At 34.2% G+C, this 144,179-nt stretch overlaps 7 protein-coding genes and 1 pseudogene across 17 annotated transcripts; 1 reads left to right on the top strand and 7 right to left on the bottom strand.

The window, feature by feature from the left end:
- Nucleotides 1-1,429: 1,429 nt before the first annotated feature.
- Nucleotides 1,430-22,925, bottom strand: LOC142638689 (uncharacterized). Of its 2 annotated transcripts, XM_075812746.1 has the most exons (6): nt 22,761-22,925; nt 20,154-20,698; nt 18,805-18,997; nt 10,528-10,592; nt 10,173-10,386; nt 1,435-2,572 (listed from the first exon to the last, which is right to left on the bottom strand). In XM_075812746.1, the coding sequence occupies exons 1-6, from the start codon at nt 22,908-22,910 to the stop codon at nt 2,303-2,305; spliced, it is 1,437 nt and encodes a 478-aa protein (XP_075668861.1). In that variant the 5' UTR covers nt 22,911-22,925; the 3' UTR covers nt 1,435-2,302. The 2 variants fall into 2 exon arrangements, with proteins under 2 accessions (XP_075668862.1, XP_075668861.1); XM_075812747.1 differs by lacking the exons at nt 10,173-10,386; nt 10,528-10,592 and having other exon boundaries at nt 1,430-2,572.
- Nucleotides 22,926-28,873: 5,948 nt separating this feature from the next.
- On the bottom strand, nt 28,874-35,214 carry LOC142638267 (uncharacterized). 4 transcript variants are annotated; one of them, XM_075812287.1, is made up of 6 exons: nt 34,752-35,214; nt 31,566-32,146; nt 30,899-31,091; nt 30,736-30,800; nt 30,428-30,638; nt 28,874-29,315 (listed from the first exon to the last, which is right to left on the bottom strand). In XM_075812287.1, the coding sequence occupies exons 1-6, from the start codon at nt 34,902-34,904 to the stop codon at nt 28,953-28,955; spliced, it is 1,566 nt and encodes a 521-aa protein (XP_075668402.1). In that variant the 5' UTR covers nt 34,905-35,214; the 3' UTR covers nt 28,874-28,952. The 4 variants fall into 4 exon arrangements, with proteins under 4 accessions (XP_075668402.1, XP_075668401.1, XP_075668403.1 ...); XM_075812286.1 differs by having other exon boundaries at nt 28,874-29,318; nt 34,752-35,000; XM_075812288.1 differs by having other exon boundaries at nt 28,874-29,318; nt 30,428-30,527; nt 34,752-35,000.
- A 17,529-nt stretch (nt 35,215-52,743) lies between these two features.
- On the bottom strand, nt 52,744-69,916 carry LOC142640999 (uncharacterized; annotated as a pseudogene).
- A 17,736-nt stretch (nt 69,917-87,652) lies between these two features.
- LOC142640945 (uncharacterized) lies at nt 87,653-93,154 on the bottom strand. Its single transcript, XM_075815276.1, has 6 exons — nt 92,543-93,154; nt 89,972-90,540; nt 89,580-89,772; nt 89,418-89,482; nt 89,111-89,321; nt 87,653-88,036 (listed from the first exon to the last, which is right to left on the bottom strand). The coding sequence occupies exons 1-6, from the start codon at nt 92,711-92,713 to the stop codon at nt 87,674-87,676; spliced, it is 1,572 nt and encodes a 523-aa protein (XP_075671391.1). The 5' UTR covers nt 92,714-93,154; the 3' UTR covers nt 87,653-87,673.
- Nucleotides 93,155-96,351: 3,197 nt separating this feature from the next.
- On the bottom strand, nt 96,352-108,356 carry LOC142637999 (tRNA-specific adenosine deaminase TAD1). 5 transcript variants are annotated; one of them, XR_012844951.1, is made up of 12 exons: nt 108,155-108,356; nt 107,929-108,052; nt 107,005-107,195; nt 106,719-106,853; nt 105,931-106,044; nt 104,992-105,161; nt 104,837-104,913; nt 104,627-104,746; nt 104,463-104,550; nt 97,073-97,184; nt 96,813-96,901; nt 96,352-96,613 (listed from the first exon to the last, which is right to left on the bottom strand). XR_012844951.1 is itself a non-coding variant. In XM_075811986.1 (11 exons), the coding sequence occupies exons 1-10, from the start codon at nt 108,300-108,302 to the stop codon at nt 97,077-97,079; spliced, it is 1,275 nt and encodes a 424-aa protein (XP_075668101.1). In that variant the 5' UTR covers nt 108,303-108,356; the 3' UTR covers nt 96,352-96,901; nt 97,073-97,076. The 5 variants fall into 5 exon arrangements, 4 of the variants coding, with proteins under 4 accessions (XP_075668101.1, XP_075668102.1, XP_075668103.1 ...); XM_075811986.1 differs by having other exon boundaries at nt 96,352-96,901; XM_075811987.1 differs by having other exon boundaries at nt 96,352-96,901; nt 104,463-104,547; nt 108,155-108,339.
- Nucleotides 108,357-116,416: 8,060 nt separating this feature from the next.
- LOC142639188 (remorin-like) lies at nt 116,417-120,264 on the top strand. Its single transcript, XM_075813313.1, has 5 exons — nt 116,417-116,746; nt 118,443-118,493; nt 119,039-119,126; nt 119,425-119,506; nt 119,856-120,264. The coding sequence occupies exons 1-5, from the start codon at nt 116,581-116,583 to the stop codon at nt 120,048-120,050; spliced, it is 582 nt and encodes a 193-aa protein (XP_075669428.1). The 5' UTR covers nt 116,417-116,580; the 3' UTR covers nt 120,051-120,264.
- An 892-nt stretch (nt 120,265-121,156) lies between these two features.
- LOC142638377 (transcription factor MYB17) lies at nt 121,157-124,989 on the bottom strand. 3 transcript variants are annotated; one of them, XM_075812409.1, is made up of 4 exons: nt 124,616-124,989; nt 123,848-123,996; nt 122,709-122,838; nt 121,157-122,194 (listed from the first exon to the last, which is right to left on the bottom strand). In XM_075812409.1, exons 2-4 carry the CDS (start codon nt 123,981-123,983, stop codon nt 121,510-121,512), a joined length of 951 nt encoding a protein of 316 aa, XP_075668524.1. In that variant the 5' UTR covers nt 123,984-123,996; nt 124,616-124,989; the 3' UTR covers nt 121,157-121,509. The 3 variants fall into 3 exon arrangements, with proteins under 3 accessions (XP_075668524.1, XP_075668525.1, XP_075668522.1); XM_075812410.1 differs by lacking the exon at nt 124,616-124,989 and adding an exon at nt 124,149-124,489; XM_075812407.1 differs by lacking the exon at nt 124,616-124,989 and having other exon boundaries at nt 123,848-124,488.
- A 5,836-nt stretch (nt 124,990-130,825) lies between these two features.
- On the bottom strand, nt 130,826-139,413 carry LOC142638376 (DEAD-box ATP-dependent RNA helicase 8-like). Its single transcript, XM_075812406.1, has 10 exons — nt 138,266-139,413; nt 136,186-136,246; nt 134,690-134,924; nt 134,218-134,456; nt 132,837-133,088; nt 132,566-132,746; nt 131,876-131,964; nt 131,730-131,803; nt 131,484-131,598; nt 130,826-131,134 (listed from the first exon to the last, which is right to left on the bottom strand). The coding sequence occupies exons 1-9, from the start codon at nt 138,634-138,636 to the stop codon at nt 131,520-131,522; spliced, it is 1,581 nt and encodes a 526-aa protein (XP_075668521.1). The 5' UTR covers nt 138,637-139,413; the 3' UTR covers nt 130,826-131,134; nt 131,484-131,519.
- Nucleotides 139,414-144,179: the final 4,766 nt, after the last annotated feature.

The raw sequence follows: 144,179 nt of genomic DNA, 5'->3' as shown, positions 1-144,179 counted from the left end.
TAATGAGCAAATAAATCTATTTTTTGGAAAAATAAAGCTAAGGAAACCCTCGCTATGCACATGCAAGAATTAGCTTGCGCACGCAGGCTCAATCTTGCGCATGCATAACAAATTCCAAAAACATAAATAAGACAAGTTTTCTACATGTATGTTGAGGTTTAGAATAAATCCCACATTGCCTAGGAGTCATTCCAAACCCCTATTTTCACACTATAAGTAGCCTTACATGGTATATTTTCAAAACACATAGAAATCCCGTGAAAAAACACTAAGATTCAATAGAAATAGTGAATCAAAGAGGGAGTTTTTCACAAAACATCCTCGAGTAAATTTTCTTTTGATTAGGACCTTTTCTGGCCTTGATCTTTGAGTTTAAGATTACTAATCACTCTTTTATTGAATTGTGAATAGCTTTGACTGAGGGGAATGGTCAAAAATCAAGTTTGAAGAGCTTTTATCGAGGTATTAGTTTCCAACTTTTCTTTTTCTTTTATTTTCCTTTTTGCACTTTAATCTTTCTGTCTACTTTAGTTTCTTGTTGTGATATGTTTTAATATGTTTATATAGCTTAGGTTTATGTAGTTTATGTTTTAAAAGCAAGTTAGGTTGCTAGAATTTATGTTTAGGAGTTCTTCCATGTTTGTTGTGTTTCTAGCATTCTAGGTAGAAACCCATGTGCATGCAGGCTTGATTATGAGCACACAAGGTTGTTCATGCATGCGCATGAACTAGCCCAGAAATCCTAATTTCATTTTATCTGTTTTTGCTTCTTCTTTCGCATGTATACTTCTATTTAGACCTTTTTCCATATTTTTATGCTTTTAAAGCTTCTATTTCACATGATTAATTAGATGTTTGCCTTTCACATGTTATAATTAGGGTTTGTTTTGTGTTGTCTTTATTTCAATGCCATGATCATGCATTCACATGCTCATGTATAATGTCATAGGTGCTAATTTGCTGTAAGGTAAGTGAGGTGAGTCATATATTCATATGTGCATACATATGTTCGTTTATAAGCGTTACCCTTCTTTGATGGATATGTGTATGCAATGCTTTTAATGATGACATGATTCTTTTTCAACATACCTTTTAAATTTTTAGAATCCTTTTTCAACATAGGTAACAGATAAGAACTTTATTAATGAACTAATAATTTTATGGGAAGAACTCCAATCCAACTGAATCTACTCATTCCTACTAATTTTTATTTAGAGCTAAGATATGATTTATTTAAAAATCAATAAATGTCACGTGTTGCATATCCGGCTAAAAATGAGAGGGAACTAGAGGATACACTCTTACCTAAATTATTATTATGATTGGTATCAATCATGCACTATAGCTATTATAAATGATCTAAACTCTTTGTTTAGACAGGTGTATGTACAAAATTCGTTAATAATTAAAGAGAAATACTTGTACTAGAAATCATGACCTACTACATCAACTACTATCATGATCATACAATAACAAAACAAACAAAAACAAAACAACCTATACTAGAGGAGAATTTCACCCTCTCTTCTATCCTTCTTTTTTTGTCCTAGCTATATATAGAAGGCTTTGACTCTAATGCTGCTCCTTGCTTAGGTTTAGTCAAGGTTTTTTTTTTTTCCCTACAATTTGAAAGAAGACATTTTTTAGAGAGATTGTGAATTTGTTTATTTTCTTTTGTGTTTTTTTTTTTTTGGAATATTTGGCCTATTTAATGATTATGATGTGCATGGTTTGGGAGAGTTAACTTCATTGTATTTGGTTCTTGAGAAAATGGAGGAATTAACTGAACTAATTGCACCTTGTGTAGATTGGTCCCTACTCCTCCACTAGTGAGGTATGATCAAGCACAAGGGGAAATCCCACCCTATAGGTGTTGTGCAAAAAACACTCCCATAATCGACTGCACCGCGCTATGTACAAGCCTACTTAGCACCATGATGCCCTTAAGAAGTTCCGGCCTATACTAAAATATATCGATAAAGTTCCAAAGCCTAGAAACCAAGCCCAACTCAATGTAGATTTCTATTCCACAGTCCTTACCCCAACCTTCAAAGACCTTTTTTTTCTTTTAATTAACAAATTCTGTTAGAATAACCTTCAAAGCCCAAATGGAAGTTCAAGGTATTAAATATTGCATTATACTCCATATTTTAAGCTTCAAACAAACACACACAAACAACAAAGCCCCTTATTGTATTTCAACTAACTAGTTTCTCCCAATATTCGATCTCCCGCATATCCACTTCTTTCATTATATTTTATTTTCTTCGAGAAATGGCATCAATAGCTAGAACTTGGAAGATCACAAAGGAGGAGGCATTGTGCATGGAAGTGTATCCCTAGGGGATTTCACCATGGACTCCACCATGAAATTCTTAATCCTCCAAAATTTATTACCCTCTAGACATACCATTGTTTCTGAACAAACCTCAAGCGCTCCTAGAGGAATTGTTGGTTCAAATTTCAAGAGCTTTGAGTATTCACTTAACAAGTGAAACATGTAGTCATAAATAAAGTCCATTTTAAGATTCTCTTGAATGAATTTGCTTGCTGCCTCTCCAATAGCTTGTGCCTGAAATAATAGTGTTGGAGGAGACAGAATTGTGAAGAAAAACAATTAGATAAAGAAACAAAGAAATTTGAAGCATGTCTAGCACTAAAATGAGAAACATAGTGCACGTTGGGTTCCATTATTAATGATCAAAGTGCTTATAAACTAGCGTGACAATGAATGTAATCAAAACAACTTTAAAAATATAATAAATAAATGTGATTTTAGGGATATTATAAATTTTACTACATAAGTTTTATAATTTAATAAGTCATAATAACAAAAAAAAAATAGTTAATGTAGGAAATATAGCATAGGTTAAAAAGGTTGTTGTTTGAAGTGTGAAAATTCTAAAGTTAAATCAATTTCAACTATTAATTCCATTAAAATTTAAATGGGGAAGACATAAGGATGATATTATTACTTGTTTTTGAAAGTTGAATAACTACATTGATACAATTAATAAATGAGGACTTGAGGGATCGAAATAAATTTTATTGGGTAAAATACAAATAACACCTATGAGGTTTGAGCTAATATTAACCAAGTTCAAAACTTTTCAAAACTAATTAATTTGGTCTCTAATCACTGTGAGAGAAATGAGAAAAATAAGTAACAATTTAGGGTCCAACTTGGGTTTAGGACCAATTTGGTCAATTTTGAAAAGTTTTCGACTTGGCTAACATTAGCCCAAACCTTAGAGTCAAAGGTGTTAATTGTACTTTAGCCAACTTTACTCAATAGTTGGAGGATCAAATTAATAATTTAACCAATTTATTTATTATGATGTTAAAGTGGCAACAACAATCTTTGTAGTAAAATTGGTAGTAGTTTTAATGTTTTCAAGTTAGTTTTTTGTGATTAGTGAAATGTCAGTAATATGGGCAAGGTTTATGTAATAAAATTTGTAGTATTCTTATCATCACTCTTTCCAAAATATGCAATACTAGACTACTATGTATATGACAAGCTAGACATGGAAAAATGGATCAGAATTTTTTGACCCAACCCAAAAAATACCTGACCCAAACTCAATTTTTTTACTCAACAAAAACGGGTTGACCCGTGACCCAACCCGACCCGACCCAAGCCATTAAAAAAATTCGCTAAAAAAATATTTAGACTACGTCTTGATACTAGGTGCATAAAGCACAAATCACCAGAACCAATAGCCAATAAATTATAGATATAGACAACAAACAAGACAAGACAATAGATTCACATTCAATTTGAATATTTGAGCTTCACAACCAATAAAGCTTCACAGACATGAGAGAATGGGGCAAGACAACCATTAAAAAAAATCTCATTCAATTTGACTAGTTGACTAGTTGTACTCCAAAGCCAAAGGCACAATCACAAATGTGAAACATGGTTCCTCTACTCTTGTCTCTTGTGCCTCTGCCCTTCGTTTCACACTTTCACACATTTAACATTTCACATTATTAACATTGAAGAGTTTTTCCATCATGAATTTATGACTATAAATAATTTTCGTTATGCTAAAAACTGTCATAATTGAAAGGATATTAACAAGTGGAATTAAGTGCAATTCATTTCCTTAATTGATTTTATTCATTTTCTCTAAACAAGTTGTCAATACCATTTTTTCTTTTTTTAAACAGAAGCATTCCATTCAATTAATCAGAAAAATTAGCATCTTGGTACAAAGCTTCCCTAGTTATTGGAGGAACATCTCCCATCCAATACATATCATAACTAATATTCCTTGCAAATTGAGCAAACGCATGAGCAACCCTATTCCCCCCTCTCCTAGTACATTCAATCCTTACCTATTGCAAATTTCTAATCAAATGATGGATATCCCTAATTACATTCCCAAGCATAGAGTGATCATCCTGCAAAGCTAAAATAGCTTTCATAGCAGAGCTATTATCCCCTTCAACGACTAATTCAGAGAAGCCAGCATCTACGACAAACTCAATAGTTTTTCTACATGCAAGTAACTCAACCTTCTCACTACAAAATACCTCTGGTCCCTTAGCTGCCATGGTTGCCATAACCTCACCTTTTTCATTCCGGATGATTGCTCCAAATCCAGAGCTGTTGAGGGTCGAAAACAAAGCTGCATCAAAATTAATTTTAAAGACCAAAGGTGGAGGAGGCTGCCAAGTATCCCAAATAGGCTGTCTTCCATGTGCAGGTTCCATTAGGTCTGATGCAGTCTGAAATTCCTCAAGGAACTCCCTTGCCCAATTGTTCAGCCATCCCGGATCATGAAACTTGCCTCCATGCACAACCTTATCTCTTTGATTCCAAATCAACCATGCTTGGACGAGCACTACCTCCATATCTTAAGACTCAACCCAATCCAACAAATATTTCTTTAATTGGACCATATCAGCCATGCCCGAGCCTTCTTTCTACAGAATCTTTAAGCTTCCCGCCCACACATCTCTAGCTACATCACATTCCCAAAGAGCATGGACAGCTGATTCCAGAAATCTCAAACAAATTGGGCACATCACATCATCAATTATTCTTCTCTTTGACAGATTTAGCTTTGTTGGCAAGATGTCATTACAAGCTCTCCGCCTAAACACTTTAACTTTATTTGGAATTTGAAGCTTCCAAAGTGCAAGCCAAATTCCCTTCCCAAAACAACCCCTAGAACTCTTGGCTACCCTTCCTCCTCTCAAAACTTCCCTAGCCACCTTGTATGTGGATTTAACACTAAACATCCCTTTCTTTTGGTGCATCTAGATCATAATGTCCTCCACAAGTCTTCGACTAAGCTATATTCTACATATAGCTTTGACATCCTCTTTCTCAAACATGTCCATGATAAATTTAGACCTCCATGCATGCAAGTCTTGATCAATTAATTTAGCAACAGTCACCTCTCGAACTTCATCCTTAACTAGATGCAAAGGCGCATTTGTTGGATAATTCGGTATCCATTTATCCCCTAGAATCTGAACTGAATGGCCATCCCAACTCTCCAACAACACCCAGACTTCAAGATAGGAAAAGCAGCCACAATGCTCTTCCAAACAAATGAACAATTTGGGGACTCCTTGACATCAAAGAGATGAGTTCTTGGGAAATATCTAGCTTTGAGGCATTGATATACTAAAGAATTATTATCATGCAACAACCTCCACCTTTGTTTAGCTAACATAGCTAAATTAAAAGCCCTTAAATCCCTAAAACCCATTCCTCCCTCCTTTGATAGCGTCAACTTTTCCCACCTTTGCCAATGAATCTTCCTTTCATTCCCCACTTGTCCCCACCAAAATTTAGCACACATCGCATCCAGTTTATCACATAGTTTCAAAGGGATTTGGAAAACACTCATGGTATAAGTAGGAATAGACTGAGCAACTGCTTTAATAAGTACTTCCTTACCGGCCTTAGACAACATCTTCCCTTTCCACCTCTGTAGTTTTTTCCATATCCTATCCTTCAATTATGAGAACGTGTGATACTTTGTTCTCCCTACTAAGGTAGGCAGCCCTAAATATGACTCAAAACGATTCACCTCCTACACTCCCAAGATCTTCAGAATGTCTTGCTTCTGATTAGCTGAAGTGTTACTACTGAAAAAGACCGAAGACTTCTCCAAATTTATGCACTATCCTGAGGCATTGGCATAGGTCTGAAGCACCTCAGAAAATACCTCCACCTCATTTTTTGTTGCCCTACAGAACAACAAGAAATCATCTACAAACAATAAGTTAGAAACTTTTGGTGCCCCTCTACAAATGGAAGCGCCATGACGGAAATAAAGATGTAAATCCTTCTGCACACAACAAAAATAAATATGGTGAGAGAAGGTCTCCTTGATGGATTCCCCTGGATGGAGTCACATTCCCATAAGGTTTTCCATTGAGTAGAATAGAGAATGATGTGGTGGTGACACATGTCATCAATCTCTCAATCCTCCTATAAAAACAGTCATTCCACTCGATCATATGCTTTGCTGACATCTAACTTCAAAACCAAAGAACTTGTTTTGCCCTTCTTCCTAGCATGCATAGAATGCAAAGCCTCATATGCCACAATAACATTATCTGTAATAAGTCTACCTGGCACAAAAGCACTCTAGGTGAGAGAAATAATATCAGGAAGCACTTATTTCAACCTATTTGCAAGGACCTTAGAAATAACCTTATAAATGACATTACAAAGGCTAATTGGTTGGAATTCAGACATTTTCTCTGGATTCTTCACTTTAGGGATGAGCACAATATTGGTATGATTTAAATCAGGTAACATAACTCCATCAATCAAAAAATCTAACACAGCATGCACTACATCACCACCCACAATATGCAAGAATTTTTTATAAAACAAGGCATTCATACCATCAAGTCCAAGTGCCTTTGTTGGTCCCATCTAAAATACAACTTCCTTGATTTCATCAGTTGTAAAATCCCTAGAAAGCATATCCTGCATGTCTGTAGTTACTTTGACCGAAACTGTGCTTAAGCATTCCTCCATTTGATTGCATGAACCTACACAAAAGAGATTATCAAAATAATCAACTACAACTCTAGCTATATCCTCCACCTCCTCCAACCAATGCTCTTGTGGATTCATGATGCCCTTAATATAATTTCGTCTTCGCCGTTGTGATTCTTTTGAATGGAAAATTTTAGTATTTTCCATCCCCATGTTTCAACCATGCAACCCTAGATTGTTGTGCCCAGTAAATCTCTTGTTTTAACAAAAGATTATCCAATTGTTTACTGATCTCCAAATACTCCATCTTACTCTCATCAGTAATGTCAGCTCTATTAATTCTATCAAGCTGGTTTTGAAAGGATTTAATCTGTTCCTTCTTCAGTCTAGTCCTTATGTCTCCGCACACCTTCAAATCATCACCACAAGCCCTTATTTTTGCATGCACAGCTGCCAAACCCAATTCCCCACTACCTACCGAGCTCCATGCTTGCTAAACATGTGCCTCACATTCATCCCATAACAGCCAACTTTCTTTAAACTTGAAACCTCGATCAACTCTACGATGTTTCTGTCTAAATTTTTGAACCTGGATAGCAATAGGAATATGATCCAAAGCATGAGGAAGAAGATGCACTACATTGATAGCCTAAAAGTTTTCAATCCACCCCTTTGTTGCAACAGCTTTATCAAGTCTCGACTTAGTATTTGCATCACCGAGTCTCTTGTTAGTCCAAGTAAAAGGGTATCCTTTGTAACCTAGATCTTCTAATTGACAACTCTCCAAAGCCTCCCTAAACACATTAATCTAAGTAATATGTGGCTGCCTTGTGCTTTGCTTTTCCGAGGAATGGAGTATAGCATTAAAGTCTCCAAAACATAACCATGGACCTTCCACATAAGTCTTCAAATGTTCCAATAACTTCCATGACTTAAATTTTTGTTGTGTCTCTGGCCAACCATAAAAACCTATCATGAACCAAGCAAAACCATCTTCCTCTGTTACTTTAGCTAAAACATGATTTACAATATAGTTACCTCTAACTTAATATCATCCTTCCATAAAAAAGCTAACTCTCCACCGGAGTTCGGATGTTTAACAATTATTTTATTCTGAAAAGGTAAATTACCATAAAGATTATTAAAACCCTCCGTATCCAACCGTGTTTCCATAAGAAAACACACCAAGGGAGTTTGTTCCCTCACTAATTTGCGAAGGCTACATCCTGTCCAAGGGTTCCCAAGCCCTTGACAATTCCAACTTAGGATCCTCATTGCTCCCAGCAAGGGTGGCTCTCCACCCCCGCCGATATAATATTTTCAACATCATCTCCACCCCTACTTTTCCACACTTAGCCTCCCTAATATCAATATTTTCATGCTACTCTTCCTCCTTGTTAGGCTCACTAATTCTTTTCCCACAGGTTGGCAATAGCAAAGCCTTGGACAGTCCCCCAAGCCCAAAGTCCATTCGATTAATCCTGGTCCAAGTGGATTTGGGCATTAAATTACTAGGCAAAGCCTTATCCACTCCATGATCTAGTCCACTAGATTCAAACCCGAGCACCCCTTCATCAGTCTTACCCGTCGCCACATCAATTAATTCCAATTTAGATGGCTGAACCATCAACTCTCTCGTTAGCTCCACATCAGCACCCTTAAAATCCGGACCTAATACCATCCTCAAAGAATTTCCATCCTGGACGTAAGCTTTTCCTCCCTTGGCCACGTTATCACCTTCCTAGAATATAAGCAAATCCCCTAGAATCTCAAAATCAGCTTTAACCGACTTACTAGGGTTTGTACTCTCCAATCTCATTGCCGGAGAAGTCCCTTGCATCGGACTGTAATTGGTAGACTCCCCTGACGTTTGCTCTCTTGCAGCCCCAGCACTGTCATATGTGTTTCTTGGTGAGAAAGAGCATGGACGCCCTCCTATAGCTCTTAAAGAATTCTCATATTGATAATCAACCTCACCTCAATTCTGAATAACAGCAAAATGTGATGCACGATGCTTTACATCGTGCCCTAGCAGACCATAATAATGGCAAAACAAAGGTAAATGTTCATACTTAAAAGATACCCAAGTATGAACACCATCTAAACCAGCAATAAAACCTCCTCTCTACAAGGGCTTCACAATCAGCAAAGCAACTTTAACTCGCATAAAATAATTAAGATCATCTTGCCTTTGCTTCCCTCCAACTTCCTCAACTCTACCAAGTCTATTACCAACTTCCCTTGTTACTTGAGGGGAAACCATATCAAACAATGCACCCCATATTTGAATCCAGAGAGAAGCATGCTCCAATTTTATGTTCCCTACTGTCATCCCTTTCTACCACCTCTAAAGCAACAAAAACTGATTATCAAAAGACCACGGACCATCTTGTAGAATCCAGACCATATCAAACTTTGATTGAAACTTGAATTGGAAAAGATTTGGACCCACCTCACTAATCTGTAAACTATTTTCCAATCCCCATGCCCTTCTCAAAGTGTTCTTTTCCGCATGTTTGTTAAAAGGTGTACATGTTAAGAATTTCCCAATAAGACTCAAACTACAACTCTCTAAGGCCTCCGATCTGCCTTCATCAGAGATAGGAATAATCTACTCTTCATCAGATGTCAACTTCATATTACCCAAATCATCAGCAACATCATCAACCATAGTGTCGAGAGCAAAAAATAATGAAAGGAAAAACCAATACCCTTAGACCTAGGTCAAGGGAGGGAGAACTCGTGAAGCACGAGAGAGAGAGCTCCACGGCAGGGAGAAAAAATAGGTTGTCAATGTCTTGAAACCACTACAAGTCAATCCAACCTGACCTGCGACCTGATTGACCCACAACCCGATTGACCCATTTAAAAGTGACCCATTTTGACCCACGACCCAATTGACCCACAAAGCAGATTGACCCAACCCGCCCGTTTTGCCACGTCTATTACAAGCATCCTACGAGAAAATCAAAAAAATCATGTTGTTTCTTAAGGAAAAATAGAAAATTAACTAAAACAATTAAAACCATTTTGAGAAGGCTTTTAAATAGTGCATTTCTATATATGTGTTTTGCATTTGTTTATGTTTTTCATAGTTCAAGAAAAGATAACTATTTAAGGAAAACTTAGCCACACATGCATGTCCACAGGCTAAATTTGGTTGTGTCAATAGGGGAATCGAGAAAGAGAGGTTTACTTTGTCTGTGTGATTATTGCCCCATTCGACAGCAAGCTTAAGATCTCTGCATACATTATCAGTTACTTTGATGGGCCAGTAGTGTTGCATGGGCACCAAGCTTCTTGTGAAAAATTCATGGTACTGAGGCATTAGTAGCAAGGTCATGGAATTGCAAGCTAGAATGTACTTTTCACTCACTGACCATGTCGATCCTTCTATGTAAATTTTATATCTTCAAATGAAAAAGGCAATGAAAACATAAAATAATGTCATTAATAACACTATGAATGTATTAAGAGATATTTCAAAGGAAACTATAAGAAAAATGAAGAAAAAGAAATTGTTGAGAAAATTAAAGAAGCGTAATATTTACCTATGGGTGCATTGATCTTCTAGTTTTGAGTTTTTGAATCCTTGTTTAGATTCTTTATACCAATCCTGAATACAAATAAAATAGTTGAAATAAATATTTATTAAAGAAATTTTTGCTGGTGAATCATAAGCCTCCTCTTAACAAAACCTATTAATCATGGTTGCAAAATTCATGAGTTTAGTAAATAGACGAAACTAAGTAAGTACAATGAATGGACTCAGATCAAGAGAATTACTGGAGACATAAGTATATATATTTTAAGAATACTTGTTAGGACATATGTGAATCATGTTAGGAACATATGTTAATATTTTATGTAATTGGCTAATCCTTTGACAAAACGCACTTTACTTGTATTTGGGTAGATTTAGGGTGTGTTTATGCTTCAAAAAATAAGGTTTCAAGTTCAAGTGTTAAAGCCATGCAAGTCTGTCCAAAAAACAAGTGAAGAAGTGTTGTTCATTAAAGCTTGATAACTAGTATCTATCGAGGCTTAAAAAGCTATTTCAGCTCGAAGCTCGATAGCTACTCAATAGATAGGGTATTTGTCGAGATTTATGAAAATTAAATTTTCAGTTCTGATTTCATGCCAATCCGTGAATGTATGTATGGGCTTTCTTTTCTCATAACCCTAAACATATATAAGGATTATTTTAAGGGTCGTCATAGAGAGTGCAATTGCACAAGTGTGAAGCGAAGTGTCGTTCATGCAAATTGTGACTAGAAACCTAGTTTCCCTAGTTCATCTTGATGAAGCTGTTGTGTTTGTATACCGTAGGGTTTTGTGACCAAGCAACTTTATGATCTTCATCATGTGATGAACTAAAGAACTTTACAGCCAACATCCTTCTCAAGTTGGTGATCAAGTCACGTATTGGAATCTGTGCATCTATTGATTAGTCACGTACTGGGAGCCATTAGTCACGTACTGGGAGTCGTGCATTAAAAGGAGAGATTGTCACTACAGAACAAGTCCAATTGTGTATTGGGGTAAGGGTTCAACTATAGATTGGTATAAATACTAAGATTCCTATACTTGTAACTGCTTGTTATGATAATAATGAATTCTCGGGAGTGGTGACCTTAAAATAACTCGGTGGGGTTTTTGTCTCGAAGGTTTTCTCCATTCGTAAACAAATCACCATGTCAAATTTATTTTCTGCTGCAATTTTTTTTAGTTGGTGATTTGTTTGTGTTGCCACGTACATTGCATATTAATTTGATTAATTAATAAACTTGGGTAATTAATCAATTAATCTATCACAAGGGGTCAATACAGTTAGGGGAGGTTTAAGTTAAAAGACACATTTCATTATGCATGATAGAATATCAATCAAGTGAGACATAATTATTCCAATCTAGTGGGGGATTGTTGTATATATAGGTATATACATGAATAGGTTGTAATAATAATATTTGAATTTAAAGAATATTGTTTCATAAATTTTATAAAGTGAAAATTCAAATTCTACAATTTTCTAAGTGAAATTCAAAATTCAGTATTTTCACAGTTGATTTCTTTACTCGATCTATCAAAGTGATGAGTAAAATTGTTCTGGAGTCTCGGCGTGATTCGATTAATGCTCGATTCCTATTTGATCGATCGAAAAGAACATTCGATCGATCAAAAGGAACTCTCAATCGATCGAGACTCGCAAAATTGAATTTTTTGCAATATTTTTGGTAATTGTTCTGAACGTTTGAAAAGGCTTCAAGGATTGTGAACAGTTTTATGAAATATTTTAACTATCCTTACATGCCTTTTGGTGAAATATAGCCCTATGAGTATAAATAAAGGTTTATGTTCACAAGAAACACAAGAAATCGTATGGTTATTCTCTAAAATTGCTATCTGTAGAACCCAACAATTTGGTTGTATCCTACGGACAAGTTTGCAATAACCCTTTAGCAACATTAGTGTGGGGGCAAATATTATCTAAGAAAAAAGATATTGTGCCTCCAAGTTATCTATTTTTTGTTTGTCTTTTTTATTGACATTATTCTTCTAACATTACTTTGTGTAATATCCCCAACAATCTTAGACAATATTTCCTACGATGGAAGGAACAAGGGATGTTTCAACATTGAAGATGTTGAATCATGAGTTGGTGAAATTGGATCGCTTTAATGGAACCAATTTCTCTCAATGGAAAGACAAGATGAAATTCATACTTAGTACACTGAAACTTTTCTATGTCTTGGACTTAAATGTGATGCCTTTCCCTACTGCAAGTGATGAACGCACCGATGAGATTAAGACACAAAGAAAGAAACGAGAGGAAGATGAACTGATTTGCAGAGGGCATATTCTCAATACTCTTTTGGATCGTCTCTATAATCTCTACGCATCAATGAAGTCAACGAAGGAGATTTGGAAAGCTTTGGAGGCAAAGTACAAAATTGAGAAAGTAGGTAAAAATAAGTTTATTATTCAAAAGTATTTTAATTATGAAATGCTTGATAATATCTGGGTTTTGGATCAAGTGCATGAGTTACAGATATTGGTCAACAAACTCCGTGATTTGTCAATCAATATTCCTGAATTATTCCAAGTGGGTGAAATCATTGTGAAACTCCCACCAAGTTGGAATAATTTTAGGAAGAGGTTTCTGCATATGTCAGAAGATCTCACTTTAGAACAATTAGAACAACATCTTCGAATTAAAGAAGAAAGTCAAGTTAGAGATGGGACTAACATCGATTCTAAAGTAAATGTGAACAATGTGAGCAATGTTGAAAGTGGAAGTTCGAGTAAGACCAATAAGCACTTGAAAGTGAACAAGAGTGGTAGTGGTTTCAAAAGAACAACTCCAAGAATCCCAACAAGGACAAGAAGAACCAGGTTTTTTTCCACTGTGGAAAGAATTGTCATTACATTCACGAATGTAAACTCTTAAAGAACAAGAAAAATGATGAAGAAGACAATACCAATGAAACAAATGTCATTGAGGACATTGTTGCTATGGTAAGTGGCATACATATTGATATGATCACTGAAGTTCATATGGTTGTGATTGCAAATCTTTTTTAATGGTGATTCAATTCAGGTGCAACGGTGCATGTGTGTAACAACAAAGAACAATTTAAGACTTATGATGAGTCTTCCATAGAACAAGAAGTGCTGATAGGCAACCACAACAAAGTAAAGGTTCTTGGAAATGGCACCATTGAAATAAAGATGAGTTTCGGTAAGATGCTGATCTTGACTAATGTTTTTCATGTACCCGATAACAAATTCTGCCAATTTGTTATGTAAAAGTGGTGTAAAAGCTATACTTGAATCGGACAGGTTAATCTTGTCAAAGAATGGGATAATTGTAGGAAAGGGATATGCCACTGATGGCATGTACAAACTAAGTATTATTAATAAAAAAGTTTCTAGTTGTGCTTAATTTGTTAATTCCTCATATTTGTGGCATGCTAGATTAGGACATTTAAATTTCAAATATTTGAAGTTTATGTCAAAGTATGGTATGATTTCATATAAGCATGATAATGAAAAGAAATGTGAAATTTGTATACAAGCAAAGATGGCAAAGAAACATTTTTCTAAATCAAATAGAAATTCTATTATGCTTGAGCTTGCACATTCGGGTTTATGTGAATTGAATGGTGTATTAACTAGAGGAGGTAAAAGATACTTCATTACATTTATTGATGATTTCTCTAGATTTACATATGTATATTTAATTGAAATAAAGATGAATCCTTTGACATATTCAAACATTATAAAAATGAAGTGGAAAATCAAAAGGTTAAGAAAATAAAGATCCTACGAAGTGATAAAGGTGGTGAATATTTTCCTAACAAATTTTCTACGTTTTGTGGGATACATGACATAATACATAATACACCAAAGTTCAGCACCTTATACACCCCAACAAAATGGTTAGGTTGAAAGAAAAAATAGGACCCTTGTAGACATGGTAAATTCTATGATCTTGAGTGTAGAGCTTCCTTTTAATTTATGAGGAGAAGCATTGCTTACAACATGTCATGTGCACAATAGAGTACCTTCCAAGAATATTAAAGTATCTCCATATGAGTTATGGAATGGAAGGAAACCAAATCTTGATTATATCAAAGTGTGGAGCTTTTTAGTCTTTTATAGAGTGGTTGGTCTAAAAAGAACAAGGTTAGGACCAAGAGCTATGAAAAGTGTGTTTGTAGGTTATGCTGAAAATTCAAAAGCATATAGATTATTAGAATTAAGCTCTAATACAATGGTGGAATCAAGATATGTTGAATTTATTGAGGATAAATTTAGTAAAGATTCCATGGATGCCTTGATACCTACTCAAACATAACAAGATGACTCTAACCCTAATACTACTTTGGGTGGTACTAGAAGGACTGAAAGTGGTTTACCAACTGAACAAAGAAAGAGTCAAAGGAAAAGAAAAGAAAAGGACCTTGTTGAAGGAAATAGACAAGTGGTCCTAAATAAAATACTCATCATGTTTAACACAGAGGACGATCCTAAAACATTTGAGGAAGCTATGGCTTCTAGAAATTTAGTTTTTTGGAAAGAAGCTGTGAATGATGAGATGGACTCATTGTTATCCAATAATACTTGGGTCCTAGTGGGTCTACCTACTAGTTCAAAACCAATTGGTTGTAAATAGGTATTTAGAAGAAAATACAATACTAATAGCAAGGTTAGTGGCAAAAGGTTTTAAACAAGGAATTGACTATTTTGATACCTATGCACCGGTAGCTAGGATCACGTCTATTCGTGTGTTGTTAGCACTTGCATTCATATACAAGTTAACTGTACATCAAATGGATGTTAAGACAGCTTTCCTAAATAGTGATCTTGATAAGAAAGTTTAATTGGAACAACCTAATGGTTTTGTACTTCCTAGAAATGAAAAGAAAGTTTGCAAATTTGTCAAGTCCTTGTATGGCTTGAAACAAGCTCCAAAACAATGGCATGAGAAATTTTTGACTTAGCGATTTTGTTGGATTGCTTTGTGCACAATAGTTCCAACAAATGTATGTATTCCAAATTGACAAAGGAATATGGAGTCATTGTATGTCTTTATGTGGATGATATGCTTATATTTGGTACAAATATGAAAGGTGTATGTGAAACCAAAAAAGTATCTTTCTTCTATGTTTCAAATGAAAGAATTAAACAAAGTATATACTATTTTGGGAATCAAAATTAAAAGACATAGTAAGGGCTTTGCACAGTGTCAATCTCATTATGTTGAGAAAGTGCTTCAAAGATTTAAACATCTTAATATAAAAGAAGCAAATACACCTTTTGATCGGGGCATAAAACTAGGTGAGAACACTAGAAGAGCAATAGCACAGCTCAAGTATGCTAGTCCTATTGGTAGCATGATGTATGTTATGCATTGTACACAACCAGACATATCTTTTTCAGTGGACAAACTTTCTATATTTACAAGTAACTCAAGTGTGGATCATTGGAAAGCAATTGGTAAAGTTCCTGGTTATTTAAAGAGAACCATAAGTTTGGGACTCTTTTGTTCCAAATTTCCAACTGTGTTGGAAGGTTATTCAGATGCTAGTTGGATCACTAGTTTGAATGATAACAATTCACGTTTGGTTGGATTTTCACTCTTGGTAGGGGTGTTATCTCTTAGGCATTAAAGAAACAAAAGTATATTTCTCACTCCACCATAGAATTAGAATTTATAGCCTTGGCCACAGTAGGCAAAGAAGTGGAATGACTAAGAAATATGTTCTTAGACATAAAGTTGGGGTCACAACCAACATTGGTCACAACCAACACTAGTCATTTTGGTGTACTATGATTAGGGGTGGCAAAATTGGACACGACTCGCGAACCCTACATGACACGACACGAAATTAGCAGGTTATGGGTTGAGGCTTAATGGGTTCGTGTCATATTCGGGTTGACACGACAAACCCGTTTGATAAACGAGTTTCAACTTATGAAACCCGTTTGACCCGTCTGACCCATTTAATTAAATTAAATTTTACCAATATACCATTCAAACTATAGGTATATAAACTTATTAGTTGTTGTAGTTTATTTTCTTTGACGTATTGTGATTGATTATTTATGATATTGAGATATGCTTTAGTTTTGAATGATTATTTGTGATATAATTACTCATTAGTTCTGAATTTTATATTTAAAATATTTATTTCCTTGTTTTTCCATAAATGTTTTTCTTCATTTTGATAAAATCAGATAAATAGGTCGACACGACTAACCCATTTAATAAATGAGCCGTGTTTGGGTTGAGAAATCTTGACCCGTTTAATAAACATGTTGGGTTAGTGTTGACCCGTATAGTCGGATACATATGAGTTGACACGACACGAACCCGACACACAAACACGAATTGCCACCCCTAACTGTAATAGTGAAGCCACCTTAGGCAGAGCATACAGTAAAATTTATAATGGTAAGTCTAGACATAAAGGTCTAAGACATGATTATATAAGACAATTAATTAAAGCTAGTACCATTTCAATTGTCTATGTAAGGTCAAATAGTAATTTGGCAAACCCTTTAACCAAAGCAGTGTCTCGAGATATGGTTGGGGTAACATTCATTGGAATGAGACTAAAACCTTTCTTTTAAGAGAATCACCAATAGTGGGAACCCAACTTTGAATTACTTTAATCTAATAAGTTTAAAGGGTAACAATAAGCTATTAATATGTGGTTAGTAAGAGCAAAAATTTTGTGTCTCATTTAGAATGGATTAGTGTAGACTGTTACGATATAATAGAGGATGAGTTTTACATTCTTAATGAAGTTCTTAAAGTACTAATGTCTATGTAACAAGGATATAAGAAGGAACTTCACCTTTGTGAACATAGAAGTAGTGCTGCTTTTAGCAAGAATAAAGGGTTTTTCTCTTGTAACTGTTCACTAAACTGGGAAGAGCACAAGGCCATAATAGTGCTAACAACAGTGGACTTCTAAACGTGTTGTGGATGTTCTCATGTGTGCATTGTTTCCAATTTCAACACATACGCATTTTGGTTTAAGCACCAAGCCACCATTAACTCTATTGATTTCTTGAGCAATTATAATAAGGGGAGGTTTAAGTTAAAAGACACCTTTCATTATGCATGATAGAATATCAATCAAGTGAAACATAATTATTCCAATCTAGTGGGGGATTGTTGTATATATAGGTATATACATGAATAGGTTGTAATAATGAAATTTGAGTTTGGAGAATATTGTTTTATAAAGTTTATACAGTGAAAATTCAAGTTTTGAAATTTTCTGCGTGAAATTTGAAACTCAGTATTTTCAATCAATTGATTTCTTTCCTCGATCGATCGAAGTGATGAGTAAAATTGTTTTGGAGTCTTAGCCTGGTTCAATCGATACTCGATTCCTGTTTAGTTAATCGGAAAGAACATTTGATCGATCAAAAGGAACTCTCAATCGATCAAGCCTCGTAAAACTAAATTTTCTGCAGAATTTTCGGTAACTTTTTTGAACGTTTGAAAATGTTTCAAGCATTGTGAACGGTTTTATGAAACATTTCAACTCTCCATATATGCCTTTTGGTGAAATTAACCCTATGGGTTATAAATAGATATTTATGTTCACTTAAAAATCATGTGGTCATTTTTTAGAATTGCTATCTGTAGAACCCAACAACTTGGTTGTATCCTGGAGACAAGTTTGCGATAACCCTAAAAAACATTAGTATGGGGGCAAATATTGTTTAAGGAAAATGATATTGTACCTCCAAATTATCTATTTTCTATTTGTCTTTTTTATTGATATTGTTCTTCCTTCATTACTTTGTGTAATATCCCAACAGGATTAACCCATTGTAGACAAATTTAAATGGCAAGAATGTGATTGTTGTTACCTAAACAATATAAAAAAAATGAATATTTGAATCAGTTTTTTCAATTGATGATACATCATTATGTAAGGCTTACATAGTAAAATTTTACAATATCCTTAACATTGCTTAAGTGAATTAATCATAATAAAAATAAGAATATTGGGTGGTTAATAATAAAAAAACATAATATATATAAAATATTAACTAAATTGATGATTAATAAACTAAATATTATTTAAGTGATAATTAAATAAGAAAAAACTCATTTGAATTTTTGTCTTAAACCTCGAATTGTATTAAGCCAACCCTGCTTGATAACAAGTATTTAATATCTTTTCTTTTACTACATATTATTATTAAAATGTCCCGATAACTAAACTCATCCACCCATTAATTCTAGAATTGTATGAATATTCCTTAAAATAAAAATCAAAAAATTTGATAAAGAAATTTACTTGGATATATAAATGAACATTCCAGTCGTGTTTGTCAGAGATCCTGCACTTCATAAGTTCCATTCTTGTTCGAGACATGTATGGGTTTCCTTTCCAGAAGGCATAGGGCTTTCTATCCTTCCATTCGATCCTTTTATTGCCTTCTTTTAGGGACTCCAATGTAGTCCTCCATGGCTTTATATCAATCTCAGGCCTAACAAAGGAAAAATTTTGTTAATTATTTTTTTGAACCAAAAAAATATTATTATTATTATTATTATGAATCATATGAGAAAACAAAGGAGTGCAACTCCTGTTATAATAATAATTATTATTATTCTATAATAACCACTGGTACAAACTGAATCATATGAAAAAACAAAGAAGTATAACCTTTTTTTTTACAAGTTTACTTAATTAGATCAGTAATCCTATAATTATAGAGAAATCTTATCCACAACATTTTTATAACACTTTCACAACAAATCTTAAGTAGTAAGTTGTTATTGATTGTTACCGATGGGCAAAAAAATAATTTAAATTGTGAATTCAAATTAAAACTAATAACAATTTACCACTTATAATATGTTGTGAAACTACTGTGGATATAGCGATTCTCATAATTATAACATCATACCATCTTGCAAAACTATTCTCATTTTATTGGACAGTGCAAAGAAAGGCCACCTTCACCTTGATTCATCAAATCCTATCAAGTTTGGGAATAAACAATATATCTCTTAGGCCAGACCATCCAAAGGGAGGAATACACAGTATATATATGCACTGTATATTACTAAATCATACCTAATTAAAAAAATTATAGGATATATCTCTCTGTAGTTGGAGTACATAATTCTTTTTTTAAAATCAGATTGAAAAAAATAATTAACCATATGTATTTGATGTATTATTTAATATATCAACAACAACCACGCTATAACGAAATTTTAGGGGTGTGAGTTTACCGGTCCCTCATCTTATGGGTATTAATTGACTAGAGCAAAACCAATCTATAACTTTAAAAGGCTTTCACCACCCAGCTGCTATCTTACATAAAAAGGATATACAGTATCACATGTTTGTGTCATTTACAAGTGTAAGTTTACACGCGAAACTGCGGGTCTCCCAAAACTTGTAAACCCCAATAGTGTATATGAGGATCACTTGTTGTTGTTGTGAGTCAGAGTCCCACTATATGTATTTGATAATTTGATATATATGTAACCATCCTCACATGGGGTGGATACATGGTATTCTTTTTCCTATATGTGTAGCAAAAACACCCATGCTTCGAGTAACTTATTTTGCAATCAAACTATAATTTTTCTTAGAAGTAAATTGTAATTAGATTTGAAAAGGAAACTTACCAACCCCAGAAGGACCAATCAGGGAAGACAATGTCTAGTGATTCATCATCATTACAATAATGGAACACCGGTGGCACCGACGTGGCTTTAAGCCCTTGGTGGTCACGTTTTTTAATCACGGTTTCGTCTCCACACCAAAACATTAGCTCCAAATCTGGTACCTTCCCAGGGTACAACCTCAGAAGCTGCAAAATTCCCCATATTGTAAAGACATCCCTAGTTTGATATGACCCCTTATATTTCTCAACATAAGCCTTTCCCTTTACAATAACAAGTCTAAAATTTGCATAAACTCTTCCACTTTCCACCATGTCCCTAGTGATTCCGGCACTCTTCCATGGCCGTAGATCTTCGTGAATCCACCGCATGTACGCTGGACATGCCACAGGAAATGATTCCTCTTTCTCAATTGTCACCGGGTGATTGGTTGGACATGCTAAGTTCAAATTGGAGCAATTGATTGGGAACTCAACTTGGACAGAGGACTTTTTAGGACTTACTGTATTTGCAAATGTCCTAAAGAAGTAGTTACCTGTTAAGGCAGACTTAAAAAAAATGAAGAAACTATATAAGAAAAATATAAATATTATTCTAGTAACGTTGTACGTATAATATTGTTTAAACACTGAAAACTATTATGTAAAATACAATACCAAACAGCCCATATACATTCTAATTGAAAATGAACAACCGAGAAAATTAAAGATTGTACTCGTTTTCTTTAAGCGAAAAAGAAAGCGCAAATTATAAGTTAGTTTCAGCTAGTTATGACTGTTAATAGATAGTTCTTTATATTGAAATTGAATAAATTTATTGTATTTCACACTACAGGATTTCGGTTATAATTAATTAGCCACAGGAAGTGGGGTCCAATGTGTTCAAAATTTCAAACTGAGCTTTCTCCATGTTCCACGATATTGAAAGTTTTGTAAATATAAGGAAATATACCTTGAATAATTCCTAGGTTAGCCAATGGCGTGTAGCTTATGAGTCTTGATTAGCAAAACGGAATAAAAAACTTCTTTTAAGTAAAAGGTGTGGTAGTCTAAAAAAATAGCACTACTCTTTCCTTAGTCATAAGTTTAATCCAAGATGCCACTTGATTACGAAGGCCATTACAATAAAATATTATGTAATAGATGATGGGAATTGGGTTCTAAAAGAAATACATACCAGTGTGGGTGATACCGTACCGTACCGGCCGGTACGGCCGGTGTATACCGTTCCGGCCAGTGCACCAGTACAGGTACACCTCTGTTTCGCACCAGAAAAAATACCGGCCGCTTACTGGCTGTACCGGCGAAATCCGGCTGTTTCGGCCGGTAAATGGATACCGGGCCGAAACACAAAAATCTCATTTGTAATGAAAGAAAACAGAGAAGGAGGAAAAGAAGAACACAACTCTCTATATGCTTCTCATCAGAAAACATAGGTGAAGTGCAAAATCGACGGAACTCTCAATCAAAATACAAACCCAAATCACAATTTTAAAATTAATCAAATTAGAACCAAAAAAAAAAAAAGAGCAAAACTGACCCATCTGAGCCTCGGTGGGGAGGAGGACCTGCGCTAATGGGAGGGGAAAAAAGGTTGTTGACGAAGTGCTAATGCTATTGAAGAAAAGAAAAAAGAAAGTTAAAGAGGGCTCCGGATGAACTGATGAAGAAAAGAAAGAAGAAAAGTCAAGAGAGCATGAAGTCATGAATTGATGAAGTGCCAGAGAAGAAAAAAGAGAGGAAAAGAAGAAAAGTCAAGAGAGCATGTACTGATGAAGTGCCAGAGAATACGTGAAGATAGAAATAAGGAAAAGGAGTGGAGGAGGAAAAAAAAAAAAAAAGGAACCGTGTGGACGAAAAAAAAGATAAGGAAAAAAATCTCCGTGAAAGTTAGTGTAATTTTCCTTTATTTTTCTAGTCAAATCACAGGAAGTCAATCATAAAAACAATATTGCATCCCACTATTTTCCACTCAACAAGTTTCTTTTTCGTATAACTACCACACAGCAAGTAAAGTTGATAAAAATGCTACAGCTGTTCTCTATAGTTAGTCTTTGCAATAATGGAACCTAAGAGATAGATACAAATGGTCATTACTCATTAGTCATTATCAAAAAAATAAAAAATAGCATCACTCATTACTCTTGTACCTTTTATCCATTTTTTAAATAATAATTTTAATTTTCTCGCTCTCTTTCTATTCCTAAACCCAAGTTCCTTTCTCTTTCTCTCTTCTCTTGCCAAAGCAATGGTTGACTTCGATCGTCGGTAGTAGTCGTCGTCGTCCGCCAAACGGCCCAAACTTGCCGAAGGGCAGGGTAAGATAGAAAAAAGAGAGTAGGTTTTTGGTTTAAATATAAAGATGAGATATAAGTGATTTAGGACATGACTATCAAGAGTGGGGTTGATCAATATAGACCACAATAATCATACAGGCTTTTGGTTTATGACTTTAGAAAATGAGAAAACTCTTGACACTGTTACGAAGGTTATGAAAATGGTCAACAACCACGTCCCACACCTCTATAAATTTTCAAAAGAAAAGGACATTTGTTAACAAGCAAAGAAAAACAAACTTGGGAGGATAATAGATAGCCTGGGAGGGACATACCTTGTCAATCCAATAGACGAAGCTGATAACAAAGAAGAAGATGAAAATAGTTATGGAGGCCCATCTCTTCCCAGGAGACATCGAAAAATGACCACACAATGGAGCTCCTTGTGACCAAAACCAGAAAACAGAATGAAAACAAGTTCCCATATCCACACACACACACACACATATATAACAGTCACTCAATTTCTATCTCCTTGACTTGAAATGGTGATAATGGTTTAATATAATAATCACTTCTTTGTCCAAATTCATATTTTAACTTTTCTTCTAAAATCTGTGGAACAAGGCCGTCCATTTGGCTTGAAGTTTGATGTATGACATAATTATCACCGCATAATATCTCATCTCATTGAATTTTTCAATTTCTTCTCATTTTACTTTTGATAAGAGTTTCAAACTTACACCTTTACTTCTAATAATTGTCTTTTTTTTTAATTATTAGATCAAGACACTAATCAATTTTTAGTATAGGTAGAAATTCAATTTCAAATTTCTTATTCAACCATAAAAAACTTTATCAGTTGAGTTAACTGAAATTAGTTCTCTCATTTTTATTGAGATGTAAAATACATGACATTTAAAATAAGAGTTTAAATTCTATAAGGAGCTAGTGTCCCTCCAATACCACGATACCACATAGTATTTCACAGCGATACACAAATAAATGAATAGAACCTCCCACACACAGTACTAGTACTTCTTTCCTATTACAAAAATCAGATCCCATTCAATTAAAAACTAAAGCTTCTAGCTTCCTACGATGGAAGGATGGCAAGGGCAAGACCGCAAGAAAATGAGATGTGAAAGCTTACTTGGTATGTAAAACACTAGTGAATGTTTAGATCCTCAATTTCAAAATTAACAACACAAGCTTATATTCAAACAATATATGTGCGGAATGATAAATATAAGCAATACCCAAATTGGAAAAACACTCTAAACCATAATAAATCACAAACACAACATCAATTAAAATGAATAGAGTAGGGAAGAGAGAAGCAAACATAAAGATAACACCGAGACGTGTTATCGAAGAGGAAACCAAAGAACTCGGCAAAAAACCTCCACTACCATCCAAGTGGTAAAATGATCCACTAGAAAATTAGTTGTGTAAAGTTGTGATTCACAACTATATTTTATGTTAGCTTTATTCTATGACAAAAAATGTTGTATTTGCTTTAATTTGTTCCTTGTATTTTGTGAGATTTTATTGTATTGGGTTTAGTATTAAGTTGGTAAAGAATCGAGCATAAAATGAAGAATCAGTGGTTTTCGCGACTGTCTTACTAGAAGCTAACTCACGAAAGAGCCACGTGAGAAGCACATGCTGGAAGCTGAAGAGTCGTGCCAGCCTAGAGGATTTTGCGAGTGTCTCGTGGGTAAGAATTTCCCGCGAGATACTCGCAAAACTCTCTGCTTGGAAGTTTTTTAAATATAACTTTCTTACTCTTCACCCACACTATATACCCTCATTATCCACAAATGTGTAAAGAGGCCATTCAGAGAGAAAAACCCTAGATAGGTTTTCAACAATGCATACACTTATCTTTTAGAGAGAGAGCTACTAATCTTTAGAGAAAAATCATTGTAGCATCTTCTCCTTCCCTCTCCCATTGTCATACCTTGAGAAGAGATTTGTACTCAAAACAAACCACACATTTTCAGAGTGTAGAGAGTGTTTTGGAGATTGTGAAGTTTTGGGGATTTACCAAAAGAAGCTAGTAAGGCTTGGCAGACGCAATCGGGCGTATTGCAAGATCCGAAAAGTTAGAGAAAACACGACTCCGTGAAGTCCGTTGGTAGCAAGAGCTTGGAGGACTCAAGTACATTGGGTAGACTAGGCTTGGAGGGTTTTTTGTTATTCGTGTACTCCAACTTTATTCTCTAGTGGATCGATTTACCACTTGGAGGGCGGCGGAGAGGTTTTTCGCCGACTTCTTCGGTTTCCTCTTTAATAACACATCACCGTGTTATCTTATGTTTACATCTCTCTTCCCTTACTCTTGTCCTTTACTTTTATTGTTTGTTATTCATATTTATGCACTAGAGTAGTATCGGTTAATTGCACTTCGTTTACTCTTATTTTCGCACTTAGTTTAAGTTAGAGTAAAATTAATCTAGCCATAATTTTTTAATTGGGGGTCTAAACAAGTTTGTGTGTTTTTTAACACAAATCCGAGCTTTCAAGTTGGGATACATGAATAGCAATAGACCATCGGAGCCTAATCTACCCAATGCACCTAAGCCCTCCAAGCTTCTTACTCCAACAGGGCTAAGCCTAATCATGTCTTCTCTAGCTTTCCAGATCCCGCAATAAACTCCATATTGCATCCGCCATCCTTGGCATCTTCCAGTACTTCCCAAGCTCCAAAAACATTTTCAACACTTTGACTGGGTATGGGTAGTGTTTGGGTACAAATCTCCTCTCAATGGATATAACAATGGGAGAGGGAAGGAAAAAAGACTACAAAGATTTCTTTCTAAGAATGAGTAGCTCTCTCTCTAATAAGATAGGTGTTTTGTAGAAACCTTTCTTAGGGTTTTTCTCTCAATAGGCTCCCTCCTAATTCTATAAGTAATGAGGGTATATATAGTAGGTGTGAAGAGAATATGAAAAGTCACAATATTTTATAAAACAGGGGAACTTTGTAGGTCACTCGCGGTTGGTGCAAGTCACGAATCCAAGTTGCAAGTTAACCTCCTAGACAGGCTATACTAAGCTGGACACCTAGCCTGACTGTTCACCTTCTTGCATATGCTTCTCATGTGACTTTCAGCTGTCTTGATCAATTCACCACTTGATACTAAACCCATTACAAATAAATCCCACAAAAATATAAGGAAATAAATTTATGCAATTACAATACTTTTTGTCATGAAATAGGTCAATACAAATGTTATGAGAGAAATCATAACTTAACAAGATGTAATGGAAGTAGAGGTTTCAAGCTAAACTCCAAAATATATTCAGTTCAGAGATTACGTGCAAGGTTTATTTATTTGTTCAAGCTCTTAGATAGATGGAGATGTTCTTATGAGCAAGCTCTAAAATCGCTAAAGAAAGGTTTTGGCATAAATAAAAGTAGTAGTAGCATCAAAAGGAGTGACGCAGCTTCACCAGCACCATGGACCACCGTCTGGAAACATAAGTGATATTTTGGGTAGAAACTTTGAGATTTGGTTTGTTTGATAAAGGAATTTTTTTTTTTTTTTTTGAATTAATGGAATTAAAGGGATGTGTTTAATGGTCGCCTCTTTTTTCAAATTCTAGTGGTGTTTTTGTGGGGTTGAAGGTGGTGGTTCTTCCATGATAGGAGGAAGATTTGATTTTCTATAATAGGAAGGAAATATTGTGTGGAAGGCTCTATTCATTTATTTGTAAAATGCTGAAGTGGTGTCGTGGTATTAGAAGGGCAACTAAGGGGTTTACACCAGAACTTTACAAATTCGAACTCTTAAAATAAATATCATATATTGTGTTTCACATCTAAATAAAAATGGAAGGGACTTGGAGTGAATTGCAAGATTCCTATTTTGTCTCTTGTGATTAATAGCTTTGGATTTTTTTTTTTTTTTAAAGGTGAGAGACATCTAGTACTCATGCAAAATAATGGGCTAATATAGCAGATCCAACCAAATGAGATTAAAGTGTAGATGAGTTTGAGTTTCTTTTGTGACAAGATTGTTTAAGTTCCATAAGAAGTATATGGCTAAACATAACATTTGATTACTCTTCAAATGAGGCACATAACTTTGTATGCTGCCAAACTGCTGATACAATGGTCAAGAAAAACTAATTGAAATTTGAGATCATCATTGAATTTCAAGAAGTCATAAGACTGAAAACGTTTCTACCTACCTAAAGTTACTGAACATGCCATGATTGTGTCGTACTAGTAGTGAATTGGCAAGTCACAAGGGAAAGTGGGGTTGTTCATTCATAACGCCATATGCAAGGACAACATTTTCCTGCAAAATGAAGAATAAGCCAAAAATCCATGGGCTACAAGGTACCGCAAGGGCAATGGAGGTGAAAGAGAGAGCAGAGAGAACGTATACCAGTTTTTGGTTTTAGATATAAGTATGGAATGTCATAAATACGAGATAATAAATAAGATCCTAATAAGAATATTAATATTAATGAGTATCTTTTTTTGACCATTAAATGTACTTAAATTCAATAGTTTAGAAAAAAGAGTTACACCAAGTGTAACTTGTACCTCTCTCTCTCTCTCTCTATATATATATATATATATATATATATATTGAGGAAACATAGAGACATATAATTAGGAACATCAAGATGTGAGTTTAATAAGGTTTTAATTCTCAAATATAAATCGTTAATGAGTGAACATTTATAGTAAAAAATTAACCTATATAATTAATGTAGAAATAAATTACAAATACTATTATTTTTTGTTTTTTTTTTATTAAAATAATCCTAACATTTAATGAAAGTTGAAACGCAAAAAAAGGCATTTATTGCTTCTTGTTTAGATTTTTCCAATACTAGGAGACTTAAACATGGACTCAACCATGAATTTCTCCCCTGTACCCTTAGCGAGGCAAGCCATCATCTCTGAACATAGCTCAACCGCTCCTCAAGGTATAGATGGTTAGGATTTCAAGAGTTTTACGTATTTATTTAACAAATGAAACATGTAGGGACCAAAATTAGCCCTCAGCCTAACAGATGTGAGTGATGGTCCAACAAGTCCACAATAATAGATTTGTTAGAGAATGGATTTAATAAGTGAAGACTTAATGAATCAAGTATGTGTCGCTATGGATTGGTTTAGTGCTATAGTGATTGAGAAGTATAATTTGAAGAGAAAAACACTCCCGAGTCAAATTCGAGAAAGGTATGCTTATCTAAATTTCAAACTTTTATAAATACACAGAGTTCATTGTTTACAGAGTTCTTCTTTTTCCCTCTTTTTTATCAAATCCTCCCCCCTCTATCATGGAATCCCTTCCCTTATATACTCATTCCCTTCTCTCCATCTTAGCCCTCCACTTGTTGATCAAGCAAGTGATCTCCTAGATGCTTGTCCCATCGTAACTTTCTTGAAGTCTCTGTGTGTAGCTGTAAGGATGAATATCATTGTTCAGACATCACTTTCACATAAATGTGGCCAGTTGGTTAGATGCAAAACATTCAATATGGTGGTTGCAGCCTTCTTCTCAGATATTTCTTAGTTTACTGTTGACTCCTCTCTTTGAAGCTTACCCTTCCAAGCATGGTTGCCCCTTGCCAAATATTTGCTTGGTGGTTAGGCTCCAGACCACCGCTCCGCTTTCCGAGGAAGTTTGGCTCCTCAAGAAACATTACTTATTCACTATTATTGGCCCTTTTCACTGGCCTCTTAACCCTTTTTCCCTTATTAATGCTTGATTGTCCTCAAGCTCCTTGGCATTCTCGGGCATGGCCCACGACCCAATACCCCTACTCGATTCTCTTATCCCCTCAAAACATATAGTCATATATGTAGTCCATCTTTAGATCCTCCTGTATGAAGTTGCTTGCTACCTCTCCTATGGCTCGAGCCTACTAAGTTTATAAAAATCCAATGGCTTAGAAAAAAGAGTTACACCAGGTGTAACTTGAACCCATATATATATATATATATATATATATCAAGTTACACCTGGTGTGACTTTAAACAATGTTACACCACTCAACATTTTTTAATTAGATGCGAATATTGAGAAATCCACCATTAGATTACATTATCTTCATATATTCTTCATGCTTGGAAAATTTCAAGGTAATCAAAGATTAATAGTCATGTTATCAATTAATTGTTAAAATTCAAATTTTGGTAGTTTAATAAAATGCATAAAATGTGAGTTTATGGATCAAATGGTAAATAGCATCCGATTGATATGAAAATATTAATTCAATAACAAGTTATTGGGTGGTGTAACATTTCTTAAAGTTACACCAGGTATAACTTGAACCTAACCCATATAGGAAACACTGAGACATATAGTTAGGAACATTAAGACATGAGTTTAATAAGGTTTTAATTCTCAAATATAATTCATTAATGAGTGAACATATTTAGTAAAAAATTAACCTATATAATTAATGTAGAAATAAATTACAAATACAATTATTTTTTTTTTCTTTATTAAAATAATCCTAACATTTAATGAAAGTTGAAACACAAAAAAAGGCATTTATTGCTTCTTGTTTAGATTTTTCCAATACTTATTTTCCCACATTTCCACTTGCTTTATGGATTTATCCTTTCTCTCAAGAAAACCTTGTAGTGACGAAGGATCATAAGGAGGAGGCAAGGTGCATGGGGTCAAATTACTAGGAGACTTAACCATGGACTCAACCATGAATTTCTCCCACGTACCCTTTGCGGGGCAAGCCATCATTTCTGAACATAGCTCAACCGCTCCTCGAGGTATAGATGGTTTGAATTTCAAGAGCTTTGCGTATTCTTTTAACAAATGAAACATGTAATCATATACATAGTCCATCTTTAGATCCTCTTGTATGAAGTTGCTTGCTGCCTTTCCTATGGCTTGAGCCTGCTAAGTTTATAAAAATCATAACAGTTGAAAATATAATAAATGATTTTGTTAACATGAATTTTTAAATTAGTGAAAAAGTGAAAGCATTTATAAAAACTTAAAAGGTAAAAATAGGGGTATACAGATCATCTATACCACTTTTCATGTTCCACTAACCAAAACTTGCCACATATATGATTTTTTTTTTTCCATATTAAGCTTTGGCTATTTTATAAGGAAAGTGGCAAGGTGTGAATATTGGTGGAATATATATTGGAATACAAAAAGTAGTATAGAGAATTTATATTCATTATGAAACTTTATATTCTATCATCGGGCATTTATTGCATTTGTATACAGAATTACATATTAATTTAATGTGCTAAGATTAATAAAAGGTTTAAACATGAAATAAAAATAAATTTCTATTTATATATATATATACACACACACATTAGAACAATGTTATGAAAAATTGTTAGGCTTTAAAAGCTAATTTGGCATAATATTATAAAATTAACCAAAAATTAAATGGTTTTGATTTTATATATATCATCATTTTTTCAATCCAACCAACTTGCTGGAGTTGATAAATCTCAACCCAAGGACGATATGTTTAAAACCAACCAAACCAACTTGTAAGAATTCATATTGGGTTGTACGTGGGTGGTTGAGTTTGCACCATTTCGTTGAACCTAAAAATAATAATAAAAATAATAATGTTTCATTCATCTATGCAACTCCATTATTTAATAAATAATTGTAACTTGTATAATTATGAATAATATTCCAATGTCATCAACCTAAGTCCCAAAATAGCAAAATAAATTAAAGTAATAAACTTAATCCAAGTCTCATAATCCAAAATAAATCAACCGAACAATTATAAATTACATATTTATATTTAAAAATAAAATTTAATAGTGTAGGTTGGGTAGGTTACTTAGGTTGGAAATTTTATCAACATGAATCCCGCACAACTCGAGTTTGGAAAAAGAAAAAGAAAACAAATCAAGTTATCAACCCATGAAAAACAATTCAAATCGTTGGGTTAGATTGGTCCATTGGATTGGTGGATGCACACCCCTTAGTGAAAGCATTTTGAGAGAGAGAGAGAGAGAGAGAGAGACCTTTTGCGCGTGATTGTTGCCCCATTCCACAGCAAACTTGAGAGAGGTGCATTTGCTATCGTCCCTAATGGGCCAATAGTGCTCCAATGGCACCATGCCTCTGATGAAGAAATCATAATAATGAGGCCTTATGAGCAATGTCATTGAGTCACATGCTAAAACATACTTCTCACTTACAGACCATGCCCATCCCTCTATATAAATCTTATATCTGACACAAAGCACACTTTTCTCAATTAAAAAGAGGAAAAAAAAAGAGTAGTTGAAATGGAAATAAAATAGTTCTTTGGTCTTGTTTTAATAACTACCTGTGAGTGCATTGGTCTTCTAAGTTTGATTGGTTGTAACCTTGTTTAGATTCTTGCACCCAGTCCTGAAATTACAGCACATCATACAAGAAATTTTTTTGTAACATATATATGTAGGAGAATGATCAGCATCTATGAGTAAATGAGAAGAATGTACACTAACCTGTATATATAGGTGAGTGTTCCAGTCATCTTTGTCTGAGACATTACACTTCAAAAGGTCATCCCTAGTTGGAGCCACACTTGGATTCCCTTTCCAATAAGCATAGGGTACTCTATCCTTCCATTTGGTTCTTGTGTTACCTTGTTTTATGTCCTCCAACACACTTTTCCATGGCTTTATATTGATCTCAGCCCTAACAAAATTAAGTCAAACCTATGTAAAATTTCTCCCAAAAAATTGCCCTCTTAAATCTTTTCACAACAGTAGCAAATACTTCTCTACAAATACAATTTTTCAGCTCCAATTCAACTCTTTATTTTAGTTTCATAAACATCATTTTTAAAATAAGATCCGTTACATAATCAGAATTTAAATAAAAATTAACTAATATTATTATGATATTTTATTTAAATTACTGATAACCTAACAACATGTAAATTGTTTTTTTGATTGTAAAATAAGATCTGTTACATAATAAGCAAATACTTTTTTCATTTTTTTTAAATAAATTAATTTTTAGTTTTTTATCACATATTTAAAATAAAATTACCAAAAATTATCTCTATAGATAAATACTGTACAAATAAGTTACCAAAAAAAAACTGTTGCAACAGACAAAAAATAAATCACACATAAATAGAAATGAAAGCATGATTGATTTACGTACCAGCCCCAAAAAGACCAATCAGGGAACACAATATCCAAACTCGACCAATCTGAACAGTAACGAAACAATGGAGGTGGGCCTGCATTTGGGCCTGGAAAGTCGCTAGATGGGACAACAGGTCGGTCATCACAATCAAACATGAGTTCCAAGTCAGGCAACCTCCCAGGGTACAACCTTAGCAGCTGCAAAATGCCCCACAAGCTGAACATGTCTCTTGTCTGTATCGACTCCTTGTATTTTTCTACGTACGCCTTACCTTTCACGATCACAAGCCTGAAATGCGCAGTCTCGCGGGCCCGCTCCACCATGTCTCTCGTGATTCCTGTGTGCTTCCAGTGCCGTAGATCTTCGTGGATCCAACGGAAGTATGATGGGCATGTTTTGTTTGATGATGATGATATTGGACGGTCAGGATTGTGTGTTGTTGTTGTTGTTGTTGTGGGGTAGTAGTTTTTTGGGCAGGTCTGTTTTTTGTTTCCTTTTGTGCATTTCAGTGGGAATTCTTGCTCTTTTGGTGATTTTCTTGTTGTTTTTTGGATTGGTTTGTCACTGCTAAAACTAGAAGTACCTGAAAATATAGGCTGCAAAAGCACATATAAATATGATAAAATGCTAAATTTATTGGTAATTTTATAATTAAATCTTATAAACTGAGTTAACAATGAATATGACTAATACAGCATCAACAATATAAAAAATATTAGTGAATTAACAATTTATGAATTATTATTGTGATTACTATTAGTCATGCTATTATTAATTATCTAAACTCTTTCTTTAGGCAGGTGTACCGTGTAAGTACACAATTCATTAGCGATTAAAGTGAAATATTAGTATTAAAAATCATGCTGAGGTCTAAGAATTCTGTAATTTAATTGATTAGTATTTTTGATATTTTCCTTCTCAAAAAAAAGTATTTTTGATATTTTTAATAGAAACGTCGGTCGTTTAAACATTTCGTCCTCTAAACAATCGAATTATAAAAAAAGCAATAGAAATCATGACCCTTACCGACTGCTATTTTTTTTTTTTTTTTTTTTTTTTTTTTGTTGAATGACCCTTACCGACTACTTTGATCATTATCTTTAAAAAAAAGATTATTCAGTGCTGAGATGACAACTGACAAGGATGAGAACGTATAGCACACGAATGGCTATTGGGCCGTGGTCTTAGGGATGGAATTTTCTCTCTTTTTTTGACTAAAGTGGGGTAAAGCTTAAATTAAGAAGCCAACGTGAGTAGAGCATTGGCTAAAAGTTTTTTTTTTATATGCTCTATTTTTTTTAAATTAAAAATTTATTATTAAAAGTACGATAAATAAAGATAAAAGTTAACTCAATAGGGTTTATAAATAGCATTAAAAAATATAATAAAACCTATAAATAATAACAAAAATAAACTAAACAGTAAAATAATTTTTATTTTTTATTGGTATTCAAGCGGAGGCGTTCGGTGTACATCACTTTCAAGGGGAGTAATCACTCTCAAAATTTGACAATGCAAACCCATTGAATAGATACTTATCAAAAAATAAATAAAAATAAAGACCCATTGAATAGGCTTGAACCCTCCCCCTCCCCCTCCCCTCCAAGAAGATGACGTAATTAGGGAGTAAGTTTCCCAACCGCGCATGATAGGTTATATATCTCATATTCTATCATATAATAAAAAGAGTTTAAATTTTATAAGGATGTTATATAAAATACCATTCAATCCCAACAATCTAACATGCCACATTATCTTATCATATATTAAGAGATAAACACAACTACATCTAATTAATTCTAATATCAATCTAAAAATATAACCGAATTGAGAATTTATTAAGATATTATTAAATATGGTAGAATATATTAAATTTTTAAGTAAAAAGATAATGTGACAATCTCTGGTTGGATGATATAAAATATGAGTTTTACACCCCATTCTTACCAAATTCAGACTCTAATAAAACTTGAGTTTTAGAAGTCATGGTTCTTTTTACCCATGAAATACCCTCATATACCTCATGAATTGATAATGTGATAGTTTATTCAAGTTCCAATAAATTGAAATGGAAAATGTTAAAAGTACAACAAGTTTTACTATATAAAACTTACAAACTAAAGTAAAAATGAATGTAATTAGTGGACTTTAGAATATGTTTGGAGATCGTTTATTTGCTGAAAACTGAAAACTTATTGTTGAAAACACTATAACAAAATAATTTTTTAAGTGTAAATAGTATTATAGAACCCAAATTTACCTAAATTTTTTTGAAAATGTGAGTTTAGTGGCACACAAACAGTACCACCAGGACCCAATAAAAAAAGTGAACGCATGGATTGGGCTTTTGCCCAATCCAAACGCCCGCTTAATCACCTTAGAAATAAATATTTGAAATGCCCTTTTTGTTATTGATAATGCATTAATTTGTAAGCTCAAGTAAAACTGGTAGTACTCCAAGTAATACAAATTCTATTTCAACCATTTCAAGAAATTAAAAATTACTAAAACCCTACGACCAAAAATTTCAAGAAATTAAAAATTAAAATTATTTATTTTTTAATTGATCTTATCATATTAAAACTTAGGCACTAAATTCAATAATATTAGCAAAAAAATTTCTTTCTTTTACATATATATTTTTAATTAATCCATGCATTAAACGAAAATACTATTAGTTAATCTAAAATTTTAGTAGACAAATTCACAGCAAAAAAAAAAAAAAAAGCTAATTTGAGAAAAAAATTCTAACTACAACATTAATTTCTTTGAAAATTTTTGTATTTGCCTAAATTCGGAGATTGGATTCGAGGTTTTTGTGGGAATAAAGTCTCAAACATAAAATTTTAGGATCTTGGGGTTTGGAAACTTTAATGGAATTTGTTTTTAGATGAAGAAAATAATCACCATGATTGTAGTTTAGGCAATACAAGATAAAAATACCAAAAAAAAAAAAAAAAAAATAGCAAGAAGAAAAATAAATTTATAATTTATAAAGAAGGATTTGCAAAAGCAATTTTGTAGGCTTCTTAAGGAAAAAGTGATTGACTTAACAAACTTTTTTGTAATTCCATTACAAGTTTTTGTTACCCAAATATAGAATGGTAGGTCGACTGTGTAGTCTGTGTGTAAGTTCCGTTGCTATAAGGCTGATGACAAAATACTGTAAGGTTTAAAGAATATATAAGAATAAAGACTTACAATATCAATCCAGCCTAGAAATACCAAAGCACTGACAAGGAGGAAGAAGAAGAAGACCAAGCTAGCTGTTGAAACTTTCTTCTTCAATGGCCGCCAACAAGTTCCACTGTGATATGGAACATATCGAGTTTGTTTCTCAATATTTCTTCTCATGGTGCTTTCGTTGGCCTTGTTTAAAAACCTGCAAAACAAGAGCCTTGCCTTCCAAACTGTCGACTATGTTATCTGTTGGTATAGTTGGTCTGCTGGACTTTCTGTTTTGAAAAAGGCTTTCGGAAATTTTCAAGCCTACTACCTTCACCATATAGAGTCTAATCTAATCCAAAATTATTGTTGACAAAACAGGGGATGAAAATTATTGAAGCATCCAGAGAATTACTCTCATCCAGAACTAACCTCACTGTTGGGTCCCAATTTATATTATCAACTATCTTAGCAATTCAAAATAGCAATCACACAAAAAAAAAAAAAAAAAAAATTTGTAAATGTCTCACGACTAAAAAAAAAAAAAACTATCTTATTTTTCTTTGGTCTCATCCACCATTTTTTTTTCTCAAATTCTTTTTCCACTATGCGGCACCCACCTTTTTTCACGTGCGGCACCTGCCTTTTTCTTCTTGTTTGTATTCTACACTTTAGCACACCACACGCATGCCTTTTATATATTCAATTCTGCCACCTCACACTCCTAGGAACATATGGATTCATAAATCAGCTTATATAAAACACTTCTCATAGAAATAGAATTCTACTCTATCCAACAAGCTCATTACATGGGCTACTTTGTGGGCTGGATTTAATTTGTGCCGTGCACCTAATGTTATGTGTGATTTGAGTATACGAGCGAAACTCCTCTCTATCTATGTCTCTTACATGATAATATCACTAGTTGGGACCTATGAAACTTGTATTATCCCTTCAGGGCAATCCCAACAAACTAACAGACTTGATCTGTTAGATACTAAAGTAGTTTTAAACTTTGGCTAATTAATAAAATAATTTGGCTTTTATAGTTATTTACAAAAAATAAATACAATATATTGCATTAATCTTCAAAGTCTGTTAGACTTGATTTTACTCTTTGAAATTGTACTTAGAACTTGAGTGTCTTTATTAATTTGGCTTTTATAGTTATTTACAAAAAATAAATACAATATATTGCATTAATCTTCAAAGTCTGTTAGACTTGATTTTACTCTTTGAAATTGTACTTAGAACTTGAGTGTGAGACACTCAAGTATGAAACTCGAGAGTGAAACACTCGATTTTCAAGTGCAATTTCAAAGAGCAAAATTGAGTCTAACAAACTCAATTTGTTAGATACTAAAATAGTTTCAAACCTTGGCTAACTAATGAAATTGTTTGAGAGATTTGATTATTTTTTTAAAGAAATCCTGATATATATATATATATATATATATGTTTATATTTATATTTATATACAAGATAGAATTTCTACTCTAACCTAATTTAAATGTATATATGTGTGAAGCTCCCTCTTGAAGATTTGAACTTCGACCCTTACCCCCACACCCCACAAATACTTATACTTGTAGAGTGACCACCGCACCAAAGTAGGCAGTGGTCCGATATATTGAAATGTGGCCTTTTTGTTATTAATTAAATAATATTTAACTAATTTTCAATATCATAATTTTTATATAACAAAAATGCATTCTTTTTATCTTGTAATTTTTTTTTTTTTTCAAGAAATGCTAAAACTATAACTAATTTTACTTACAAAAACTTACAAATGTTGTAGCAATGAATGTGATTAATGACATTTCAAGAAGATAATAAACAAGTATTTGAATGAATGATCTTAGAAATATTATAAATTTTATAACATGATACTTATAAAGATGTATCACTAAGTAATTTAAAAATGCATTTAATAGGTTGCTAATATCTACAAATTATATTAATTGTCACATCAATTTGTATAAAAGTTTTAAAGTAAAATTTATAGTATTTATAGTATTTTCTTATCTAAATTATTTAATGACACATATTTGTAAGCCCTATGTATTTAAAATTGTAATATCTCTGGCATTATTCAATTCTTTGGTACTTCTTAAAAGTAAAAAAAAAAAAAATGTAAAACTAATTTTTTTCCTATATCTCAAAAAAAATTATTTAAAATATATATATATCTCAATTTTTGCCCTAAAATTTGTGGCCTTTCTCTAGTAGGGGCTAGCCAATTGCCTAAGAGGCCTAAGCGCAGGCCGGCCCTGTATCCCTTGCAAGTTTCCACCAATAAATAACTCTTTTGAGCCTCAGCCTAAGTGAGGACAAGTTGAACATTCTCAAGGCAGTTAAGTCTTTTTCGGTGTTAAGTTGCCCCAAATTGAAGGGCCCAAAGCAAAGTTATTTTACTTTTCAACTAACAAGCTAGCCAATAGGCAGAATTTACATTGCATATTCGTTGGATCTAAACTCTAAAGACCATATGAAGTTATGAACTCTCTAGGAACCAGGTTAAGTGTATATGAACTTTATGATACCATTGGATCTCTAGGGATCGACATTATTACACACAATAAACAAAACAACCCCAAAATTCTTTTAACAATAATAATACAGTAACATATATATCCTTCTTTGTGTTTTCATAAGCGTGGCTTCACCCATATTGTGGACTTCAATTCACAGTTTGTTTTGTGGACCATGACCAGAAAAACTGTGTGCACCACATAATTAAGACCCACCATAACCGTCGATAGTGGAAAACTATGACATCATTTCATGTAAACTTAATGATCCATTTAGATTGAGAGAGAGGAAATGTGAGTAGAGTAAAGTAGAGTAGAATTAACCCAAAATTAGTCTATTTTCAACCAGTTCTACTCTACTTCCCTCCATTTCTCCTCCTTTCCTCTTCAATCCAAACGGGATGTAACAGTCACTATAATATATAACACTGCTAACAGCACTATCATATATGCTCCTATCCTAGTGTATATCAAATTTGTTCATTTATATAACCATTAATTGTTCTAATACTTGATATATACCACTGTAAGTTTTTTTAAGACTATCTCCCCTCTCCCCATATGTGTGTGTGTGTTAAAAATACTTAGTATTATCAACAAAAAAAAAAATTGTTCTAATACTTGATCAATTTTAAATATTTATTAATTGCTAATTTAAGTGATTTAATAGAAATCGGTTTTTTTTTCATCAATCACATTTCAGTTTCTTTTAGAAATTCAAGCAACCATATCTTTAAGTACAAAATTTGGCTACAAATTTGGTTGTGCCCATTGGCTAAAACTAGCATTAAAATAAACATCACTACATATTTTGAAAACCAGTTGTTGGATTGTAAGTTCTTTATGTCATTAACATACATGTCAAATTTTGTGTCAATCAAATATTATTTATTATTCAATCTATAAACTTATATTTTATGCATAATATTAGAGTACAAAAAATTGAAATTTAAATATTTGATTGATAGAATAGCTATTGATCTTTGATATCTTTAGAAATTTTGCAAGCATAGAGAATATAAGAAGAAAAAGTAATCGAATGATGAATTTGTTAAAATTCACATTCACTAAAAAGATTTTGAGTGGAGTTGTAGTCTTACATTACAACTAATTTTATAACTAAACATTATCCTTTCTTTTTATATCATTCATGCTTTCAAAAATTTTAGAATATCAAAGATCAATAGCTATGTCATCAGTCATATGTTTAAATTTCAATTTTTTTAATCTAAAATTATTCATAAAACATAAGTTTATGAATGAATAGTAAATAACATTAAATTGACACAAAATTTGATATGTGTATTAACAATATAAAGAAATACAATCCAATGGTTAGATTTTTAAAATATGTAACTATGTTAATTTTTTAGAGAGATTTGTAGCCTTAGGCTACAACTAAATTTGTAGTCAAAATTTGTCCAAAATAATAATAATAATCTAATGATGAATTTGTCAAAATTCACAACTAATAATAAGATATTGACTTGAGTTGTAGCCATTAGCTACAACCAATAGATGACTTTCCCTTATGAGTTGGCAAACTTTATGAATGTTAGTGGCCAAATTATTTTATTACTAAATTATAATTCATTGGTTTTAAACGTCACCCTAATTAGCTGAAGTTATTGGCATTAAAACAAACTAGCATGTAGCCCATGCTTACGCACAGGAATGAAGAATCGTAATGGTGTTATTGATATTAACTTGGGTTATTAAACATAAAGGACATAGTTTAACTAGTACATTTAAAGGTACTAAAATAGTTTTTTCTTACAATTTTCATGATATTTGTTACGCAAAATTTCTCATTACATTATTGCTATTACATCTATAATTTTAAAAATCACCATTGAATCTACATATACAATATAGGCTGTGTTTGGTTGAGTGTAAAATATTTTCTGAGTGTAAAATAATTTCAGGTAAAAATATTTTTGGGAAAAGAAAATATTTTTAGGTGTTTGGTGGAATTTTAAAAAATACTTTGGAAAATATTTTCAGGTGTTTGGTTGTAATCTTGAAAATATTATAGAAAATGCATTTTCTACTTGTTGCTCACATTTTCACAACTTCCAAACATATAAAACATCATTTCTCAGCAGAGAAACACAAAAGAAACAAAACCCAAAAAAAAAATCATAAAATCTAGGAGAGATCTAGGAGAGAAGAAGGAAAAGCGATCGCGAGGCGGCGCAATCGCAAAGCGGCGCGATCTATCGCTAGATCGCTTCGCCGCACAATCACGCGATCTCAAAGGCAGCGCTATCGCGATTACGAGATCTAGATCGCGCCTTGCGATCGCTTGATCGCAAAGCGGCGCGATCGCGTCATGATCGCTCGATCGCAAAGAAGGCGACGCCGGTGCTGGGGTGCGATCTCGCCAGCGCTGCCTTCTTTCTACTCTCTCTCTCTCTTTGCACGTCTGTGAGCCCTCTACTCTCTCTCTCTCTCTCTCTCTCTCTCTCTCTCTCTCTCTCTCTCTCTCTCTCTCTCTCTCTCTCTCTCTCTCTCTCTTTGCGTGTCTGTGAGCCCAGAAATGATTTGAAGTGAAAACTTTCACTTCAAACCATTTCCAAGTCAAAGACCTTATTTTTCAGTCAACGTAAATGATTTTCCGAAAAACTCTATTTTCCATGCGCAACCAAACACACGGAAAGGTGTAAAAGAATTTCCTGAAATCGTTTGAAACCAAAACAAACGCAGCCATAATTCACAATTATTATCAGTGAAACTCTACTAAATACAACACAAAATAAAATAGTAAATTGGTCAAATAATATCTCTTAAAGTAAATGGAGATATGTGTATGGGATCGTTCAGCTCAATTATAGTTTGTCATGTTTATTATCTCCGTATACAAGTATTCATTAGTTCAGAGCTAGAAAAAATAATAACAAAATTATAAACAATTTAATTTGTATGGAAAGTTAACAAAAGCAAAATCCAATTTTGATTCTAATTAAATTTTCTGTAAACTATGGTTTAGTATTTACATAAATGACTTATAAATTTGAATTGTTTTTAACTATATGATTAGGTGTTTTATGATTTATTTATATTGGACTCCTCATTTTCTATACTAAATTAACTAATTTAGCACAAAAAAAAATTATAAAAAAAAAAAAAAAAACTTAGATTAGATGAGCACGTGGCAAAAAATTAGACTTTAATTAAATTCCAACTTGAATTCCAATTAGATTTTCTCTCAACTTCACCTATTATTATATAGATAGACTAGCATGTAACTCATGCATATGCATGAATACATTTAAAATTAAACGCAATTTATATCATATGATAATTAGTCTAATTATTTTTTTAAAGTAAATGTAATTAGTTACATGTTAAAATTCTTACCTAAATTTAATGCTACTTATGATTTTTGTTTTTTCTAATTTGTAATAAGATAGAACGTGTAGTAATTATTGTTGTGTGGTGATTTTTATTGAGTATATGTGATTTTTTTTTTTTATAGTTCATTAATATTAGACTCTTAGGTTATGTTTGGTAATAGTTTTTGTTTTCTATTTTCAAAAACTTATTTTTGGGAATATAAAGAAAAAAAACTCTTGTATTTTTGAAAAAAAAAACATGTTTGATTAGTTGAAATTAAAAATATATATATATATATAGTTTTTTGAAAAATAAATAGAAAATACTAAAATATACTATGATTTGAATTCTAATGCTAACTCATTAAATGAGACAGATTCATTAAATTAAATGTGTATTTTCATTGACTTTTGAAAATTAAAAACTAAAAATTTTTAATTTCCTTCACAAGTTGAGTTTTAAAAACAGTTTTTGCTTTCTATCCATTTTAGATTGTCAAATAAGTTTTTTAGTCTGAAAAAGAGAAATTTTTTTTGGAAACAAAAAATAAGCGGAAAAAACAGTTACCAAAAATCATTAACTTACTTACACAAAAATCAAAAAACTTAAGTGGACACATAGCACAAAAATTAGCCCACAATTGAATTCTAATTTAAAATCTAATTTCATTTTCTCTTAGTTTTGACTTTAATTATATATATATATATATATATATATATATATATATATAGAGAGAGAGAGAGAGAGAGAGAGAGAGAGAGAGAGAGAGAGAGATGGGTTCAAGTTACGCCTAGTGTAACTCTTGTAAAGTTACATATTTTTTACACCGTAGATTTTTAAAAAATCTAACGGTTAAAAAAGACACCATTAAATGTTATTGCTTTCCACTTTTGTCTCTCTCCTTATTTATTGTTTTTCTTTTGATTAAAGGGCACTTGCCATTTTCAACAACCCACTTTTCAAATGAGTCATTAGACTCTCTCCACCCAACCCACTTGATTTGGCCATGGTATTTTTTTTTTTTTTTTATAAAGATATCAAAGGCACGAGGACAAATCCTTTTAAAAATGATAATACAATAATTCTACACAAATTTAGCTTTAAATTTAAATCCTCACAATGCCGAATCACAAAGATGAGAAAAGACTTCATTAAAATTTAAGAGTAGAAACTAATTTCTAATTCTATATCCTATCACCATAGTGAGACAACTTCCTAAAACATATACTGGTAGAACAATCGCACTCACCCACAGCCACAAGAATCTCTAGTAAAAAAACACTTCCAAATTAATAGCAATAAACCACACAACCACAATTGCAACGACCCAGAAGAATGTGCTCTCTTAGTTTCAGTCAGCTCTGGACTGATCAGCTCGAGAAGAAACGATGATGCCAAAAATGAGACCATAGAGAGCCAATGCTTTGGAAAAAATAAGAATAAGAATTATCCGCACAAAAAGCTTTGGTTGTTGTGCATTGGCTCTAAAGTAGATTAGTATGGTTTCTAGGTTGTTGAAAAGCCTTTAATCAAGTGAAAAATAATAAAATATTAAATAAGGAGAGAGAAAAATTGCTAGTATTAATTAGGAATGACATGAAAAGTAATAGGATTTAATGATACTTTTTTAACCGTTAGATCTTTTAGAAATTTACAGTGTAAAAAAGGTGTAACTTTTCAAAAGTTACACCAGGTGTATCTTGAACCTCTCTAATATATATATATATATATATATATATATTTGACCACTGAGCCATGACTTTCCCTTGTGAGTTGGCAAACCTTATAAATTCTAGTGTATAATTCATGTATAAGCACGGTACAATTAAAAACAACACAATTACACATATATGGATTAAAATTATACCTTGTTTAAGTCATAAATATATACATGATTTTTACTCTTTCTTTCTTCTTTATTATTTTATTTTATTTTATTTTTTGGATATACACATGAGTTTACTCTTCTTTATTGGATTTTTTTATGTTTTATTTATATTAGACTCTTCATCTTTTACACAACATTAACTCACCTAAAAATTAAAAATATATATATAGATAGAACAGGTGGCGCAAAATTAGTCTATAATTAGAATCCAATTAAATTCTAAATTGGAGTCTAGTTTTGCATCACGTGTCTCATCTAATTTTTAAATTTGTGTGTCAAATGAATTATTAAGTACAAAAATAAAAAAGTCTAAATTCAATTATATTCCAAATTGCCTAGGTCTTTACCTTTGTATATGGTTTTTTACTTCTGAATAAAAGTCATTCTATCTATTATTTCAAAAAAAATGGTGTTACAAAACAAACTGGTTGAAATTTATAAATCACCTTAATTGCTATAACAGATGTGGTTGATAATTAAATAGACACTGATGCCATTCATTTTTTTTATTCATACCAATGTGCCTATTGACTTAAGCAATTAATGGAATTAAATGAAATTTAGGACTCTCTTTTAACTTTGAGAATTTTAGGCTTTGGGATGGGCTTAATTATTTTTTTGTGTTATTCTCTATTCAAATACAACAAAAGTGTTGAAATAGAAAAGAAGATGTTTGATCACTTACCATCAAATTTTTTAGAAATCTAAAGTGTAGAAAATGTGTAACTTTGCAAGAGTTACATCAAATATAACTTCACAAGAGTTACATTTTTTTAAGACCATAGATTTCAAAAAGATCTAGTGGTTTAAATTGATCATATAATTATATTAAAATTTTATTATTTGATACCTCAATTGATCTCATTAATGACATCTTTTTTTTCTCTCTCTTATTTATTATATTTATCTATTTCTTTGTTCGGAAATAATGGAAAAATTAAATTTTATTTATTATTACATATTATTTATTTCATATATATCTTCTAACTTATTTGGGTATATCTTCCTCTAGTTAAATTGGGATTTGTAATCCTTCACGGAAAATTATTAGGTACTCCCGGAGTACCATAAATGTATACTCCCTCCTCACATAAATGGTAGGTCCTGCTATGAATTTAATTAGTGGAACCCACCATTCATGTGAGAGGATGGAGTATGCATTTCTGGTACTCCGGAAGTACACAATAATTTCACTATTTTAGTCTTTCTTTAAAATTTTGCTTTTGTTGTGTTTTTTATGGAAAGGATGTTCTAAATTTTCTTAGAAAATTATTGTTTTGTCTGCTCTACTGAGTTCATCTTTTAGATTTGTCCTTTTTATTTGAAATCTTCTTCTGGGTGAGTGTTAATCTTTCATCACGTGTAGTCTTTTCTGTATTTGGTTGCTCTAGGTATTGCATAAATCTTTCAATGGTTTCCATACCTACATTTTTCTAACACTCTAGGAATTTATGGTCCATCTTTCTGCTGAAAAAGTTAAGTATTAAATCTGAAGAAACAAAGACGTTTTAAGTTTCTAGTGTAGCTTTCACTTCCTTGTTGACGAAATGGGAGGTTTGGCCATGGTGGGATGCTCTTTAGTCTATGGTTTGGAGGTCGTTGAAAATGGCGTGTGCCCTTAAATCAAGGGAAAGACAATAATTAAGGAGAGAGAGAGAAAAAAAATGCTAGTATTAATTAGGAATGTAGTGGAAGGTTATAACATTTAATGATTTTTTTTTCAACCGTCAAATCTTTTAGAAATTTAGGGTGTATAAAATGTGTAATTTTGCAAAAGTTACATTTGGTGTAACTTCACAATAGTTACACTTTTTTAAGACTATAAATTTCAAAAATATTTAATGGTTTAAATTGATCATATAATTATATTGAAAATTTATTATTTGATACCTTAATTTATCTCATTGATGACATCTTTTTTTCTCTCTGTTATTTATTACATTTATCTATTTCATTGTTCAGAAATAATGGAAAGTTTAAATTTTATTTATTATTATGTATTATTTATTTCCTTTATATCTTCTAACTTATCTGGGCATCTCTTCCTCTGGTTAAACTAGGATTTGTAAACTTTCACTATTTCAACCATTCTTTAAAATTTTGCTTTTGCTATGTTTTTATCGAAAGGATGTTCTAAATTTTCTTAGAAAATTATTGTTTTGTCTGCTTTACTGGGTTCATCATTTAGATTTTTCCTTTTTGTTTGAAATCTTCTTTTGGGTGAGTGTTAATCTTTCATCACGTGTAGTCTTGTGTATTTGGCTGCCCTAGGTATTGCGTAAATCTTTCACATGGTTTCTATAGCCAAATTTTTCCAACACACTAGGAATTTAAGTTCCATCTTTCTGCTGAAAAAGTTAAGTATTAAATCCGCGGAAACAAAGAAGTTTTAAGCTTCTAGTGTAGCTTTCACTTGCTTGTTAACGAAATGGGAGGTTTATCCATGGTGGGATGCTCTTTAGTCTGTGGTTTGGAGGTTGTTGAAAATGGCGTGTGCCCTTAAATCAAGGGAAATACAATTATTAGAGAGAGAAAAAAAATGCTAGTATTAATTAGGAATGAAGTGGAAAATAATAACATTTAATGATATTTTTTTCAACCGTAAATTTTTTTAGAAATCTATGGTGTAGAAAATGTGTAAATTTGCAAGAGTTACACCCTTGCAAAGTTACACCAGATGAAACTTGAACCCATATCTCTCTCTCTCTCTCTCTCTCTCTCTCTCTCTCTCTCTCTCTCTCTCTCTCTCTCTCTCTCTCTCTCTCTCTATATATATATATATATATATATATATATATATAATTGTGATTGGTTTTAAATGTACCTGTGCATATGCACGAGATTACACACTAGTATATATTAATAGGTAAAGTTGAGAGAAAATCCAAGATTTCAAATTGAATTCTAATTGTAGTCTAATTTTGGGTCACATGTCTTAAATATATTTTAGTGGACAATAATTTTATTATTCAGTTATAATTCATTCAATCTCAAAAAAAAAAAAAATTATAATTCATTGGTTTATTTTATGCAACATGTGTACTATAGGATCAAAAAGTGAGAATGATCAACATTGGTGAGTAAATGAGAAGAATGCGCAGCAACTAGTTTATATAGGCAAGTGTTCCAGTTATCTTTGTTTGAGACATTGCACTTCAAAAGGTCTTTCCTAATTTGAGCCACACTTGGATTCACTCTCCAATAGGGTACCTTGTCCTTCTATATGATTCTTGTGTTGCCTTGATTTTTGTTTTGTCTCCAAGGCTCTCAGTCCTAACAAAATTAATTGAAGCCTATGTAAAATCCCCCCCCCCTCCTAATTGATGTCTTAAAATTTATCTCTTTCTCTCTTATTAATTACAAAATTATGAACATTAAACATGACACCATTAACTACTAAGTAGAGTGATCATATTACACCCAGAAAAGAAAGAATAGTTTGATTGTGTTAACAGCCTATGAAGAAGAGTCCATTGGGTTGGCTAGCAAAAGGTGACCAAACCAAAGGAAGAAGGGGGACTCAGATTGTAGTCAGCAAGGGGAAGAAATGTAGCTCTCCTGGCCAAGCTTAAGTAGAGATTCCATGTTGAGAAAGAGGCTCTTTGTCCACAAGTGCGAAGGAGGAAATATTGCAACGGGAGGAGAATGACTTCCAATAACGCAAACAAACTTCCTTGCTCTCCTATCCAGATAGCTATGAAAAATGGTTTGGATACTTTTAACAAAGGCAGCAGGTGGGTGGTTGGAAGGGACAGCAATTTGAAGGTGTGATATGTTGAGAAATTTAGACCTCGGTTGATAGAATTAACAAGTTTTAAATTCAAGTTGTTAATTAGATTTATTATGTATAAAACTTATTAAAACAAACAAACATCAATATCATGTCAATATTATATGCAGCAGAAAATTAAATAAGACAAAATATGATGACTTAGAAAAACCAATAAAACTAACTAGTTTTACAATAAATAAAAACCTGGGGAGAAACCTTCCTGAAAAGCAATCCACTATAGTAAAGAGAAGTTTTAGATCTAATACAAAACCTTTATCCCTAAACTCTACAATCCTCGTAGATGAACTTACAGTAGAAACTTTTTACCGCTTCAGAACCTCTGAACTCTTCAATATACGAACGTCACCCTTTGATGCACGGATCCCAATACATGACTAACTCCTTTGCACAAATCACAATACGTGACTCACTCACCATCTTAAGGAAGAAGAATGTTGGCTGCAAAATTCTTCACTTTATTAACAATGAAGATCAAGAAGCACTTGGTTACAAAACCTTAAGGCGCAAAGACGCAGTAGCTTCTTTTAGAGAGAATAAGGCTTTAGTCACATTTTTCATGTATTCTCCTTGTATTCTCTTATGTAACGGCCTCTAAAATAAGCTTTATATATGTCTAGGGTTGTGAGAAAAGAAACCCTACACAATTACATAAGCAAGGGCCGAAAATCAGATCTGGAAATCTAAATTTTCGTAACCTCAATAGATACCTCGATTGATAGTATCTATCGAGCCTCATTAAACCTCAATAGATAGCTATCTGTCGAGCAGCTGTCGAGCAGCTGTCGAGCAGCTGTCAAGCTTTAATGAATCAACACTTCTTCACTTGTTTCTTGAATATATTTGCATGGCTTGAATACTTTGACTTGAACTCTTATTCCTTGAAATATTAAAAACATCCTAGATCTACCCAATTACAAGTAAAGTGCGTTTTATCAAATGATTAGCCAACTACATAAAATATGTCCTTAACAATCTCTCCATTTGACAATCCATGACAAAACCACAACAAACAAATGAACATATGAGAGAAGTCATAAATCACTCAACTTATATTCACTTATTAAATACAGTAAAATCTATCCTAACACAAACTCTTGAAAATTTTTGCAAGAAGAAAGTTCATGGCATGAAAGACTTTGACAACCTGTATTTCTGAAATACTTAAACAAAACTCATCAAGGCATCTTAATATGAAGCAAAAATTAAAAGATTGCGTACAATAAAGAAACATGTGTATAAAGATGGAAAAGAAACAACACATGTAGAGGTAGGTGAAGAACATACATCAACGTGTGTATATATATATGTGTATGTGTGTGTGTGTGTGTATAGATATCAAACATAAGCACAATATATGTAAACATGGTCACAAGACCTAAGGTACAAAAAGAAGAAGTTGAAAGAAACTCCTACAACAACAAGGGGGTAAACAATCCCCCTAACAAGATGAAATACATCTTCCCCTTACAAGGGCATGTATTTCTCCCCTTGACTTGTAGAATTTTAAAAAGAAACCACAATTTCTCCAAATTTTCCCCCTTTTTGTCATTATTGAAAAATGGTACAGGAAACTAGAAAGTTTCGCTCGAAAAACATAACGATGATCAAAAATTATCAAAGGGGCACAAAGAATCCATAAAAATGCATGAATGTAATGAAATAAGATGCTATAAATGACAAGATCAAAGAAATATGCAAAACATGTGAAAATCAATACATGCAAGAGAATCTCGATCGATCGAGAGGTGTCGAGCAGCTATCGAGCCAACCTCGATAGATCGAGAAGGTGTCGAGGATCTATCGAGCAGACAGAAAATTTCTCCATCGATCGACCTAGCTATTAAGAAGGTGTCGAGATTGTGATAAAAAAAACTGAAGAGCTCAATAGATAGCCAGGTGTCGAGGAGCTGTCGAGATTTCTTAAAAACATTTTTTCAAGAAGAGAAAAATACAGATATGAATGCAATCAAACATGCAAATCAACCAAAGATCCAAACAACATTTTGATCTCTCAAAAACATCTCTCAACAAAAATTGTTAAGCACATAGATCTCAAAACACACACACACACACACACACTAAACAAGTCTAATCAATTTTATATTTCAAAAACAAGTTAAGACAGTTTAGTGAACATACATTAACGCATATAAACCTTGTGATGGACAAATCACATTGTACTTGCACCTGTATCAAAAAAAAACAAAGAATTTTGCATGTTGTGTGTAAAAACATTGCAAGATTGCATAAGTGTCTTTATGTTATGACAATTTGAGGTATGAGTAAATCAATTTAACTGACACATGATCATAACTGTTTGATGGGGACTATCATCTTCAAGGTACATCTTATAACTTCTACATCTCCTAGAATACACGCTTGCAATCATGTTTTAAAACATTTTGTTCTTTTTGCTTTTATTTTCTTTGCATATTTTTCTTTTTATTAAGCAAATCATACATGGGTATATAAAAGAGAGAAAAAAAATACTTAATTATATTAAGTTTTTTGACATTGCACTTTTGCTATGCCGCAGTATATAGATGTCATTGACATTACACTTTTGGTATGCCGAAGCATACAGATGTCATGTCATGATTGGTGGGCAATAGTAGTGAGATGGTTATTTATGTCTTTCTCATAGGATTTTCTATTCCTTCCCGTCAAAAAGAGTGATACAAGTGTTAAGTTCAAGAGATCACTTAACCTTACTCATCACAAACAAAGAGTCACAAAACTCACTTGCTTAGTTGTGCATAGAGATACTCATCTAAGTTACAAGAGATACAAAGTTTAGAGAACTCTGTTTCAATGGCCATTTTAAGGTTCACAAGAACCAATGTACACAAACACACACTGTTTTTGTATTTTTCTAATTTTTTCCTTTTTTATTTTGAAAATAAAACAAAATAAAAGTTAAACAACCAAATAAAAACAGACAAACAACATGAAAGCATGAAAGAAAGATGCAAATGTATGAAGGCATGACATAAAGGTGCAAATGCATAAAAGCATGATTCCAAAAACAGATAAGAAATCAAGCAAAGAGAGTCCTACTTTAGATAGAAAGAATTAAAACAGAGGACAACAAAAAAGACAATTAAGTCTTAGGCTCCTTTCTCACCCACACAACATAAGTCTTTGGCCGTGAAGATAAAAAGGCATGTGTCCTAGTATGTCTACTAAAAGACATGGAAGAATTAAAATTCTCCTAAAATTAAGTTAAAAAGCTCAAAACTTTTAATAACTCTTCAAAGAAAGGTATAGGTCCTAGAGAGGAAACCTGTGACCATTTCGACATTTGCTTTTGAGGATACAACTTAAAGTAATTATGACGAATGTGTCCAAAAACACCACAATGGTGACAAACATGAGGTCTATCAAAGGATTTAGAATTAGCCAAATCAGTTTTGGATTTCATACATTTATTACCTTTCTTAGAATGGGGCACAATGACAGTCTTTGATGCAGAAGCCGTGGAAGAGGAGGGGCCGAAGGAGACAGCATATCCTAAGCTAATCTTATCAAAACTAGGCTTTTGAGCACTCAAAACCTCATCAAGCTTTGCACTAGACATTCTCTCTATTTGAGTTCTAGCTTGACTAAGCTCAACTTTGAGATTCTTAACCTTCTATTCTAATGAGATGTTCTCTACAATAAGAGTCTCAACTAACCTTGTAGTCTCATCTAATTTGACTAACAGATCAGCTTTTTCAATTTTTACCCCATTAAGCTCTTTTCTACAAAGATGAGAAGTCTTTTCAGATTTTATGAATTCAGTGCATAGCTTATCATAGGCTTCCTAAAAGGTCAACTTCTTAGGTACTTCATCATTAGAAGAATTCTCACTATCACTAACACTCTCCACAATCACCTTATCGGTTGAGGCAGCAAAGGCCATAACGTGACTGCATTCATCTACATACTCATCAGAAAAGTCATTCTCAGTGTCACTTCAAGTAGTAACCAACCATTTATCTTCTGACTTCTTGACCTTCTCCCTCATAAGATAGTTTGGGCACTCTATCCTCATATGACCAAAACTCTTGCACTCATGGCACTGGATGAGGGGTTTCTCATTTTTACCCTTCCTAGAGGATTTAGATTTTCTAGGAGGTTTGCCCTTATTCTTTTTCCTAAATTGAAGAAGCTTGATAATCTCATCATCATCGTCATCTTTAGAGTCCTCAATCTTTTCCTTTATACCCTTAAAAGCCAAGTTTTTACTCTTTCCACCTTTTCCCATTGAGCCTAATCTCATCTTATAGGTTTAAAGGTTCCCTAGAAGCTTAGTCAAAGGAAGTTGATCAATGTCCTTCACTTCTTCAATGGCAGTGATCTTAAGATGGAATCTTTCAGGTAATGACCTAAGGATTTTGCTAACAATTTTGGATCCTGCTATAGATTCTCTAAGGTTGAAGGCAAAATTTACAATATCCTTGAGTTTAGCATAGAACTCATCAAAGGTCTCAACCTCATTCATCCTTATTTCTTCAAAGCTACTAGTGAGTCTTTGAAATTTCACCGTCTTTACTACCTTGGTACCTTCATAAGTGGTCTCAAGAATGGTCCATGCTTCCTTGGTAACTTCCATGGATGATATTTTCTTAAATTCCTCATTGGTCACCCCACAAAACAAAGCATTCAAGGCCTTACTGTTGAAATTTGCCGCTATGATTGTTGCATCATCCCAATCCACCGGCGATTTCCTTGGCTTAATCCAACCAACTTCAACAGCTTGCCATACCTGTTCACCTAGAGCCTGCAAAAAAACTTTCATATGAACTTTCTAATACGCATAATTAGTGTCATCAAATAAAGGAAGAATCACAAGAGATTGTCCACGATCCATGACAACGGGGGTCAAGAATCACACTCAGGAAATAAATCCAATTAAAGTGTACCCACTCTGATACCACTCGTTGGGAAATTTAGACCCCAGTTGATAGAATTTACAAGTTTTAAACTCAAATTGTTAATTAGATTTATTATGAATAAAACTTGTTAAAAGAAACAAACATCAATATCATGTCAAATATAAGTGCAGCAGAAAAATAAATAAGACAAAATATGATGACTTAGGTTTTTTACTATGAAACTAGTTTGCTTCATTGGTTATCTACTTGTAGTTTGAAAGCTGACACTTTATCCTCTTGATATTCGCTCCATTTGTTTCTAATAACCCACCCCTGTTAAAAATAGGAGTAAATGTGTTTTTTTTTTTTTATCTCATTCTATGTGATCACAGTAAGTTACTGTGATTTCTCATTGATAAAAAGTTTTATGATTGTGCTTTAGGAACTAAGTTACATTTATCACTCTATTTGTTTTAAAGTAAAACATTATCAAGTGTCCAATATTTTACATGTAAAAAAATTTATTTGTAAAATATTTTCAAGTGTTTAGTATGTTATGTAAAATTTTTCAAGCAAACTACCAAAATCGATGTTTCAACCATTGGAGTCGTTGGTGCTGTAGGTCTAGTGACTAAACCATAGGAACCGGCAGCTAGAGCAGTGCCTTCAATGACTAAACTACTAACACTAGTCACTAAAACGACTTTGACTACCAAATCACCGCCTAAAAAGTGTCTCTAATTACCGGGCGGTTGGCTGCCTAACCCACTAAAGTAATGACCTTGCCTCTAGATAGGGGAAGAGGAAGCCACTATATATTTTGTAAAATGTGTTACTAAAATTTTAAAGGTAAAACATTTTACAATTTTTTATAAAGGATTTTATGGTTAATAGAAAATATTTTACAAATTTGACCACATTTTACATGCAAACAAACACTTAAAAAAGGAAAAATATTTTACTTCAAAATAAGCAGAGAGTATATATAATAGTTGCAGCAATGGGTATACAAAATCCAATTTCAAAGTATTTATTAGCAGTGAATATTAAGGAAAAGTTAGAAATCTAAAACAATAGGATTAACATCTCATTTATTATTTTCTTTTTTAGAGAATTTCAACCTTTGACGCCTACTCCTGATGATAGCTCTTTATCATCAGACCAAGACACCAATCAGTTTTTGGTGCAGGTGGGGATTGAGCCCTAGGTCTCTTATTCAACCATCAAACACTTTACCAGTTAAGCTAACTGGAACCTACATCAACGTCTCATTTAGAACATGGAAATCCTTAAAATTTAATCCAAAAATTCATCCTCCATTTTTTTAAACATATTTACAATTATATTCTCCTTGCCTTTAATCCAAATGGACCACTAAAAAAATATTCAATATACAAATGAAAGTGAAATTAAGTTCCACAAAATATAAATATATAAACTGAGGATATTTTTTTAATATATATGATAGGATTTGAACAAATAATGTTGGATATATAGTAATTTCTTCCATCAACCATCATGCCAAGATATCAATTGGCTTCTTCTTTCTCAATTGTATTTTTCACTCCTTTGCCCACTTTAGATAATCTGCTACCAATGCTCTTAAGTTTAAATTATATAAGTAGGCACATTAAGATGTGAGTTTAATAAGGTTTTAATTCTCAAATATAATTCATTAATGAGTTAACATTTATGGTAACAAAATTAACTTATATAATTAATGGATAAATAAATTACAAATTTTATTATGTTTTGTTTTTTCTTTATTAAAATAATCCTAACATTAATTGATAGGTGAAACACAAAAAATGCATTTATTGTTTCCTGTTTAGATTTTTCCAATACTCATTTTCCCACATTTCCACTTCCTTTATTGATTTATCCTTTCTCTCAAGAAAACCTTGTAGTGACGAAGGATCATAAGGAGAAGGCAAGGTGCATGGGGTTAAATCACTGGGAGACTTAACCATGGACTCAACCATGAATTTCTCCCATGTACCCTTAGCAGGGCAAGCCATCATTTTTGAACATAGCTCAACTGCTCCTTGAGGTATAGATGGTTTGAATTTCAAGAGCTTTGCATATTCATCTAACAAATGAAACATGTAGTCATATATGTAGTCCATCTTTAGATCCTCTTGTACGAAGTTGCTTGCTGCCTCTCCTATGGCTTGAGCCTGCCAAGTTTGTAAAAATAAAAGAGTTGAAAATATAAATCATTTTGTTAATATGAATTTAAATTAGTCAAAAAAGTGAAAGCATTTTAAAAACCTTAAAAGGTCAAAATAGGGGTATACATTATACATGAGTCTAGTTGAATCATAACAAAGATACTAGTCAATAATACAATGCACACAAAAAAAGTTTAACAAAATATGATATTTTTCTCTTTTATTTTATTTTTGTCTAAATATGATATTTGATAATCATGATAGTTATTAATAGACATTTATTATGAGTGTTTTTGTATATGAAATTATATATTAATATAATATACTAAGATTCTAATAAAGATAAAGGGTAAATATGAAATAAAATTAATGTAATTTAAAAATACATACATTAAATGAAGTGTAAAATTGTTATGCTTTTTAAAAACTAATTTGGCATTATATTATGAGATCAAAAAAAGGTCAAATGGTTTCAGTTTTATATGTATCATAAATTTTTCAACCCAACCAACTTGCTCAAGTTGAGAAATCTCAACCTAACCCATAATAGTTTTAAAACTAACCCAACACAACCGAATTTGTAGGAATTGGATTGGGTCATTGAGTTTGGAAAATTTTGTTGGATCTAATAAAAAAAAACTATGCTTTCATTCAACTATGTAAGTTCATTATTTAATAGATAATTGTAATTAATATCATAAGGACTAATATTCAAGTGTCATCAAACTAAGTCCCAAAATATCAAAATAATTTAAAGTAATTAACTTATCCTAAGTCTCATAATCTAAAATAAATCAAACATGAAATTTTAAATTACATATTTTTATTAAGAAAAATTTAGTAGTGTAGGTTTGGTAATTAAGGTTACTTGCGGTTGGATATTTTTTTCAACCTGAATTCCACCCAACTCAAGTTTGGAAAAAAGAAAAAGAAAAAGAAAACAAATCAAGTTATCAACCCATGAAATGCAATTCAAATTGTTGGGTTGGATTAGTCTGTTAGATTGGTGGATGCACACCCCTTGTGAAAACATTTTGATAATATGAGAGAGAGAGAGAGAGAGAGAGACCTTTTGTGTGTGATTGTTGCCCCATTCCACAGCAAATTTAAGAGAGGTGCACTTGCTGTTATCCCTAATGGGCCAGTAGTGCTCCAATGGCACCATGCCTCTAATGAAGAAATCATAGTAACGAGGCCTTATGAGCAAGGTCATCGAGTCACATGCTAAAATGTACTTCTCACTTACAGACCATGCCCATCCCTCTACATAAATCTTATATCTGACACAAATTACACTTTTCTCAATTAAGAAGGGGAAAAATAAGAATAGTTAAAATGGAAATAAAATAGCTCACTAGTCTTGTTTCTATAACTACCTGTGAGTGCATTGGTCTTCTAAATTTGATTGTTTATAACCCTGTTTAGATTCTTGCACCCAATCCTGAAATGATAGCACATCATACGAGAAACATTATAATGCAACAACATGTATACAATAGGAAAATAACATTTGTGAGTAAATGAGAAGAATGTGTATTAACCTGTATATACAGGCGAGTGGTCCAATCATCTTTGTTTGAGACATTGCACTTCAAAAGGTCGTTTCTAGTTGGAGCCACACTTGGATTCCCTTTCCAATAAGCATAGGGTACTCTGTCCTTCCATTTAGTTCTTGAGTTGCCTTGTTTTATGTCCTCCAACAAACTTTTTCACGGCTTTATATTGATCTCGGTCCTAACAAAATTAAGTCAAGTCTATGTAAAAGTTTAATTTCCTCACCCAGAAAACAAAAATTGCTCTTTTAAATTTATATTTTTCTCTAGTACTCGATATATTATTAGATTCAAGAAATAACATTTTAACCATGAAAGTTTGATCCTCTTTATTCAAAATTTGGCCAATGTAGTAAAGTAAGCATGATTTATTTACGTACCAGCCCCAAAAAGACCAATCAGGGAACACAATATCCAAACTCCACCCATCAGAACAGTAACGAAACAAAGGAGGTGGGCCCGCATTTGGGCCCCGAAAGTCCTTAGATCGAACGACAGGGCGATCATCACAATCAAACATGAGTTCCAAGTCAGGCAATCTCCCAGGGTACAACCTTAGCAGCTGCAAAATGCCCCACAAGCTGAACATGTCTCTTGTCTGTATCGACTGCCTATACTTCTCTACGTAGGCCTTACCGTCTACGATCACAAGCCTGAAATGCGCGGTCTTGCGGGCCCGCTCCACCATGTCTCTCGTGATTCCTGTGTGCTTCCAGTGCCGTAGATCTTCGTGGATCCAACGGAAGTATGATGGGCATGTTTTGTTTGATGATGATGATATTGGACGGTCAGGATTGTGTGTTGTTGTTGTTGTGGGGTAGTAGTTTTTTGGGCAGGTCTGTTTTTTGTTTCCTTTTGTGCATTTCAGTGGGAATTCTTGCTCTTGTGGTGATTTTCTTGTTGTTTTTTGGATTGGTTTGTCACTGCTAAAACTAGAAGTACCTGAAAATATAGGCTGCAAAAGCACATATAAATATGATAAAATGCTAAATTTATTGGTAATTTTATAATTAAATCTTATACACTGAGTTAACAATGAAGATGACTAATACAGCATCAACAATATAAAAAATATTAATGAATTAACAATTTATGAATTATTATTGTGATTACTATCAGTCATGCTATTATTAATTATCTAAATTTTTTCTTTAGGCAGGTGTACCGTGTAAGTACACAATTCATTAGCGATTAAAGTGAAATATTAGTATTAAAAATCATGCTGAGGTCTAAGAATTATGTAATTTAAATGATTAGTATTTTTAATTATTTGTTGAATGACCCTTACCGACTACTTTGATCATTATCTATAAAAAAAAATATTATTCAGTGCTGAGATGACAACTGACAAGGATGAGAACGTATAGCACACGAATGGCTATTGGGCCGTGGTCTAAGGGATGGAAAATTTTTTTTTTTTTTTTTTTTTTGGTTAAGGTGGGGTAAAGCTTAAATTAAGAAGCCAACGTGAGTACAGCATTGGCTAAAAAGTTTTTTTTTTATATGCTTTATTTTGTTAAAATTAAAAATTTATTGTTAAAAATACGATAAGTAAAGGTAAAAGTTAGTTTAATAAGGTTCATAAATAGTATCAAAAAGTATCATATAACTTATAAATAATAACAAAAATAAACTGAACAGTAAAATAATTTTTATTTTTTATTGGTATTCAAGCGGATGCATACGGTGTACATCGCTTCCAAGGGGAGTAATCACTTTCAAAATTTGACAATGCAAGCCCATTGAATAGGTACTTATCAAAAAATAAATAATAATAAAAACCCATTGAATAGGCTTACACCCCCCCCCCTCCAAAAAGATGACGTAATTAGGGAGTAAGTTTCCCAGCCGCGCATTATAGGTTATATATCTCATATTATATCATATAATAAATAGAATTTAAATTTTATAAGGATGTTATATAAAACACCATTCAATTCCACCAATCTAATATTTCACATTATCTTATCACATATTAAGAGATAAACACATCTACATCTAATTAATTCTAATATTAATCTAAAAATCTAACCGAATTGAGAATTTATTAAGATATTATTAAATATGGTAGAATGTATTAAATTTTTAAGTAAAGAGATAATGTGACAATCTCTTATTGAATGATATAAAATATGAGTTTTACATCTCATCTTTACTAAATTCAGACTTTAATAAAACTTGAGTTTTAGAAGTCATGGTTCTTTTTACCCATGAAATACCCTCATATACCTCATGAATTGATAATGTGATTGTAAGTGCACGATTGCACCTAGGCCCAAAGACAATATTACGGGCACAGGCCCAATGAGCCTTAAACAATGGAATTTGTAGAGCGTGGGCTTGAAATCTAAGTTAGAGGTACTGAGAACTTGACAACAGACTAAGGTATAAAAATACTTGTGAATAATAGATGATAATTGCAAATAGACCTTCTCGGACGTGAGCCAAGGACCACTTATGTATTATTTCTCTTTCTCTCTTAAAGGTTACAATTCTTGATTTCTTTCTTGACAACTGATTGATCCCCCTTTTCTTTGGCCTTCACCCCCTTTAAATACTTCTTCTCTTGGTGCTTCATCCACGTGTTACTCCAATCTCCTTCCCCCTAAATATTTCTTCTCTTAGTGCTTTGAATAGTAACCAGAAGTTTCGGTACTACTGTTCAGGGGTCACTTCCCCATTAATGTGGCCAGGGAGGTAGGTGCAGAATCTTTAATGTGGAGGTGGCAGCCTTTGCTTAGGATATTTTTCTAACACCAGTGGATCTAAAAGGTTCAAGGGTTCCCCCTTTTAACCAACAGTCTTTCTGGAATTCTGTCTTGACCTTCATAGTGAACCTCCGAGTTCTCTTGGGTCTGTCCGAGGAGAAACTTACCCTCGGATATGTCCTCAGACCCTCGGCTATGTCCTCGGACCCTCGGTGTATGGGCCGATTTGCAGTACTAACAAGTTCTTAACTCAAGAACAGATCGGCTCTCCTTGCTAGAGCCCAAAGGCCCAAATGCCTGCTTGGGTCCTTTTACTCCCCACAATAGCCCCTCAAAACTCTATTTTTCAGCATTCGAGGAGAAAAATAGGGTTTTGATCCAACGAGAACTTACCCCACACATTCTGCCAATAACTACGCGTGTGGAGATCGTTTCGTGTTCCAGAGGATGCCACTTGGCGGTTTTAATTTAAAAAACGCACGCATTTATGACCGTAAGTTACACCTTGTCCCCCACGTTCAACAGTGAGATGAGCATCTAACGGCCCTTGTTACCCCCTGAAAATTTGGGCGGGACGAATGCAATTTCGAGGCCGCTTCCCGCACGTCATGACGCTTTGGAAACATGCGCCTTCATTTATTTCTTCAGAGGCTAATCCCATCAAAACATCAGCAGTTGCCTTTTCTCTGCAGAAATCCGTGGAAACTCGCACAACTTCAAACTCATAAGTTCCTCCTTTTTCTTTAACCCATTCTCCTCGGATCTTGTCCTCTACTCCCATTTTAACCACTCTCCCTCTTAAAACGCAATCTTTCGTTCCTTTCTGATGGGTAGATTTAAGTTTTTAGTTGACACCGCCGCTGGGATGGAAGGTTTTAGAGCCAAGTATCACATTCCCAATGATGTAGATTTAATACTGCCCGGCGGAAGCCGTGGCCGATTCTAGGAAAACCGGAGAGGTTATCATCCCCATGATTGCCTTCATAGAAGGTGGGATGACCCTCCCTATGAGAAGCGTGACCAGGGAATACCTCCGCAACCACCGGTTGTGTCCCGACCAGTGTGCTCCCAACGTCTTTAGAGTCTTAGGAAGCGTCGACGCTCTAAATGAGCAGATGGGTCTAAACCTTACCTGGCATGACGTCGCCTTTATGTACGAATGCCACAAACTCACTAGGGTAGGTTATTACATCAAATCCCGCTCTAGCGTAGTTAGGTTGATCTCCTGTCTGCCCAAGTCCAATAAAGGCATGAAGGACGACTACCTCAACGCCTCAGGCAACTGGCACGACGGCCCCCACTGCCCCGTTGAGTGGGGAGATCCAAGTGCGACTCCTTAGGATCTAACTTCCCACCCCATAACTCCATCTAAACATCTCAGAATGTCATTTGCATTTACAAACTGTTTGACTTTGATTTATCACATGTCTTAAAAATCTGACCATGTTTGTCTGTTTTGGTGTCTTCCCTTGCAGATAAACAGCACGTGCGCCCGCGCTTGAGCCACTGCAACATCGCAGATTTGAACCGAGTGCTACACTCGGAGGTTTTCGTGAGTGAAGACTTGCAACTTAGAGCGGCTCATTTGATATTAGGGTACGACCCTATCTCCTCGGACTTCCAGGAGATCGAGAACGCCATCGTTGCGGGTGACCGGAGAAGTAGGAGGATTCACGTAGCCAAACCGCACTTCTTGGCCGACCACGACATTCCTGACGACCTCCACACCATACTGTACACACAACCCATTGCGGCAATCCCTCTCGCCGCGCACTCTCAGGCAACTGTCATCCCAGAGGAGCAAGTGTCTTCGTTGAACACGTTGGACGAGGAGATAAACAAGTTTCAGCTTGAGGACGTCCAAAGGCCTCGCGGAAGCCCATTTGTCGTACTCTCCGACGAGGAAGAGGAAGTCGCCGAGACCTCTGGGATAGCCGGTCTAGTGATAGCACGTCCAGACGACAGCTTTGTTGAAGAGGACATGGACGTGCTTAAGGACCTCCTGACCGCGAGAGGGGAGAAAGTTGCCAAAAAGGGGGCGAGGGGATCCCAAGCTCCCCCAGCCTTGCCACCACCCCCTCCTCCAGCCGACCCCAAGCCTCCTTCCGACGACCTGAAGAAGAAAAGGAAGGTGGAGGCCAAGGGGGCTAGTGGCGAGAAGCAAAAGAAATTGAAACAGCAGCCACTGCCGGCTTAGCAGCAGAAGCTGGACAAGGGCAAAGGGCGCGCCCGTTCAGTTGAAAGCGGGGAGATCAAAGACGTGGCCGAGGTGCGCCGAGCACCAGCTATGTGGTCTCCCGAACTGAGACTGGATGGAACGCCAATTCCCCTCCAGTCCAACATCAGGGCGTTCCAACAAGGCCATGCCCTCCACCTGGCCGAGTCGTTGGAGCGTCCTCTTCTGCTGCCCAAGGAAATGGAAGCCTTGGAGAAGATGAGCCAGCCTCAGCTGTTCCTTTCATTGAAAAGGGATTTAGCTCTGGTAAGTTCCACCTCACACTTATACTTTAGGTTCATTTGTAAACACTTTACCACATTTAACCCCTTGACATTTTTCGCAGGCCATCCAAGAAGTTTTTGCGGCCGAGAAGTTCGTGGAGGATTCTCGGAAGCGAGCTGGAATGGAGCAAGAGCTTCGGCAAGAGACAGAAAGGTCCCTAAGCCAGGCCCTAGTAGAAAATGGGAAGATCACATCGTAGCTGGCCGATCTAAAAAGAGAGAAAGACGGTGCCGAAGCCAGCTTAAAGACGATGAAGAACCAAGTGGAGGGGCAATGTAAGCTTCTTCACCAAAAGGACGACGAGCTCTCCCAAGCCGAACAGGCACGCTCTGACTTGGAGAAGGAGCTTACGCAGATGAAGGAGGAGGCTCGCACCCACAAGCACTCATTGGAGGCCGCTAAGCAAGCCAGCTATCAGGAGGGAGTGGTTGCAACACAAGAACTGTTGACAGAAGTTTTCGCGGCCTTGTGCCGAGAGTACTGTCAACAGGTCTGGGGAGAGGCCTTGAACGCAGCAGGGGTTCCTCAAGCTTCCGAGCTAAGGAAGCCCGAGAGCGTTTGGCTTCCCCTAGACATACAGGAGATAGAAGACCCTCCTGTTGTTGCCTCCCCTGCCCTTCCTCCCGTGGTGCTAGAACTCGTTCTTGATCCTACAGAACCTGAAGGTTCCCATAAAGAGAAGGACGGGTGTGAAGCTGCCGAGAAGGAGCAAAGCCAGAATGTGGAGCCCATCCTTCCTCCAACAGACAAAGGGAAACAAGTTTTGTTTACCTTTGAGTTGGAGTTGAAGAGCACCGAAGCTGGCAGCACTTCCCTTCAAGACCCCCCTCCCAAAGCTTAGGGCCTAGCATAGGACTTTTTCTGTACTTTGAAATTTTCTTTACATAATGATGTATTCTGCTTATAATTAATGAAGAACAATGTTTATTCAACATTCATTCAAGTTGTATTTATTTTACTTTATTCTTCTTGTGCTTGTCATGAAAGTTCTTACTAATACGTAGCTAAAGAAAGAACAGAATAAATAAGTCTAACTCCAACAGTCAAGCAATTATAACTTTTAAACAGACATATGCATACTTGCTTTGCAGAGTGAATCATTCAAGAACCCAACAAAAACTAACTTAGTTTGGATATTATACAATGCCTTAGTTAGAAAACCCACATGATGGTCAAGCTTTGTAATATGAAATATCACTTTTAGTAGAATGTAAGGTCCGAGGACCATTCCTTACAAAATTTCGTTTAACACTTAAAGATATAGAACTTAAGATCCGAGTTAACGAAGGCTAAGATACTGATTTCCACAAAATGTGTGATAAGAATAAGAACAGTAACTTCAAATGTTAATTTTCCCAAAGTAGAAGGTCCGAGGATCCGGCATAACTAAGGTTCTGTTTAACAAATGACAAGATATCAATTTTCACCAGATTTGTGGTCCGAGGACCATACTTAACCAAGTTTCTGTTTGACACTTAAGAATAGTAACTTCAAATGTTAATTTCCCCAAAGTAGAAGGTCCGAGGACCCGGCATAACTAAGGTTCTGTTTAACAAATGACAAGATATCAATTTCCACAAGGCTTGTGGTCCGAGGACCATACTTAACCAAGTTTCTGTTTGACACTTAAGAATAGTAACTTCAAATGTTAATTTCCCCAAAGTAGAAGGTCCGAGGACCCGGCATAACTAAGGTTCTGTTTAACAAATGACAAGATATCAATTTCCACAAGGTTTGTGGTCCGAGGACCATACTTAACCAAGTTTCTGTTTAACACTTAAGAATAGTAACTTCAAATGTTAATTTCCCCAAAGTAGAAGGTTCGAGGACCCGGCATAACTAAGGTTCTGTTTAACAAATGACAAGATATCAATTTCCACAAGGTTTGTGGTCCGAGGACCATACTTAACCAAGTTTCTGTTTGACACTTAAGAATAGTAACTTCAAATGTTAATTTCCCCAAAGTAGAAGGTTCGAGGACCCGGCATAACTAAGGTTCTGTTTAACAAATGACAAGATATCAATTTCTACAAGGTTTGTGGTCCGAGGACCATACTTAACCAAGTTTCTGTTTGACACTTAAGAATAGTAACTTCAAATGTTAATTTTTCCAAAGTAGAAGGTCCGAGGACCTGGCATAACTAAGGTTCTGTTTAACAAATGACAAGATATCAATTTCCACAAGGTTTGTGGTCTGAGGATCATACTTAACCAAGTTTCTGTTTGACACTTAAGAATAGTAACTTCAAATGTTAATTTCCCCAAAGTAGAAGGTCTGAGGACCCGGCATAACTAAGGTTCTATTTAACAAATGACAAGATATCAATTTTCACAAGGTTTGTGGTCCGAGGACCATACTTAACCAAGTTTCTGTTTGACACTTAAGAATAGTAACTGTAAGCCCCTGAGGTATTTATAACTTTGAACTGTTAACTAACAAAAGCACATTTTATTAATAATAATACCTTCGAAGGTTATTTACATTCCACGGGCGTTGTACAATTCTTTCATCTAGGTCAGCTAGCCGATACGACCCTATGCCTGCTACTGAAACAATGCGATAGGGACCTTCCCAGTTTGGTCCTAGCTTACCCCAAGCTGGGTTCTTAGCAATGCCCACGACTTTTCTTAGTACAAGATCCCCAGGTGCAAGTGGCCTTAGCTTCACGTGGACATCATATCCCCGCTTAAGCTTCTGTTGATAATAAGCCATTTGGACCATAGCTGCTTCGCGCCGTTCCTCAACTAAATCCAGGCCTTTCTCCAGGAGGCCATCGTTATTCTCCGGGCTAAAAGAACTCGTCTTTAGGGTGGGAAAACCAGATTCCAGAGGTATCACTGCCTCGTCTCCATAAGTCATAGAGAATGGCGTTTCTCCGGTGGACCTGTGTGGTGTAGTCCGATACGTCCACAGGACATGTGGTAGTTCTTCTACCCATCTGCCTTTCGCATCGTCCAACCTTTTCTTGAGCCCACTGACTATGACCTTGTTAACGTCCTCAACTTGCCCATTTCCCTGAGGATAAGCTGGGGTGGAATATCTATTTATGATGCCCATATCACCACAATATTTCCTAAAAGCCTTGCTGTCGAATTGAACACCATTGTCCGAAATAAGTGTATGTGGTATACCGAATCTGGTGACGATGTTTTTCCAAACAAACTTCTTGGAATCAACGTCTCTGATATTCACTAAGGGCTCAGCCTCGACCCATTTAGTGAAGTAGTCTGTCCCCACGAGTAGCCATCTTTTGTTTCCTGCAGCCCTCAGAAATGGCCCCACTATGTCCAATCCCCATTGTGCGAAAGGCCAAGGGCTGGAGAAAGGGTTGAGAACCCCTCCAGGTTGACGAATATTAAGGGCGAACCTCTGGCATTGATCACATTTTCTGGCATAGTCCTGAGCCTCCCTCTGCATATTGGGCCACCAATAACCCTGAGTCAGGGCTCATGGGCTAAGGACCTTCCCCCAGTGTGGCTCCCATAAATCCCTTCATGCAGTTCTTCCAAAAGCGCTTCCGTTGATTCCGAGTGTACACATAACAAGTATGGTCCTGAGAATGATCGTTTATACAGTTTCTGATCCTCGGACAACCAGAAACGTGGCGTCTTTCGACGTATCTTATCTGCTTCAGACTTGTCTTTAGGAAAGATGTCATTCTTAAGAAAAGATATGACCGGGTCAATCCAACTAGGTCCAGGCCTTATCAGATGGATGCGAGCTGCGTTGACAGCAGTAAGGGTTGGCTCTAGCAAATCCTCTACGAGGATAATTCTGGGCAAACCCTGAGCCGAAGACGTTGCCAAGGTGGCCAAGGAGTCTGCATGGGTGTTTCCACTCCTAGAGATGTGAGATAAGACAAAGGAGTCAAATTTAGCTTGCTGACGCTTGACCTAGGCCAAGTATTCTTGCATTCTCGAGTCCCTAGCCTCTATGGTCCCCGTGACCTAGCCGACCACTAACTGAGAGTCCGAGAACGCGTGGACTTCCTTTCCGCCCATCCTATATACCATGCTCATGCCCACCAAGACTGCTTCGTACTCGGCCTCATTATTAGTAGCCGAGAACGCCAGCCTTAGAGATTTTTCAAAGACAATTCCCTCAGGGGATATTAGGACAAGTCCGACACCAAACCCTCTCTGATTAGCTGCCCCATCCACATACACTTTCCAAGTTGGAGGTGCTGCGACTGTGATCACACCAACTGATTTTTCATCCATGTGTGCTTCTTTCAGAGTTTCTTCTAGCAATGGTTCGGTAAACTCTGCCACCAAGTCAGCAAGGACCTGGCCCTTCACCGAGGTGCGAGGCATGTATTTAACGTCAAAGGCTCCCAAAATGGTTCCCCACTTTGCCACCCTGCCAGAGTAATCGACGCTGCGTAACACCGCCTTGAGAGGTAATTGGGTCAGAACCACCACAGTGTGGGACTGGAAATAATGAGGAAGTTTTCACGTGGCATGAACTATGGCCAGAAGTGCTTTCTCCAAGAATAGATAGCGCACCCCGGCCTCATTCAAAGACTTACTAACGTAGTAGACCGGTCTTTGCACCCCGCCTTCATCCCTTATGAGGACCAGGCTGACCGCGTGGACGGCCACTGCCAGATAAGTAAACAAGACCTCGTCCGCCTCGGGGCGAGACAAAATAGGTGGCCGAGAAAGATATTGCTTAAGCTGTTGGAAAGCTAACACGCAGTCCTCGGTCCATTGAAACCCTTTCCATTTATTCAACAATTGGAAGAAAGGACGGCACCGATCAGCTGACCGAGAGATAAATCTGCTCAGCGCGGCAATCATTTCGATCAACTTCTGGATCTCTTTTAGGTTTCGAGGTGGCTGCAAATCCTGAATAGCCTTGACCTGCGCTGGGTTTGCCTCTATGAGTAATCATATAACCCAAGAACTTTCCAGAACCCATTCCAAAAGAGCACTTTGAGGTGTTAAGGCGCAACTTGTACTTTCTTAGCACCTGGAAGGTGTCGGCCAAATCTTTAACGTGCGAAAGTATTTTTTTACTCTTCACCACCATATCATCCACATATACCTCAATGGTCTTCCCAAGTTGCTGCTCGAACATTCTGGTCATCATTCTTTGATAAGTAGCCCCAGCATTCTTCAATCCAAACGGCATGACCTTATAGTGATAGTTTCCTGTTGGAGTAATGAAAGCAATCTTCTCTTGATCCTCCAATGCCAATGGAATCTAGTGGTAACCCTGAAAGGCATCCAAAACCTCATACGAGGATGTCCGACAGTGGCGTCCACAAGCTGATCAATACGTGGCATTGGGAATGAATCCTTGGGGCAGGCTTTGTTCAAATCCGTGAAGTCCACACATACCATCCACGTTCCATTCTTCTTTTTTACCACAACCGTATGTACCAACCATTCAGGGTAAAAAAGTTCTTTAATAGCCCCAGCCCTCTTGAGTTTGAGCACTTCCTCCTTGACAACCTCGGAATGTTCCTTAGAAGAACGCCGAGGTGGCTGCCTTCTCGGAATAATGGCGGGGTTGATATTCAAACGATGACAAATGAAGCTTGGGTCCACACCCGGAGCCTCATAGGGGTCCCACGCAAAAACATCAATGTTGTCTTTCAAAAACTCCAACAAATCCATCTTCTCCTAGTGTGGCAAACGTATGCCAACTTGGAAGAACCTCTCAGGGTCATCGGCTATCAAAAACTTCTCTAAATCCTCACAAAGAGCCTCCTCTCCTGTCACCGCTCCAGGTGCATTCGGAGCTGTTAATTGCTATGAGTCTTTGATGATCAAAGCCGATGACTTGGCTTCCGTCTGATGAAGCACTGCGGCCGATATGCATTGCCTGGCCACCGATTGGCTGCCGAGGATCTCTTCAACATATTCTCCCGAGGGGAATTTAATCTTAACATGCAAGGTAGAGGAGACAGCACCCAGAGCGTGTAGCTAGGGCCTGGCGAGGATGGCTGTATATGGGGAGTACGCGTCAACCACAATAAAATCCACTTCAACCGTTTCTGAGCCAGATTGAACGGGCAAACAAATCTGTCCTTTCGGTACAATGGCCTTTCCTTCAAAGCTTATGAGTGGCAAGTCATAAGGAGTAAGATCTTCCAGCTTCAATCTTAGCCCTTTAAATAAATCAGGGTACATGATATTTGCACCACTGCCCTGATCAATCATCATCCTTTTCACGTCATAATTTCCTATCTTGAGAGTGACCACAAGAGCATCGTCATGGGGTTGGATGGTACCAACCTTATCCTCCTCTGAAAATCCCAAGACGGGTAAATTCACCTTCAACCTCTTCGGCCTGCAGCCTGCCTCTTCGGCCTGAGAATGGGAAACTGCCATCACTCTAGTGGGACCTGAGCCAGTCCTGCCAGGTGCAGCAAAGATGACGTTAATTGTTCCCAATGCCGGTCGAGATGGATTATTCTTCTGATTGTTTGAGTCGGATTGACTGCCCTGCCCATTAGGTTGACACAAGTGCTACTTCAGTTTTCCTTCACTGACAAGCTGCTCCAAGTGGTTCCAAAGGGTTCGACAGTTCTCGGTAGTGTGACCCACGTCCTGATGGTACTGACAAAAGAAGTTCTGATTCCTCTTCGCGGGGTCTCCCGCCATCTTACTAGGCCACCTGAAGAAGGGCTCTTTACGAACTTTCTCCAGTAATTGGTGTACTGGTTCTCGGAACACAGTATTCACGGTCTGAGGGGCTGCCGAGACGGACTGCCCGATGTAATCTCTTCTCGGCTGTCTGTTGTGGTATTTGTCCGACCTGAAATCCCTTCTCTCCTGCGGGATAACCTTCTCCTTACCCTTTTCCTTACTGCTGGTCTTCTTCTACCCTTTTGTATTCGTCAATGCGATCCATGAGGCGACGTACGCTGCGGACGGGCTTTTTCGTCAAGGACTTCCTCAAGTCATGATCAGTAGGAAGGCCGACCTTAAAGATATTGAGCACCACCTCATCAAAATCACCATCTATCTCGTTAAACATCTCCCAGTACCGGTCAAAGTACGCTTTCAACGTCTCCCCCTCCCTCATGGCCATGGATAACAGGGAGTCTAACAGTCAAGGCACTCTGTTACACGTGATAAACCGCGATGCAAATGCTCTAGTAAGCTCCCCAGACGAACCTACAGACCCCGATTTAAGGCCGTTGAACCACCTCATAGCAATAGGTCCCAAGCTAGAAGGGAAAACTTTACACATCAGGGTCTCATTATGAGAGTGCACTGCCATCCTCTGGTTAAAGTGACTCACATGCTCCACCGGATCAATCTGGCCATTGTAGATGGTAAAGGTGGACTGGGTGAACCTCCTAGGGAGCCTCCCCTTCTCAATCCTTCGTGAGAATGGCGATTTAGAGAGTTGGTGCAACGCCCGACTCATAGCATCGTTCCCCAAGCCCCTAGAAGGGAGCTTCTTGTGCCTGCGAGCTGGAGGGTCATCCTCCTCACAAGAGGACGTTGCGCTGGGGGGCGACCATGACCTCGAGCTGTAACTACTTCCCCGGACCTCCTCTGAAGAAGGATTAGATAAGGACGATGAACGCTTGCGTCTGACGCGGCGCAATTTCCTTTTCAAATGATTAATCTTCTTCTGCATGGCCTTAGCACCATCCTCGTGGGTGGTGCTACCCCCGCCAGGAGTATGGCTCGCTCTAGGGTATTCTGTATGAACACTTCCCTCACGATCCCTTCGACACTCAAGACACTCGAAAAGATCCTCAAGTTGTGACCCTTGAGACTCTGCATGGTGTGAGCCTAGGCCTGCCATAGTATCCCAGCTCCTTCCAGACTAGACTTCCCACAGACGGCGCCAATTGTAAGTGCACGATTGCACCTAGGCGTAAAGACAATATTATGGGCACAAGCCCAATGAGCCTTAAACAATGGAATTTGTAGAGCGTGGGCTTGAAATCTAAGTTAGAGGTACTGAGAACTTGACAACAGGCTAAGGTATAAAAATAATTATGAATAATAGATGATAATTGCAAATAGACCTTCTCGGACGTGAGCCGAGGACCACTTATGTATTATTTCTCTTTCTCTCTTAAAGGTTACAATTCTTGATTTCTTTCTTGACAACTGACTGATCCCCCTTTTCTTTGGCCTTCACCCCTTTTAAATACTTCTTCTCTTGGTGTTTCATCCATGTGTTACTCCAATCTCCTTCCCCCTAGATATTTCTTCTCTTAGTGCTTTGAATAGTAACCAGAAGTTTCGGTACTACTGTTCAGGGGTCACTTCCCCATTAATGCGGCCAGGGAGGTAGGTGCAGAGTCTTTAATGTGGAGGTGACAGCCTTTGCTTATGATATTTTTCTAACACCGGTGTATCTAAAAGGTTCAGGGGTTCCCCCTTTTAACCAAAAGTCTTTCTGGAATTTTGTCTTGACCTTCATAGTGAACCTCCGAGTTCTCTTGGGTCTGTCCGAGGAGAAACTTACCCTTGGATATGTCCTCGGACCCTCGGCGTATGGGCCGATTTGTAGTACTAACAAGTTCTTAACTCAAGAATAGATCGGCCCTCCTTGCTAGAGCCCAAAGGCCCAAATGTCTGCTTGGGTCCTTTTACTCCCCACAGTGATAGTTTATTCAAGTTCCAATAAATTGAAATGGAAAATGTTAAAAGTACAACAAATTTTACCATATAAAACTTACAAACTAATGTAACAATGAAGTAATTAGTGGACTTTAGAATATGTTTGGATATCGCTTATTTGCTGAAAACTAAAAACTTATTGTTGAAAACACTATAACAAAATAATTTTTTAAAGTGTAAATAGTATTATAGAACCCAAATTTACTTAAAAATTTGTGAAAATATGAGTTTAGTGGCACATAAACAGTACCACCAGGACCCAATAAAAAAAGTGAACGCAAGCCCAATCCAAACGCCCGCTTAATCACCTTAGAAATGAATATTTGAAATGTCTATTTGTGATTGATAACGCATTAATTTATAAGCTCAAGTAAAACTTGCATTACTCTAAGTAATACAAATTCTATTTCAACTAAAACCCTACGACCAAAAATTTCAAGAAATTAAAAATTAAAATTATTTATTTTTTGATTGATCTTATCATATTAAAACTTAGGCACTAAATTCAATAATATTAGCAAAATGTTTTCTTTCTTTTACATATATATTTTTAATTAATCCATGCATTAAACGAAAATAGTATTAGTTAAACTTAAAATTTTAGTAGACAAATTCACAGCAAAAAAAAAAAAAAAAAAAACTAATTTGAGAAAAAAATTCCAACTACAACATTAATTTCTTTGAAAATTTTTGTATTTGCCTAAATTCGGAGATTGGATTCGAGGTTTTTGTGGGAATAAAGTCTCAAACATAAAATTTTAGGATCTTGGGGTTTGGAAACTTTAATGGAATTTGTTTTTAGATGAAGAAAATAATCACCATGATTGTAGTTTAGGCAATACAAGATAAAAATACCAAAAAAAAAAAAAAAAACAATAGCAAGAAGAAAAATAAATTTATAATTTATAAAGAAGGATTTGCAAAAGCAATTTTGTAGGCTTCTTAAGGAAAAAGTGATTGACTTAACAAACTTTTTTGTAATTCCATTACAAGTTTTTGTTACCCAAATATAGAATGGTAGGTCGACTGTGTAGTCTGTGTGTAAGTTCCGTTGCTATAAGGCTGATGACAAAATACTGTAAGGTTTAAAGAATATATAAGAATAAAGACTTACAATATCAATCCAGCCTAGAAATACCAAAGCACTGACAAGGAGGAAGAAGAAGAAGACCACGCTAGCTGTTGAAACTATCTTCTTCAATGGTCGCCAACAAGTTCCACTGTGGGATGGAACATATCGAGTTTGTTCCTCAATATTTCTTCTCATTGTGCTTTCGTTGGCGTTGTTTAAAAACCTGCAAAACAAGAGCCTTGCCTTCCAGAGAATTACTCTCATCCAGAACTAACCTCAGTGTTGGGTCACAAATTATATTATCAACAATATTATCCTTTCAAAATAGCAATCACACACAAACAAAAATTCTGGCGGATATCTCACGACTAAAGAAAAAAAAAACTCTTACGACGAAAGAAAAAAAAAAAACTCTTACGACGAAAGAAAAAAAAAAAAACTCTTATATTTTTCTTTGGTCTTACCCACCATTTCTTTTCTCACGTGCGGCACCTGCCTTTTTCTTCTTGTTTGTATTCTACACTTTAGCACACCACACGCATGCCTTTTATATATATTCAATTCTGCCACCTCACACTTCTAGGAACATATGGATTCCTAAATCAGCTTATATAAAACACTTCTCATAGAAATAGAATTCTACTCTATCCAACAAGCTCATTACATGGGCTATTTTGTGGGCTGGATTTAATTGGTGCCGTGCACCTAATGTTATGTGTGATTTGAGTATAAGAGCGAAACTCCTCTCTATCTATGTCTCTTACATGATAATATCACTAGTTGGGACCTATGAAACTTGTATTATCCCTTCAGGGCAATCCCAACAAACTAACAAACTTGATTGGTTAAATACCAAAATAGTTTCAAACTTTGGCTAATTAATAAAATAATTTGGCTTTTATAGTTATTTTCAAAAAAAAATCCAATATATCGCATTAATCTTCAAAGTCTGTTAGACTTGATTTTGCTCTTTGAAATTGCACTTAAAACTTGAGTCTGAGACACTCAAGTATGAAACTCGAGTGTGAAACACTCGATTTCCAAGTGCAATTTCAAAGAGCAAAATTGAGTCTAACAAACTCAATTTGTTAGATACTAAAATAGTTTCAAACCTTGGCTAACTAATGAAATTGTTTGAACGATTTGATAATTTTTTTTAAAAAGTCCTGATATATATATATATATATATATATATATATATATATTTATATTTATATTTATATTTATATACAAGATAGAATTTCTACTCTAACCTAATTTAAATGTATATGTGTGTGAAGCTCCCTGTTGAAGATTTGAACTCCGACCCTTACCCCTACACCCGAGTAACCACCGCACCAAGGGTGTGCAGTGGTCCAATATATTGAAATGTGGCCTTTTGTTATTAATTAAATAATATTTAACTAATTTTCAATATCATAATTTTTATATAACAAAAATGCATTCTTTTTATCTTGTAATATGTTTTTTTTTTTTTTTGGAAGAAATGCTAAAACTATAACAAATTTTACTTACAAAAACGTGCAAATGTTGTAGCAATGAATGTGATTCATGACACTTCAAGAAGATAATAAACAAGTATTTGAATGAATGATCTTAGGGATATTATAAATTTTATAACATGATACTTATAAAAACGTATCACTAAGTAATTTAAAAATGCATTTAATAGGTTGCTAATATCTACAAATTATATTAATTGTCATATCAATTTGTATAAAAGTTTTAAAGTAAAATTTATAGTATTTATAGTATTTTCTTATCTAAATTATTTAATGACACATATTTGTAAGCCCTATGTATTTAAAATTGTAATATCTCTAGCATTATTCAATTCTTTGGTACTTCTTAAAAGTAAAAAAAAAATGTAAAACTAATTTTTTTCCTATATCTCAAAAAAAAATTTATTTAAAAAATATATACATCTCAATTTTTGCCCTAAAATTTGGGGGTCTTTCTCTAATAGGGGCTAGCCAATTGCCTAAGAGGCCTAAGCGCAGGCCGGCCCTGTATCCCTTGCAAGTTTCCACCAATAAATAACTCTTTTGAGCCTCAGCCTAAGTGAGGACAAGTTGAACATTCTCAAGGCAGTTAAGTCTTTTTCGGTGTTAAGTTGCCCCAAATTGAAGGGCCCAAAGCAAAGTTATTTTACTTTTCAACTAACAAGCTAGCCAATAGGCAGAATTTGCATTGCATATTCGTTGGATCTAAAGACCATATGAAGTTATGAACTCTCTAGGAACCAGGTTAAGTGTATATGAACTTTATGATACCATTGGATCTCTAGGGATCGACATTATTACACACAATAAACAAAACAACCCCAAAATTCTTTTAACAATAATAATACAGTGACATATCCTTCTTTGTGTTTTCATAAGCGTGGCTTCACCCATATTGTGGACTTCAATTCACAGTTTGCTTTGTGGACCATGACCAGAAAAACTGTGTGCACCACATAATTAAGACCCACCATAACCGTCGATAGCGGAAAACTAGTTGACATCATTTCATGCAAACTTAATGATCCATTTACATTGAGAGAGCTAGAGAGGAAATGTGAGTAGAGTAAAGTAGAGTAGAATTAACCCAAAATTAGTCTATTTTCAACTAGTTCTACTCTACTTCCCTCCATTTCTCATCCTTTCCTCTTCAATCCAAACGGGATGTAACAGTCACTATAATATATAACACTGCTAACAGCACTATCATATATGCTCCTATCCTAGTGTATATCAAATTTGTTCATATATATAACCATTAATTGTTCTAATACTTGATATATACCACTGTAAGTTTTTTTAAGACTATCTCCCCTCTCCCCATATGTGTGTGTGTGTTAAAAATACTTAGTATTATCAAAAAAAAAAAATTGTTCTAATACTTGATCAATTTTAAATATTTATTAATTGCTAATTTAAGTGATTTAATAGAAATCAGTTTTTTTTCATCAATCACATTTCAGTTTCTTTTAGAAATTCAAGCAACCATATCTTTAAGTACAAAATTTGGCTACAAATTTGGCCCATTGGCTAAAACTAGCATTAAAATAATTAACATCACTACATATTTTGAAAACCAATTGTTGGATTGTAAGTTCTATATGTCATTAATATGCATGTCAAATTTTGTGTCAATCAAATATTATTTATTATTCAATCTATAAACTTATATTTTATGCATAATATTATACTACAAAAAATTGAAATTTAAATATTTGATTGATATAATAGCTATTGATCTTTGATATTTTTAGAAATTTTGCAAACATGGAGAATATAAGAAGAAAAAGTAATCGAATGATAAATTTGTTAAAATTCACATTCACTAAAAAGATTTTGAGTGGAGTTGTAGTCTTACATTACAACTAATTTTATAACTAAACATTATCCTTTCTTTTTATATCGTTCATGCTTTCAAAAAATTTAGAATATCAAAGATCAATAGCTATGTCATTAGTCATATGTTTAAATTTCAATTTTTTTAATCTAAAATTATTCATAAAACATAAGTTTATGAATGAATAGTAAATAACATTAAATTGATACAAAATTTGATATGTGTATTAACAATATAAAGAAATACAATCCAATGGTTAGATTTTTAAAATATGTAACTATGTTAATTTTTTAGAGAGATTTGTAGCCTTAGGCTACAACTAAATTTGTAGTCAAAATTTGTCCAAAAAAATAATAATAATCTAATGATGAATTTGTCAAAATTCACAGCTAATAATAAGATATTGACTTGAGTTGTAGCCATTAGCTACAACCAATAGATGACTTTCCCTTATGAGTTGGCAAACTTTATGAATGTTAGTGGCCAAATAATTTTATTAATAAATTATAATTCATTGGTTTTAAACATCACCCTAATTAGCTGAAGTTATTGGCATTAAAACAAACTAGCATGTAGTCCATGCTTACGCACAGGAATGAAGAATCGTAATGGTGCTATTGATATTAACTTGGGTTATTAAACATAAAAGACATAGTTTGACCAGTACATTTAAAGGTACTAAAATAGTTTTTTCTTACAATTTTCATAATATTGGTTACGTTAAATTTCTCATTACATTATTGCTATTACATATATAATTTTAAAAATCACTATTGAATCTACATATACAATATAGGCTGTGTTTGGTTGGGTGTAAAATGTTTTCTGGGTGTAAAATAATTTCAGGTAAAAATATTTTCGGGAAAGGAAAATATTTTTAGGTGTTTGGTGGAATTTTAAAAAATACTTTGGAAAATATTTTCAGGTGTTTGGTTGTAATCTTGAAAATATTATAGAAAATGAATTTTCTACTTGTTGCTCACATTTTCTCAACTTCCAAACATATATAACATCATTTCTCAGCAGAAAAACACAAAAGAAACAAAACCCAGAAAAAAAAATCATAAAATCTAGGAGAGATCTGGGAGAGAAGAAGGAAAAGCGATCGCGAGGCAGCACGATCGCAAAGCGGCGTGATCTATCGCTAGATTGCTTCGCCGCACAATCGCGCGATCGCAAAGGCAACGCTATCACGATTGCGAGATCTAGATCGCGCCTTGCGACCGCTCGATCACGAAGCGGCGCGATCGCGTCATGATCGCTTGATCGCGAAGAAGGTGACGCCGGTGCTGGGGTGCGATCTCACCAGCGCTGCCTTCTTTCTACTCTCTCTCTCTTTGCGTGTCTGTGAGCCCTTTACTCTCTCTCTCTCTCTCTCTCTCTCTCTCTCTCTCTCTCTCTCTCTCTCTCTCTCTCTCTCTCTCTCTCTCTCTCTCTCTCTCTCTCTCTCTCTCTCTCTCTACGCGTCTGTGAGCCCAGAAATGGTTTGAAGTGAAAAATTTCACTTCAAACCATTTCCAAGTCAAAGACCTTATTTTTCAATCAACGTAAATTATTTTTCGAAAAACTCTATTTTCCATGCGCAACCAAACACACGGAAAGGTGTAAAAGAATTTCCTGAAATCGTTTGAAACCAAAACAAACGCAGCCATAATTCACAATTATTATTAGTGAAAGTCTACTAAATACAACACAAAATAAAATAGTAAATTAGTCAAATAATATCTCTTAAAGTAAATGGAGATATGTGTATGGGATCGTTCAGCTTAATTATAGTTTGTTATGTTTATTATCTCCGTATACAAGTATTCATTAGTTCAGAGCTAGAAAAATAATAATAAAATAATAAACAATTTAATTTTTATGGAAAGTTAACAAAAGCAAAATTCAATTTTGATTCTAATTAAATTTTCTATAAACTATGGTTTAGTATTTACATAAATGACTTATAAATTTGAATTGTTTTTAACTATATGATTAGGTGTTTTATGATTTATATATATTGGACTCCTCATTTTTTACACTAAATTAACTCATTTGGCACAAAAATTTAAAAATTAAAAAAAAAAAAAACTTAGATTAGATGGGCAAGTGCAAAAAAATAGACTTTAATTGAATTCCAACTTGAATTCCAATTAGATTTTCTCTCAACTTCACCTATTATTATATATATAGACTAGCATGTAACTCATGCATATGCATGAATGCATTTAAAATTAAACGCAATTTATATCATATGATAATTAGTCTAATTATTTTTTTAAAGTAAATGTAATTAGTTACATGTTAAAATTCTTACCTAAATTTAATGCTACTTATGATTTTTGTTTTTTCTAATTTGTAATAAGATAGAACGTGTAGTAATTATTGTTGTGTGGTGATTTTTATTGAGTATATGTAATTTTTTTTTTTTTTTATAGTTCATTAATATTAGACTCTTAGGTTATGTTTGGTAATAGTTTTTTTTTTCTATTTTCAAAAACTTATTTTTGGGAATATAAAGAAAAAAAATTCTTGTATTTTTGAAAAAAAAAAACATGTTTGATTAGTTGAAATTAAAAAAATATATATATAGTTTTTTGAAGAAAAAAAATAGAAAATACTAAAATATACTATGATTTGAATTCTAATGCTAACTCATTAAATGAGATAGATTCATTAAATTAAATGTGTATTTTCATTGACTTTTGAAAATTAAAAACTAAAACTTTTAATTTCCTTCACAAGTTGAGTTTTAAGAACAGTTTTTGTTTTCTATCCATTTTAGATTGTCAAATAAGTTTTTTAGTCTAGAAAAGAGAAATTTGTTTTTGGAAACAAAAAATAAGCGGAAAAAACAGTTACCAAACATACCCTTAGTATTATGCACTCATTAACTTACTTACACAAAAATCAAAAAACTTAAGTGGACACATGGCACAAAAATTAGCCCACAATTGAATTCTAATTTAAAATCTAATTTCATTTTCTCTTAGTTTTGACTTTAATTATATATATATATATATATAGAGAGAGAGAGAGAGAGAGAGAGAGATGGGTTCAAGTTACGCCTGGTGTAACTCTTGTAAAGTTACACATTTTTTACACAGTAGATTTCTAAAAGATCTAACGGTTAAAAAAGACACCATTAAATGTTATTGCTTTCCACTTTTGTCTCTCTCCTTATTTATTGTTTTTCTTTTGATTAAAAGGCACTTGCCATTTTCAACAACCCACTTTTCAAATGAGTCATTAAACTCTCTCCACCCAACCCACTTGATTTGGCCATGGTATTTTTTTTTTTTTTTTTATAAAGATAACAAAGGCACGAGGACAAATCCTTTTAAAAATGATAATACAATAATTCTACACAAATTTAACTTTAAATTTAAATCCTCACAATGCCGAATCACAAAGATGAGAAAAGACTTCATTAAAATTTAAGAGTAGAAACTAATTTCTAATTCTATATCCTATCACCATAGTGAGACAACTTCCTAAAACATATACTAGTAGAACAATCGCAATCACCCACAGCCACAAGAATCTCTAGTAAAAAAACACTTCCAAATTAATAGCAATAAACCACACAACCACAATTGCAACCACCCAGAAGAATGTGCTCTCTTAGTTTCAGTCAGCTCTGGACTGACCAACACGGGAAGAAACGATGATGCCAGAAATGAGACCATAGAATGCCAATGCTTTGGAAAAAATAAGAATAAGAATCATCCGCACAAAAAGCTTTGGTTGTTGTGCATTGGCTCTGAAGTAGATTAGTATGGTTTCTAGGTTGTTGAAAAGCCTTTAATCAAGTGAAAAATAATAAAATATTAAATAAGGAGAGAGAAAAAATTGCTAGTATTAATTAGGAATGAGGTGAAAAGTAATAGAATTTAATAATACTTTTTTAACCATTAGATCTTTTAGAAATCTACGGTGTAAAAAATGTGTAACTTTACAAAAGTTACACCAAGTGTAACTTTTAACCCCTCTAATATATATATATTTGACCACTGAGCCATGACTTTCCCTTGTGAGTTGGCAAACTTTATGAATTCTAGTGTATAATTCGTGTATAAGCACGGTACAATTAAAAACAACACAATTACACATATATGGATTAAAATTATTCCTTGTTTAAGTCATAAATATATACATGATTTTTACTCTTTCTTTCTTCTTCATTTTTTTATTTTATTTTATTTTTTTGGGTATACACATGAGTTTACTCTTCTTTATTGGATTTTTTTATGTTTTATTTATATTAGACTCTTCATCTTTTACACAACATTAACTCACCTAGAAATTAAAAATATATATATAGATAGAACAGGTGGCGCAAAATTAGTCTATAATTAGAATCCAATTAAATTCTAAATTGGAGTCTAATTTTGCATCACGTGTCTCATCTAATTTTTAAATTTGTATGTCAAATGAATTATTAAGTACAAAAATAAAAAAGTCTAAATTCAATTATATTCCAAATTGCCTAGGTCTTTACCTTTGTATATGGTTTTTTACTTCTGAATAAAAGTCATTCTGTCTATTATTTCAAAAAAAAAAAAAGGTGTTACAAAACAAACTGGTTGAAATTTATAAATCACCTTAATTGCTATAACAGATGTGGTTGATAATTAAATAGACATGGACACCATTCATTTCTTTTATTCATACCAATGTGCCTATTGACTTAAGCAATTAATGGAATTAAATGAAATTTAGGACTCTTTTTCAACTTTGAGAATTTTAGGCTTTGGGATGGGCTTAATTATTTTTTGTGTTATTCTCTATTCAAATACAACAAAAGTGCTGAAATAGAAAAGAAGATGTTTGATCACTTACCATCAAATTTTTTAGAAATCTAAAATGTAGAAAATGTGTAACTTTGCAAGAGTTACATCAAATATAACTTCACAAGAGTTACATTTTTTTAAGACCATAGATTTCAAAAAGATCTAGTGGTTTAAATTGATCATATAATTATATTAAAATTTTATTATTTGATACCTCAATTGATCTCATTAATGACATCTTTTTTTCTCTCTTTTATTTAATACATTTATCTATTTCTTTGTTCGGAAATAATGGAAAAATTAAATTTTATTTATTATTACGTATTATTTATTTCATATATATCTTCTAACTTATTTGGGTATATCTTCCTCTAGTTAAACTAGGATTTGTAATCTTTCACGGAAAATTATTAGGTACTCCCGGAGTACCATAAATGCATACTCCCTCCTCACATAAATGGTAGGTCCTGCTATGAATTTAATTAGTGGAACCCACCATTCATGTGAGAGGATGGAGTACGCATTTATGGTACTCCGAGAGTACACAATAATTTCACTATTTTAGTCTTTCTTTAAAATTTTGCTTTTGTTGTGTTTTTTATGGAAAGGATGTTCTAAATTTTCTTAGAAAATTATTGTTTTGTCTGCTCTACTGAGTTCATCTTTTAGATTTGTCCTTTTTATTTGAAATCTTCTTCTGGGTGAGTGTTAATCTTTCATCACGTGTAGTCTTTTCTATATTTGGTTGCTCTAGGTATTGCATAAATCTTTCAATGGTTTCCATACCTACATTTTTCTAACGCACTAGGAATTTACGGTCCATCTTTCTGCTGAAAAAGCTAAGTATTAAATCTGAAGAAACAAAGACGTTTTAAGTTTCTAGTGTAGCTTTCACTTCCTTGTTGACGAAATGGGAGGTTTGGCCATGGTGGGATGCTCTTTAGTCTATGGTTTGGAGGTCGTTGAAAATGGCGTGTGCCCTTAAATCAAGGGAAAGACAATAATTAAGGAGAGAGAGAGAGAAAAAAAAATGCTAGTTTTAATTAGGAATGAAGTGGAAGGTTATAACATTTAATGATTTTTTTTTCAACCGTCAAATCTTTTAGAAATTTAGGGTGTATAAAATGTGTAATTTTGCAAAAGTTACACTTGGTGTAACTTCACAATAGTTACACTTTTTTAAGACTATAAATTTCAAAAATATTTAATGGTTTAAATTGATCATATAATTATATTGAAAATTTATTATTTGATACCTTAATTTATCTCATTGATGACATCTTTTTTTCTCTCTGTTAATTATTACATTAATCTATTTCATTGTTCAGAAATAATGGAAAGTTTAAATTTTATTTATTATTATGTATTATTTATTTCCTTTATATCTTCTAACTTATCTGGGCATCTCTTCCTCTGGTTAAACTAGGATTTGTAAACTTTCACTATTTCAATCATTCTTTAAAATTTTAATTTTGCTTTTGCTGTGTTTTTATCGAAAGGATGTTCTAAATTTTCTTAGAAAATTATTGTTTTGTCTGCTTTACTGGGTTCATCATTTAGATTTGTCCTTTTTGTTTGAAATCTTCTTTTGGGTGAGTGTTAATCTTTCATCACGTGTAGTCTTGTGTATTTTGGCTGCCCTAGGTATTGCATAAATCTTTCACATGGTTTCTATACCCAAATTTTTCCAACACACTAGGAATTTAAGTTCCATCTTTCTGCTGAAAAAGTTTAGTATTAAATCCGAGGAAACAAAGAAGTTTTAAGCTTCTGGTGTAGCTTTCACTTGCTTGTTAACGAAATGGGAGGTTTGGCCATGGTGGGATGCTCTTTAGTCTGTGGTTTGGAGGTTGTTGAAAATGGCGTGTGCCCTTAAATCAAGGGAAATACAATTATTAAAGAGAGAGAGAGAGAGAGAGAGAGAGAGAGAGAGAGAGAGAGAGAAATGCTAGTATTAATTAGGAATGAAGTGAAAAATAATAACATTTAATGATATTTTTTTCAACCGTAAATTTTTTTAGAAATCTAGGGTGTAGAAAAGGTGTAACTTTGCAAGAGTTACACCCTTGCAAAGTTACACCAGATGAAACTTGAACTCATATCTCTCTCTCTCTCTCTCTCTCTCTCTCTCTCTCTCTCTCTCTCTCTATATATATATATATAATTGTGATTGGTTTTAAATGTACCTGTGCATATGCACGAGATTACACACTAGTATATATTAATAGGTAAAGCTGAGAGAAAATCCAATTAGATTTCAAATTAAATTCTAATTGTAGTCTAATTTTGGGTCACATGTCTTAAATATATTTTAGTGGACAATAATTTTATTATTCAATTATAATTCATTCAATCTCAAAAAAAAATTATAATTCATTGGTTTATTTTATGCAACATGTGTACTATAGGATCAAAAAGTGAGAATGATCAACATTGGTGAGTAAATGAGAAGAATGCGCAGCAACTAGTTTATATAGGCAAGTGTTCCAGTTATCTTTGTTTGAGACATTGCACTTCAAAAGGTCTTTTCTAATTTGAGCCACACTTGGATTCACTCTCCAATAGGGTACCTTGTCCTTCTATTTGATTCTTGTGTTGCCTTGATTTTTGTTTTGTCTCCAAGGCTCTCAGTCCTAACAAAATTAATTGAAGCCTATGTAAAATCCCCCCCCCCCTCCTAATTGATGTCTTAAAATTTATCTCTTTCTCTCTTATTAATTACAAAATTATGAACATTAAACATGACACCATTAGCTACTAAGTAGAGTGATCATATTACACCCAGAAAAGAAAGAATAGTTTGATTGTGTTAACAACCTATGAAGAAGAGTCCATTGGGTTGGCTAGCAAAAGGTTACCAAACCAAAGGAAGAAGGGGGACTCAGATTGTAGTCAGCAAGGGGAAGAATTGTAGCTCTCCTGACCAAGCTTAAGTAGAGATTCCATGTTGAGAAAGAGGCTCTTTGGCCACAAGTGCTAAGGAGGAAATATTGCAACTGGAGGAGAATGACTTCCAATAATGCAAACAAACTTCCTTGCTCTCCTATCCAGATAGCTATGAAAAATGGTTTGGATACTTTTAACAAAGGCAACAGGTGGGTGGTTGGAAGGGACAGCAATTTGAAGGTGTGATATGTTGAGAAATTTAGACCTCGGTTAATAGAATTAACAAGTTTTAAATTCAAGTTGTTAATTAGATTTATTATATATAAAACTTATTAAAACAAAAAAACATAAATATCATGTCAATATCATATGCCACAGAAAATTAAATAAGACAAAATATGATGACTTAGAAAAACCAATGAAACCAACTAGTTTCACAATAAAAAAAAAACCTGGGGGGGAAACCTTCCTGAAAAGCAATCCACTATAGTAAAGAAAATTTTTAGATCTAATACAAAACCTTTATCCCTAAACTCTATAATCCTCATAGATGAACTTACAGTAGAAACTTTTTACCGCTTCAGAACCTCTGAACTCTTCAATATACGAACGTCACCCTTTGATGCACGGATCCCAATACGTGACTAACTCCTTTGCACAAATCACACTACGTGACTCACTCACCAACTTCAGGAAGAAGAATGTTGGCTGCAAAATTCTTCACTTTATTAACAATGAAGATCAAGAAGCATTTGGTTACAAAACCTTAAGGCGCAAAGACGCAGTAACTTCTTTTAGAGAGAATAAGGCTTTAGTCACATTTTTCATGTATTCTCCTTATATTCTCTTATGTGACGGCCTCTAAAATAAGTCTTATATATGTCTAGAGTTGTGAGAAAAGAAACCCTACACAATTACATAAGCAAGGGCCGAAAATCAGATCTGGAAATCTAAATTTCCGTAACCTCAATAAATACCTCGATTGATAGTATCTGTCGAGCCTCATTAAACCTCAATAGATAGCTATCTGTCGAGCAGCTGTCGAGCAGCTGTCAAGCTTTAATGAATCAACACTTCTTCACTTGTTTCTTGAACATATTTGCATGGCTTAAATACTTTGACTTGAACTCTTATTCCTTGAAATATTAAACACATCCTAAATCTACCAAATTACAAGTAAAGTGTGTTTTATCAAATGATTAGCCAACTATATAAAATATGTCCTTAACAATCTCCCCATTTGACAATCCATGACAAAACCACAACAAACAAATGAACATATGAGAGAAGTCATAAATCACTCAACTTATATTCACTTATTAAATACAATAAAATCTATCCTAACACAAACTCCTGAAAAATTTTGCAAGAAAAGAGTTCATGGCATGGAAGACTTTGACAACCTATATTTCTGAAATACTTAAACAAAACTCATCAAGGCATCTCAGTATGAAGCAAAAATTAAAAGATTGCATACAATAAAGAAACATGTGTATAAAGATGGAAAAGAAACAACACATGTAGAGGTAGGTGAAGAACATACATCAACGTGTGTATGTGTGTGTGTGTGTGTGTGTGTGTGTGTGTGTGTGTGTGTATAGATATCAAAGATAAGCACAATATATGTAAACATGGTCACAAGACCTAAGGTACAAAAAGAAGAAGTTGAAAGAAACTCCTACAACAACAAGGAGGTAAACAATCCCCCTAACAAAATGAAATACATCTCATCCCTTACAAGGACATGTATTTCTCCCCTTGACTTGTAGAATCTTAAAAAGAAACCACAATTTCTCCAAATTTTCCCCCTTTTTTTCATGATTGACAAATGGTACAAGAAGCTAGAAAGCTTCGCTCGAGAAACATAAAGATGATCAAAAATTATCAAAGGGGCACAAAGAATCCATAAAAATGCATTAATGTAATGAAATAAGATGCTATAAATGACAAGATCAAAGAAATATGCAAAACATGTGAAAAACAATGCATGCAAGAGAATCTCGATCGATCAAGAGGTGTCGAGCAGCTATCGAGCCAATCTCGATAGATCGAGAAGGTGTCGAGGATCTATCGAGCAGACAGAAAATTTCTCCATCGATCGACCTAGCTATTAAGAAGGTGTCGAGATTGCGATAAAAAAAAACTGAAGAGCTCAATAGATAGCTAGGTGTCGAGAGGTGTCAAGGAGCTGTCGAGATTTCTTAAAAACATTTTTTCAAGAAGAGAAAAACACAGATATGAATGCAATCAAACATGCAAATCAACCAATGATCCAAAAAAAATTTTGATCTCTCAAAAACATCTTTCAACAAAAATTGTTAAGCACATAGATCTCAAAACACACGCACATAGATCTCAAAACACACACACACACTAAACAAGTCTAACCAATTTTATATTTCAAAAACAAGTTAAGACAGTTTAGTGGACATACATTAATGCATATAAATCTTGTGATGGACAAATCACATTGTACTTGCACATGTATAAAAAAAAAACAAAGAATTTTGCATGTTGTGTGTGAAAACATTGCAAGATTGCATAAGTGTCTCTATATTATGACAATTTGAGGTATGAGTAAATCAATTTAACTCACACAGGATCATAACTGTTTAATGGAGACTATCACCTTCAAGGTACATCCTATAACTTCTACATCTCCTAGAATACACGCTTGCAATCATGTTTTAAAACATTTTGTTCTTTTTGCTTTTATTTTCTTTGCATATTTTTCTTTTTATTAAGCAAATCATACATGGGTATATAAAATAGAGAAAAGAAATACTCAATTATATTAAGTTTTTTTACATTGCACTTTTGCTATGTCGCAGTATACAGATGTCATTGACATTACACTTTTGGTATGCCAAGCATACAGATGTCATGTCATGATTGGCGGGCAATAATAGTGAGATGGTTATTTATGTCTTTCTCATAGGATTTTCTATTCCTTCGCATCAAAAAGAGTGATACAAGTGTTAAGTTCAAGAGATCACTTAACCTTACTCATCACAAACAAAGAGTCACAAAGCTCACTTGCTTAGTTGTGCATAGAAATACTCATCTAAGTTACAAGAGATACAAAATTTAGAGAACTCTATTTCAATGGTCATTTTAAGGTTCATAAGAACCAATGTACACAAACACACACTATTTTTGTATTTTTCTAATTTTTTCCTTTTTTATTTTGAAAAAAAAAATTAAACAACCAAACAAAAATAGACAAACAACATGAAAGCATGAAAGAAAGATGCAAATGCATGAAGGCATGACAGAAAGGTGCAAATGCATGAAAGCATAATTCCAAAAACAGATAAGAAATCAAGCAAAGAGAGTCCTACTTTAGATAGAAAGAATTAAAACAGAGGACAACAAAAAAGACAATTAAGTCTTAGGCTCCTTTCTCACCCACACAACATGAGTCTTTGGCCGTGAAGATAAAAAGGCATGTGTCCTAGTATGTCTACTAAAAGACATGGAAGAATTAAAATTCTCCTAAAATTAAGTTAAAAAGCTCAAAACTTTTAATAACTCTCCAAAGAAAGGTATAGGTCCTTGAGAGGAAACCTGTGACCATTTGGACATTTGCTTTTGAGGATACAACTTAAAGTAATTAGGACGAATGTGTCTAAAAACACCACAATGGTGACAAATATGAGGTCTATCAAAGGATTTAGAATTAGCCAAATCAGTTTTGGATTTCATCCATTTATTACTTTTCTTAGAATGGGGCACAATGACAGTCTTTGATGCAGAAGCCATGGAAAAGGAGGGGCCAAAGGAAACAACATATCCTAAGTCAATCTTATCAAAACCAGGCTTTTGAGCACTCAAAACCTCATCAAGCTTTGCACTAGACATTTTCTCTATTTGAGTTCTAGCTTGACTAAGCTCAACTTTGAGATTCTTGACCTTTTCTTCTAATGAGGTCTTCTCCACAATAAGAGTCTCAACTAACCTTGTAGTCTCATCTAATTTGACTAACATATCAGTTTTTTCAATTTTTACCTCATTAAGTTCTTTTCTACAAAGATGAGAAGTCTTTCCAGATTTTATGAATTCAGTGCATAGCTTATCATAGACTTCCTAAAAGGTCAACTTCTTAGGTACTTCATCATTAGAAGAATCTTCACTGTCACTAGCACTCTCCACAATCACCTTATCGGTTGAGGCAGCAAAGGCCATAACGTGACTGCATTCATCTACATACTCATCAAAAAAGTCATTCTCAGTGTCACTTTAAGTAGTAACCAACCATTTATCTTCTGACTTCTTGACCTTTTCCCTCATAAGGTAGTTTGGGCACTTTATCCTCATATGACCAAAACTCTTGCACTCATGGCACTGGATGAAAGGTTTCTCATTTTTACCCTTCCTAGAGGATTTAGATTTCCTAAGAGGTTTGCCCTTATTCTTTTTTCTAAATTGAAGAAGCTTGATAATCTCATCATCATCGTCATCTTCAGAGTCCTCAATCTTTTCCTCTATACCCTTAAGAGCCAAGTTTTTACTCTTTCCACATTTTCCCATTGAGTCTAATCTCATCTCATAGGTTTGAAGGTTCTCTAGAAGCTTAGTCAAAGGAAGTTGATCAATGTCCTTCACTTCTTCAATGGCAGTGATCTTGAGATTGAATTTTTCAGGTAATGACCTAAGGATTTTGCTAACAATTTTGAATTCCGCTATAGATTCTCTAAGGTTGAAGGCAAAATTTACAATATCCTTGACTTTAGCATAGAACACATCAAAGGTCTCAACCTCATTCATCCTTATTTCTTCAAAGCTACTAGTGAGTCTTTGAAACTTCACCATCTTTACTGCCTTGGTACCTTCATAAGTGGTCTCAAGAATGGTCCATGCTTCCTTGGCAACTTCCGTGGATGATATTTTCTTGAATTTCTCATTGGTCACCCCACAAAACAAAGCATTGAAGGCCTTACTGTTGAAATTTGCCGCTATGATTGTTGCATCATCCCAATCCACCGGCGATTTCCTTGGCTTAATCCAGCCAACTTCAACAGCTTGTCATACCTGTTCACCTAGAGCCTGCAAAAAAACTTTCATACGAACTTTCCAGTACGCATAATTAGTGTCATCAAATAAAGGAGGAATCACAAGCGATTGTCCACGATCCATGATAACGTGGGTCAAAAATTACACTCAGGAAATAAATCCAATCAAAGTGTACCCGCTCTGATACCACTCATTGAAAAATTTAGACCCCAGTTGATAGAATTTATAAGCTTTAAACCCAAGTTGTTAATTATATTTATTATGAATAAAACTTGTTAAAACAAACAAACATCAATATCATGTCAAATATAAGTACCGCGGAGAAATAAATAAGACAAAATATGATGACCTAGGTTTTTTACTATGAAACTAGTTTGCTTCATTGGTTATCTACTTGTAGTTTGAAAGCTGACACTTTATCCTCTTGATATTCGCTCCATTTGTTTGCAATAACCCACCCTTGTTTAAAATAGGAGTAAATGTGTTTTTTTTTTATCTCATTCTATGTGATCACAGTAAGTTACTGTGATTTCTCATTGATAAAAAGTCTTATGATTGTGCTTTAGGAACTAAGTTACATTTATCACTCTATTTGTTTTAAAGTAAAACATTATCAAGCGTACAATATTTTACATGTAAAAAAATTTATTTGTAAAATATTTTCAGGTGTTTGGTATGTTATGTAAAATTTTTCAAGCAAACTACCAAAATCGATGTTTCAACCATTGGAGTCGTTGGTGCCGTAGGTCTAGTGACTAAACCATAGGAACCAGCAGCCAAAGCGGTGCCTTCAATGACTAAACTACTAACACTAGTCACTAAAACGACTTTGACTACCAAATCACCGCCTAAAAAGTGTCTCTAATTACCGGACTGTTGGCTGCCTAACCCACTAAACTAATGACCTTGCCTCTAGATAGGGGAAGAGGAAGCCACTATATATTTTGTAAAATGTGTTACTAAAATTTTAAAGGTAAAACATTTTACAATTTTTTTATAAAGGATTTTATGGTTAATAGAAAATATTTTACAAATTTGACCACATTTTACATGCAAACAAATACTTAAAAAAAGAAAAATATTTTACTTCAAAATAAGCAGAGAGTATATATCATAGTTGCAGCAATGGGTATACAAAATCCAATTTCAAAGTATTTATTAGCAGTGATTCTTAAGGAAAAGTTAGAAATCTAAAACAATAGGATTAACATCTCATTTATTATTTTCTTTTTTAGAGAGTTTCAACCTTTGACGCCTACTCCTAATGATAGCTCTTTATCATCAGACTAAGACACAAATCAGTTTTTGGTGCAGGTGGAGATTGAGCCCTAGGTCTCTTATTCAACCATCAAAGACTTTACCAATTAAGCTAACTAGAACCTACATCAACGTCTCATTTAGAACATGGAAATCCTTAAAATTTAATCAAAAAATTCATCCTCCATTTTTTAAAACATATTTACAATTATATTCTCCTTGCCTTCAATCCAAATGGACCACTAAAAAAATATTCAATATACAAATGAAAGTGAAATTAAGTTCCACAAAATATAAATATATAAACTGAGGATATTTTTTTAATATATATGATAGGATTTGAACAAATAATGTTGGATTTATAGTAACTTCTTCCATCAACCATCATGCCAAGATATCAATTGGCTTCTTCTTTCTCAATTGTATTTTTCACTCCTTTGCCCACTTTAGATAATCTGCTACCAATGCTCTTAAGTTTAAATTATATAAGTAGGCACATTAAGATGTGAGTTTAATAAGGTTTTAATTCTCAAATATAATTCATTAATGAGTTAACATTTATGGTGACAAAATTAACTTATATAATTAATGGATACATAAATTACAAATTTTATTATGTTTTGTTTTTTCTTTATTAAAATAATCCTAACGTTAATTGATAGGTGAAACACAAAAAATGCATTTATTGTTTCCTGTTTAGATTTTTCCAATACTCATTTTCCCACATTTCCACTTCCTTTATTGATTTATCCTTTCTCTCAAGAAAACCTTGTAGTGACGAAGGATCATAAGGAGAAGGCAAGGTGCATGGGGTTAAATCACTGGGAGACTTAACCATGGACTCAACCATGAATTTCTCCCATGTACCCTTAGCAGAGCAAGCCATCATTTCTGAACATAGCTCAACTGCTCCTTGAGGTATAGATGGTTTGAATTTCAAGAGCTTTGCATATTCATCTAACAAATGAAACATGTAGTCATATATGTAGTCCATCTTTAGATCCTCTTGTACGAAGTTGCTTGCTGCCTCTCCTATGGCTTGAGCCTGCCAAGTTTGTAAAAATAAAAGAGTTGAAAATATAAATCATTTTGTTAATATGAATTTAAATTAGTCAAAAAAGTGAAAGCATTTTAAAAACCTTAAAAGGTGAAAATAGGGGTATACATTATACATGAGTCTAGTTGAATCATAACAAAGATACTAGTCAATAATACAATGCACACAAAAAAAGTTTAACAAAATATGATATTTTTCTCTTTTATTTTATTTTTGTCTAAATATGATATTTGATAATCATGATAGTTATTAATAGACATTTATTATGAGTGTTTTTGTATATGAAATTATATATTAATATAATATACTAAGATTCTAATAAAGATAAAGGGTAAATATGAAATAAAATTAATGTAATTTAAAAATACATACATTAAATGAAGTGTAAAATTGTTATGCTTTTTAAAAACTAATTTGGCATTATATTATGAGATCAAAAAAAGGTCAAATGGTTTCAGTTTTATATGTATCATAAATTTTTCAACCCAACCAACTTGCTGAAGTTGAGAAATCTCAACCTAACCCATAATAGTTTTAAAACTAACCCAACACAACCGAATTTGTAGGAATTGGATTGGGTCATTGAGTTTGGAAAATTTTGTTGGATCTAATAAAAAAAAACTATGCTTTCATTCAACTATGTAAGTTCATTATTTAATAGATAATTGTAATTAATATCATAAGGACTAATATTCAAGTGTCATCAAACTAAGTCCCAAAATATCAAAATAATTTAAAGTAATTAACTTAACCTAAGTCTCATAATCTAAAATAAATCAAACATGAAATTTTAAATTACATATTTTTATTAAGAAAAATTTAGTAGTGTAGGTTTGGTAATTAAGGTTACTTGCGGTTGGAAATTTTTTTCAACCTGAATTCCACCCAACTCAAGTTTGGAAAAAAGAAAAAGAAAAAGAAAACAAATCAAGTTATCAACCCATGAAATGCAATTCAAATTGTTGGGTTGGATTAGCCTGTTAGATTGGTGGATGCACACCCCTTAGTGAAAACATTTTGATAATATTAGAGAGAGAGAGAGAGAGAGAGAGAGAGAGAGACCTTTTGTGTGTGATTGTTGCCCCATTCCACAGCAAATTTAAGAGAGGTGCACTTGCTGTTATCCCTAATGGGCCAGTAGTGCTCCAATGGCACCATGCCTCTAATGAAGAAATCATAGTAACGAGGCCTTATGAGCAAGGTCATCGAGTCACATGCTAAAATGTACTTCTCACTTACAGACCATGCCCATCCCTCTACATAAATCTTATATCTGACACAAATTACACTTTTCTCAATTAAGAAGGGGAAAAATAAGAATAGTTAAAATGGAAATAAAATAGCTCACTAGTCTTGTTTCTATAACTACCTGTGAGTGCATTGGTCTTCTATATTTGATTGTTTATAACCCTGTTTAGATTCTTGCACCCAATCCTGAAATTATAGCACATCATACGAGAAACATTATAATGCAACATGTATACAATAGGAAAATAACATTTGTGAGTAAATGAGAAGAATGTGTATTAACCTGTATATATAGGCGAGTGTTCCAATCATCTATGTTTGAGACATTGCACTTCAAAAGGTCGTTTCTAGTTGGAGCTACACTTGGATTCCCTTTCCAATAAGCATAGGGTACTCTGTCCTTCCATTTAGTTCTTGAGTTGCCTTGTTTTATGTCCTCCAACAAACTTTTCCACGGCTTTATATTGATCTCGGCCCTAACAAAATTAAGTCAAGCCTATGTAAAAGTTTAATTTCCCCGCCCAGAAAACAAAAATTGCTCTTTTAAATTTATATTTTTCTCTAGTACTCGATATATTATTAGATTCAAGAAATAACATTTTAACCATGAAAGTTTGATCCTCTTTATTCAAAATTTGGCCAATGTAGTAAAGTAAGCATGATTTCTTTACGTACCAGCCCCAAAAAGACCAATCAGGGAACACAATATCCAAACTCCACCCATCAGAACAGTAACGAAACAATGGAGGTGGGCCCGCATTTGGGCCCCGAAAGTCCTTAGATCGAACGACAGGGCGATCATCACAATCAAACATGAGTTCCAAGTCAGGCAATCTCCCAGGGTACAACCTTAGCAGCTGCAAAATGCCCCACAAGCTGAACATGTCTCTTGTCTGTATCGACTGCCTATACTTCTCTACGTAGGCCTTACCGTCTACGATCACAAGCCTGAAATGCGCGGTCTTGCGGGCCCGCTCCACCATGTCTCTCGTGATTCCTGTGTGCTTCCAGTGCCGTAGATCTTCGTGGATCCAACGGAAGTATGATGGGCATGTTTTGTTTGATGATGATGATATTGGACGGTCAGGATTGTGTGGTGTTGTTGTTGGGTAATAGTTTATTGGGCAGGTTTGTGTTTCGTTTCCTTTTGCGCATTTGAGTGGGAATTCTTGCTTCTTTGGTGATTTTTCTATGGTTCTTATGATTGGTTTATCAGTGGAAGAAGAAGTACCTAAAAATATGGACTGCAAAGCACAAATATAATAAATGATTGGTTTAGCAACTATATTCTAATAATCTTACAAAGTGTGGTGATAATGAAATGAATGAAGATTAATAATTTAAAACAATTAGTCCACACCAGGAAAGAAAGACGATTATATCTTTAGCAGTCTACTTAGCAACATATATATATATATATATATATATATATATATATATATATATATATATATATATATATATATATATAGTCCACACCAGGAAAGAAAGACGATTATATCTTTAGCAGTCTACTGTAGCAACAAAGGCAATATATATATATATATATATATATATATATATATATATATATATATATATTTGTTTATTCTTCTCTCTTCCTCTTCTCCCTCTCATGAGTGGGTTCATGGTGGTGGGTCTGCGTGGGTTCATGAGGCCGTCTGGCCGTGGATTTGGTGGCTTGAAGAGAAAGAGAGAAAATAATTAATAAATAAATAAAAGCATTGATGTAGAGTAAGTTGTAAAATAATGAGTTAAAATAGATAAAATAAAATTTTTTTTTGGGTACTAAAAGTTAAATGTTTAACACCATTAATATTGATGCTCTTAGACAAGTGTATATACTTAGTTGGTTAATGATTAAAGTAAAAAACTTTTGTGCTAGAAATCATGACCACCGCATCAACTTCTATCTTGATCGTGATGTTGTTGATTAAAAAAATAAATCATTCAGTCAGTGCTAAGATGAAAGGATGAGTTTTCTCAACCAAAAAAAAAAAAAGATGAAAAGGATGAGAACTTATGGCGGAACAAGAACGACTATTGGGCCGTGGTCTAGTAAATTTTTAATTTAGCCCAATGAATGGACTTGAACCCGAATAAGGTGAGGAAATTAGGGAACAAGTTTGATGACGTATGATATATTACATATGTAATACTGTCATATATCATATCACACACTTAGGATAGTTTATTATAGATAAAAACTTTATTGTTTAAGTTTCAAGAAACTGAAATTCTATTCTATATAAAATTTCAAGAAATTTAATATTTATTTTGATTTTTATCATAATTTTATATTAGGTAAAATATTATTTTAGTCCCTAAACTTTAACAAAATTTTGTTTTTCGTCCCTAAACTTTAAAAAACTTTTTTTTTTATCCATCCCTAAATTTTGTAAAGAATTTTTTCAATGGTTTAGATAAAAATAGTGAAAAAAAAGAACTTTTTTCAATAGTTTAGGAATGAAAAACAAACTTTTAGTAAAGTTTAAGAACACAAATAAAATATCTTCAATAATTTAGGGATAAAAGACAAACTTTTCAATAATTTAAGGACAAAAAATGAACTTCTTAAAGTTCAGGTATGAAAAACAAACTTTTGATAAAGTTTAGGAACCAAAATATTAATTTACCATTTTATGTTTCAACATAGTTTAGCTTACACACTACATTCATTAATATCAATAAAATGTTTTCTTTCTTTTATATATATATAATTAATCCATGCATTAGACAATGATATTGCTGCTAGTTAATATAAAATTTTAATAGACGAATACACATAAACTAGACAAACTAAATTTGAGAAAAATTCCAACCTTGAGATTTTTCTGAAAAAATATATAGCATTTGCCTCACTGTGAAGATTAGGTTCATTATTTTAGGTAATAAAAGTCTCAAATAAAAAAATTTAGGATCTTAGGGTTTGGAAGCTTTTGGGGAATTTTATAGATTAAGAAAATAAGCACAAAGAGGATCATAGTCTTGCTTATAGGCAATACAATTACACAAGATAAAAATACCCCCTCCCCCCCCCCCCCCCCCAAAAAAAAAAAACCAATAAAAAAGGTTCTAATTTATTAAAAAGGATTTGCGAAGGCAACATTGTAGGCTTGGTGATCGACTTAACAAACTTTTTCTATTGCCATTACTAGTTCTTGTTACCAAAATAGAATGGTGGTCGATTGTGTAAGTTGCTAAGGCTAATGCAAAAGACTGTAAGGAATAAGAAGAAAGACTTACAGAATCAATCCAGCCTAGAAATACCAAAGCACTGACCAGGAGGAGGAAGAAGAAGATCAAGCTAGCTGTTGTAACTCTCTTCTTTAATGGTCGCCAACCAGTTCCACTGTGATTCTTGTGAAGCCCTCCATTATAGAACATATTAAGTTGCTTCTCATTATTCTTTTTCATAGTGGTTTTGATGGAAACCTTAAAAGCCAAAAAGGCCTAACCTATGTTACACATCCAGAGAACTTTCATACAAAAAAGCAAGTCCACAGAACTAACCTCAATTCTTAGTCTGTGTCTTAAATATACCCACATGCTATGTGTGATTGTGTGAAGGTGAAATTCCTCAGTCTCTCACACACAAGAACAAACGTACTTACATGAAACTTGTGATTCCTTGATTCTAAAGGGATAATTCACGCTTCATGTCCATAATTTGCTCCTTAATTGCATGCAAGTTTCCACCAATGTAAGGACTCTTTTGAGTCTCAACTTAAATGGGGACAAATTTGGGAGGTCTCTGGGACACTCCATCGAAAGTGTTAAAATCTTAAATCACTTGCTAGTCCAAAACTATCCCTCACACTGTCATAAAGAGCTCATAAAGTAGTTGACTATTCTTATGGCAGTTCAGTCTTTTTGATGTTAAGTCGCCTCTTATTGAAGTGTTCAACTAATAGGCATAGCGACTAATATAGTCATTATCACTTACCTAATTAACCAAATTTCACTCCCCAAAACCATAGACTAAAATTGAAGTAGCAGTCATATGTAAAAAGGTCAATTCCAACCTCCCTAGCCCATTGGCTTCTTAGCAAAAGATTTTTGACTAGATCTGGTGCATTTGGGTATTTGATAGAACGTCATATTATTGTGGCTTAGGAACTGAGTTTTACTTATAAATCTTAGTTGAAGTAATGGGTATTCAAAATCCAATTTTGAAGCATTTATTTGCAGTGGGATTTAGAGAGTTTTTTCGTAGCTGTAGTTTCTGTTGGGTTACGTAAATCATGTTACAGCTAAATTCTCCCTTTCGTATGTTCAGTTTTTCTATTTCAATAAACTCAGTCTTTTAGATGTCTTAAGGACTACTTGTGTGGTTGACTGTAGTTCTTTATTTTAGATTATTTTAATAATATTGAAGTTTATAATAATAAAAAAAAAATAAGAAATCATAAGCTTAAGCTTTTGGATAAGGGTCATATTATATCAAGGTCATATTAAGATGTTATTTGCTAAACAAGTAATATCAATGTTAATGACAATAACGATAAGTCTACACACAACGTAATTCACAAAGAATTTCAATTAGACAACAAATTTCAATGTTGTCTAAGATGACAATTCGTTAATGATAAATAATAAAATAGTGTTAGTGATGAACCCATATGAGAATTAATAATAACATTTCAGTTGTTGCTCTATAATGAGAAATTTGTTGACAAACTATTAGCATTACTTGTGTTAATGGTTGTCTGCCAAAGTGACTTGGTTACCAAAATCCCTTTGACAATTGTCATTGGGAGGGGGTGAAGAAAGTTCTTCTTTAGAAAAATGTAGAAAAGTTAATAGTTTGACTATCACTATCTTTGAACAGTGTTTTCATACAGTACCTATTCATTGTAGGTTCTTTCTCTACAACACATCTAATTCTACCAAATTAGGTTGATTTTAGGTCGAATTCAAAAATGGTAAATTAGAGCTTTACCTACCGTACAACACTGAATTGTTCTCCCTTGAGAATAGTTTACTTTGTATATTTGGCAGCTTAGGATATAATTGCAGACAGTATTGTACCTCCCAGGCTAAATAACTCGGTTGAGCTGCATTTTATCTTTTCCTTTAAAACAAAGCATAGTGCGACAATCCAATCCCATTAATGTTTAAAAATAACCAGCTCAATTACGAGCTTGGTTATTCATAAACACATGGCATAAAATGATCTAAGAAAGATATTTGAAAAACTTATAGTTAACCTTGATATGATGAATGAGGTTTTCATTTGTAAGTTTAAACTTTTTTGAGTTAAATAGTATCCCTATATGTAATATTAAGACCTCGATCAGAATCTCTCCAGCACTTACCAGAGCTCACAATGAGCATGGACCAAGTGAAAGGGATTCCTGAGATTTAGAGATCACCAAATTATGAGGGCTCAATTTTGTTGTGGGCCTTACTAAAGTGAAATCACCCAATTATATAAAATAAGACATGATTTTATTTAGTGTCTTGTTGAAATACATTGACATTGTTATTAAATTGTGCAGACTCTATGCTTGCTTTGTCATAATTTATATAAATAAATAAATAAATAAATATATATATATATATATTTATATACATACACATTCACCCTATGGAGGAAGGGAATTCATTTGGAGCATTTAAATAAAACACCCCAAAAGTATCTCTTTTTGAAATGTAGAATTATTTTTATACTGCACATCAAGTACTCCCACTCAGCTCAACATGGATAAGACACTGGTTAGCAAGCTAACTTGAAGAAACAAATCACCATCCACCATTTTTTTTTTTTTATAGGTAACGTAAAATATTATTAAAATATTATTAAAAATAAGGTCAGCCCGAGTACATTAAGGATGTACTAGCTATCTACCATCTTATAGCATAACTATTTTTGTGTAAACTCCCCAGCAGCTGCATGCCCTTAATATAATTTAGATACAATACCTTAAATACAATACCTTAGGTAGGGGTGGTAATTCGTGTTCGCGTATCGGATTCATGTCGTGTCAACTCATACAAATTCGACTATATGGGTCAACACTAACCCGACATGTTTATTAAACGGGTCAAGATTCCTCAACCCTAACACAACCCATTTATTAAACGGGTCAGTCGTGTTTACCTGTTTATCTGATTTTTTCAAAATAAAGAAAAAAATTTATGGAAAAACAAGCAAATAAATATTTTAAATACAAAATTTAGAACTAATGAGTAATTATATCACAAATAATCATTCAAAACTAAAACATATCTCAATATCATAAATAACCAATCACAATACATCAAAGAAAATAAACTACAATAACTAATAAGTTTATATACCTATAGTTTGAATGGTATATTGGTAAAATTTCATTTAATTAAACGGGTCAGACGGGTCAAACGGGTTCCATAGGTTAAACCCTAACCCAACCCGTTTATCAAACGGATTCGTCGTGTCAACCCGAATATGACACGAACTCATTAAGCCTCAACCCATAACCTGCTAATTTCGTGTCGTGTCGGGTTCACGGGTCGTGTCCAATTTTGTCACCCCTAACCTTAGGTACTGTACATTAGGTTCTCTAATTAAATTCAAACACTTGGTTGTTTTGAATTTAATTGTTCTTAGAAAAGATAACACTATTCTTATCTCATTGGTCAATGCAACTAAGAATTTAAATTTAATTAGGAAAAACCTAATATAGTGCACCTGAGGGACTATGCCTAAGTTTAATTCTTTATCGAATCAAAATCAGTTTATACTCAATACCCCACAAAATTGCCATGTGGAAGATCATTTCCTAAAAACAAGATACCCCAACCAAAAACGCTTTTGACTTTCTACTTTTAGGGTAAACAATACGTAACCCATAAAACAATCCATTGAAATATTATTGAACCAAGTGGCATGGCTGGCATATGTATAAACGCAAACAGCTTATGAGAATTCTTGCTTCCTTGGGCCCCCAAACCAAGCTGTCAGAGACGACCCAAACTAGAAAGTTAGTCACACTCGGTAATAAATAAACTAAAAAATATGGTGTATTTTTCACTCAAGCTATTCACGTGCAGAACTTGCTAGCATCACCAGATTATTACTAATAATGCATTCGATTATTGCAGCAGTATGAACAAATGAATATTATGATTGGTGTTCATCTCTCTACACCTAGTCCTTACTCCTTAGTCTATATACCAATGTCATTAGCTGAAAGTCAAAAAGTTAACACGGTTACAATTTGGTGCACTAGGAACAAGTACAAAGTGAAGACTAGAAAAAGGCGTCAAGCAGAATAATGCTTGTTATCTCCAAGTCCAGCATAATATTTTAACCTTTTTCCCACGACCTATAAACTGATAAACATTTGTCCAAAAGTCAGTCAAATGTTTTTCTATAATCAAACTAATCTCTGATAATTTGAATCTATTAAATGTTATTACTCAAAACTAGGCCCCATTGGAACCATTCACCGATGCCATAGACTCATCTATGACCTGGGTCGATGACACAGCTTAGCAACAACAAATGAACATCCGCACCATTTATACTCACAAACAAACTGGAAGAGCAGTTGTAACATTGCAAGCAGTGACCTTAGGTTCCTCAAATTTTTGTCTATCAGCTTTCATACTCTGAATGGCCTTAAAGAAAAAATGTGACTGCAAACTTCCATTTCACATTGAAGACAGGGTTATGCACTCGCCAATTCATCTAGAACTATTTATCATATCACCAGCAAATTAATTTAGAACAATTTATCATCTCTCACTAATGTGCTAACAGAATTGCAGACTAAGTAGCACATATCTCACCTTACTATCTGAAAATGGAGAAGGCTTCATAGTCTGGTTTTAATAGCCAATTGCTAAAAGGCGGTCTTCCTTTAAAAAATTTTGAAGTCAAGTTGTATTCCTGAGCCCTCTCCTGGAAAGGGATTATTATGTCAGACCAGTTAAAAGATGACAGGTGATATACACCAGTTGACACCAGCTAGCTGAAATCCATTTTTCATATCTTCAAGTACAGCAAATCAACAAAAATGCTAAGCCACCAATACATTTGTTTATTTTTTGTGGGTCTAAATCACCAAGTACATTTATTTTTATTTTTATTTTTATTTTTTGATAGGTAACGTAAAATTTTATTAAATAAAAGAAAACAGTCAACCCGAGAACATTAGGAATGTACTATGGGGACACAAATCAAGAACCAAAATGACAACGATCAAGTAAAACAGTAAGGGAAGAACGTTAACACACCAAGTACATTTACTTGAATTTACATCTCACAACTTTAGGATGCCAGCTTATGGAACCTTCACTTGCCAAAAAATTACATAACTGATATGCTTGCTGCTTTTGTCTCTCATTCACACATGCACATTACATAACTATATTTTTATTAACAAAAGTTTCTTCACAGAATAAACATGTTTTTGTAATTAGGCAACCAAATTATGAATATTGTATCCCTAGCGTTCTTAACAAAAGATACCTCTTTAACATCTTGAGGATAAAATATGTAGGATACAGGATAAAATAATGAGAAAATTTATTGAAATAAATTCAGGTGAAATTTTAAAATCGACTCCTTTTTACACGTATCCCCATTGATGCAGCCTAAATGCTTCAACTAACTATATTCCTATAAATATTTACAGTCCAGATAAATGAAAAGATATTGATACAAAATATAGAGATGTTAGCAAATTTGCATACAAAAACCTAATTAGTAATTTTGTGTTTCATGAGAAGATTGGATTTTAAATTTAACAATAAAAATATAAAAAGGTCTATAGATATTATTTATTTGATATTTAAATATAAGAAAATCTCTCAAATTGTATTGAGCCTGGTTTGCCAAAATAACTGAAGACAACATTTTCTTTTTGTTAAAAAATCCTGAAATTACCTTTTTTTTGATAAATAACGTAAGAATATTATTAATAATAATAAAGAAAATGCCAAGACAAGTACATTGGGGATGTACTATGAGTGCAAAAATCAAGAAACAAAAGAACAACGGTCAAGAAAAATAGAAAAGGAAGAACAAGAAAAATGAGAAAAAACCACACTCCATTCAAAGAGAGTGTGTAAGAAAAAAGACTTAATCTCCAGCAAAGATCGTTCACAGCCCTCAAAACTTCTAGCATTCCTCTCTCGCCAAATGCACCAAATCAAGCAGTGAGGTACTAATCTCCAAACATTAATGTGACGATGTCGCGCAAACTTTCCTTGCCAAGCCTCAAACACATCAATAACAGTACGAGGCATAACCCACTGAATACCAAACAAACAGAAAACCAAAGACCACAACTCCCAAGCTATGGTGCAATGAAGTAGAAGATGATCCACCGACTCCCCACACCTCTTACACATAACACACCAGTCAAGAACTATCACTCGTCTTTTACGAAGGTTGTTTGTAGTTAAGATCTTACCTAAGGAAGCAGACCAAGAAAAGAAGGCTACCCTTGGAGGCGCCTTCGATTGCCATATCATTTTTCATGGAAAGGAAACAAGATTATGAGGGTAGAAGGAACTGTAATAACTTCTAACCTCAAATCTTGTATTCCTTGCAGACTTCCAACAAACCTTATCTGGACCAAACCCTCTCACTGACGAGGAATAGACTAGCCCCATAAACCGGTCAAAGGCTTCCTCTTCCCAATCTTGTGGTGGACGATGAAATTGCACATTCCAGTGAAACCTCCCAGCAGACCAACCCATAACTTCAGCCACTGAGGAGTCCTTAGACCTACTAAGACAATAAAGCTCCGGAAAGGCCTCTTGGAGAGTACAATCCCCACACCACACATGCTTCCAAAATTTTACTCTAGTACCATCCCCCACATCATAAACAAGAAGTTTAGAGAAGTTCAACCAACCACTTCTAATATATCTCCACAAGCTGACCCCATAAGGACTTGTCACCTTCTTCGTACACCAACCACCCCACATGTTCCCATATTTTGCCTCTATAACCCTCCTCCATAAAGCATCAGTCTCGGTACCATACCTCCACAACCATTTACCTAATAAGGCAGAATTAAAATTACTCAACTGTCTTATACCCAACCCCCCATCCTGCAAAGGCCTACAAACCTTGGCCCAATTAACTAAATGAAATTTAGGTTCACCACCAATCTCATCCCACAAAAAATCTCTCTGTAGCTTCTCCATACGCTTAGCCACCTTACCCGGTAAAGGAAGAAGGGAAAGGAAGTATGTAGGTAAGGACGATAGTGAGCTTTTAATGAGTGTCACCTTACCCCCTTTAGATAAATACATTCTCTTCCAACCTGCTAATCTCCTCTCCATTCTCTCAAGAATAGGGTTCCAAACAGATAAGTCCTTAAATTTTGCACCTAAAGGGAGGCCCAAATATTTCAAGGGCAGAGAAGACTGTCCACACCCCAACAAACCCACCAAAGCCTCCAAATTGGGTACCCCTCCAACAGGTACCAACTCAGATTTCCTTAAATTAATACGAAGCCCTGACACCTCCTCAAATCTAGCAAGAATCGCCCTCAGATTAGCAATCTGAGAAGGTTCAGCATCACAAAAAATCAACGTGTCATCTGCAAATAAAAGGTGAGATACCATTACTGAAGGACCAGACATACTGCCCACAAAAAAGCCTGAGAATTGCCCAGTGGATACAGCCACATCCAACATACGACTCAATGCCTCCATCACAATATCAAACAACAATGGAGATAAAGGATCCCCTTGCCGAAGCCCCCTAGAACTTCCAAAGAAATCAGAAGGGCTACCATTGATCAGAATGGAAAACTTCACAGTTGAAATGCAATACCTTATCCATTTTCTCCATTTTTCTGAGAAACCACAACGCCGCAGCATATACATTAAAAAATCCCAACTCACATGATCATACGCCTTCTCCACATCCAACTTACATAGCGCGCCCGGAACTCCTGACTTCAATCTACTATCAATACATTCAGAAGCAATCAAGACGGAATCCAAAATCTGTCTGCCTTTCACAAAAGCATTTTGTGAATCCGAAATAAGTCCATGCGCCACCCTACGAAGCTGATTCGCCAACACCTTAGAAATAATCTTATACATCCCACCAACTAAGCTAATAGGCCGATAATCCTTTACCTCCACAGCATCCACTTTCTTAGGAATAAGGGCTAGGAATGAAGCATTGAGACTCTTCTCAAACACCGCCTGAGTATGGAAGTTGTGGAATACAGCCATAATTTCATTTTTCAAAACACCCCAACAAGACTGGAAGAATGCCATGGAAAAGCCATCCGGGCCAGGTGCCTTATCACCATTAAAGTCATGGATCACCTGAAACACCTCTTCTTCCTCAAAAGGCCTATCCAACCAACTTGCATCTTCCACCGAGATGCTAGAAAAATCCACATCATCTAAGACAGGTCTGTGAGCCACCTCCTCAAAATAAAGCTGCCTATAAAATTGAGAGATACAGTTTGCTATCGCAGCCGGGTCCGAAGACAACACCCCATCCACCATAAGCCTATCAATAGAATTAACCCTCCTGTGAGAATTAGCTATACAATGAAAAAACTTAGTATTCCTGTCTCCTTCCCTAACACAAAGAACTCTGGATTTCTGCCTCCAACAAATCTCTTCCAACAGGATAGCTTTCTCTAACTCATCACGAATTCTTCCCATTTCCGCCCTTTCCTCTGCTGATAAACCCTGACTCTCCTCCCTATTCTCTAGAACACTAAGGTCCTTCCACAATTTTCTAATCCGGACATCAACATGACCAAACACCTCCACATTCCATCTTTTCATATCATTTTTAAGGAGCTTTAATTTATTGGCTAGAATAAAACTCGGTGCACCATGAACCTAGTAGGAATCCCACCATGACTGAACCTTATCCACAAAACCTTCATCCTTTAGCCACATATTCTCAAATCTAAATGGCATACTCCCTCTCTGAAAAAATCCACCCTCAAGGACAATTGGAAAATGATTTGAGCACAATTTAGATAGCCGTCTTTGAGAAATTGTTGGGAACTTATCCTCCCAATCTGCAGAAAACAAAAATCTGTCCAACCTAGCCTTCGAAACAACTTCTCTAGAATTAGACCAAGTGAAAGTACCTCCTTGCAATGGCAGATCAATGAGACCCTGTTCTGAGATAAAATTGGAGAACTCCCTCATAGCAGTAGTGAAAGAAGTAGACCCCAATCGTTCAGAAGGGAACCTAACCACATTAAAGTCACCACCCACACACCATGGGACACTCCACCAGCTATTCAAGCCACAAAGTTCCTCCCATAATAATCTCCTATCTCGGTGTAAGTTAGGACCATAAACACCCGTAAACGCCCATACAAACTGATCTGACACACTTGTAAACTTACAGGAAACCGAAAATCTCCCCACTGCCTCCTCCAATTTATTCACTACCCGAGTGTCCCACATCACTAATACCCCACCAGAAGCACCACAAGAGCCTATGTAAGACCAATCAACATGTTGGCCACCCCACAAGCTACGAATCATTGCTCTATTAATTAGTCCCATTTTGGTTTCTTGAAGACAAACCACATCTGGCCCCCATTTCCTAATCAAGTTTCTAACCCTGAACCTTTTATCCTGCTCATTCAACCCTCTAACGTTCCAAGAAATAATCTTCACATTCATTCATAAGACACAACCGCCCGCTCAAAACTTGCACTCCTTGCTTTATTTGTATCATACTCAACATTCAAAGATGACAGCAAATTTTTCAGCTCCCGCTGACCTTTGTGTCCGGACTTAACCAACTTCGTCTGATCACCCACCACAAGTTTCTGTCTATCTTTCTTTCGGCCTCTATGGCTAATAACTCCCGTAATCTCGCTCCTCAAAACCTTCCAAGTGAAGTGCCCACAGTTTCTTGAAAGCCCTTATCCTATTGGTTACCCATTGTGAAAGTTGACAATTATCTCGCATTCTCCTTACACCCAATCTCCTTCATAGGACTAGACTCCAACTCCAACGGACCTTCGCAGCCAAAGGTACCACAACTAATGGCTCATCACCTCCCTCGGAAGACCTCAACCTTTCATCGGACTCCCACGAGGCTCACTTACTAACCCGGGGAACCACGGACAAGGAGTTTACTAGCCCTCACTCTCATCGCAATTAACCCTGCCGCCGCTTCATTAGTACAAGAAACACGCTCGGTACACACTCACCCTCTATACTGCGTACCGACAAACAATACGGAGAACGATACGGTGACAATAGGAGCACTAATTGCCGGCCATCACGCATTTGTAAAATCCGCCTTTGGAGTTACTCCAAGTCTTATCCAAATCTCAGGACCAATTCCACTTATATTTGGGCCGGGGAGATGAACTCCTCGAGTCGAATTAACCAATCCTTCCAAACCCACAAAGTCCTCAACCCCATCCTCCGATGCCACTGAAGAAGACAAAGGCACCAACTCCGACACTATCGGGTCATCAAGAGTCATTACCTGGTCCAATAATGTGTCCGATGACACCACCGGCCCCAACCTCGACCCAAACGGAGCACCGATCGAAACACCGTTTCGGGAGACTTGGGCCACCACCGCCGGTCCTGTCAGCTCAGTGGGTGGCTGGACTAGACGAACCGAGCTGAGCTGACCACCCTCAAGTTCAGCCTCCGTCACTGCGAAGTCCATCGGAGCTGTCGGCGATGTCGAAGGTTGCTCCGAGGTGATGGGTGTGACCATCGATATCCTCGGCGATGTCACAGGGTGCTCCGATGTGATGGGTGAGGTCACCGATACCTTCGACGGCATTGCTGGTTGCTCCGATGTGGTGGGTCTAACCATTGAGCGCCGAAACTCCTTCGTGGCAACAAGTTTAATTCCACCTGAACTTGGCAACGTGACCCCTTTCTGGAAAAAAGACTCCAGAGTCGTAGGTCCACTAAGTGAACTTTCTCCAGCCTCAAAATTAGTTGGGCTTAGCAATCCCAGGCCCAACATGGGTTCTTCATTACCCAACGAGGCTTGGGCCTTCAGCTTGGATGGACCCAGACCCACTGCCTTAGTAGAATCAATATTTCGTGGAACCCATTTGCCAGCTTGTTGACCTCCCTTAACAGCATCCCATAATACCCGCCTCTTTCCAAATTCATTCACACTCACAGTCAGCCCTCTCCCCAGCCAACGTCCCTTCCTATTATTACGCCACTTTCCAAACTCAACCATTTTTGAATTCAAATTGAGTTGCAAAGGAATATTACAATTATTTCCTTCCAAGATTTTCTCTTCAATTTTATTCTTGCCATTAATATCACCTGCTCCACCCTCCCCACCACCCACGCCGCTGATGAGAACTACCGCGTTTCAAAAGCTACAACCTGTGTATGAGACTTTTCACTTGGAAACTCCGCAATATTCTTCACAAAATCAGCCTTAACCTTATCTTTGTTGAAGGGCTGCTGAACATGCTTCAACCTTGCTCGCACTTGGAGCTTTGGCCGGCTTCCACATAGGACTCCAGGAGGATGATGTTTGGGGATCCGTTTAGACCTATACGGTACAAGCGCAATCCACCACCCGGCGCATATTGAGCGAGTTCCAACATCCTTCGTAATTCAACCCCAAAAATTCTCCATCCGTGTTGTAATTTACCGGCAGGAATAATGATAGTTCGCCGCCGCCCACCAACCTTAAGCTCGATCCATCGATGCGTACTGCCCAAAAGAATTGGACCCCCTTTGCAAGGTGTACGCCGTAGCACCTTCCCTGAGCGTGAAAAATTGCTTAGGACTAACCCCAATCACAAAGTGTTCCAGATTCCGCACTAACCAAAGAGCTGCACTCTTGCCCATAAACACCGATTGCATGTAGAATTTTCCCCGTTCAAAGATCTTAAGGGAAAAAAAATTCCCTCCTTCCTCCACCACCAACTGAAATAACTTAGATTCAATAAAGAAACTTCGGAATCCCCCCATATTGATCCTAGTACATAAAAAACTAAGACAGGATTTCTGGCTAATTCGAGGTAGCCGGGCCTCCTCTCACATGACCTACTCTTTCAGGATTAAAAAGCATTTACTTTCATTGATACCAATGTAGTTATTAAACTAATCAACTATTTCGTTCTGTTTCAGTTAAATCTTCCTGAAATTACCTCATCATCTGGATAACATAATAGTCAATCAACAACAGTCTGCAGATCAGCATCCAGAAAATTAAAAATATTACCTTGAGTGCTCGATAAGAAATCTCATTGGCTGGATCTTTGGTTTGGCATTCATGTCCTAGTGACAAGAAAATCTCCAATAATCGCCTTCTGTGCAATAATAGTGATGATTGTGATTACGCTATTTCTACAGGTGAATTTTTGTTCAAGCATCTTATCAACTTACTTGCACAGAGAGGACTCAGTAGAAGGAGAGAGTGCTCCTTTGGCAGAGGTGCCTTGCTTTCTTCCAGTGGTTCCAAGAATGACTTCATGCAAACCAGCTTTATTCCAACAAATCGAATACCTAACAATTAAAGCACACAGAAACGTTTAGCAACCAATCAATTATAGGAAAACGTGAACAACTACAACTGGTCAAATTTAATTGAGGTACCCGCATGTTAATGTGCTCAAAGCTGTTTCAGAATGCTGAAACTCCTTTGGTGGTATTGGGGCTGCCCAAAATTGTGGCTGCCAGTGTAGTTAGAGTAATGTTGTCATAAGCCTGGTTATTTTCCATTTTACAGAGATAAAACTCACTTTACAGACCTGGTTCACCTGAAAGGGACTCATTAGCTCACTTGAAAATGGTTGGACTCGATCATATATAGCTCTTTTCAAGCAATCCTCTAAGAGAAACTTTTCAGGACTGTTAGGGGATCCCCCAACAGTAACAGAAGAAAGGTAAACAGGTTGAAGAAAGTAGGAAAGCAGAGCCCCTGAAATATGAGAATGAATGACCTTTTTATTTTATTCCCATAACAATAGTGCCCAACAATTTATAAAATTATAGTAAGTAAAACCTTAAACACTTGCCAAAGTGTCTATAACAAGAAAAGAGAAAAACAAGTGATACAATCCTACAAACATGTATGCTCATCTAAGACAGCAACAACTACAACAACAAAGCCTTGGTCCCAAATTTTTAATGTTGGCTATCAATCCTCGACAGATTAGTCGAGGATATATGCATGTCTTATACAATTCTAAAATTAACACGTTTTACACTGGTGCTCACACACACAATCGTACAATTTAGATTTTAGTAACTATTAATGATATTAAATGGTATCAAGATACTATTTTTAAATTTAAAGAACATCAAAGCCTTAGTCCCAAAATTTTGGAATCGGTTATGGATGCTCAACCAACTAATCAGGGCAGCAACATGTATTCTTTTTCCTTGATTCTATTATATTCAAAGTCATACTCTTCGTTACCTCTTTAATTGACATGTCTTTTTTATACTTCTATTAAAAAAAAATTTAGGTTTTCCACTATCTTTTTTCATTCCCTCAACTTGAATTAACTCACTCTTACTCAGTAGTGCATAAACCACTCTCCTATGCACATGACCAAAGTCCATTTCAAGTGACTTTCACTCATCTTTTCATTAATAGGGGGTCACGCCTATCTTTAAGCAAAACAGAAAGCTAATAATTATCTATGCTTGAACATGAGATCACAGTTAGTTATTAAAGGACAAACCTTGAAGTCCCACAACATTCCAACGAGCTATCTTGTCAGAGCAACTAACTGACAATGTTGTATCACCACGGCCAGGCTTTCTTTGAACCGAGCAAAAACGTTTTGGAGCATCACCTGAAAATGAATCCACTTATACTCTACATTCAGATAAAATAGTTAGTAATAATTCTTCTCATAGAAAGACGCAAATGCTACAAGTATGTCATAAAACAGAATTCTGTTATGAAAATATCGAAAGCAACACAAGAAGATGAACAAGGAAACCATGTAACTTGAGAAACTAATAACCAAATGATCAGCCCTCTAAATGTCACAAGGTAGAGGTAGAATGAAGGAACTTTCAATTCATAATGTTGCTCAAAGTTTGACAGTGCCCTCTCTAGTGATATCCTGGTTCTTTATTTTCTTTTTTTCTTTCTCTTTTGGTAAATAGATACATTAGTTTTTCATCATAAAAGAAAAAAACAATATAATATTACCACTTTACAGCATACCTGGGACTTACCACCCATACTCTTCTACTTCACTAAAGTAATATAAAAGTAGTAATTCAGGATGAAAATGGCAATCTTAAGTTTGATTTGAATCACAATGATTACTACATAACAGCCACACATTTATCCACAATAAAATAGATACAATGTGAAAGAAGCAATAGCCAAGAATTCGCTAAGACTAGAAGTGAGGTAACATGAATAACCCAAACAATAGGTAACATCCAAGTGAGTTAAGAAGAGTTCAATGAGAAAGAGGAAGAAAGGAGAGGATAACTAAAATACTAATCTCACCATTATTCTTTACCGAACCCTCCAAGGGTTCACTTGTGGAATTGTCAAGATCACCCAAACATGATTGTGAACCCCTTTCCCTTGGCAGGTTAGTTTTAAGAGGAGACAATGGACAATCAAGTGATGCAGCCCCACCTGCAGGAAACAAGAGAAAAATAGTATAACCAGAAACGAAGCGTGTCTGAAGAGTTTGGTAAAGTTTTAGTTAATGCATTAACCAAAAAGAAAGAATTTTTCTATATGTCAGAATTAAAAACAAAATAAATAAAACATCACTAAGAATTACATGGTAGTTGTGATATGTAGAGGTGTAATTGCCAGCCCGGTTTCATTTTGTATTTTCCTTGGCCAAGAATATCTGTGTCTAATTGAAAGGGCAAGCTGTCTATATCACCACCTTGCAATATTGTGCTTCCATCAATATGCTTTTGCTTATTATAAAATTGAGTAAGACATAGAATCTGTGCATAGAAAAACCTGGTGCCATAGACATAAGAAAAAGAAATCCTTAAAACCCCAATACAAGTACCTTAAAAACTAAAAAGAAATTTCAGCTTTACATCTTACACGCCTCTAAATTGTAAAAAATCACAGCAGAGAGCCCACAAGAACAGAAGTCCATTACACAATAAAGTATATACAAAACAGGCAAAGTTGTATAACAATCTTCAATCGGTTCCTGAGCATGAGCATAAACTACTGAGCCCGTCAGGAGCAACTGATTCTAGCAGGTGGGGTCAGTTGCCCATAGGTTTTACAGGATAGATGAGAGTCCAAACTCCAAAAGGGCTCTTCTTTAGAAAGGTTCCACAGGTTACCAAAGAGTAAAAATTATAACAATCTTCAATTATGCAATATTAATTTATTGTCAAATGTAAGGTATGATAATTGGTTAAAACAAAACAAACCCTTTGTTCCCATAGTATCATCTAAAACTGTAAAAGTTCCAAAGCAGAGAGCCCAAAAGTTGAAGTCCATTACACAATAACTAACAATCTTCAATTATGCAATATATTAATTTATTCTCAAATGTAAAAGGAAGCGGCACTTGGTAAGAACAAAAACAAAGCTTTAGCTTTAGTTTCTTCCGTAAATAGTAAAAAACACAAACAGCACAACATAGTACAATGAACATGGTATGAACAACAAAACTAATGAAACAGCAATCAAACAAAAACAAAGTGTAAGTAGTAAAAGAGAGATAGTGTACCTGAGCAAAGCTCTGCGTGCAATAATTTCAGCGTGGGAGTCATTGAGAATGTCACCACGAGGGCTCAAGAGAGAGCGGCCAATACACTTGGTCCCAGTTCCCAATGCCACAACTTCCAACTCATCTGAAAATCAAATCACCACATAACATAAGAAATTCAAACACTTTGACAAAAATGGAAAAACTCTGTTTTGGTTTGTCAATTGTGAGAAAGCAAAAGGGAGACCTTGAGAAGGAGAGGAAAGGAGGAAAGCAGCCAAGACAGTGACTTCGCGTCCCTGAGGCTTTCCTTTCTTTGGGAGAGACTTGTATACAGACAACACTTTGTCTGACACTTTCTCTCCCCACTTCTTCTCTGCCTCTGCCTCTGCCATCAAACTTCAAAGCTCAAAGCAAACTCCAGAACTGTCTCATCTTCTCAAAGGTATGAGATTTTCCTATTACCCAGATGATGATTGTAAAGAACTTCATTTTGGGCTAGAAGCCTAGAACTAGTCAAACAGAACGTCCAGCCCATTTTCAAATACTATCTTAAGAGGAGAGCCCGAACCGTCTTGGGCTAGACCAGGTCTTCAAATTTTGTTCTAATCATTTATGGCCCGTTTGGTCCATGTATTGGTTCATGTATTTAAATACATGTTTTCAGTTTTTAAACAATATTATGCGTATTTTCATACACTTTTTCGCCTATACATATTTCCAAAAAAAACTAACAATTTTTTTTTAAACACACGTACCAAACGATCCCTTAACCTTGGGTTTCCTAGTTTTATATAACATGTTTTTATTAATAAATGGGAAAGAATAATACTAGAAATATAAATATTTTATAAAAAAAATTTACAAACCGTTGATGAAAACTAATAAAAAACTAGTCATATTAACAATTTATGGCAGTAGCATTATTTGAAAAAGTTAACAAATGGCCTAGTATTGGTTTATGATACATTTTAGAAATTTTTTATGGAAAAAGTAAAAAACAATTGATTGTTTTGAAAGTTTTTTATATTTCCTATTAAAATAATATCAAAACTTTCTTAAAATTTTTTATTAACAATTATCCAAGTACACCAGTTAACACTTAACATGACCCTTAATAAATATATAAAATAATTAATGTTTTCTTTTTTAAAGATAATTAAATTCAATCATTTAATTCATTAGTTAAAACAATTACATAGTTGAATTAATGTGCAATGAATATAAGTCATGATCTTGTATGGATTGAAGAAGAACCTGTATTTTTTGAGTGATAGCTTGAGAAAAGATAGACCTGTTCAGTGAAATCTCAATTTTTCACGAAAAAGAAAAAGAAAAATGTGCACTAGTTGGATTGGGTAAATTAAGGTTAAATTCTCAACCAAATAGCTATTTTAACGGGTGAGAAAATTTCCAAACTATTATCAAACCACCAATCTACAACTAGCATGTCAATTGACAATATAGTTGGTTTCAACCCAATGAACTGGGTAGATCAACAGAATACATTTGCTTAGGTTGGATATTATCTAGCTAGACCATAGACCAGAACTTTTTAATGGATCTTTTGGATGGGCATGTTTCAAATAGATTTTTCGTTTTTTTTTTTTCAAATAAAAAAGAAAAGAAAAATAATAACAAATACCAAAAATATATATATTTGGTCGATTCTTGGTTGGTTCAAAAGATTCAACCTATACGTAATATGTCAATCTAACTTATCATTTTAATGGGTAAAAACTATCCAACATGTGCCACCATCCACACTAACACCGCATGGCTTAGCAAGTTAAGCTGATTTTTTTTTTGTGCAATTCTAAGTTGAATTTAATTAGGGAATCGAAAGCACAATATTTAAATTTTGTGTATATATATACATATATACAGGGACGGAACTACAATTTGACATTGGGGTGCAATGGTCCCCCTGATATTTTGAAAAAATACATGTATTATATATATAATGAGCTTGATTTAAAAGTTAGGCCCAAAAACAATTAAACCTGGTCCCCTCCAAAATCTTGGCCCTTTAAACCAAAAAATATATATATATATATATATATATATATATATATATATTGTGGGGTCATGGAGTTTGTGATTTGGCCGAGAGCATGTGGTTTTGGCCGACAAGAATGGGTGGTCCGAGTCAAGTATCTCCTGATAAAGCCAAACGCAAATCTAGTATAAATTCTAAAGATTCGACGATGGCAGAAGTTAATGATAAGAACGAGTATTATGAACGTACAAGAGGGATAAGGACTCAAAAATATCTAAGGAAAAGCTACCACCGCATTAATGAGGAAGTGACCTCCGACAGATTACGGAACCTTACAACCAGAAGACTTTTAGAGGGAGCTGATGGGACAACCATCAACTGTCCACATGTAGTCCACGTGTAGGGTAAGGATGAAAAGAGAGAAGTAATATAAATAAGGGTAGAGATCCCAAAGAAGGAGAGATGAAAAAAGGAGAAGAGAAAGCACTATAGCAATCTCAACAACTCCTGTAACCATGGTCATCCAATATACGCTAGGACAGAGCTCCTCGGACTGTGCCGAGAACCAACTTTCTCGCACAAACCGGGTTCAATTCTTGTTGGCTCATCATCCAAAACTATATTAACTGTTATCCAAGCACTAAAGCCTAGCTCTTTGACCCACTCTCTACAAATTTATTGTACTGGGCTCACTGGGCCAAGATCCCTTACATTTTGGGCTTGGTTTGAAAATTGTGTCCCCACATATATATAATGAGCTTGATTTAAAAGTTAGGCCCAAAAACAATTAAACCTGGCCCCTCCAAAATCTTGGCCCTTTAAACCAAAAAAAAAAAAAAAGCTCAAACAATAATACAGGTCAACCCCAAACTCTTGCACCCTAAACCCAAAAATGCCCAAACAACACCATAAATTAGCTCAAATAAAATCTATTTCAGCCTAAACAGTGTTAAAAATTTTAATAAAATAAGTAAGCCCATTTTTAGAATGTAATAACAAAATAAAAACCATTTCAGCCTCGAAGAGAATTTGCAGGTTGATGCCTCATCGCCATCGCCAGCAACCACGCATTTACACTTTGCTCACTCACCGTTGCTAATCAGATCTCCATTATCATTGCAAGTATTTCTTCTTTCTTTGCATTTTGCAACGCCTGACTCTCTAGCCAGTGAATCAGAGACTCATTTGATTTTTCTCTCTTCCTCCATACGCATTTATGTGTTTTGCCTATCTCTTGGAATCTTTTTACATATTGATTTATGTATTTTGACTTTTCTATCTCCTTATGTGTGACTATATTTTTCTATTAAGATATGCTGTAAAATTGTGTGGTGTCAATAGTAGGACTGTGGGAAGTTGGTAGAAGCAGTTGATTAGATAACACTATTGGTAGTGGGGTAATAGTTGGTGTGGGGCAATGGGCAAGTGTGGCTGAATAATTAAACAAAAACAAAGACAAAACAATTGCATAAAATGTCACACAAACTTAACTAAATAAAATTGTGACACCCACATTTAGTGACTCATAGTACTATAACTAGCTAATAAATTGATAATATATAAATTCATAAATTGCAAATTGATTAATTATAAATTGATAAGTAATGAACCTACCTTTAGAAAAGTAAAAAAAAATTTACCTAATGAATTATGCATAGTGCTTACTTTGTAATAATTATTATTCCTTCTATGACAATCATTGATGATTTTTTAGATTTAAAAGAATGTCTAATTCTCTTTTCATAAATGATTGAAATATAATATATAAGAAAAGATAGTTTTATTTGTTAAAAATACTAAATAGATACTTATTTGGATTTTTATGATTTTTTTTCAAACTTCTGCCCCCTCAACTAAGAATTCTGGCTCCGTCCTTGTGTGTGTGTGTGTATATATATATATATAGGGTTGAGTTCAAGTTACGCCTGGTGTAGCTCTTAGTAATGCTACACCACCCAATAACTTCTTATTGAATTAATATATTGAAAATTCAATCGTTGAATTACATGTTTTATATGTTCTTAACATGCATGCCAATTTTCATATCAATCGGATGTTATTTACCATTTTATCTATAAACTCATCTTTTATGCATTATTTTAAACTACAAAAATTTTAATTTTAATAATTGATTGATGACATGGCTATTAATATTTGATTACCTCGAAATTTTGCAAGCATAAAAAATATACAAAGATAATATAATCTAACGGTGGATTTGTCAATATTCGCATCTAATTAAAAAATACTGAGTGATGTAACATTGTCTAGAATTACACCAGGTGTAACTTAAATCCAACCCATATATATTTATATGGATAAAGTTTAGTTACAAAATTGATTGTAGTTTAAGGTTATAAACTCACTCAATATCATAAAACTTACTACATATTTTGAAAATTTAATCGTTGAATTGCATGTTCTTTACGCTCTTAAGTCTTAACACACATGTTAAATTTTGTATCAATCGGATATAATTTATTATATAATCTATAAACTTATATTTTATACATAGTTTTAAATTACAAAAACTTGCAATTTAAAATTTTATTGATGATATAACTATTGATCTTTAATTTTCTTGAAATTTTGCAAACATAGAGGATATAAAAATATGTAATCCAATGGTGGATTTTTTAAAATTCACCTCCAATAAAAAGATATTGAGTGAGTTTATAGTTTAAGATTACAACAAATTTTGTAACTAAATTTTGTCCTATATATAATTCATATTTAGTGTGGGAAAATACACTTACTCCGCTTAACATGGCTATATCACTAGACATTACTAGACAGATTCCTCTAATTCAAATTTTACCAAGAAACTAAAAAGTATGCATGCTCGACAAGCCAACACTTTTAGGGTAAATGTCAATTGTAGTTAAAGTGGTGTTTGTCTGGGCCTGATTTATGAAGAAAATTAAGAGGACCAATTTAAGAAAAAACTTTACAAGGTCCAAAGTAACTTTTCAAATGGCGACTATACACTATAGTTTTTACCTTTGACAACATTAGTGGAGAAGTAACACTTTCTAAACGTCTCTTGCATGTTCATATAAAGAAAATTACAAGAGTAAAACATGAAAAGCAAATAAAATGATAAAATAACTAGTGAATCAGTGATGAGTTTGTTGTCTATATACAATTCATCTCTTCTCATGAGCATCTTGAAATTAGGTTAGGAAGAACCAAAAAAGAGAAATAGTAGATTTGAAAAATAAAAGGTGGATTAATAATTGAATTAGCACGTACAAAGTGGATTATAGATCATAATTAATATCTTAAATTAAGAACAAAAAGAAGCTCACCAAGCATTGTAAGACACACCACCTTTACGACTTATGAGGCATCAAATAAGATACAAAAATCCAAAGAAGCCCCATTCATGGCCCGCAACGCACATGTTGATTCTCCTAAGCTCTCCGGCCAGTTGGTGGTCACTACTCACCAGCACACAAATGACAAATCTGCATGAATGCGAAGCGGCCAAACATTGGGTCCCCTCACATGGTGACCGCCCTATAATTACAAAATTCCTTCTTGTGAAAAGAGCAGATGGTCATTGCTTGTAGTGACATAAGGCGTGCTTTATGATTTTTAACTGATTGAAAGAGATCATAGGGCCTTGTAAAGACTGAAATGGTGGTGTCCATTCAGCACAAAGCCTGTTAAGCCCATAACAAAGGCAGGACCGGAGACCTGATTACCTTGGTCGCCACGCCTACCTTGGCCAGTGATCCCGGAGATCAACGTCGGTCCAACCATGTCGATGATTTTGTGGCCGAAGACTTATGACTACTGATCTTCAGATTAGTATTTGAGTAGAATTTACCTAAAAATGAGTATTCATCGAATGTACCTTTTATTCCATTATCAACATTTATTGCACCTCACCATCTTATAGTCGCATGAGATGCGAGTGAACTTATTCTATTTGCCTACTATTTTTTGAGGTTGAAATCCTAGCATATGTGCACTTAACCAACCTGGAGGGACAACTTACTGAAAAAGCCTATGACCTAATTATGAGCAGGAATTCATACCAAATGCACACCCCTTTCTTGCCCTATAAAATACCACATCACTATTCAAAAATATATGTGTGCACGCGCACTAAAAACACCATTTCTCTGTAATTTCCCTTTACTAACTTGATCATCAAAGCCTCGTTAGGCAAACTCACTAGTTGCCCCTAACGAAGCATAGGTCTCTATCCATAGCATATCACTTATTAGGTTATAAAGATCTAATTGAGCATAGCCCTAATAGAAGCCTTTGCGGTAGTTTCTCTTCTTCTTATTTGCCTACTTACGATTATATTGTCTAGTTACAAAAATTTTTTTGTAAGAAAGAAAGTACTTGATGTCCCAAAAAATTAAAATTGTACGGTATGGGATCCCCGAGCCCTTTGGGCCTTTGACCTCGGCCCTATGGAATGGTTCCTGGCCCAACCCCTTATACGAGGTAAGGCCCCAGGCCCACAAAACCATAGGCCCGAGCCTCGTGTCGCGATGCTTGGCCCAAGACACATCGGGCCTGTGATCTCGGTCAACTGCATCTTAGATGGGAACATGATTGCTCGGGGTACACGTCTTGACTGCCCGGTAGAACCTTGGGGAATATCGCCGCCGAACAGCCCATAGGAGGTGGGAACCAGTTCCAATGCCACTACTGCCACTCCCAACAAACATCCACTTCGAAACAATGGAATTGGACCCCCATTTCCACTAATAATCAGGAATAATCATGTCGTTCCCACTAACCTTACACTATAAATAAGAGACTAGGATGAAGAGGAAGAGGAAGAGGGTTGGGAAAATTGGGAAGAGAGGACTGATAGAGAAGAGCGAGGGAATTCAGAAAGGAAAGCAACCTTGCGGAGGAGGGCTTGCAGAAACTGGAAATCATTTGGGTCACTGAGCATAGGATCACCCGTAGGAGGAAATTACAAGCCCACGATACAAATAGATGGTGAGCCCAATAATGCACATTTGGGTATGCACACAAATAATGACAGTGCTTTATATTTATAGTAATCATTGATTAAGGCAATCTCAAATTGATCAATTGTCTCTCTAATGATTGACAAGTGCATGTCAACTAACTCTTGATTGAGTCTCGATCAATCTAGAATCAAGAGTTTGGATTCTAACTAAGCTCATTAAGTCGGTTGTTTAAGTGGGATTTTGTGTCATGGATGCAAAACCATATAAGGGCGCATAAAAGTTTACAAAAATGGGATTTTGGAGAACTTGCATCTTACCACATTGAAAACAACCCTAAACCTCTCTATTCACCATTACCAAGAGGTCAACAAGTGATTTGAAGATTGGTTCTTCAAGTTTGCTATCAAGGTTGAAGCCATGGTACCTTCCACGTTCGTTACAGTTGATAAGAATCTTCAAGGTGGTCCTTGAAGTCACGAATGTAATTCATTTAGAGAAATCCAAATTAGAAGAGTCCAAGGAGCATGGACCTAGGGCTACTTAAACCCAACCATGACCTGACGGAATTATCCAACTCAACACCACTTGAACCAAAATTAACTCGATCCAAACAAGGAGGCAATCGACAGTGAGTCTTTGGCATTAGCAACCGATGTAAGCAGGTCAAGTGGCAGTTAGAGGTTTGAAACCCGATGGAAATCGAACCGATCAATATATCTTGTTGAAAACTACTATTCTCCCTCAACCATCGTCCTCCCTTTTTCTCTCAATCTCGAATTCGTCGAGATCTAAACCAGATTTTTTAAGATTCAGTGAGATCTCGTTTGTCACTGCCTCTCTTAGTTTCGATCGAAATCAACTCGATCTGACCCATCAGTGCTCACGATCAGCGACGGGTCGTCTATTCTACCAACCCGCCAGGATCGAGTTGAATCTGGGTGGAGCCAAACCTAACTCATGAACAACCCCACTATCAGCAATTTGGAGTCACATCTATAAGTAGTACTATTGAATTTAGCAATTAAAAATAACTATTAAGACATAAAAACCAGGACATTGCCATTTGCACGCGTTAACTATTATTTTTTGTTTTTTTTTTTCAAATACAACGGTCCATTTCGTGAAAAAGAAAATCCTCAAATGGTCATGGTAAAAAGAAGAAAAAATGATTGTCGTTTGGTGAAACTCATCCCTGTTCTCATCGAATAAAACTGTCGCAATACGCGTACCGACATCATTGCATCTCCGTTTCATTATCATTTTTGATTATCCCCTCCTTCCGAGACTCCGACACTTCTCTATTCCCTAATCTCTTTTAACCCTTTATACGCTTTACCCGTACCCAATTGATTTACCTTTGTCGGCACACAACAACATCAACAACATCAACCACACCAACAACGTTGTGACTCTCAATGTCCACCGTCTGATCAATCGGTCCGCGACACTCTTCCATGATCATCGCTTCACACGCCACGTGTACATAAACAGACACCCTGTGTTTTCCAGACCAATAACCTGAGCGCGTATTTTACGTAGTTCCTAAAGGATATAAAAGGTCCCACGTAGCACTCTCATTTATCTATCGAACACTTCCAAAAATAGAAAGATATAGCAGTAGCTAGCTACTCTATAATTCTCCATTCAATTTCAAAGCTTTTGGGTTCTTTCTTTCTTTCTTTCTTTGGTTTTCACTACTTTGGAAGTGATAAGTATTAGTTATTATTGATGGAGACGGAGGTGATGAACAAAGTGGAACCCGTAACAACGCCAGCCATTTCTGAGCCACCTCTGGCTTCTGTTGAGGTCCCAAACGATGTAGCTCGTGAGAAAGCTCTTGTTCATCACCAAGAACCCAAACCTGACGATTCCAAAGCTATCACCTTAGCAGAGAGTGAGTGAGCTCTCTCTCTCTCTCTTTCTATTTCCTTCTTGGGTCTTTTTTTCTTTTTTGTTTTTATTGCTTGATTTTTCGTTCAACTATTCGTACTTGGGTTCATTTTATTGCTGTTTGCCAAACGGAAGACAAGGTAGTGTTTGCCACACCCACGTCGTTCGTTCTGTTCCATACGTGTGAAGTTGAATTGATTGCTTTGAAATCTATTTTCTGAACTATAAATTAACTTTCAGTTTGGTCTGGAGAATCCATGCAAATTCATCATTGGTTTATTTGGATAGAAGTATTTAAGAGAAAAGATTTGGATTGATTGTTTTTTAGTTTATTTGGCTTGATTAAATTATGAGTTTTTTTTTTTCCTATTGATTAAATTTATGGATGATCATAGTAGCAATTATTGAATTCATATCAAACAATTTATATATACTAGCAATTATTTCTCAAATTAATTCCTTGATTATAAATTTTCAAATTCAAACTCAAATCATGGTTTTTCTAGTTCCTCATTTTTGTTATTGCTTTCAATGAGGGGAACTAGGAAATAATTCCAGGGTGCTCATAGTATGGTAGCCTATAGAAAATCCAAAAAAGACTGGGTATATCCGTATATAGGTAAAAATTTGTTTAGGTAAGGAAGGAATTTCAGTCTAGAAGACAGGGGTACCATCTGATTGTTTGGTTCGGCCTCAACTGTGCCAAAAACTTCCATTAGTGTTTTTGTCTTGTTTCTATCTTTTTTTGTGGGAAAGTCATTTTATGTTTGAATGTCACTTTGATTTGTAAATCTGCTCTTGATATGGCTAAATCGCCTTAATTATTAGTATCCTTACTTTTCAAGTAATTAATTGGATGATTTTGTGGAAATATCTTAATATAATTTTTTTAATGCAATTGTTTAACAGAGTCACCAATTATATGTAATCATTTCATTAAACGAATCCAGTTGGACTTTAACTTTTAAAAGCAGCATTCTTTTTGGAAAGATAAGCATTAAAATTTTTAAGTAATGAACTTCCTAGAGTGAGAATCTACCTTCCAAGTGAGTTGTTTCATTGGATGCCATGTAAAAGTGGCAATATCATTTCCTTTTTCCATAATCACCTTAGAAGGCATTTTTTATGCATTACTATATCTTTATAAAGCTTGATATGTATCCCGTAATGGATGCTAGCTCAACATTGTTTAAACTGTCTTTTTATAAAAGTTCCTTTATTTAGTTCTCATGGAATTTAGAAATGGAGCATTAGGACCCTCTTTCACTCATTCGAAGTTGGGTGATGTCAATGGATTTTATAAAGGCTGATAATGATGGTGGTTTCAACATCAGTCATGTTATCCAAAATTTGAGAGTCAGGGAATCCACTTCGTGCTGTTTTCTGATACAGAGATTGAGAGTAACATTAACCATATTGACATTATTTAAGAAAATGCCAGAAGGAATAATTTCATTCTTCATTGTTTCAATAATATCATCTATCATCTATCTTTTTTATCAAAAAGAAAACTAGGTTGTATCCAATAATAGTCAATTAAATGCAAGTCATGGACTAAATCCTGCTCTTCAGGGGAAAAACTGTGGAAATCTAGATAGGGTCAAGGGTTGATTGATATTAAACATACATATTAATAATGAATCATAAGTTGAACAGAATGTGATCTGTTGTAATTCTATTTGAATTATTGTCTGTAACAGAGACTCCAGAACCTGTGGTGAAGAAAGATTCAAAGGGTTCAATCGATAGAGGTAAGTGTTCGAAATACTTCTCAACTTACATTTATTTTCTCATTCACTATAATTTGGTGACCATGAAGAAACTTAGCACATTTTCATGTACCCCAGAAATTGGACACAGCCTATTTTGTTCCATGAAGCATTTCAAATGGTTCCGTTATGTGTGTTTTTGTTTTGTAAGTATTTTAAACAATGTGTGGAGTCCTAAACTTATTTTGTACTATGGGCATGGAAGGATTTCCAAATGAACTCTGTTCATTTAACTTCAGTGAATGATGTGATAAATAAACGCTAGACCACTAACTCTCTTTCTAAATTACCGTGTAAAACACAACGTGGTGATTAATTTCCATGGGATGTGTAATTCTTTTTTTTTTTCTTTTTTGTTCATACAAAAAAAAAAAAAAAAGAGTTTCAACAAAAAAAACCAACTATTATTGAATTAACAATAATATAAAAATTTTAGATTTAGAGATCCAATTACTTTATTTATTCATTTGATCTTTTTTCATCAAATTTCCCCGTGGATAACTGATGTCCTGCTTTGAATTTTACAGATGTTGCTCTAGCAGATGTTGAAAAGGAGAAGAGATTATCTTTTGTCAAGGCATGGGAAGAAAGTGAAAAATCTAAGGCAGTAAACAAGTAAGTCTTTGTTACTGATTTATTGTTGAGACACCACTTCAATTCAAAAACTAAGTCAATGGGTTTGGGCCCAATCATTTATGCATATCAATTACTTACTTTCTTCAGTTGTCCTCAATATAAGACTCAATTCTCACGCTTTAATAGATATTATTCCTTAAACAAAAATTCTGATTAATGCTAATATAATTATGTCCTTTGTAGTTCAGAAAAGAACTTTATGTTTGCTATCTCTACTTAAGCTTAAAATTTGTTGAAACTATAGTAATAATTGCAACTATGCTGAACTGTTAAACAGGGCACAGAAGAAGTTATCTGCTGTTACTGCATGGGAAAACAGCAAGAAAGCATCTATAGAAGCCGAACTAAGAAAAATTGAGGTAATCTGGCCTCTGTTCCTTCTGTTTCAGATTCATCTTCTGGTTGCCCCCACCCACCTTATGTTGTTGTTGACCATGATCATACTTTCTCTACCTTGATTACTTGATTGGTATGTAGTATGTACTGCAACATGATAATGTGGGTCATAATCATTAATTTATGGCAGCATATAGTGATGTTTTCTAGAAATGACAGGACACATCTATATCATGTGCTATGCGCGGTAACTGAGGACCTATTTACACTTTACAATTGAAGCGTTGAATGGAATACGAATCCATTTATACTGGAGAATATTCAGTATTTTACAGTTTAGAATCAACTTTAACAACTTCAAATTATTAACAGGAACAATTAGAAAAGAAGAAGGCAGACTATGCAGAGAAAATGAAGAACAAAGCCGCTTTGATTCATAAGCAAGCAGAAGAAAAGAGGGCAATGGTTGAAGCTAGACGTGGGGAAGAACTTCTCAAGGCAGAGGAGACATCTGCAAAATATCGTGCAACCGGAACCATTCCAAAGAAGTTCCTCGGTTGCTTTTGAACTGCTTTTGAAATGCTTTTGTGCCTGTATTCAACTTCAAATGTAATTCCCGGTTTTTCATTATATTTTTCTTGTTTGTTCACTATGTGTTCATTTTGTATGTAATTGTAAACTGATGGGGAAATCAGTAAAGGTATAATAGTTTGTGTGCATAGAACTAGCATGTTGATTTGAGGATGACTCTTTTTCATCTATAATAAGATTCTTTTACAAATACTTTTTATTTGAACCATCTCCGGTATTGTTTTGAATGGTATTAAGCACTCATTTGGCTATGCTGTGCTTGTTTTTGGTAAGAAAATTGTCTGGGCACTGCTGATAACTTCGTAAATGTAATTTGTCATTAGTGCCTACAATCCCTCATATATCCTTTAGCCAAAAGATTATATTTATTAACTGCATCAAGAATGTGAAACGATGGCTTAGCATAAGTCATGAAAGGATTTCTTCAAACATTAGGCAGCAAATTTAGCCTCATAAATGTAAGACTTGATCTCATCATATATCCTTTAGCCAAAAGATGATATTTATTAATTGCATCAAGAATGTGAAACGATGACTTAGCATGAGTCATGAAAGGATTTCTTCCAACATTAGGCAGCAAATTTAGCCTCATAAATGTAAGGCTTGATCTCACCAGGGTATGTGCAAGGGAAACACCTTTGGTGTGCTACTGGAGCATAGGACAATGGCGGAAAGAGACTCCTAAAGGCCATAAAAATATGGCTCTGATACCATGTACCAAAAAAAAGTGAATTATTTTCTGAATGATATTTCTTTGTAAATAATTGTCTGTGTATAAGTCTATATATATATACAAAACAGTTGAGCTATAAAGCCCTTTATTAGGCTTGAATCAAGAACAATTGATATGTCTTGATTCAAACCAGCAATGTTAAGACATGCAACATGTACAAAATAGGCTATATGTTAACATCTAGAAAAATCAATTGAAGGACTTGGTCTTATACCTTATTCAAGGAACCAAATCTTATCGTATCTATCGAAATTACGTTCAAAATATCCATCTCATAACATAAACAAAAATAGTGCTAAGGTTCAGTTGTGGAAAAGCCAGAGAAATTCTACAGGAATAGCTACATAGCTGGAATAAAAATAATAATAGTTAATATTAATGAGCATCCATATTATAACATCAACACCACTTGAGTACAAGAAAGACTCTTTCTGGCACTGGTGTTTCTTGATGAAAGAGAGGAATATGTATGTCCTATATATACTGAATAACAGGCCTGATCTAATAAACAAAACCTGGTAAAATGGTAAAGCACCATTTCTAACTGTAATCAGCCAAATAACTGACTGAAGTACACTTTGAACTAGCTCAACTCTTTGCTCTCTCAATTCCTTAACAGCTAAAATTCCCAAAAAAAAAATATCAGGACAAACTTCAGGTAGCAGAGGCTTCCAAATACATAGCAAGCATTTGAGGCATGATTCAGAGTGGGCAGATGAATGAGTTTTCTGTCAACATGGCAGAAGGCGTAGAGTACTTATCTACGTCTTCTTCCAAAAAGCTCATGTCATTGTTAATGGGGAAATCCAACAGCATCTGTAATGCACTGTCCGATGAATCTTCTAACTCATCAGAGCTTGAGGTATAATACCCAACCATTATCTCTTCAGGGTAGGATTTGCAACTCTTGCACTCATTATCTTCATTTTGATTGCTTCCTGCAATTGAGGATCCCAGTAAAATGGGGCTAATCTCAGTTGTAGTGGCTGAGATTGATCCACATTTTGTGGATGAAGATGCCTGAGAAACTGGACTCTGGCATGCAGTTTTATCCTCCCTATTGAACTTTCGAAATGATTGTCCAATTTCTGAGTTCCAAATGCGAAGAAAATAGTCAGAATCGGTTTTTCCCAGAGGAATTGGATTGAAGAGTGATGACTCCCTTGAAAGCCTGGCCTCAGCTTCAAGCCTAGCACTCTCCCATTGTGCCATGTGGCGAGTGATAGGGGAGGCAGGTGCTTTTACAGTCGTAGAACAAGAGGTAATGAGCTCATGTGTTTGTGGATCAAGGCCCATGCCCATGAGTCGCTTCTTCAGGTGTGTGTTCCATAAATTCTTGATCTCATTGTCAGTTCTACCTGGTAGTTGTGAAGCAATAGTAGCCCACCTGAAAATTTTAGCAAGTGAATTAATAGGGCAGAAGGTTTATAATGCAGGTTCCAATAAATTCACTCTGTAATAGTTCTAGTTTGATTATGATATACAGCAGCAGAAGTTCGAGTTCTAGAAGTGTTAGATGTCACACAAGAAAATTGATTTTGCGAAAGCATAAAGGGAATGCAGATGAAATTATCGTTGTTGCAGCTTGTTTTGATTCTTGAATGTCGATTGTGTATGCATTACAAAACAGGACAGTTTCCAAACACCACTGTATTATTTGTTTTAACTTTCAAGTTACATTTACTTTTAATTCATGCAGATCAACCAAGCATGTGGCTTAATAACCCCTCCGAAGACAGCAGTACCCATCAGAATAATGGTCTCCTCAATGTTCTGCCATATGGTTTGTGTACTCCCTACTTTTATAGTTGATATAGTTTGAAGTCCTGCAAATTAGGACTGATTCTAATAGCCAGAGAAGTCATGATTTAAATGCAAGCAAAGGAAGCAAAATGAAGTACCGGTTCCCAAGAATGCCATGAAGCTGTATCACAAGCTTCTCTTCCTCTTGAGTAAAGGGACCACGTTTAATGTCTGGTCGAAGATAATTTGTCCACCTAAGCCGGCAACTCTTCCCACAGCGAAGAAGACCTGTACAAAAAGGAAACCCATGATTTATAAAACTAGGGAGTTGATGTTGCCGTGGATATCTTGAACAGTCTAGTAAATTTTCCCTATAGAGTTGCAGATTGGCTTTCAAAAGGAAGCACTATCATTGGATTTTTAAAATACATACTAAGAAATTAGAGACATACAAACAACTATAATGAACTTACAGTAACACAAGCAAACATAGTAATCACATCAAAAGACAAGTTCATATAAACGTACGGGCATAATCGTTTTTATATTAAAATTACTTGGAGAGATTCAAAGAAAGCAAGTCATTTACAAAGATGACAAACGTAACAGATGGCCATAATAGCATGACAACTCTGTTTCCTTGCTTTTCTTCAGTTTTTTCAGCAACCAGACAGCAGGGTGCTAACCCAGTAACCCTATCAGTAAACTCTGGCAAATTTGTTTCACTGGTATGGTATATGTGAAGCATATGGAACTATAGAGGTTTACTCCAACACCCCATTGATGAGCATTCTAATTAGAAACACTAAGAGGTCATATACCATACCAAAATGTGGCAACTCGCAAGGAAATTAGAAATCACATGTCTCAGTCTTTTCCTTATTCATACAAAGCCAGTTTTCTCAAATTTTAGATAGATTCTAGTACAACACAAGCAGAGCAAGGAGCATTCAATAAAACAGAAGTCAAACTATGGCAATGATTCGCATTTTCAACAACACCACTACTTAAAAAGCACTTATCAAATTTAAATGCGATGAGTTTACTTAGTTAGATGTTCGACACGAAGTCAAGTCTCAAAGCGAGTCTATAGCATCTTACTAGCACCTTGAAAGTGCTGAAATGCTTTGGAAAGAAAAAAATGAATTGGAAGTTGTTTTTCTTGCTCTCAGAGTCAGAGCCCAACAAATGCAAAAATGAATCAACTTTTACTTCCAAAGCAAGGAAAGCGTTTCCACAAGTTTCATCAGGCAATGACTAGCCAAATAGTACCACCATAAAGTAGGAACACTCAAACCTGCAAGCTTGGGGAGAGACCTCCAGCTCCCATGCCCACCATTTTTCTTGATAAAATCAACAAGAATCTGATCCTCCTCAGGAGTCCATGGCCCTTTCTTCAAACCCTTCTTGTCACAACAAGGTGCCCTTCCCATATCCCTTCACTCACTAAACACCAAAACAACCCAAAAGCCCCAGTGTCAGTCAGACTCCACCACCACAAAACACTAACAAATAAAAGATCCAAGAAGACCCTTTAAAGGATCAACACCACTACCACAAAACACCAAAAACTTAAGACCCAATAAAACTCCCCAGACCTTAAGACACCACCAGTAGCAAACACCAACAGTCCAACACATACAAGCGCCAAGAAACACGTTATAAAGCCAGAAACTTTCAGAGGAAAATTGCAGAGAGAGAAGCTATAAATGCTAAAAACACTTATGACAGTATATTTCTAAGGGTAATTCGAAAGTAGCAATAAATGTTGTGGGCTTGCAAGGACGATTATCAGCGAGTTTTAGGCTGGCTTTTGCAATAAATGCTAGGTACAGAGACATTGAGAAATTGAATCATCATTGAGAAAATTTTGCACAAAACAATGTTAAGAGAGTTAATGGATTCGCTTCTTTTTTTGAGGTTTTCAATTGCACAGAACTGCTATGAGAGAGAGAGAGAGACTGCACTGTAGAAGCTGATAGTGAAAGCATTTATGGTGCAACTTACTATTCTAACACAGTAGACAGAAAGGGTTCCAAAGAGAGAGAGAGAAACATTAACTCACCGACAATGACATGCATAGTACGGACACACCATGAAGTTACTTGTCATGCTCCTTGATAAATCTGAATTTATAATCTTTTTCTCTATATAGGATTCATAATTTTGGTGGGACTTTCTCAATTTTATTGCCAAGTTACCTCATTTGATCAATTAGAAAACCAGGAGTGCAAAAGCAAAAAAGCTGTTTTCTTTTATAGTCTCGTAGAACTTTTGTTAATTAGTCTTTCTTCTAATAAAGTGCTTGATCCTTGATTTTTAAAAACTTTGTTTGGTTAGAGAGAAATGTAAACTGAACCGAAAAAGAAACAAAAACAAAAACAAAACCGATGTGTACTGTTATAGCTTCTCTGTGCTCTCTTTCACATGATGGATTTGAAAGAACATTGAGAGAGTTAAAGCTCTAGTGGGTGGGTGAGAAATATCGACCTTTGAACATGCAAAGAGTTGGCACGTGACCAAAGAAGGAAGAACACGCTAAGCGTCTTACAGCGGCGCGTGTCAATCATTTGTACAAGCGCCGCTGAGAACTGTTTGTCATTTTATGATTTTTTTTTTTTTTTTTTTTTTTTGCATGAGAAAAGTGGGTTCGGTTTATGTTTGATTGTTGAGAGTGGGAAGGACACAGTTGCAGCAAATAGTCAAAGAGATGTCAAAGTAGGTAACATGGCAACTTCAATCTATGACGCTTATAATAAATGTGGTCAATTGAAAAACAGAGATTCCAATAAACGTTGCTATTCTCGTTTGTTTGTTTGACCAACAGCTCTACATTTGTAAAAATATATGTTCTTCTTATCTATATGCAGAAATATATTTAAAAATATATAATAAAATGTATAGTATAATTTATATATATATAATAAATATTATTAGTGGTTATTTTTATATTTTGTTAACTTTTTAAAAAATTTAGGAAGATATTATCAAGTATAAAATGTAAATTGTTCATGTTTTTTTAATTATTGTGAAGCACTTTTTTATTTTTTTATTTTTTACGATTCATTATTCTAAACTCTTTGGTTTTGTACTTAATAACTCACTTGGATGAATATGTATGATGCGGTCCTACATTTAATTCTAAAATTAAAAAATAAAATTCTTTAAAAATAAATCTTTTAAGACACATAGCGGAAAATTGAAACTCTAATTTAAAATTTAAATTTAAATTCCTCCCCTCTTCATCTATTATTATATATATATATATAGATATATAAATTGCAATCAAATACACACTAAAACAATAAAATAGCAAGCACCCAATTTAAATGTGATTCAGCTAACTTTTAAGTTTGTAAACCGAAATTCACTATCAATAATAGAGGTTTCAACCGCACAACAACAACAAAAAACAAAACAAAAAAAAAAAATAATCCAAACAAAATTTTAATACATACAAAAGGTGCCCCACACTAATACAATAGGCAAAATTTAGTCTTTAATGCAATACTTCAAATTCTGTCACACACCAGCAAAATTACACCAATATTTTATTTATAGGAACTTGCACACTTCTCTACTTCTTTTTCTTTTTTAATGCGAAACTGTCAGTTTTAAAAAAGAATTATTATCCTTCTAAGGTCGACGGGGGATTCCAAAACCAATAATGAATTCTCTGAACTTCTCCCATCATTGATTGAACTTAACAGGAAGAAAAGATACACTTGCTAAAATGGCATTACCAAAATGATAAGGATTCAGATCCTCTGGTTTGGAATTAAATTCTTAAAATGTATTTTGGTTTGGATTCAAATTCTTTGAATTTTTCAAGATACTCTATCAGTGGATTTTTTTTAATCCTAACCATTCTTTTATGATTTAAGGGTTTAAATTCTACTATGTCTTTTTTTTTTTTAATCTAAATTTTACTATGTCAAGCATTCTATTAACAATACTCTTAAAATAATAAAATAATGTTACAAACAAAATAATTAAAAGTATCGTTAGTAGAATGCTGATATAGCAGGATCTAGACAATTAAATTATAAAAGAGTGGTTATAATTTAAAAAAACCTATTGATGGAGTGCCCTAAGAAATCTAAAGGATCTAAATCCGGACCAAAATACATTTTAAGAATTTAATTCTAAACTCATCCCATTTATATTTGAGAGACCTAAATTCGTACCAAACTTGTGTCTTCAACGTAAGTAAGGTCGAAGAAGAAATAATGGTTTTTTTTTAAAGAGCAAAAAAAAAAAAAAAAAAAAGACAATGTAGTAATGTACACTTGGTTATATAAAAACCCTAGTTTCGTGTAGATAAAATTAATAATAGGGGTATTATAATAATTTATTTGTATAGTCCAGTAAGGTGAAAAGTACCTAAGCTGTAAAACTCAAACATTTCCCAATCGATAGCAGTTTTAAAATTTTGAACCCCAAATCCATTTTTAAAAAATCCCAAACCTTTATTATTAATGTTGAGTACTCAGGTTGGGTCGAAAACCTATTGAAATCAATCTATTGCCCTTCCTATTAAAAAATTGTTGTACTTGTAAATACTCTTCCAGCTCTACTGTAATTACAAAACAAACACTTCATTGATAAATATTGTCAAAACTAATTTTTGCAACAAAAATGAAACCTAGTTTTAGTTTTCTGCCACTCTATTTGATTTTGTACATTGAAAGAAAAATTTAAGTGAAATTTAGTATAAATTTAATCCTAAATTATTTTTGGGACTTACACAAACATCATATTTTAGTTTGATAGATGATTGAATTGAAGTGCAAATCAATTTTTATATATATATATATATATATATTAAAATAGGGACCTCACGCGGGAGTGCATGAGATCCTGCTATGTGGCACTTTAATTTTGCATTTAACCTTTTTTTACCTCTTTTCATTAAGTTTTTTTACTGTTACCTAGAAGTTTATGTTAACTTATTTTTACCGTTATCTCATTAATCTATCATTAATTACCTAAGCTTACACCACACCTTTCTCTCTTCTTCATGTCTTTAAACATGCCCACTATTTTAGTATTAAAAAAAAAGCTATATATATATATTAAGAACTAATAGTGATAACTAATCAGATAAGGCCCATGGGAGAAATAGAGAAACACAAAAATGTTATGGATTGTTAAATAAAACACATTGTTTCACTATTATCAAAAATAAAAAACCTGAGATTGACAAAACATTTGTAAATCTAAGGGGCCGTCACCTCCTTCATACTGGCCTCCCACCACCATCAAACCACCAAAACCCCTACAAGTAATTTTTTTAAAAAAAAAATTTCTTTTTAAATTAGTGGCTTAAACATTGGTTGGATAATTTTTATTTTTGGTATATAAGTAGAGAGAATAATTGATGCACAATGTAAAGCTATATTCTATAATGGTTTTAAATTATCCATAAGAAACATGCATACGCATTAATATTTCAAAATGTATATGTTTCTTTAGTCTAATTTAATTTAATTTTTTATAATATATATATATATATACACAACATTTTCCAAAACCATCATATATAAAATATTACAAAATTTTTTGTGCATTGCACATGAACATACTAGTAATGTTTAATTAGTTTTCATTTTTCTTTTGTTTATATTTTATTGACACTATAAATAGGAATTAGTTTTATATTAATTCAGTTTTGAATATTAAAATATTTCTTATTTAAAAAAAATTAAAAAACCAAAAGATTCATTCATTAACTCCCTAAGCATGGAATTCTAGTTCATCCGTGGAACTGACATTTATTTAGCAAATGGGAGATAGGCAAAGCTTGCAGTGCACTAGAACACTATATGGGACATGATATAGACATGTAACCAATTTTAAACACAGATCACATTGAGTTCAACACATTGGAATACCGATGCAAGCCATATCCAAAAATGAACTTTGCTTTTAAAGCATGTGACTTGCCACTTGGCATTTATGATTTGGTGTATGCAGCTAATTCGCTAAAATCGACCAAACTCGCCAGGTTGGGTTGTTTTTAGAGCTTGATGAGTTGGGTTGGATTACAAAAAAAAATATATTATATAATTAATAAAAATTTTAAAATAATCAGCTATTCCTATCGTATATAAAAATTAATTAGTTCACATAAACCCTAGTAAATTACTATTATTATTTAATCATTATTAGTGTTATTTACCTTTAAAGAATTATATTGATACTAATTTTTAAGTTTTTTAAATATATTTATATTTATATTTTTTTTACTCATTTAATAATAATAATAATAATAATAATAATAATAAATTTATCTAATCATGGAGTATATACCACAGTCCACATAGATGAGGGCTGAAAATGAAGATACCGATTCGCTTTATAAAAATATTTATTCAACCCAAAAAATAAAGTACATTTGCCACCCGGTTCGCTATTAATGAACTACGTATTTCGATTTTCGTGTGGATTAGGGTTTGTTCTTTTTTCTTTTTCTTTTTCTTTTTTTTAAATTGAACATTATATATTTGTTCAATTATGTTGTCGGCGAGTCATAAGTATTATTACAATAATTCAGATATAGCCCAGCCCACGTGCATTGTATATCTGTTTTATTTCTTCTTTGTCCTCGGCTATTTATTATTGTGTGCCTGTAGACCACCCAGACGATTTTTGTACTCAGGGGTTGAAGTAACTTTTTTTTTTTTTTTTTGAGAAAGGGGGTTGAACCGTTGAAGTAACTAGTAATACTAATATGTAGGACATTCCTTAAAAAGATTAAAAAAATAAAAACAACAAGAAGAAGAAACTATGGTGTGCTCTTAACGAGCTCAAAGGTTTTTTGGTAAGGAGGAAATTTCATTAGAGAAGCTCAAAGTTGATAACTGCAAAGCAAATAATATTAATTATGACACATTTTTCTAAATGAAAAATATAATACCGATAGCATAAATTCAAAGCTGAAATCCAATTTAGTCTTTGATATTTATTTCAATTCTCAAAGTAATTCTTCTTCTCCTCCTCCACTTCTTCTTCTTCTTCTTCTTTTAGCTTTTTTTTTTTGAAAAATGCAACATCCTCAACATCTTTACAACAAATATTAATTAACAAGTTTTACTTTCATCACTTAAATTTTTTTTTCTTTTTTTTTTGTTGGTCTTGTCAATTTATTCTCTTTTAAGTCAATCTAGGCACTACCCTAAACCTGTTAGTAAATGAAGATATTTAAACTTTTTTTCCCATTAAAAAAAATACCCATTAAATAACATCTATTAAATATCCTATCTCATAAATGTTTTCTATTATATTTTTATTTTTATTTTAAAAAATGTTTAAACAATATCATTTACTAACAGATTTGGATTTAAGGAATAGATTGACTTATTCTTTACAAATTAAAAAAATTAACTGGACACAAATTAAATATTAGAGACCAAGTTGACAATTGAAGTACAAATCAATTAACTGAATTAAACTTTAGTAAAATTCAAAGTGATTGTGTTCTCCATATTTGTGCTTAATTAAATTTTACTTCTTGAAAAAATAAATCAAATATCCTTTAGTTCGTACCCTTAAAACACTTGACACAATAATTATACTCTTTGCTTCCCAAGAAGAAACATAAAAACACAAAAATAATGATGATCGACAGCAAAAGGCACAAGAACATGAAGAGTTATTAATCAGGAATGGCTTGGTGTATTATTTATTATAGGCCGGACTGCATGCAGGCATGCAGCCCCATTGTCCTTTCTTATCTTCATCCAATTTTATTTTATTTTTATTTTTTTTAACGAGTTAATCAATTATTCCTATACCGGAACAGCAATAATAATGAGTAGCTCTATAATTATCCAAAAAGAAGTAAAAGAATACACGAAATCTTACTTGGGCTAACCCAAACCATGGCCCCAAACAAGAGTCCTTCATGGGACGGGGCAATACCTGGCCGAGCTCCGTCCGTAGTAAGAATATATATGCTAATTGAGATCAGGAAACCCGGTCTGTGCCAAGGAAATCCTCAACTCAAATCAGAATGTTATTCAAAAAGAAAGGCAGAGTAATTTTGATTTCTTTCCTTTTTAATTTATTTTAGTTTTTCTGCAGTACATTCGAACCAGGAGCCATTATATTCTTATCCTACTTGGACACTATTTTTTCCAGTTTTCGAATACTCTTACCATGCACAGACTGGTCATTTGTCAACCTGAGGAACATAAGCCCATCTGCCACCGGCATGATTGTACCAAAAAAGAGCTATAGGGGAAAGGAAAAAAAAAAAAAAAAAAGTCATGGATTTCTTCCGCAAGGTACACCCTTCAACGGTTCAACAGCAATTAAACTAGAATAAGAGTAACATAGCATGAAACCAATCTGTTAATAAAATCTAAGTCAACTCTGAACTGGACCCAGGAATCTACCCGGGATTTATAAGCCAATCTAAAACTCCATATCCTGTTAAAGTCTCAGGGAAATGCAAATCCAGAAACTAATAAAAGCAATCCAAGGAAACGCCTTCCTCATCAACAGAGACTTTTACCCACAATACATAACTTCCCTCGAATGCGTCCTCTATACTGAAGATACCTTCATGACAGGACAGCATCTGAAGAGAAAAGAAAATACATTATTAATTTCCAAGTAACAATCAGTAAAATAGTCTAAAATCATAGCACTCCAAGAAACCTAATTTGGGAGGCCAATCTAGCATCAAGCAAAAAGCTCACAATAAAAAATGCCAAGTATCTAGGAACAAGCTTATGTTTGACATTTTAGTATAATCATTATTTCCAGTTGAGGAAAGACAACGAGATAATAATGAAGAGAAAGTGTCAGACTATCATTCAGTAACAAAATTAGAATAAAAGATATAAGCAAGCTTGAGCACAATTTCTGAGACACATAGCACTAAATTGACAATTAGGATACATCAGTAAGATGTATGCTTCACTCACCATCGTTGACCACTAGAGCAAGATATCTACCAACAATTATCGGCAATAAATTGCCTGATCAATATGTGGTGGAATTTGCTTTATCTCGGTCCCAAGTTCTTGCTCAATCCTGTACCTATATGGGAAGAATATGTGGAAATAAATAAATCCTGAAACCGCCAATAAATAACTTCCGGTAAACATAATTTTTTTTTTTGATAAGTAACTTCCGGAAAACATAAATATAATAACATAAAACAGACATACAAGTTAAAGCGGTCCTCATATGTGATCAAATTCACAGCTAAACCAAGGTGCCCAAACCTTCCAGATCGACCAACCTGCATGTAAGATATCAGTAAGCATAGAACATGCAACTGGATAAAACTACATGAGAAATATATTCTACATACCCTGTGCAGATATGTTTCCGAGTTCTTTGGAAAATCAAAGTTAATAACAACATTGACCGCTTGAATATCTATTCCCCTTGTAAATAGATCTGCCATTTCACCCCGCCAAAAAAATATATATTAGAAGAAACACTAAATAATTGAAGTACAAAACAAATGGCAAACAATATATAAGAAGAAGTAAAGAAACAAATTTGTTGCATATTCAGCCAACATATGATATTTAAGATGGGTCATATTAAATCTAACTGTTGACAACACCAATGTCATTTTACCTTCCAGCATAGGAAGCAAATTCACCAATTAAATGAAATCATCCCCCCCCCCCCCCCCTCCCTTCAACCCAAAAAATAAAATAAAAAATAAAAAATAAAAAATAAAAAGGCAGGGGGAGAACCAACTGCTGCATATCACAACTGACGCCAAGTCTATTCGATCTCTCTAAAACCAAGGTTCAATAAGATGAGACTAGATCTCAAAAGAACTTAAGTATACACGGGTATCAGTACAAATATAGGCTTCTCATCAGTTGAAAAACAAAACATGGAAGCCAAAATACTTTGAAAGTTATGAAACATAGAGAAAAAATCATGTTGGTTGGAACAATTAACAGAAAAATAGGGAATGGAGAGAAATGGTTTGGGAGGATAACCATAACAGCCACATGACTGAATAATTAAAATATCATACCAGTACAAACAAGATTCCTGCATGCACCATTGCGGAAATCATGAAACACTCTGTTACGATGGTCTTGCAGCATCTTTGCATGAATATAAAAACAAGAATAGCCAAGTTCTGTAATTTTCTTGGCCAACAGTTCAACCCGATTCACTGAATTGCAGAAGATGATTGATTGGTTTATTTGCAGCTGGGAGAAAAAAAAAATCCATTATTATATCATATTCATATATAGAAGGAAACAAAGAATGTGTGCATAAATAGTTCATATGAAACAAACCTTGGAGAACAGAGTGTTTAGGCAGTGGACTTTCTGTCTTTCTTCAACGAAAGCATAAAATTGTGTGATACCCTTTAGAGTAAGCTCATCCATAAGGTTAATTACATAAGGTTTTTGAAGATATCTGTCTTTAAAGTCCTTGACTGTAACAGGAAATGTTGCTGAAAACATCAAAATTTGACGACTTGTAGGCAAAAATCGAATCAGCTGCTCTACTGAAGGTTGAAATTCCGGGGACAAAAGCTTGTCAGCCTAGAGACATTAATGAATACATCTTTAGAAGCTTGTAGTTCATGACGTGTTTAAACCAACCAAATTGCATGTAAAAGAAGAATCAAATAAGAACACCACCAATGTCATAATTTTATTCCACAAGTCAGATTTGAACTAGAACAAACAACTAAAGAGGCCAGGAGGAAATGTACATAATCAGGGATAAAAAAATAATAATAAAATTCACTTCACAATCATAATGTGTAAATGTTCACCATAAAGAAGCTACATCAAGTAGGAACTAAAGCATTTTATTTCTGATGTAGCTGGTAGAATCTGAGCCATTTGAAATATTAAAAACTGTAACACTTAGGTCTCGTTTGGGAGGAAGGAATGGAATGAAATGGAAAGAAAAATTTTATAATATTTTTCTCTTCCCTTGTTTGGGAGTTTTAATGGAAGGAATGAAAAGTTCATTCTCTCTTTTGGGAGTTTAAGTGAGAGGGAATGGAATGAGTAAGAGGGAACACTAATTCCTCTCTATTCCCTTAAAACCTCAAACTTTCATTCTCTCCGAAATTGGGAGGAATGAGAGGGAATGAAATTAGATTTAATGATTTTTTTACTAAAACTCCCAAAATATTCCTATATATTCAATCCTTTAGTTTAAAATAAGGGTCTAATAGTAATATTGGTATAAAATGATTTCATTACATTCTCTCCATGTTACTCCCAAACAAGATTACTTACATTTTATTTATTTTCATTCCTTTTCATTCCTTAATTTTAAAACATCCAATCCAAGTTACTTAATTCCATTTCATTTCCCTCATTTAAATACATTCCATTCCTTTCCATTCCTTTCCATTCCGTTGAGCTCATTCCATTCCATTCCCTTATGAACTCCCAAACAAAGCCTTATAAATGTTTGTATATTTTGAATATGCAAAACCGCTAGTTCACCTATCAAATTGACAAAAACGTGCTGCACATTTATATATGTTCAGACACATTGAATACAATTATAGTGAGAGTATAAAAGAAAAGAAGATAAAGAAGGATGAAATAAGCTTTAGAAAACCATCACATGCATTTTTTAGACAGAAAATGAACAATAAATAAAAAATAAAAAACTATTGCCAACAAAACTGAAACATCAAGTATTTACCTCATCCATAACAAGCATAGAACAGTCCTTCAAAATGCAAACACCTTTTTTTGCAAGATCTAAGATTCTTCCTGGTGTTCCAACAAGTAAATGAACTGGTTGATATAAACGCATGATGTCATCCTTTAAACTAGTACCACCTGTAGTAACCATAACTTGGATTTTCAAATGCTTGCCAAGCTCTTTACACACTTGTGATGTTTGAAGAGCTAACTCTCGAGTTGGAACAAGAATAACAACTGCATGAAAAATAAAATTTCAAGTAAATACACAAAATGAAGACAATTCAACCATCAAAATAAATTAAAAATCTGTAATAGCTCAAGCTGTGTGATGAAGATGACAATAGCAATCTCAATCATGCATCAAAGGTTCCACATTCTTGTCTTAAATTAGCACAATAGCCATTGTCATTTGACCGAAACTACAAAATGCTTTGCAAGTAGATGTATTCAGATACTGGTGATCAAACCTTGAATAACATTGTTATCTTGATCAATCTTTTCCAATGCAGGAATGCAAAACGCAGCCGTCTTCCCAGTTCCATTTTTTGCTCTAGCAAGAATATCACTCCCAGTTAAAGCAATTGGAATACTTTCTTCCTGAATAGGAGATGGCCTTTCGAACCCCTTCTCGTATATTCCCATAAGCAACTCACGCTTCAGAAAGTAATCCTCAAATTCATTTCCCTTAGTTGCTGTCACATCCTGATGGAAAAGATTAATATGACCTTATCAGGCTAATTTGAAGATTATAATCTATATGGTCAACCACTATACAGTACCATTCATTATCCCTTGTTGCTAAATACCAAAAATAAGAATTACCAGATCCAATAACTTCAACAAAGAAAAAAGGCTTATTATTAGTGCATAGCATATGTTGTTCAGTGCCAGAAAACCATGAGACAAGATCAACTTCTGACAATCTTCAACACACAGAAGGAATGTTTATGAAGTTATTTAAACTTTGGAAACAATAATTTTAGCAGGTATTTAATAACTTTTACTCATGTACAGAAATCAAATTATTCAAACCCAAAAACCAATAAAATTAGTACGTGATCATTCCTTTTTTGTGTTTACATGAATAACACAAGAATGAAACTATCTTTCACACAAACAGCAGGGTAAAACCCTTTCCTATTCAAGTAGACGCAAAACAGGTTAACATCCATGTACACCTTTAATGTTGCAAATTAATTTTAAAAAATTCTGTTCCCAGCAGACAAGGGCTCTGGCTTCTGTGGGGTCTAAAGAGGTGGTAGGCAGGCAGCATTAACCCCAAAGGTTGATTCCCAAACTTGACTCCTGACACACCACTTGGGTGGAGGGCACTTGCAATCACACTAAAGTCCAATGTCTATTGTAACAAAGAATACTATTAATAATTAACCACAATAACATCAAAACTTTTCAAAATATATAATAATAATAATAACAAACCTATGTTTCCATTCTAAAGAAAAATATTGAAAATAAATTCAGAAGTTCTGGACCAAACAAATAATTCGGTTATAAAAATGTAGTTTGTTACTTAGTGTCAAGGCCTTCCAACCAGTGAAGGTAATGCATATACACATGCATATTCTCTGTCAACTGTCAAGCAACTTCACTGACAGGGAAACTTATCCAAGATATGGAAAAACATACAGTAAAGAGACTTGTTGAAGTGATGTATAAACTTGGCAGGGTGTTTTATTCAGTCCATAGATAAAGTAGTGTGCCAAAGTAAACTGAAACAAATTTCCATCTTGTCATCTAAATTACATGGATCCTTTTAAAGATTAATTTCCACAACCATGTATCCATGCATAAATACCACAATCAACCCAAGTAAATGGGAGCAAAACAAGAGCAGGAAACTAATAAGAATACAATGCATTAAATTCAAGCATCCAAAGTTCTCTAAGTACATAACTGTTTAATGCTTTATAATAATTAATAACAAACGCATACACAATCATACCTCGGTTCTGAAGCGTGTATCAGGTGGTGGTATCTTTAGCCTTGCCTTCCAATCTTGTGAGCTAGAGAGGGGGAAAAAATAGGATCATCATTAATGTAAACTATATGCTGTAAGATATACAATTTGCAGAAAACAAAACAGAGAGGATTCGGCAAACAATTGAACATCAACATAAATAATAACATATGGAATAGAAAGCAAATCTTTTATGTTCACTACTTAGCCCCAATACAAAAATTCCAATGTAAAAATTAAAAGCACTTGTGCATCAGCTTTTTGTAAAATCAAGGGCAACGTGAAAGATGCTCGATATAAAACACCTTGGGAAATTTTATTTATGTGAAAGATGCTCATTATTGATTTGCAACCTGTTTTGAGTGGTCTCGAGTTTGGGGCTTTACTCATTGTACCTCTGTTTTAGAGTTTCATGATTCTATTAGCTTTGCTGTGTAATTTTTTAAGACCCTTTGTGTTAATCATCGTGAACATAGATTGTTTGCTTTTTCTTCAATAAAGCATTTATACTTGTCAAAAAAAGAACAAATGCCTTATCCTCTACAAGTAATAAGACACCAATCAACTCTTATCCAACAAAAAAGCAATGATGAACCTAGTTGCACAATACTTCAGTCATACTATAAACTAAACCAGACCTCACCAGCAGCGTGACGTTGTAATTCTTACTACAACACACACTGAAGGACAAAATTTACAAGAAAAATTACTCACACAAGGAGTGGATTCATATTTACAAATAATATCATATCTTTATCAAAATGGGCTACTGTGTCATGGAAAATGAGACTTTGTAAGAGTCCTCTTCAATATAAATAAAATTTATAATCTTTATAAATACCATATACATACATACAAAATAGCAGAAAAACAAAAATTGTTTCAGGGACACTTCTTTCTAGATTTAGATGGCCCAGGCACAAGTTGCACCAGGTCCTAGTCTGCTTTGGCTATTGACCTAATTTTCTACTAAACTCCCAGGGTTCCTTCACATGTTGCATAATCCATATATACTACCAAGAGTTGGCAAAAATTACAGTATAACACATTCAGCCGGGACAAAACACCAGTTGTATTAGCTCAGAACGAAATCCACGACAGAAGGGAGCTAGTAATGGGTTTTCATTACAAAAAAAATATATTAATAAAAAAAAAAAAATTTAATTGTCCCCCTTAAAACATTAATCCACCAATCATATGATATGGTCCTTGAGGCAGACCACTTCCAATCACGGATAATAGCTCCTTACAATATCTTTTTTTTGATAGAAAGCTCCTTTACAATATCTAAGTTTCTGACATGTCAACTCCAGCCAAACACCCACTCTATACATAAGAGGGTCCTATTACAAAATAAAAACCATTATACATATTTATCAAAAACAGATTTATAACACATACAAGGTGATTAGACTAGGAGCTAGCAAGCACGACTACATACTTCAAATTAGCATCCATATCTGATACAAATCTGGCAAGAAACCCACTTCTCTCTCTCTCCCTCTCTATCTCTAAGTGAAACTAACCGCTTCTTACTTAGTTGTGTTATTTAGACATAATTTACACCTTTTATCAGTAGTTACTTATCTTTTGATACTTTATTTACTTATATATATATATATATATATATATATATATATTGATTAACTAAAGTATCAACATATCTATTTTGTCTCAAATTATATACCTATCTCATATTTGTCTCTAGATGTCTAGAAGTTTATCAAAGTAGTGAAGTGAAAGCCTCACCCATAACAAAGGCCTCAATTCCGCATTCAAATGACACTATAGATAATCCACTCCACCACCACAATAACAAACTCATAGCAAAACAGTATTCCTCGGCCAATATAAACAACTTGAGTATACACATCCAGCACCATAATTTCCTTCATTTTCACCCGGAAATGTCCATTTCCACTATCATTTTCAAAATTCCGACATTTCAACTAAAATCGCAAAGTTCTCATTTCTACCCTTCTAATTCAACTATTTCCATCAACATTCTCATCATCCAAACACACAAACACAGCTATTTACATCAATTCAAAAGAAACATACGCACCTCGAGTCAACGGCCTCCGACTGCACGGTCTTCTCAACCTCATCGACACTCGAATCTACACCGCCCAATTGGCTTCTCCTAAGCCAATGTTGTTGTTGTTGTTGTTGTTGCTGCTGCTGCTGCTGTTGTTGCTGATGCTGCTGTTGTTGCTGATGGTGCTGTTGCTGTTGCTGGTGGTGCTGTTGCTGTTGATGATGATGGTGCTGCTGTTGTTGTTGTTGGTGATGCTGATACTGCTGGTTCTGCAACATGCTCCTCTGCACGTACTGTTGCTGCGGATTCCTCGACTGGAACGGCGGGTTCGCGTTCATGCCGCCGCCTCGGCCCGCGCCGCCCATCCCCGGCGGATACCTCCCTCTATTGTTGTTCATTTCACCGATTCAAAGTTCCAAACCCCAAAAAATCGTCCCCAAACAAAAATATCGGGTCGAAAAATCTAGGGTTTGTTCGGAAAAAACCAAAAACTAAAAGAGGAAAAAAAAAACTAAAAATCTAGGGTTTCCGGGTGGTAAGGATCGAAAATTAGAACAAAACCGTGAGCGTTTTGAAAACTCTTTTTGTGCTAGAAATTCTCTAAAATAAAAAAACCTAATTACACAGAGTTTCTAGGGTTCCACAATGGCAGGATCGCAAATAAGAAGCGAAAAATGAGGGTATAGAGACTGCGCTGGAGGCAAGATTCGAAGTCTGATATGAGGTTCAGAAGGCTAGGGTTTTCTCGGTGTCGGGATCGTAAATACAAGGAAAGTTCCGAAAACTGTTTGGAAATGATAGAGATTCAAATACGAAGCAGAAAAATTAGGGTTTATAGCAAAACCATGAGTGATTTGGGGCTGGGTTGGAGCGTAAATTAGGAGCAAAACCGTAGGCTGAATTTGAAGAGATCCAGATCGAAAAAAAGAAAAAGAAAAAAAAAATAGAAAGAAAAAAGAGAGGATGTGGCTTTATTTATATGGGAGAGTGAGAGAGAAAGAGAAAAAAGGAATTTTGGTTTTGAATTTTGAAGATTGATGAAGAAAGTGAGGAAATAGTAAAGAGAAGAGCAGAGCGAATAGAGAAGACAAAGAAGAAGAAGAAGTACTGACGATGATTATAGCGTCCACAGCAAGTGAGTAACCAAAAGGGAGCCTAGGGCGTCAGACTCTCACAGACCAACAATTTTGTTTTTTTCTAATTTTCTCTATTCGCCTTTGGCCCCATTTTTTTTGTTATATTCTTAAACCTACCGATTCTCTTGGGGTTTTTTTTTTTTATTAAATATATCGTTCTCTTTCAATTTTTTGGTTAAAATATATTGGATTATATAAAAATTGAAATAAGTCTATGGACAAAACTTACATACAGTACCTTAGGTGCTGTTTATTAGGTTCCCCTCTTAAGATTCTGCCATGTGGCTACTTAACTTAAAAAATACACTTTCATTAATGAGAAAAAAGCCATATGGCAGAATTTTAAGAGAGGAACCTAAGGAACAGCACCTAAGTACTGTACCTAAGTCTTGCTCTAAGTCTATTACTTACTAATGCTGCCTCACCACCGGCGAGCAAGTTTTCCACCACAGCCGGTGGAAAATAAAAGTTATGAGAGCAGAGTTTAGATTTAGCCCGTTTTGCCCGTATATTAGCACATTGGTTGGCTTTTGTGAATATGTGATCGATTTGTATCTCTTTGTTTGTTTCAACAATGATGTTTTCTAGAAAATGAGTTATTTTCTTAAAAGCATTTTCTATGAAACTATCTAATTTTCTAATGTTTGGTAGTAACTTTAAATGAGTTGAAAAACAACCTCCTAACTTCCCTTATTTAGCTTGCTGTGAAATAGAGTTGTTTTCCAACAAAATTTAATGGAAAACAATCTCTAAAAATAAGCCATACTTTTTATATTGACCAAAAATAGTTTTCCTTTGACTCATCTTTTTTTTTTATGCTACCAAATACTGGAAAATAAGAAAAACTATCTTTACACCAAGTTTTCCATTGAAACAAACGGAGCGTTAAAGAAAACTTATTAGAGGATTCCTGAATTAAAGCATGAATCTCTTGCTCAATGGTGTGTGAGCACATCCACTTGAGCAAGATCAAAGCACCACAACAACAATATCCATCCAACAAATCTGCCCATCAAAAGGGAGAGCATCAATAATAGCATTAGGTAATAATTGGGATCAGTTTTTAATTCAGTCATTTATATTGTGTTTTTTTTTTAAAGTTTAATGTATTTTTTATTTAGTTTATTTTGTATAGTTTTGTCCAATGCTATCGTTAATTTTAGTATTTTTTTTTACTTTTCAAAATGATATATTTTTGTCAAATTTAAGATGTGGATGGGATGGAGGTGGACGCGGTGACTACATTGGAAATAATTGAAAGTTAAATTATGGGAATTTTTCTTTAAAAGAAACGAAAAATGACTAAATTGAAATAATGTCAAACTTATTTTTTTTTTGAGAAAAAATAATGTCAAACTTAGAAGGTGTTATTCTTATTTCTATTCTTGCTTATATAGTTTGGACCAATTAGAAATTAAGATTTGTTTAAAAACTTTTTAAAAAAAATCTTGACTGCACTTTTTTTTTCTTGACTACGAACTTGATTACTTTTAATAACTAAGTTGGTTTCTTTTTTTAGAGTGTTTCTACTTTGAGTCAATATATAATAGTGTAACCATGTAAATTTACACTAATATTATTCATTTTGCATTTAATTTTTTTTTTTATATATCCCGATGATAAAGGAATTGAGTGAATAATGGTGGTTGTGTATAACGAAAAAGAAAAAAAATCAAGAAATTTTTTTTTTTAATTAAATATAATATAAAATAGATAATCTAATGTATTATGTTTTGAAAAATTAGTATAAAAAATAAAAAGAATATATTCTTATATTAAAATAGATTTTAAAAAAATTGCATGAACAGTCGCAAATGCTTTTACAATCCAAATTCCTCCCCTCCCCTTCAACTCTAAGGTTTAGGTACTCGTACCTAGGAAGAATAGACCATATGGGTGGTCGACCTTAGTAACGAAGTTTTTCTATTTTAAGAACTCTGGTCGGCCTTAGTAACAAAGTTTTTCTATTTTAAGAACTCTATATGTGGTTCAAAAACTAGACTACAAAGTATAAGGGTGTTTGGTATACAATTTTAAACAATAATTTTTATTTTTTAAACAACATTACACGTATTTTTACATATTTTCTTACCAACATGTATTTTTACACATCTTTTCAAATAACAAAATACATATTTTTAAATGCATGTACCAAACAAGTACCCTGAAATGTTTTATGAACACATTTGAATGATGTAGTGTTTTAGGCATTAAAGTCACTTCTTGGTTTTACAAATCAAACAATATTTTATCATATTGAAATTTTTTTTGCAATATTCTCTATTTAGGAAGGAATTGATCGCAGGTGAAAAGAGAATCCACCAAAAGAAAAGTTACGTTTGTACTTTGTGGTACCTTGTTTTGTTTTTGGCAATGGATGAAAAGGAATAGTTTATTAGAAAAATTTTGAGAGGCATTAAAATTGTGTTACAATTTTATTTATTTATTTATTGTGTAACGTTATAGTCGCAAACTATTTTTTATAATATTTTTACAAATTGTTGACGTGATCAACCTTTTTATTGGTTTTCATCTAGGTCTACCATTAATATCACTTTTTTATTTACTAACTGTAAATTTTTTTAAAAAACATTTTATCGTCTCCCTGTATTTGTGTGTTAATATTTAGTATTCTCAAAAGATTAAAAAGTACAGTAGGTTAATCCCACATTGAAAAATGAGTATGAATTAAAAAGGTTTAAAGTTTGTGTTATGTAACATGCCTCTAGTAATAAATAAGGACAAAACTTAAATACAATACATTAGGTATTGTTCCTTAAGTTCCCGTCTTAATAAATAAGTCCAATAAAAGTTAGTAATAAATAAGTCTTGCCCAATAAATAATAATTAATAAAGTCCAACTTATTTTCCCTTTTTTTGGAATCAATTTTAGATGGAACTTACAAGTGTATTTTTGTACATCTCAAACAATTCTCTCTTTTGTCTACTATGAAACATGAATAAAATGTGAAAGTAATTCAATTGACATTTTTTGAAATTTTATATAGAGACATCTAGACTCTGTTGTTTAAATTACTTCTCTTCTAATTATTGAATTATAAAATAAAAATGTCGTTAAATTATTTTGCACACACATTTCTCTTTCATTTTTTATTTCAATCCAAGCACATTCCATCCTAGCATTTCTAAATAACATTTCATCCCCTCTCTCATTGTTGTAACTATCAAATTATTATTAAAAAAAATCATTTCAAATTTTGTAAACTTTGGCCAATTTATAAAGTTAAAGACCACATTTTCTATCTAACACTGTCAACTTTTCAAAAATATACCATATAATCGAATCTTCATTTTCTTACATCCAATTAACATATTCATTATATGGAGTTTTCTTACAAACTAGTTTGGAGGCAAGTTCATTCAACCCTATACATGGCAACTTAAAAAACTATCAATAGGTAATCTTAGTCTCATGCACGGCTTGATAGTCATGTGATTTGCTTAAATAATTTAATGAATAATGTGATTTAATACACATAAATCATCCTATACATTGTTAGGTAATGAATTAGTGGAGAAAATAAGAAAAGTTGTACAAAACACTATAGTGCTCTCCGAACTTGTGAGTATTTAAGTGTTTTGCAAAAAAATCAAATATTGTTTCTTCTTTTTTTTTTTTTTTTTTGGTGATTCTTGGCTACAATGCTCTCTATTTTTTTAAAAATTTGATTGTTACAATGGGATAAGGATTTAGTTAAAAAATTGCTTTGAAGAGTCGGATACTAATATTGAATATTATTATGCTTAAAATCCCCATCCCATATAAAATCTAATAATGTAATAAAAATAAATAAATGGGAATATATTGGGTATACTATAGACTTGAAGCAAATTCCGATTACAAATAATGTATGAATTCTGCTTGAGATTTTGGATGCATCATGTATGAACTGCATGACAAACTAGTCCTACTTTCTCTTGTAGGCACACGCTTTTTCCCTTAATTTCTTGACCTCTAAATGCCGTGGAAGCAAGGAAATCAAAGGTTAAACTCAAAGTTGATAGCTGTTTAAGCACTCTTTCTCCTATTAGTGATATCAATAATCTAAAAAATATATATATACTGAATAGGAGATTTTTATATGATGAAATTAGAGTGGAATCATCTTTATTGAGCTAGGACTGTCTGTTTTACTTCCTTTTTTTTTTTTTTTGGTAATAGATTTTTATATAATCTAGGAAGAGAGAGAATTTTTAATGTTAAGGGAAGCATCTTTTATTATGACTGTTTCATATGTGAAATATTTATATGATTGTTATCCTTAACATTGCACGAATTGGAGTGCCAGAATATTCAAATCCACATAGATTTTAACTATAATTTAGTTTTATGTAGCATTTTAGATTTATTTCTAATGAAGAGAAGACTTTCTTTTGCTTGATGAGTGAGACAAAAAAAGGTGTCAATTTCAGATGATTAGTTTAATGTCAGTTTCAATATGATTGCCAACTTATGGATGAGTGAGCATAAATGCATAATCAATTTGTTGAGACTATGAGAAACTTTTTTATCCAATCCTCCATGTGCCCTCTGTCCAAATTCGTCTTCTTCTTCTTCTTGTTTATAAAAAACAAAACAAAAAACAAACAAAAACAAAAACAAAAAACAATCTACTACTTTAAGTCCTCAAGATTTCAAATTTAATTATACTGGAACTTATGCAACTCATCAAGTCACGAGAGGTTAAATATACCAGGTGTGACTTATCAAGCTTGCAAGGTAATTATAATGAATTTTCTTTGAATCAAATCAATTGTAACTACTATGTTAATTAAGAAATAAA

The sequence above is a fragment of the Castanea sativa genome, chromosome 6 (assembly GCF_040712315.1).
Source record: "Castanea sativa cultivar Marrone di Chiusa Pesio chromosome 6, ASM4071231v1".
In the NCBI taxonomy this organism is placed as follows: domain Eukaryota; kingdom Viridiplantae; phylum Streptophyta; class Magnoliopsida; order Fagales; family Fagaceae; genus Castanea; species Castanea sativa.
The sequence above is the reverse complement of the archived record's forward strand: the minus strand, read 5'-3'. Positions and strand labels throughout refer to the sequence as shown.

Bases quoted from the DNA above. Each gene is read 5' to 3' on its own strand.
- LOC142638689 (XM_075812746.1), bottom strand. From the start codon at position 22,910: ATGGGAACTTGTTTTCATTCTGTTTTCTGGTTTTGGTCACAAGGAGCT. The intron at 18,998-20,153 runs GTAAGTTTCCTT...TTCCTTTGTTAG, and splicing joins GATTGGTCCTTCTGGGGTTG to GCCTGAGATTGATATAAAGC. The intron at 10,387-10,527 runs GTAAATATTACG...TTTCATTTGAAG, and splicing joins GAAGATCAATGCACCCATAG to ATATAAAATTTACATAGAAG.
- LOC142638267 (XM_075812286.1), bottom strand. From the start codon at position 34,904: ATGAGAAGAAATATTGAGAAACAAACTCGATATGTTCCATATCACAGT. The intron at 31,092-31,565 runs GTACGTAAATCA...TAATTTTGTTAG, and splicing joins GATTGGTCTTTTTGGGGCTG to GGCTGAGATCAATATAAAGC. The intron at 29,319-30,427 runs GTCTCTCTCTCT...TTATAAACTTAG, and splicing joins GCAACAATCACGCGCAAAAG to CAGGCTCAAGCCATAGGAAA.
- LOC142640945 (XM_075815276.1), bottom strand. From the start codon at position 92,713: ATGAAAAAGAATAATGAGAAGCAACTTAATATGTTCTATAATGGAGGG. The intron at 89,773-89,971 runs GTACGTAAAGAA...TAATTTTGTTAG, and splicing joins GATTGGTCTTTTTGGGGCTG to GGCCGAGATCAATATAAAGC. The intron at 88,037-89,110 runs GTCTCTCTCTCT...CAAACTTGGCAG, and splicing joins GCAACAATCACACACAAAAG to GCTCAAGCCATAGGAGAGGC.
- LOC142637999 (XM_075811986.1), bottom strand. From the start codon at position 108,302: ATGGCAGAGGCAGAGGCAGAGAAGAAGTGGGGAGAGAAAGTGTCAGAC. The intron at 107,196-107,928 runs GTACACTATCTC...CTATGGCACCAG, and splicing joins GCACGCAGAGCTTTGCTCAG to GTTTTTCTATGCACAGATTC. The intron at 97,185-104,462 runs GTAATATTTTTA...ATCCCTTTCCAG, and splicing joins TTTCTTATCGAGCACTCAAG to GAGAGGGCTCAGGAATACAA.
- LOC142639188 (XM_075813313.1), top strand. From the start codon at position 116,581: ATGGAGACGGAGGTGATGAACAAAGTGGAACCCGTAACAACGCCAGCC. The intron at 118,494-119,038 runs GTAAGTGTTCGA...TGAATTTTACAG, and splicing joins AAAGGGTTCAATCGATAGAG to ATGTTGCTCTAGCAGATGTT. The intron at 119,507-119,855 runs GTAATCTGGCCT...AATTATTAACAG, and splicing joins CCGAACTAAGAAAAATTGAG to GAACAATTAGAAAAGAAGAA.
- LOC142638377 (XM_075812409.1), bottom strand. From the start codon at position 123,983: ATGGGAAGGGCACCTTGTTGTGACAAGAAGGGTTTGAAGAAAGGGCCA. The intron at 122,839-123,847 runs GTTTGAGTGTTC...CTTTTTGTACAG, and splicing joins GTCTCTCCCCAAGCTTGCAG to GTCTTCTTCGCTGTGGGAAG. The intron at 122,195-122,708 runs GTACTTCATTTT...TAAAATTTTCAG, and splicing joins CATGGCATTCTTGGGAACCG to GTGGGCTACTATTGCTTCAC.
- LOC142638376 (XM_075812406.1), bottom strand. From the start codon at position 138,636: ATGAACAACAATAGAGGGAGGTATCCGCCGGGGATGGGCGGCGCGGGC. The intron at 134,925-136,185 runs GTATGATTGTGT...CTTTTCCATCAG, and splicing joins ATACACGCTTCAGAACCGAG to GATGTGACAGCAACTAAGGG. The intron at 134,457-134,689 runs GTTTGATCACCA...TTTTTCATGCAG, and splicing joins AGATAACAATGTTATTCAAG to TTGTTATTCTTGTTCCAACT.